A 144,179-nucleotide genomic window follows, 5' to 3' on the forward strand; every position below is an offset into this window, starting at 1 on the left:
GAAAATATGAAATTAGATGCTGAGAGGACGGCAAGTAACTTATAAACACAAACTAGGTGTTCAGGCCAAATGGTTGTGTGAACACACGAATGGTGCACGTTAGACAAATGGAAAGGTAAAGCCTCCTCAATGCCCAAACGTAAAGTAAGTAAAATGACTCGTTTTTTGATTTTCAACATTTGGAGAAAACAATAGTAAGTGGGATGTGAACAAATCTAATAAACTACAAGGTAGTAATAATACAAGTGAAGAAATGAACCAGCTTCTGTATAAACAATCATCCCAGTGTGGCTATGAGACCTGCTCACACTGCAGAGGCAGGAACACGAAAGGAGCCGTTTACTCCGCAAACATTTCTAGTCTAAGAATCTGCCACCACAGGTTTCTACCGGGGAAGAGAAATCTATTCTCAAATGACACGGAGTCTGTAGGAGCTGACGTTTAGAACAGTGGTAGAGGGTAAAAACACATCACACCGAAATAGATTCAGTGGCAACCCAAATATAAAAAATTATAGGTTTAACATTCCTTAGAGGAATGCAATTAAGTGTTTTATCGTGCTTAGCACTCTGGGATGGTATTGATGCACAGCTAATATGACATTTTAGCTCAATATCTGTAAAATTCACATTATGAAGTTTTCCTCCACCCTTGTTCAGGTAAAATGGAAGATCTGGAGGCCATGCCAAGTCAGAGGAGATTTACTCTCTTATGTTTAAGATAATCCTGTTGTGTAGTTCATTTTATAGCATGAGTGGGTATAGGGTGTGGGAAGAAAAAATACTAACAGGGCAAAATATACATTTTAACTCTACCATTGTCTACCATTCTATCAAAACTCCAACCTAACCCGTGTATTCTTGCTCGTTTTTACAAGTTTAATTATCACTCTGTGTAGACTACAGGCAAAGGACGACATGAAGGATGATTACTGCCCAACACCTAGTTATTCTACGTCCAAGGAATGTTTTTCAGCAAAGTTGTCAACAATTTGGAGAACTACTGCCGCCTAAAGGCAGGGCATGTCCATGAATACGCTTCATGATACATTGGACTTTGTTTTGTGCTGAACAGGAGGTGGTGTGGGCCCATGTGTTTTTTCTATACAGGCAGGTGAGGACATTTGGTATCCAAAAGCCTGGCTACGTGTGTACATGACCTAAGAATTTACAAGTAGTCCATTATTTAATAAACTGACAAACACACAAACAAACCTGGCTAGAATTCCCACTCATTAATACTCGTTTGTACTCACCACCTAAACGTCCATCTCTTGGGTAAAATGAGGCCAGCACATAGAAGAGGTTTGAGAGTTGTTTTTATTATAGTCACGCAGTCGGATCACAGCTGCTGCACAGCACAAAATCCCATCTGCTGTGTGAACACACGTGTGAGTAAAACACCTCAACATCACCACTTTGGCAACACTTAAAGGACTTCATGCTTCACCTCAGGACCGGTGGCCCTGCAGCCTCCAATAAGTTAAAATCACACCAGGGTTTAACACAAATACATAACAATAAATTACAAACAGAACCAGGTTGTAAAACTACAGTTGTTTGAAAGCTGCTTAATGAAAAGTAAACAGTATGAACAAAATGTACAGAATGTCCTTTAATTTTGCTCTCATGTTATGTCAGAGTAAATACTAACAAAGGTAATGATGTTCATATAAAAAGCAAATAAACCCACTTTGACAATTACAAAGTAAACAAGAAAAGCTCTCATAAAACACAAATAACGTGAGTCACCTCCTCCATCTAGTGGTGGACATGTGGTATGAAAACAATCATTTCTAATATTTTGGCCTTGGTGATGTTCATGAGTTAAATCTAATATTGAATCATGTTTTGGGCATGTGGTTTCAGACCTCATCCAAAAAATAGCTCAGTATTAACATTATGTACATGGTTTATCCAAATAAATGAAAAATAAACGTTAATTTGTCATCTGTAGGAATTTAAACATTCACATAGTCAAGATTAGCTCCCAGCTGTTTTACAGAAGCTGTTTTGAATGATTACATTTATTCATCCAACCATGATAAAAGGGCCTCTGAAGAGGTAAGAAGGGGTAAAATGTTCTCAGGTTGAGGCATTTTCCAGTTATTCCCTCTGAACCTCTAGGACATTTGCTATTGTGGTATTTTGTAAGTGTTATTGCACATGCTCCCTCAGCGCCTCCTGCTGCTCTGCTGCTTTCTGACATTCAGACTGATGGGAAGAGCTGAACTCCAGCTGAGCAGCTCGGAGTCTGACCCTCCTCCCCTCTGGTCCACATCCGCAGGAGAAACGGCATAAAACCAAAGTAGTTTGAGACGCTACGGAATGAGCTCAAATACGTTTCATCTAAATGGTTGATGAAGACTTAGTTGTGGGAAAAGTCCACATGATGTCATTGTAATGCTGGTTTATAGCTGTAGCACTACAGCAACGATAGTATGGATGTCCACTTCCAGTCCTGGAGGGCCGGTATACAGCACGTTTTAGTTGTTTATCTGCTCCCACACATTAGATTTAGTGGTTGAATCACCTGTGCAGCAGCTCACCAGGCTCTGCAGAAGTCATTTAATCACCTGCTGATTGAAAAAATCAGGTGTGTTGAAACCGAGTAAAAGATGCTGGATACCGGCCCTCCAGGCCTGGAATTGAATACCGCTGGTCTAGTTGCCTGATTGTGTTGTACATTTTTTTTTACTTAAAATTTTTAAAGCAAAAGGAAATTGTCAATCTTAAGAAACAAGTGATTCTACTTCCATACCAATTCACTTTCCATAACACAAGTACACTGTAAAAAACAGATTGTTGAATTAACCATGCTATGTCAAATGGCCCCATCAAACCTAATTGCTTAAAAAGAGCAATATACATTCTTATATGTTGTTCGGTTAAAAGTAAATGTATTTCACTCTTAACATTTAGGAAACTAGGTTTAGTGGAACCAGATGACATAACTTGGTTTAGTTCATTCAGCATTTCAAGTCTTCAGAGTGCATAAATACTTTTAGGCTCTGTTTGTTAACGTGTAAAACATTTCAGGTTGATGATTTCATTAAACTTTAGTAATTTAAACCATCTTCTGCAATAACGCATGTTTCGTAATTTTTGTTGAGTTGAGCTGAACTGATCTATTATGCTGCTGTGGGAGAATATTTTCAGGGGTCCAGTCAACTTGAAGAAAAAGCTACAGAGACATTGTCTGCATTGATTGAACCGTATCCATGGCAACAACTATTATTAGGTGCATATGAATACAGAAGTAGGTCGCCTGACTCGCCTCCATCCTGTCTGGTCCATTTCATACAGATAATTTACACCTTGTTAAGTGAAACATGCAACGGAGGAATCAGCTTTCTAATGTAACGAGGGTTGAAACGGTGAAAACACTATCAACCTCCATCAGTCCTCCTCTCAGAAAGCATTTCTACTTCACTTTGTTTTTTACGTCCCTGCTCCTTCTCTTTAGCCCTTGAGATATTTTACATCACATTACGGAGACTGCAATGATGACAGTGCTGTGTCCCAGTCAGTCTCTATACAGCGCTGATGCTGCTGCTTCCAGGTGGAGGAGCAGACGACACACACACATAAGCACCTGTCAGCACAGTTTCATATCAGAGGTTACACACACCCTTTACTTTCTGTGTCTCACTGCTGTATTTATCCCACTAACACAGAAACCCTCTAATGAGAACATCCCATCTCTTTTCCCCGTGTCCTTCTTTCCCGCTGAGGATCGTGGGAAATAAGTCAAGATTATCTGAACAATTTTCTCCTTACATTCAGCTCAGATGAGCATCCTGAGCTATCCTATGGCACTTTATAGAACATGCACAGCACCTTCAAGATTATCCTTCAAATAACAAAAGCAGATTGCTATGCTTCCTTTAGAGTCTACGGGTCAAACGACACAATGTGACCTTCATGTTATCCAGTGTGTCACATATATCAAAAATAAGACAATGGTTATGTTGAGCTAAAGTCTTAAAAAAAGGTAATGCATCACAAATATGTAGCAACACCTCAAACACTTCCTATTGCACACATTATGGCTGATGTTTAACCAGAGCACATGACGTTCAGTCAGCAGGCAGCTTCCATGTAACATAATAAAAACAAGAACTATCAACATCTATTTCTGAAAGCAGGTGCATAAAAGAGGAATAAACTAATTTACTTTAAACTTCATTGCACTGTTTAACTTCTAGTGAATATTTACTGCTGTAAATATTTTATTAACAAGTTCAAATAACATATTTCTAATGTTTGTAGAAAAGGTGTGAGACCTGACCAAAAGGTTTAAATCAATTTCTCCAAGGATTTTAAATGTTCAATGCACCTGTTTGCACAAGAATCACTGTTAACGAGGCAGTGAAGATTGGTTTCAAAATGTTCCAGCTGGGTTCAAACTAACAACAAGGCAGCCACCACATATTTGCACTGATATCTAGTTGAAATTAGGTTTTGACATGAAAAAAGGTCAAAATCTACATGTATGCTGTTGTTCATTTAGCAGCTGCAGCACTATAAGCAAATAATATAATATATTATATATAATATAACATATCACTGTTTTTGTTTACTTGCTCCTGTGCCCCCTCCTATCAGAAGACGAAGCCAGGTGGCCTTGCCTCGACAGGCTTCATGGAGAGGTAATTGGAGGGTACGTAGCCTCTTTGACCACTTATGGCCTCCACCAGGCTCCATTCTCGGTTCCCCCGTTTGTCATAAGGCTCCAGAACACAAACCGGTTCACCGACCCGAAGGGAGACTTCATGGTTTCCCCTTGCAGTGAAGTCATAGGCAGCTATCACCTGTAATGCAAAACAAAAGCAAAACTTTGATTTAAAGTGCGATTTTCCCACTAAATATGAACAAAATAGAGAACTAGCAGTGAGTATGGTCCCACCATTAAAGCTGAGATACACAGTTGAAATGTTTTAAAGTAACTTAAAATTTTAACTATCTGACCCTGTTCTGTGATATAAAGTAGGTACAATATCTTTCACCTTTCCCTCCCCTGGCCTCTACAGCAAAATGAATCATTAAAGGGACTTTACAGAGTTTTGAATTTTTATGCTCATGATTGCCCCCTCAGGCCAAAAGTGTAATAGCAGCTTCAATAGTAGGCTCGTCCACGAGGCGCGCATGCTGTACGTGCACACTCCTTAACGAAAATAACAGCTGAGACAGTCCCTTGTGTGTGTGTGTGTGTGTGTGTGTGTGTGTGTGTGTGTGTGTGTGTGTGGGGCCCGGAGGACAGAAGAACACACAGCTAATTAATTAAATAATTTGGTTGTGTACCATTCTCTTCAGCACAGACAACGGTTTATGATGGGTCAGTCCTGCATGCTCAGTTCATTCCCTTTCCTTGCTTGAAAAATTGTTCCAAAATGGAAGTTGAACCCACATCTTTTTTATCTGTGAATTCAATGCCGTTCGGTGAGTCTCAAATAAAAATTTGAGCATCTTACTGTAAAAAAAAATACCATTAATGTAAAACAGAAACTCTAAATAAATTATGTTAACCCCGGAACCAAACCTGGGTCTCCCGCACGAGAGTCTGACGTCTTACCAGGTGAGCTATAGCGCCAGCAATGAACTTTTGATCTGTAACATTTATATCCTTGACGACAGCTGAAACAATGTTCAAAGAACAGTTCGGAGCAAAAATGGCAATTTTGTTGCTAATTTGCAGGAAATATCTTGAAGAAAGTTCTACAGTAAGTAGCTAAGGGTCCTCAGAAATGTAGCTAGCTTTGTCATTAGGCGTTAGGAATAGCGGCCAAGACTAAAGCTATGGATAGCAAATTCTATGGGCTATGCCTGAGCGTGAACGCTCACGTGTGAGCGTGAGAGCTGCTCGACCCGAGCAGCTCTCTTTTTCTGTGATTTTACAGAAAAACAGGCAATCACAGTAAAAATACCAGGGCTCATTCTACAGGACCAGGGCATTGCAGGAGAATGCATGAAGAATAAATTTATTATTTCTATACATGTTCTGGCTGTCAAACTTCCATAATGTCCCTTTAATGAGAGCCTAGAGTGTTGACCAATATAGTTGTGCATCCACAAGAGGGAGATGTCAATCAAAAATAATACACAGCAGTCCCCAGCACACAGAAGAAAGCACCAAAACAAATACCAGTGTTACCAATTCCTCGACTGCCTATCACTTCAAAGTCCTTAAGCCAAACCCAAAGTGAGACACCTAAAACAGTAGAGTAGAATTCATATTGGAGATGCTTTTAAAAGACCTCAGCTTTGTGATCTACAAGGGCTCAAACGGAAAAAGAGTTGTCAGTTTCTTTTGCCCAGGTGACTGTGTATGGCGTTTAAAGCGTGCCACAACCCGTGCACGCGCATTGGGTCCACGGCGCGCGTGTGAACGGGACTCGCGAGCGCAAATATACATGGCAGCGCGCGTGTGAACGGGACTCGCGAGCGAAAATATACATGGCGAGAGGTCATTTGTGCACTGAGAGGGAGCAAACTGTGTCTGTGAGCGCACAAGGATGCGCACAAGTGACAAACCTGCGTGCGCGCGTTGTCAACGAGCACACGGCAGAGGAAAACGTGCGCGCGCGGCAGCCTCTGTGCGCGCTCGGCAGCCTCTCTGCGCTCTCGGTTTCTGACTCCTGCTCGCTTGGCTGTAAGGGCTTTTGGCACTCTGGATGCGTGGCCTGTGGCAGATCTTCTCTGTCCTCTGACTGGTTAGTTTACCCCGCACTTTACCCCTATCTATATAAAAAAGTCTGATATTCAGTAGTTGCTGGCATAGCTCAGCTGGGAGGGCGGGTGACTCTCGCCCCGGAGGATCCAGGTTCGAGTCCGGCCAAGGAAAATGCAGTAGATGTCATGTTAATTTTTCTTAATTTCAGGTATTTTACAGTTGTGACCGTTCAACTGTCATTAAACGTCCGAATGTTTGCTGGGCAGTGTTTTATAAAGTGCACATAAGCTAGATGGTTTTAACCATATAAAATTACATTTTTTGTGATACTGGAAAAATACATACTGAAATAAAACTACTGATTGAAAACTTTATGACTGTGGTTGTACAATATATGACTCACTAATACACTGCAAACTCCCTTAGAGTGGGGCTTTCACTCACACACACACAGAGAGAGAGAGAGAGAGAGAGAGAGAGAGAGAGAGAGAGAGAGAGAGAGAGAGAGAGAGAGAGAGAGAGAGAGAGAGACTCATCAATTAATTATTTGAAAGGATAATTTGTCAATTAAATACTGAAAAAAATAAACAATTCATTAATGAGGCAAGAACCTCTCTCTCTCTCTCTCTCTCTCTCTCTCTCTCTCTCTCTCTCTCTCTCTCTCTCTCTCTCTCTCTCTCTCTCTCTCTCTCTCTCTCTCTCTCTCTCTCTCTCTCTCTCTCTCTCTCTCTCTCTCTCTCTCTCTCTCTCTCTCTCTCTCTCTCTCTCTCTCTCTCTCTCTCTCTCTCTCTCTCTCTCTCTCTCTCTCTCTCTCTCTCTCTCTCTCTCTCTCTCTCTCTCTCTCTCTCTCTCTCTCTCTCTCTCTCTCTCTCTCTCTCTCTCTCTCTCTCTCTCTCTCTCTCTCTCTCTCTCTCTCTCTCTCTGAAAGCCCCACTCTAAGGGAGTTTGCAGTGTATTAGTGAGTCATATATTGTACAACCACAGTCATAAAGTTTTCAATCAGTAGTTTTATTTCAGTATGTATTTTTCCAGTATCACAAAAAATGTAATTTTATATGGTTAAAACCATCTAGCTTATGTGCACTTTTTAAAACACTGCCCAGCAAACATTCGGACGTTTAATGACAGTTGAACGGTCACAACTGTAAAATACCTGAAATTAAGAAAAGTTAACATGACATCTACTGCATTTTCCTTGGCCGGACTCGAACCTGGATCCTCCGGGGGCGCGCACGTTTTCCTCTGCCGTGTGCTCGTTGACAACGCGCGCACGCAGGTTTGTCACTTGTGCACATCCTTGTGCGCTCACAGACACAGTTTGCTCCCTCTCAGTGCACAAATGACTCTCGCCATGTATATTTCCGCTCGCGAGTCCCGTTCACACGCGCGCTGCCATGTATATTTGCGCTCGCGAGTCCCGTTCACACGCGCGCCGTGGACCCAATGCGCGTGCACGGGTTGTGGCACGCTTTAAACGCCATAACTGTGAGTAGTTACCATCCACACACACACACACACACACACACACACACACACACACACACATATATATATATATATATATATATATATATATATATATATATATATATATGGACAATGGGTTTCCATAGGCTCCAATAACACGTTTTTGCGGAAAAATGGGAGGTGGCCACCACCGCCATTTTGATCGTGTCACAGGTTCCGTCAAGCCCAGACAATTCCACAAAAGGGAAGAGGGGTGGAGCTGAGGGTGGGGCTGTAAGGCTGGGATCAAATGACGACACCTGGTCGAACTAGCTACAAGCTAACCTGAAGCTAACCCAAAGCTAACGCGGAGGTGGGAGCTAAGCTAATGGAGGTAGCAACCTAGCTACAACCGGAGCTAACTCTGTGGAACACCAGCGACCTGAAGCTCACACGGAATTTGTGTGGAGGTTTGCGGCGCTTTTTCATGAAAACTATCTTTCTGTGAATAAAAAAGTATTAAATCGGTAAGTTTATAAGTTATTTCCTTAATGAAAATATATTTTGCTTTGAGTAAGTTTTCAATATTTTTTAACGTACCGTATTTTCCGGACTATAAGTCACTCTGGAGTATAAGTTGCACCAGCCATAAAATGTATAATGAAGAAGAAAAAAACATATATAAGTCGCACTGGACTATAAGTCGCATTTTGGGGGGAAATTGTATTATTTTTCTTACAAAATCTGAGACCAAGCGTTTCACATTGCAAGACAAGTACCAGTAACAATAACAAAATAAACAACGCCGGCGCAGCAGCACGCCACGGTCTGCAGCAGAGGATGGCAGTGTTTGAAACCCTCCCAGCGGGACAGGGGAGCTCATTCCTGGGTCGGAGCTGGCTCGCAGCAGCGCGCCACAGGCTGCAGCACGTGACGGCGGGGCAGAGGAGCTGAAACCTGGGCCGGATCCAGTGCGCAACGGCGCACAACATGGCTCCAGCAGGTGATGACTGTGTGATTTTTATTCCCAGCGGGGCAGGAGAGCTCATTCCTGGTCCGGAGCCGGCCCGCAGCAACAGCACGGTATAGCCTACATAATTTGGTATAGGGTTGTCACGGTAACCGGCATAGCGGTAAACCCCGGTAAAAAAGTTGACAATAAAAATAACCGTCCAGTTTTTAAAAAACTATATTATCTCGGTGGGTTTACCGTGGCCGCGGTTTCGGCGCGATGACCCTTACCAGCCACCGTCGCTTCAGCTGAAGTTCCCGCTGCGCGCACACGCACTTTTTAATTTGCAACGGCACCAAAACTTTGAAGCTGAAATAATGGCCGAAGGAGGCGACGGCAGCGCCCAGGACATCCATCAGCCCTCAAAGAAGACTAAATCGGAAGTATGGGCATATTTGGGATTTCTGAAAAATGCTGAGGGACAGTTAATAGAAGACGGCTATCCCGTTTGCAGAACGTGCAGGAAACAAGTGTCTGCAGAAGGCAGCAACACTTCAAATCTCATGGCACATCTGCGTGACGATCACCCACGTCTCCACAGCCAGTGCAAGGTAAGTTAACATTAGCATTTTAGCTTAAATGCATGACGTGAGGACTTTTGGCTGAGGGAGAATGCAACGAGTCACTATATACTGCAGCCGCAGCGTCCTCTGCCAGCATTTAAACCGTGTCACGGACACCCTGTTGCTGGATGAAGCATCTTATTTGTTGATGATGAAGAGAAATATACAATTAGTTCCTTGTCATGAATTTGTTTACTTATTCAATGCCATTTATACTTGAACATTTGGATTTGATTACATAGTGTAGTAGTTATTTTAGTAATTTGTTTAAAGTGGATATTTATTTTAAATACATATTTTTTAAGGTTGACTTGTACAGTGCTCAAGTCAAGTGTGGACTGGAGTTTTAGATTTTCATTTTGATAATGAAGAAAACAAGTATATGAGAAAACAAGTGGTGTTTCTTTGATTTGTTTACATATTGTTTATGTTTTGAATGTTTGGATTTGTATAATTTAAACCTGCACTGACTACTGTAACATGTTCCAGAAAAATAAGCTATTTGTTCCTTTACTTGTGAAAAGTTGCACTTTTGCTAAGGCTTTGTGTTATTTTAGGTTTAATAAACACTGTTAAACCTTTTCAGAACTATTTCAGTTTGTGTAGAACAGGACTATCAATGCTTTCTGAACATATGCAACACCGTTTAAAAAATACCGCGATAATACCGAAAACCGTGATAATTTTGGTCACAATAACCGTGAGGTTAAATTTTCATACCGTGACAACCCTAATTTGGTATATAAGTCGCTCCGGAGTATAAGTCGCAGGACCAGCCAGACTATGAAAAAGTGCGACTTATAGTCTGGAAAATATGGTAGTTATTAGTACTTGAGATAAATTAGCAGGCTAAATATATTTCTAAAACGTAATACTTGTTTGTATCTTGTACAGCCAACTAGCCTTTATTCTGGACTCAATACAATTCACCAAAAGTATAGAGACATTATACAGATGAAGTAAGCACAAGATAACTTACTGGAAGAAACAGAATTATCATGAGAACCAGAACAAGAGAGCCCAATAACAGTCATGTGAAAATAATAATTAAAAAGTATGTATGTATAATAGAAATAAAAACATATTAGAATCTGTGTAACTCACTGTGATCCAAACAGTAAATCAGCCATAGCTGATTAGCACTCATGAAATGAGGTCTGGGAGTTTTTAAGTTTCATTCTTTTACTACATTTTTTTTTCTTAGATCTGTTAAAAGGTCACCATGGCAGCTTGTGTGTCTTCAACATCAGCTACACAAAGCAGCAAGTCTATGTACCAAGGACCTGTTTTGACCACTTCATGTATGGTTTTGTACTTTAAACAGCTAGGCCAAAGCTGTTATTTTTTTCTCCATAGCGATTTGGATCATTGGAGACAACTACGTGAGGTGCGGTGCCCAGAGAGCTGCAGAGACACTCGGAGACAACCTAGACCTCCCTGACGTCCGTGTCTCCTGGTTCGGTTGGGGCGGACTGAGGTGGAAAGACCTTCTCCCCTTCTTTTTCCACTCCCTGCGAGGAATAGCAGCTCCTGATGTCCTTCTCATCCACTGTGGTGGCAATGAAATGGGGGTGGTCAGCAGTGCGAAGCTGGTCCTGCACCGGCTTCACCTTCTACACCCTCAAATGATGATCATCATGTCATCCATCACCCAAAGGTGTAGATGGAGGGCAGGTGTAAAACCTGCTAAAATTGAGAAGGCCAGGAGGTTTGTCAACAGTATTATGGCTACATTTATTTCTAGCTTAAATGGTGCAGTTGTTGTGCATCCTCACATCAGACATGACAGTCCAGGGATATTTTTGTCAGACAAAGTTTAAATCACAAATAGGGGAAACTATATTTTTTAACTAAAATTGCCGATTGTCTTAATGGCCAGCTCCAAAAGCAGTGAAAGACTTCCAGGTGGGAGTCTCGCTGCTTTTGAATTTGGCCTTTAGGACAAATTTATTTTCAGGCAAACAGGATAACCATATCCCTGACTGTTATAGCTAATGTGTTGATATAATTTATCTAAAGCCATAACGCTGTTGGCAACTCTGCTTTTCCTTCACAACACAATGTTCCACTCACTCTGCAGCTCTCTGGGCCCCTTTAATTATTTTAAGTTTTTTTATTGTACCGACACTTTGTGTCCTGTTATTTTATAAAATATGATGTAAAACAATAAATGCTTTTGCTCAATTACTGGAATTTCTTTGGTTAAGACAAAAATGGAAGGAAGAATCATTTATGCCAAGTTACTTCTACAACAGGCCTGTTTTAAGTCCAACAGTTTCTTAGCAGCCAATAGAAATGTGTTCTTTACTAACTTTACTTGGTTTAAAAATCTTATTAATATAAACCTTAGAGGCTGCCGTGTTGCAAAACCCAATCATACTTGTTATGTAAATATAGCTTTGTAGATATTTGTAGATATTTTTTACAGATAGATATTTGTGTGCTAAAAAAAACATAAACTTAAATAATGTGTCATTCTTTGTTGAAAAACAACAAAAAGAGTGGGAAAATGATAATGTGAAGTATTGCTCTATAAATGTAATACTATTTATCTTTAAAAAGAAAAACTCTAAAAATGTCCTGTACAGCAACATGACAGAAGAATGGTGGTCTGTCAGAATGTGCTGAACAGATTCGCTCTATCAAGAGGAGCCTTTTGTGTACGAGGTTCCCCTTGAGTAATATTGGTTTGGGTTGTGTATCGCCACATCAGCATGTAAATGCTGAACCAATCTGGAATAAAGAGGGTTGATAGAGGATAAACAAGTGAATAAGAGAGAAAAATAAAAACAACTAGGAAACCAACATAAAAACAGCAACCAGCTGCTGCACCTGTAAAGAAACATTTCTAAGAATCATCAAGAAAATGTGGGATGAACAACTATAAACATGTAAACCATGAACAACAATCATCAACAAGCATGTGTTTGTGCATGTGCTGGGATGTGAAGTGTGAGACCTCCAAGGATCAGGTGCACTCTGGAACTGCCCAAAGCACCAGGAAACCAGCAGCCACCACAGAGCCCAGAACCAACTCAGACCACCTCCCAGACAGCCGAGCACCTTGCAACAGATAACTCAGCAAGGCCACATCTAGAACCGGGCTGACACAGGTCATGGGCCACAGGACACAGAAATAATAATAATAATAATGCATTGAACTTATATAGCACTTTTCTAGACACCCAAAGACGCTTTCACACACTCTCACATTCACACACTGCTAGTGATGGTAAGCTACTTGTAGCCACAGCCGCCCTGGGGAGGTCTGACAGAGGCTGCCATTTGGCGCCGTCGGCCCCTCTGACCACCACTAACACAGGTTAGTTGGGTGAAGTGTCTTGCCCAAGGACACAACAGCAGGATACTCCTGGCGGGAGCTGGAGTCAAACATTTGTGCTATGCTTATGCTGGTTTGTGCTGCTAAAGTTTGTGTTTGTGCTTATTAATTAAGTAACTATTGTCTATTGTTATCAAGATGAACTGCCCAATATATCGTAATATTGATTTGAGGCCATATTGCCCACCCCTTCATGAGACTACTGGTTTAGCTCTCTCCGCTGACTCTGCTTTCCTTGCACGTGTGCAGTAAGATGCTTTGTCACCAGCAGCTTTAACAACACAAACTGTTCATTAAAAAGTAAATCAATTAACAAACAGAAGTAACTTTATTCTGTAACTCGACACATACGTATCTTTTATTGTTTTACATCTCTCTCTCCAAACACACCCACATCACCCTGCTTCTCCTCCAGCTTCACTGGCTGCCAGTCAACTTCAGGGTTCATATCAAGATCCTGGTTCTGGTCTATAGGGCCTTACATGGACAAGCACCATTCTTAGTCCCTACGCCCCCAGCAGGTCCCTGAGGTCCAGTGATCAAAGCCTACTGGTTGTGCAGCACCAGGCTAAAGACCAAAGGTGACAGATCATTTGCTGCTGTGGCCCCCAGACTCTGGAACTCTCTCCCCCTGAGCCTGAGATCAGTGGACTCAGTGGTCTCCTTTAAAAAGCAGCTGAAAACTCACTTGTTCACACTGGCTTTTGTATGACCTTCTTCACAACTCTCTCCTTATTCTGCTCTCCCCACCTATTCCACCTTTCTCAGGATCCACTGATTTCCCTCTTTCCTAATCACTCTCTCTTTCGTAACATTTTTATAATCACAATTGCCTATTTTTGCTCATTTTAAATATATTTTCCAACATTTTCTAAATGCCTTTTTATATTTTTACATTTTTTGTTTTTGTGAAGCGCCTCGTGATTTCTATCTTGAGAGGCGCTATAGAAATTATACTTTCTTCTTTTTCTTCTTCTCTCATTTGTATTGGAAAGTATCTGCATACCTTTAGGTCTTTGCACCAAACCAAAAAAGTAAGGATGACAGAAAGTATGTAGATGCGTACAACTGTGATATTCTCTGAAAAGGTTAAGCCCACTCGTTATGTCTTGACAAATCCCAGCTCGTCACCCCACACAGAACGAAGACTTCCTAATGAGCCTTGTGTTGGAATGACAGAGCACCCAGCAGAGCTAATAGCAGAGTTTAGCTGGCTGCTCGGTGTCATTAACAAACCCTTCACCTCAGCTCAACTCTCAGCTACAACATTAGTTCTGCACTGACAGTCTACACCAATTAGCATTTAATTAGCATTTTTACCAGGCTGCGTCGAGCAGAAAAAAGTGAAGTGACCATGGCCTTCAGCTGACAAGGGACTGGTGTATTTTCTGCAGCTATTTTTATGATTGAAATGGGTATTGCAGTGAAGCTAATCTGCTATGCTGGTCACGATTATATAGAGGGTCACGATTATATGGAGGAGCAACTAAGGTGGGCAGCTGAAACAAACTGACATGCATACTAGGGATGTGTATAGGTGAAATTCTGGCGATACGATACAGGGGAGATGATACGTACATGATATATTGTGATACATTCAGCCAGATGATACTAGCAATTTTTAAGACTGAATTTATTTATTTATTTATTCCCCCTCCCCGTGTCCTGTCTGGCTGTGAAGCAAACAGAATTGATGTCTGAATGCTGGTGACAAGCCTTACAGATTTACTCTCAGGTGGAGCATCAAAGCATCTGCTTTTAATGTCACGCCTGATACTTAAAACTTTATTTGAATGTTTTCCAATTCCGACCACACACAGTGGTGAAATAGAAAGGAAGAGACAAAAGGTGTGTGTGGTGGTGGTGGTGGGGGGGGGGGGGGATACACAACAATACAACAGGAGCAAGCTATCACTGCGTCAACTTGATGATGCAATATAAAATCAACATTGTTTTACTGAACAATCACACGACAATAAATCACAGAGAAAACGCAAATCATCACGTTGGCCGGAGTTTTTAAAAATATGTTTTCGTTGTGTAAGATCTGCTTTTTCATGTGGACGACAGGCCGAATCGTAGAAAATATCTTTGTTTTAGGAGATACCCAACTACGTGTGCACAGGGCCTTAGTGGCGTCATTCAACCCAAGCTCAGCCACATCAGCTGTGTGAGACAACAATTCATTTGACAGCCAGATATAACAAACTTTACGCAATGCCTCCCCACTTGACACTCAGCATTAAGGGGTTGGATTGGGGGCTTAAACCAACAAATAGCTCCTGATCTCGGCCATGTCTGCAGCTCACCGCTCCCCCAGGGCATGGGTCAAATGCAGAGATGTAATTTTACCCATGTATGATGACTAATGGGACTTTAACTTCAAAGGCATGCTATGCACACAGTTGTTTACTAATTGCAGTCACAAATGTTTGTTGTAGTACATTGTACCAGATTTTACTGCATCAGTTCTAGTCACCTTCCACCTTTAGCCTAATCAATGTTTTTCACTACCTTAGTAATCCCTGGCTTCCCACGTTTTGTTATCTACTCAATGCCTTATTTCATTTTCTGCTCTAGTTTAAGTCACCTTACACTTAGTAACTCCTGGTTAACCTTTCTACCTACTCAGAGAATTGAATTTCTGTTCATTAATGCTTCATTTGCAGCAGCTCTTACTGCATCAGTTTTAGTCACCTTCCACTCTTGGTTTAATCAATGATCTTACTTGCTTAGTCATTCCTGGCTGACCACTTTTGTTATCTATTCAATGCCTCATTGATATTACGCAAGTTCTGCTGTTTGGTTTATACCATTCAGTTCTGCCCCCCTCTGGCCCTTTACAGGGACAATGAAATGAAATGTCACTCAGACCCTCTGTGGCCAGAATGCTTCACTTGCAACTTTAGAGTGCCAGTCCTGTTGACCTAGTACAACTGGAGCTGACATGCCTGGAGCTGGAGTCTGCTTCCAGCACGTTTCCTGCATGTTTTAGATCGTGAACACAGCTGATTTGTTTAATTTAGTGATGAATCACTCCTGTAGAAACTAATAAAGCCTAAGGAGACATTTCAATAGTTAAAGTGTTAAAAAGACAAATGTACAGTGAGGACATAAGTTTAACTTTTGGTTTTACTAACAGAATGCTAGGGGTGCTAAAAGTAAGCCAAAGTTGCCTATGCTATCTTTAATGTAACTGAAGTCATTGGCTGCACACAAGTAGTTTTAAATGCATCATCATAATATATAGGGGCAGCAGGAGCTCAGAAGATGGAGCGGGTTGTCCAGTAATTGAAAGGTTGCCGATTCAATCCCGACTCCGACCAGCAAACACTGCTGTTGTGCCTAACCCCCTAACCCTTGGACAAGACACTTAGCTCATCACCAGTGTGTGAATGTGTGTGTGGATGGGTGACTGAGTGATTGTGTTGTGAAGCGCCTTGGGGGTTGTAGAACCCTAAGAAGGCGCTCTACATAGAAACAGACCATATACATGTGCATTTGTCAGTGTGTAAGCTGTTTTCTTAATCTAAGCACATCTTGTTTGCAGCTGAAAGCAAAAACAAATGTTTCTCATTTTAGAATGATCACACAGTCTCAAAAATCTCATAATGCAAAATGGATTTAGCATTTGCTTTGCTAATTTAATGTTCAAACAATGTTTGTTGTTTAACTGGATCTGAATGCATTACATTGGTTCATGATGGAATTCAGTTTGAACAAACTGTCTTTAACTTAACCATATTAAAAACAGTTTTGTGCCAACAAAAGAACAGAATGAAGAGAAAATCTGTATTTTTCAAACAATAACAAACAGGGCATAAAGTGTATGCTCCATATATGGGCAGGCCTGGGGTCACGGACAATGAAACGAAGAAGGAAAATCTCCAGTATAAGGTCACTGGAGCCGTTACTCTTTTTTACTTGCCAGACATATCTCTGTCACATGTGCACAGGTCTGTAAAACCACACACACACACACACACACACACACACACACACACACACACACACACACACACACACACACACACAATAATCTGTCGTGGACACACTCCCATAAAACATCACAAATTTACTGCCCTGACACTCTATCTCTCGCACTCACATGGCCGAGGATGTAAATCTATCCAGCAAGCAACACACATGCGTACGTGCATGCAGGCATGCGTGCTCACACACACACACACACACGCACACACGCAGCAGGCTTTATCTGAGCCTGCAGCCTCACGCTGCATAAATTAACTCACAACCTTTCACACAGTAGCCGATTTACAAGGTTAAACAGCTAATTATGGGACTTTCTATTAATCAGACACACAAACACCTTCGTATCAATGAGAAAACACTCACTGGAAAAATGCAGACTCTGGCCCTTTATGTAGAATCATCACAACCTAATGCTTGACCCTAATTCCCTACGATTCCTCTTCTTCAACATGAATAGGTAGAAATAAAAACTCATGTGGGTCACCAGTGAGGTGTGTAAATAAACAGTGAAGCGGGTGACAGATTGATGCTTTTGCTGCAGAAAAATGTAACATCAATCATCCACCGCATACGAATCTGTAAGGTTTCTAGAAAATTAATCACAATCTCATGTTTTCTTCTCCACTGTTAGAAAGTGAAGCCTGAAGTCTGAGGTCACGGAAAGGTCTGAGAGTCAAATCTGTCCGATTTCTCAGCCCAACAGTCCCTCAGACGGATGATCGGCTTCTATTATCAGCTTTTTAATAATAAAGGAGGCAGCATGGAAATCTTCTGTGTTCAGGTCTAACTTGGCTGTAAACCTGGATCTGACTCCTCCTGGACCTTTATTAATCTTGTGTAATCACAAAATTAACAGATCCAAGAGTGAAGTATGAAAGCAAATTAGCCTAAAAGCAAATTCGTCAAGTTAGTGAATTACCTGGAAGTAAGGCTGCCTCACGACTCGCATTGGCATAGGCTGGCTTTCTGGGGTGTAGGAATGTCTTCTCTTTCCAGTCACGTCTAACGGAACGATCAGGTGTGGCGAAGGGGGCGGGTCCTCCATCGCTTGGTGATAGCGAATAAGCTTTGAGGAAGGAGCGTAGCCTCTTCTGCCTGAATAGACAAGATTCAGACTTAAGTGACTCATTTAGAGCAGCACTCTCCTGGACATGGGGACTTGCTGCCTGCATGTTTTAAATAGTCCAAACTGGTGGATCATCGACACACGTCTACTGACCGTGATGAGATACAGAGGAAGTAACTCGATCTTCCATAAAGGGCAGGGGGTCTTTGGGGAATGCATATTTTCTATAATCATCTAATGTGATAGGTAAATAAATAATATTTAATGATTTTTACATTATCAGGTTACTACTACTAATTATTTTCATCATTAATTCAGATAGATGAGTAAAAACAATAAACATAGATTTACAAAACTAATAATTTATCTTGAAAAGCTTTCTAAAGCTTTAGTTTAGTGGGCTGTTTTGGCAAAACTATGTCTGCTGTAATGTTAATATCACTGCTTTAGTGTAATTAGACCAATACACCACAAGATGGCAGCAGCGTGAATCATTCATATAAAAAGGCTGCCTCCGCCAACTTGTAGACTCTAAACTGATCACAGCAGGAAACCTGGGGCTATTGTCCTGCTAATATGTGTCATCTTTTTTTTAATCCTTAAAGTCAGTCAATCAACCTCCTGAAGGTCTGGAAGTCTGATCAACTCTAAAGCATCATTTAAATTTAGTTTGTGTTCTTTTTACCTGTTAATCATCTGTAAACCTACATTGGGTGCATCATAGTTGAGTTGGTGGATGTAGCAGAATAACCATTTTTACCTCCAGCATCAACCAGCCATCTCCGCTTGTCTCCTCGTGTGTCAGCCTCGCTGAGGATGGCCACCAGCTCCCCTCTAGCCAGGTTCAGGTCCAGGTCCCGGCTGCCCACCACTGTGCTCGCCACCTGGTAGATCTTACCAGACCCATGTTTATCTGTGAGCTGCTTCAAACGGCGCTGAGACGATGGGCTCAAAGGCTGGGGGAAAACAATAGAAATAGATAATGTTTACAATATTGTAAATTTCCAAAAAAAAAAAAAAAAAAATTCAAATGATCAGAGAGGGATTTTTGCCATTTAGTTAAATAAAGTGTGTCAACATGAGGAAGCTACAGAACAAAAAGCACATTCCGACTCTTTCATTCATCTGTGAGTTGTAATTACACAAGAACGACAAGTTAAAAGATGCTTTTGTTCTGAATGTCCGGTGACTTGGCGAACTCAGTAACAAGAACGCACTGAACCACATATACTATCATTCATCCTCAGCTTAGTTTTAAGTGTCAGAACAAGACGTCAGTGTACTGCCTACAAATATGATTTATCCCTTTTGTTTTAAAGGTGTGGGACACTCATTTAACCAATACAATTGCAGTGATCTCTAGTAGGAATTAATGCCACAAGCCTGAAGAAGTTCTGCCATGTGGTGGAATTGCTAATGCTAACGGTTCGCTTTTACTAGTTAAGACATTCTCTGGTGTTTTCTGGAAGCTAAACCAACAACAGCCTTCTTCATTGAAAGTTAAAATTGGTGAATCCATGAATATTAAGTGACTGTGTGACGTAGATCTGTCAGACTTTTCAAATCCTATAGTTTCACCGTCTATTTTCTATCAGAAGCTAATGCAGGAGATAGGTGTAGGAGACTATTTTCATGTTCCGCCTGCATGAAAAACTCTGAGTGACCGATTATAATTGAAAACAATAATTAAAAAAAATGTTTCAGTGTTCCACACCTTTAAAGGGGCTGTCAAAGCAAATCTCACCTTTTGTATTCTTTTGTGCTGCCACGTGGGTCCTTACTGCCTCTATATACACTACAAATGTTCTGTCTATTTTAACTTTTATGAATTTTATGACTAAAAAAGTAATTTTAAAAAGTCCCCGTTTATGATGTCACAAAATTAGTAGAGAACCACCCCTCATATGCTGGACAGAGCTGCTGCTAGAGGAACAGCGACTCTACTCCCAGGCCCTGGCATATATCAGATCTTCTCAGCTTATAGCAGCCTGAGTGGGGGATGGGTGGTGATATTTACTGGTGAAATTCCCATGGGTCTGTTTTTCCAAATCAAACTGTTTTTTGAAGGTTACATACTTATCCTGAACTGTAAAGAGAAAATGTACTAATTAAACTTTCATCAGTTTGTCAACATCCAGATAATGTTAAGAAAAACAGAGGGACTCTGATACCTGGACGACTGGAGCATTGAGTGTGTCCTCCACATTTTGACACACAGTCTGCAACTTCTTGGCACTTTCAAGAACTGCAGACTCTGCCCACTCCCAGAATGCACTTGGGTGGAGATGGCTGTGAGGGAGCTGAAAGGGGACAGAGAAAAATGATCAATAAGAGTTTAATGATGATGGCAAAAGCATGTCACCAATGTTCATCTCAGATCATAGTACAGCTACCACACACAAGATCTGCCTGTCTCCCTTTATGCTTCACAATTTTATATTTTAGGGTTTTGTAAGAGGGTACCTGTTGTGCAAAGCTCTGAAACAGCTGCTCCATGTCTGCAGCGAGGTCTTTATGCATGCAGCTGAATGTCCCCAACATGCTCCAGATCATCTGCAGAGCCAGACCGTTAAAGCGAGGAAGTTCGTTCAGCAGCAAAGTGTTGATTGTCCTGAGAGGAGACGGCAAGGACGAGAAGGGACAAAGTTTTTATTTAAAACTCTGTTTTCTGTTAAGAAGAATCTGACTCTACCTTCAATCTTTTTTATTACAGTAGATTTATTCAAGCCCGTCTGCCCCTCTGTACCTGTAGGTGTTGGCTACAGCCTGCTCGTCATAACTCAGAGTGGATTTGGACTCTATCATTTCAAAATCAAGCAGCTTGTCGAGCCTCTTTCTGATCAGGTTCCTCGGCCCCACCAGGAGGTCGCGGAGAGCGCACAGCGGCTTGTGAATCAAAGTCCTCATACGTTTCTCCTGAGAGCAGGAGGAAGAAGGAGATTAGAAAGCTGCTTGGTTCAGTGCATTTGATGTTTTACATTTTTACTTGTTTTATTTTACATTTATTTTGTGAACTTGCACTGCCTCTGTCAGGTTTAAACAGAAAAAAAACCTCACAAATGTTGGGAGAATCCACTGTCTGAGTGCTGTGGTGATCTCTTTGTAACAAATGGGTGACTTCTCTCCATCCATGTCAAGGTCAAACTCTTCTGTCCTGCAGTCCAGGAATCTCTGCAGACCAACGGCCAATAAGGGAAGGAAGAGTTGAGACAGGAACAAACTCCATATTAATAGTCCCATATATTTAGAAATATATAAATCAAAATTGGAACAATATTTTTTGCTCACAAATTTAACGTTTTTTAAAAAGTTCATATCTCTTGAAAAGAAAGAATAAAAAAGGTGGATATTTTTAGACTTGAGCAGGACACAGAAACGTGTGTTTGACCTCATAAACACTCCTAAGTTTACACACAGTGTGACTCAAACATAGAAAAATGTTTCGTTGTGTTCAACCGCCCCAGTTGGTTTAAATTTAAACAAGAGGAAAAAGTACATGCTGCTGTTTCATCAGTCACTAAAAACTATAAATAAGGCGTTGCATTTAAACTAGAGCTGGTTCCTGAACAGCTCTCAACTGTAATTTGACCCAATTAGATTGATCTCAAATGTATAAAAAATAAAAATAAAAAACACACAATAATTAACTTGACAGTTTTGATTCTGAGTGAAAATTTCGACACTGAGGATCTATTAAACAGATTGGCCCTGAGTTACTGTACGTTTCTGGTGTTACAATTTTACTTCATCTAAACACTTTTGTCTGATTACAATAAGCAGACATCTCTGGAAAAAATGAGCCGTTCATGTAAAATCAACTCATCCTAACAATAGTCGCACATTCCATTAAACACGAGTACTTTTTCTAATGTTTAATCTGTGAAAGTCACAAGGAACGAGTCTGGGAGAAGTTTAGTAGATTAAGTTTGAGGAATCTGATGATCCTGCAAACAGAGAAACACGTTTACATTCAGCCTCCATCTGGCAGCAGGACTCGGGAGTTGGACACCGTTCCAAGGACAAGCAGCGTTCCTGACAGATAGCAGGATGTTTATTATGGAAGCTATGGCTTATGTTTTAAGACTTCTGTTCTTCTCACACCTTTATTCTCAGAGAGTAAAAGAAGTAGGGATGTCCTGATCCGATCACATGATCGGAAATCGGCCCCAATCACGTGGTTTCAGACTGATCGGGACCGGGCTTTACTTCCCAATCCAAGCCCCGATCTGGAGTTGGATACTGGGTTCAAATTACAGAAGAGCAACTTGGATCTCCTTAAAGGTTGTCAGGCTCCCCCGATGCCCTTAACTTCCACACCCAGAAGGAGCACAAAAGAGACCCAGTTTCTACCTATATTATATTATTTATATGGACTCAGCGTAGCGGGGATTCTTTTGAGCAGAGATGCAGAGAGCGGCAGGCAGACCGCTGATTATTCATGAACTCCAGCTGCGTTCTGCACATGGTCACAGTAACATTTTCTAAGTTTCTAAGTGGCGTCACCAAAAATATATAATTAACACACTGTCATTCATGACTGTTCATTTTCTCTCCGAGTTCTGTCTGTATTTGAGCATGACGTGTGGACGCGCTCGCGCTGCAGCAGCCGGGCAGCGCTGCGCACACTCCGCTTTTTTGCGGTCAATAGATCAATTTGATCGGCTGGTTAAAAAGTTACTTGTGAGGTAAAAACGAAGGAAGCAGGCAGGAGTTTTTCTGGTGGACTGGGAGATGCAGGAAGATCAGAGACAGACAGGACAGGAAAATAAAAACTAAGAAAACAAAACAAAGTTCTTACAAAAATAAAATGTAGGTAGATTTATCCCACTACACGTTTGCACCTGTATAAAGCAATACTTCATCAGCATGTAGTATTTATATAGTTGATACAATTCAGATCATCTTCTAAACTCCGGCCCATGCCCAGGGACGTATCTAAGCATTTTGGGGGCCGAGGCAAAATAAACCCCTGCCAGGTATTTTAAGTTGAAGTGCTGTCTGTTTTTATATTAGACTTTTTATATTTGCAATAAAGTCCAAAAGTGAAGAATTTATGTTATTTATTACTTGATTGTTCAAGCAACCTCATAGAAGTGATCTGTTGTTAAAAATTAAAATAAAAAGGTAAATAAATAAAAAATAAGGAGCATTCTGGAACCGTTTCTGGAACCGAGATGCCCCTCCTCACTTAGCAACGCTCCTGAAGAGATATTTGCCTTCACACTCTCTGAGCTCTTCTGATCAGGGCCTCCTTGTCATCCCTCGCACTGTGTCGAACTTGTGAGGAAGGGGCTTTCTCGGTTCTAGCCCCATCACTGTGGAACCAGCTGCCATCTGCAATCAGGCTGTCAACCTCCTTGCCGGTTTTCAAGAGTCGACTGAAAACTCTTTTTCGTTTGGCGTTTCCAGAACATGTTTGAAGTCGTCTTGCTTTAATGTTACGTTTAAGTCTTGTTTTAAATTGCCATTTTAATTCCCTCTTAATTCGCTTTTATTCATATTTTTATTCCTCTGTCTTGTGCTCTACACTTTATTTTCAGTGTTTGAACTTCTCTTTTCATGATTGCATGTCTTTCTATGATGTGTTCTAGCACCTTGGGCACCCGAATAGGGTTGTGGAAGGCGTTACACATAAATAAAGTTTTGATAGCCCCCCCCCCCCCCCCCCCCCCCAATGCCGGTTGTGTCCCCCCACTTCTAAAGTCAAAACCGTTTCTATAACGTTTCTATATATTGTTGCTTTTACTGTTGTTACTTTACATTTTTATCTGACATATTTATGAAGTTCCTTGGTTCACTGTGTGTTTTAAATATGCTTTAAGAAAAACTGGACATTGACAAGAACATGTTGAGGGGATTTTTTCCCTTTCTTCAGACCATGTTAGTAGTTAGCTAACAGCTAAATAACAAATGTACCTGTAGGTGAAGTAGATACGTCTCCACGTTCTCCAGCAGCACCAGGATCCCGTGCTCAAGAATGTTAAAGAAACCCTCAAAAGCATCAAACTCTTCATCTACAAGCTACAAGAAGAAGCACAGTTTCAGGTAATGAGTCACAGTGGCACACAGCAGTAAGTATAAGCAGTGTGATCATATTTCTGTAATTTTATTCCACTTTCTTAATTAAGTAATATTAAAGCTGGAACAGATGGCTTTGATGAATAGTTGAAATGTACAGCAAATGCATTCAGAAGCAAAGTTTTGGCTAAATAAGGAGATGACTTTGTTTTGATGGTGGATGATAATGAACATACGATTTAGAAGGATCATAATATCCTTAGGATTTCATGTAAACACAAGTTTTCTAAGTACAGCTGTGTAACTTTGGTGTGTCTGTCTATCGGTAAACATCATTTTCCAAACACGTGGTTCCTTATCTTTGTCTGCTACTTGTCAACGCAACAACAAAGGTCATCTTTCAACTTTAGCAGCCACAGACATGAATGAACCAATCAGTTTTATTCCATGTGGTGATTTTATTTTTATACCAACTATTATCTCTTAGAGTTTGAGATAAACTTGAAAAACATTATGAAATAAGATGAAAACATGAAGTTGTGAATCACACAGCACAGAAACAAACTGATCAGAGTTGAAGGCTAAATGCAAAAGCAATGTAAACAGCTGTTTTAAAATCAGGTCATCTTCTCTGTTAATAAGTACGAATGGAGCAGCTGGAGCTGAAGTTAAACACCTCATTCCTGTGTTGCTTCATCCATCCTTATGGGTTAGGGTCACCTGTCTAAGAGCTAACATGAGCCAACAATTCCTTCAAACAGCATCTCACCTTTGGTTTAATTCCAGTCTCGTGCTTTAGCTGCTGGCTGAAACGTGCCGTCTTCTTGGCAATGCTATGGGGGTTGAGGCGGTTGATCTTGTCCTTAATGGTCAGAGTTTCTGTCTTCTTGTATTTGTCAGCTACAAAACATGAATATTCCAGCTCCTCAATACAAGTCCTAGACCTTTTTCCAACTGCAGCATTTGTAATCTTTCCCATCTTTTACCCTCTTACCAACTTCTCTGAAGCGTTTGTATTCATTGATGCGACAGTTTAAGGCGATGGAGGTGAGAGCAGTCTTCTCCAGCAGCTTGAAGGCGGGGTGAGAGGTGTCGGTGTGTTTTTGGATGGTCTGCAAAAGGAGAGGATATCTGGCAATTCGCTGCACCGGCATCACCAAGAAGAAACTCAGAGACGAGGCGTTGACCTCAGGCCTGGGGGAACAAACAGGGAATTATTATTATTTTTGTGAATGTATGAGAAATAAAGACATGCAGAGCCTGTTTTTCCCAGTATGAAAGAGGCAAAACAAGTACACAAACTCACGCTGAGGCCTTAATGATTCTAACAATCTCATTCCAAAGAGCCTCTTTCTGCTTGTAGCTGTTCTCCACTATGGAGATCTGATTGTAGTAAGCCAAGTATTCCTTATAGGCTGCTTCGATGTCTGAAGAGAGGCTGAGGAATGAATCACCTGTTGGGAGAGGAAGATGTAACATTACTTTTTTATGTACGGGAAAAATAAGATTTCACTAGCTAGAATGAATTTTATACAATTGAGTATATGTATGATTGTCCAGGTCAAGCAGCACTTCCTGTGATTAAATGTTTCAGGTCTGAAGCAGTAAATTAGGCTGGGCTGCATGTCTTACAGAGGGTTTGTAAAAACTGAGGTTCTCCGGATGGCCTCCGGTCCAAAAGGCTGAGGAGACGGCTCGACACCTCCATCACATCCTCGATGTAAAGAAACAGCCTGTCCAGGTTGGCTAGAGGAGGCTGTGGTGGTTCAGGAGAGAAGATGTATTCATAAGAAAAACACAAATTAAAGAATCTGCTCTTTAGCAGATTGTCTAGTTTTTGACTATGATGTTTAATTAGGAAGCAGATATTTGACACTCTGCTACAGTGTTGTAATGCAAAATATTCGGTTTATTCCACAGTTCCTTTACACACGTGTCAAAATAGAAATTTTTGCATCAGTGCATACACATTCAACAGATAACGCAGAGTATGTCTTTGTTTTGTTGTTATGATGGTTTCATGCACACCTGATCAGATCTGCATGGTGCAGTTCTACTCGCAGAAACAAAAGGACAGCATCGGATTTCAGAAATGTTACGTTTTTGTGCTCGTCTTATTTTCTCAGATCTGTGATTCACTGAAGCAAAGTTTATGAAAATAGAAGAAAATCTTAAGATCCCAACATCTGTCCAAAGGTATATCAGAAACAACATAACTGAACCTTAACAAAAACTGTTAGGCTGAGGTTAAAGTTGATGTTTATTTATTTGGCAGATGCTTTTAGCCAAAGCGATGTACAATTTTTAACTTGTAGGGCATGTTGTGATCTGTAGGGGAAACCGGAGTACCCGGAGGAAACCCACGCATGCATGGGGAGAACACGCAACTCCACGCAGAAAGGCCGCAGCCGAGTTTCGAACCTGCAACCTTCTTGCTGCGAGGCAACAGTGCTAACCACTGCGCCACCATGCAGCCAATAGTTAATAACTATTAAACTTGTGGGTGTGACAGAGTGGCTGAACCCTAACCATACAACTACAAACCGATCAAGGAGGAGGTGGGGTTGAAAAACACACAAAACATTTGAGAGGAACAAAGGTGAAAGAATGTAGTTTGGCTGTGTTTGCAGAAGCCTTGTTTAAAGTCTCCTCCAGCTGTTATCAAGATGAATGTAACAGACGTACCATGAAGACGTGGAACAATCACAGTCATGCTTTGTACCAACTAATCAGTAACAATCATAAAACATGATGTCACACACACACACACACACACACACACACACACACCCACCCACCATTTTCTCCTTTTTCTTTGAGGTAAGGGAGAGGTCTGGAAAAAAACACTTCACAAAATAAAACAATGAAAACAGAAATTTTTTCAAGAAGAGGAACATGGACACAGTCCATGTGTAATCATTTAGGTTTTGGATAATAAATCTTCTGACTGAGACAACATTTATGAATCTGCATCAGTTTTGTGCTGCAGCTGATAGAATACATTAGGGATGGTCATTTTAATAAGAAAACAGCACATGGTAGAAAACAGAACAATAAGCACTTTTTGTGGGAAAACAATCAGACAACTCATCCATCTCACAAAGCCAGCATTCATGAAGCAGTTTTGTTTTTCTCTTCAGCTCTTCTCCACTCTGCTGCCTCCGTCCAATTTAATGTCTGTTTTCACCTCATTCATTCAAGCCCACAATCTAAATCCATCTTCTCCTATGTTCTTAATCAATGTCTTCCCATCGCCTTATCTCAGCATTTTCTTTTTTCATGATCTAAAAGCTTTTCGATTTTTATTTCTTTGCATTATCTTTGTCACCGTTTGTCTCTCCTGGTTATCATCCTTGTGATTACCCTCAACTCAATCACTTCAGCACACACAACCTACATCCATTTTGTTTTATGAGGTTTCATTTCATTAGCAGAGCGATAACAAATGATTATTCCTCAGTAATAAGCAACACCTCAGTCATAATGAAACACCGACACCACTGAGTCATCATGGGGGCTGCAGCAGAGCGGCGCTCTGGGATGCTGCAGAGCTGCTTCAGCACCAAGTGACAGGTTATAGTCATTATGAAGAACTTCAGCGGGCATTACCTTGAAACTTCCACATTTTACTGATCCATTGGTTTAAAATGTACAAATATAGAAAACATGTAATTACATGTATTTTTGCAAATAAGCAGTATTGTGGCAATGACCTTTTCTTAATATGCGTACTTGTCTGAACTTGTGTACTGGTAAAACGTCAATGTGAAACCAACTACCGTTTTAAGTACATATGGCAAGTACATCAAAGTTCCTGGAGGTGTTCTTGCTCCACCCACTGAATCGAAGACGCACCAACACATCCTTCTGCGAACTTGGACCAGCAAGGTATCCCATAATGCATTGGATCACAAACGGTTATATTCTAAACGGAAAATGGCAGAATAGAAAGCTCATAACTTTAAACGTCAAGGGGGTTCATTTGCAAACAGCAACATACGTCATCACTAAGCGCCAACTTCAAGGAAGAAGTAAACAAAAATGGCTGCAAGGTTACTGTTCCGTACCGGTGTGAGAGCCGCCGTGAGCTCCCGGGTTGCCCGGGTGTCCCAAGCTCTAGTTTTTGACTAGCATGGCGGCTGGAGGAATTCCCACAGATGAGGAGCTGGCTACTGGGCAGGAGAAGATCATCAAGAAGGCCACGAAGGAGAGAGCAAATCTGTACAGCATGAAGAAACCGAAGAGCTATGCCGGCCCCAAGTAAGACCGCCACCTAGTTCCTTCTATCATAAACAAGAGGATTGTGGGACGTGTCTGTGAGGAGGACAACACGGCTGTGCTTTGGTTCTGACTTCATGAAGGCAAGGTCCAGCGCTATCCATCCTGTGTTTACCTATAAACATCAGCTGCCCCTCTAACTTATTAATCTCTCATAAAAGCAGAGAGTTTGACTTGTTTTAAAAATTCCTCCAGAACAAGTAGAGTAGGACTGATTTTATCCATCAGCCTACAGGAACACCTAATGTCCTTCGGGCTCATCTTGTTCTGTCTTATCTTCAGTCTTTGTTTTACATGTTACATTTCCATGGACACAAGTTGTTTTGGGGACCTTTAAATTCAGTTTACTTGAACAAGTGTACGGTATGATGTTACACTCGGACCATTTAAATCCTCCACTCAAACCAATATAAAGATCTGAACTCTCAAAAAATTTGAGCTCCTTGCCAGCTGCTTTCGTGGTCTGCCTGTATCTGTTTTTGATACATGTCTGTGTTTAACCTTGGTCAGGCTGTACTGTGGAGAAAATTTTCTATTATTCAGGACACTGAGACAATGACAATAAAGTGGATTCTGATTGCTTTGTCAACACCTGTACAATAGAGCTCCGGACCCCACGTGACTCTCAGTTAGTAGACGCCATAAAAGAAGCTAAACAAACACGGATCGTAACCATGAACGTGAACGGAATCAGCTTGGATTTTACTTTGTCGGAGTTTACTTCACACTTAAAAACCGAAGAAATCATTTTATATAGTCAGAAATTAAATAGACTAAACATCTCCGACCCTTACCGTGCCCCTGGGATACTTTTTAAAAACGCCAGAAGCTGTCGGAGCGGACTTCTTACCAGACCTGGCCGGGGAACCCCTTGGGATTTCCCCGGAGGATGCTTGCCCAAGTGGCTGGGGAGAGGGAAGTCTGGGCCTCTCGACGCTACTGCCCCCGCAACCCGACTCCGGATAAGCGGATGAAAATGGATGGACAAATAACAGATTTACACGTAAGTAGTTTAAATAGAGTAATGTGCTGTTTGAATGTATAAACTGAACGCCAAGAGAAATCACTAGTCTGATTTTTTTTCCGTGAATAAAATAAATATGTCAGGCAGGAGCGTCTCAGGATCTGTCTGAGATCTGTCTCGGTGAGACAGATGACAGCAATCCAAAGTGCTTTTTATGTGTGATCTGACAATTGATCAACCATCGCTTAAAAATGAAATACAGCTTAGCCGGTTAATTGCTGTGATCATAAAACACGTAAACGGCAGCACGCAGAACTCACGAGGCAACGTTTTACGTGATGTTTACTTGTTGCTATGAGTAGTAAGACAGAAAAAGCCACGCCAAAATAAGTTTAGGAAGCTCACTAAGAATCGTAATAAAAGCATTTAAAATAAATACCACACACAGTTGAGGAAACGTTGGTTTAAGTACCTGATATGAAGTGGTCGCTGCATAAGTGAAAACCTTTACTCTCGGGATCCCACAGCTTCATTTTAGCCCGGTCACTAGCGCGTTTTACTGCAATGATCCAACGTTTGCGGCACTCCGGATCTTGGGGAATCCTGTAGATGGCTCATTCCTTATGTCGTCCGTGTCTGTTCCGCATCCTGGGGCACAACAGGAATCTACCATATTTTCTGTCTGAGTTTTCTGACAATAACAAATAGTCCAGCTGCCGGCTTCTACCTACCAATATGGCGCCGTTTCGATTTGAACTGTTGCATGCCGGGAGAAGTGACGTCAACTCCCGGAGCTCTATAGTCTCTAGTATAAAGAAATGCCTTGTGAGTCAATCTCTGTGGGAAAAAATCTCTTGCTTCTGTTTCAGGAACTAGTGAGCCAGAGCAGAGGTGAGCTTCAGACGGCAGGAGTCTTATTTCCTGATATTCGGACATCTCGCTTCTGATTGGCTAACAGCAACATGACTCTACCACTGACTCCATTCACTTTGCAAAGTTGGTATTTTAACTCCACAAATAACAAAAGACTGAAGGAGTTCTGCTGTGTTATGGAGCAGTTAATGCTAACAGTTAGCTTCTACTAGCTGAGACCATCGACATACATATATGGACAATGGGTTTCCATAGGCTGAATAACACGTTTTTGAGGAAAAATGGGAGGTGGCCACCACCGCCATTTTGACCGTGTCACAGGTTCCGTCAAGCACAGACAATTCCATGAAAGGGAAGAGATGGAGCTGAGGGTGGGGCTGTAAGGCTGGGATCAACTGACGACACCCGGTCGAACTAGCTACAAGCTAATCTGAAGCTAACCCAAAGCTAATGTGGAGGTGGGAGCTAAGCTAATGGAGGTAGCAACCTAGCTACAATGGAGTTAACTGTGCACAACACCAGAGCATCTGAGTCAGAGATACTTCGGGCTGACCGCTGGGTAAAACCGGGTGGAACACAGAGGTCTCTGAGACCTCCACAAGCCGGCAGCCGCATAGCAGACAGGAGCCGCTGCGATCAGACAGAGATGCACCGAGCTGCGGGGAGGCAAGAACGGGTGGAAAACATCAGTCTCCCGAGAGCTCCACAAGCCGATGGTCGGAACCCAGCTCCACCAACATGTTATATTTCAACCCATTTTCTAAACTGCAGCATTATGTTAAATGCACTGGGTTTTACCCTATTACATTTAAATTTCATGGTTAAACAGTACATGTTAAAAGCTAAGCTCAGCTCGGCAGTGACCTAAAATACATAAATATAATTTTACTTACCGAAAAAAATGAAGTGGAGACTCCTTGGACGCTCTATTAGTGCAATTAATGCCACAGCAAGTCATTTTGTCCAACAATTGCACAAACAATATCCAAACAAGAATATACAAACTCCCGGAACAGTTTCCAAGCCAGACCGAGGCTCAGACTGAGGCCTTTCCACGGAGCTAGCTCTGTGGTCACGTGTGTCGGATGCTCATTAATTATACAGAATTTTAGGCTTTTAATACATTTAAACAGAAGAGTGAGAAAAAAATTCACCCCCCTCAGAGTTGTCATGAGTGTAAACTAGATCATTTAAACAAAAAAAACATGTTTTGGTACCAGGCTGTAAACATGTTTATTTCTGCTGTGAAATTGGTATTTTTAACATGGGAGTCAATGAGGATTTGCTCGCTTCTGACACCAGCCCCCAGTGGATGAGGGTGGAACTGCAATTTTTCTTACTTCCGGGTTGGGACCAATTTTAGAGCCGCATTGTGGGGGATTGGCTGAGACTTGCTCTTATCTGTCCTAACTAAGCCATCAACAGCCTTCCCAGTCAGGAGCCAAGATGCTGTTTGTCTGAACGATAAACTTAAAACAGCGCTTGTTGCCGTGGCGTAACAAGAGTACGGATCTGTTCCAAATGCTGCACTTGGTATTTGATACGCATTTGATATGATAAGAACAAATCTGTCAAGTTTGCAAGAACATACTCTGGTATTGATAAACGGCCAACGCTGTCCAATTAGACCAGTCTCAGGTCATCTGGGGGTGAATGCATGATGAAGAGGAGGGCTTGAGCCAATTATAAATAACTAATAAAATACCATAAATAATAATAAGTGCGTCTGAAGTAGGAGAACGCCCTTTCACGAACGTTTGGTAAATAATCTATCTGGCAATGTGCAACTTAAAAACTTGGTGAATTTGAAGAAGCCATCAGCTGTGGTGTTTGGTTTGATATGTTGTAAGCAGTTGTGCTTTATGAAGGTTAATAGTTACAGTATCTTGTATGTATCAATGAACATGCACAGCACTGCATCACAACAACACTGAATTTGAACTAGAAAAAATGGAAACAATTCAACCCATCATTGTTCCTTTTATTCATCTTCTGGTGCTATCTGGAACTGGGTCTATGAGGCAGCAGCCTAAGGAGAGATCATCACCCCTCCCTCTCCTCAGCCACTTCCATCTGGCTCATCCAGAGGGACTCCAAGACATTATCTGGCCAAATATGAGATCTAATCACTCCAGTGAGTCCTGGGTCTGCCATGAGGTCTTTTTCCGGTGGGACATGTATGAAACACCTCCCCTAGAAGGCATCCTTATCAGATGCTCAAACCTCCTCAAGAAGCAACAAGTTATTCAAATGAAGCAGTGATGATATTTTTTGTGAACGTTGAACTTAATGAGACTGTTTTACTCTTTTAGCTACAGTGAAATGATGTTAGTCTTAATGTGGACAGGCTGCTGTGAGCAGTTCTTACCTGAAGCTGCTGCAGGCTGCTCCTGATATCCACTGAACATATTTGCAGCATTCGGAGGTAATTCCTCTCAGACTGGACGAGCTCTTCTATGGCCAGCTGCTGTCTTTGAGCAGCCCTCTCCTTAGCTGCTGCTTCCTCCTCTTTACTCTTCTTCCTGGCCTCCTCTGCCAGCATCTCCTCTGAAACGGTGTTTTCCCCTGACAAACTGTCTTGTGAGGGAAGCCTGAACATTGTTGGACCGGTGTTCGTTCCTATAACTTCTAGATTAACAGGCTCCGACGCACTTTCTTCCTCTGGGCTGAGCTTCTCCTCTCCTACCTCATCGCCCTTCTCTGATGAGCCATCGGACTTCTCTTGAAGTTCCTCTTTCAGTGTGCTTTTAATAGCACCCCTCCTTACTGCTCCTTGGGGACGCATAGAGGATGAAGCTGGTTTGGGAAGTATGATGTGTGGGAGCTTCCAGGGCACCTCCATATTGGTGATCACTACAACAAAGAGAAACTTGGCTTCTAAATCATGCCATTTCAAACCTTTGAGAGCAAAGTTAGGCACAATATATGATCAAATATTATCGTTAGCACTATTGAGATACGAGTTCTTTTTGTCAACATTAATTTATATCGGAAGTCATTCTGTGCAGGCCAGACAAATTTCAGAATCCAGAGCTGAGTCAGAGAAGGGGCAGGGCCTGGTGTCGGGAGGAGGAGGACGGTATTACCTACAACTTTTAGTTTAGTTTAGTTTGGTGCTGTCCTTGTACAATAAAACCAAAGACAATGTTAGACTTGACAAGCACGCACACACACACACACACACACACACACACACACACACACACACACACACACACACACACACACACACACACACACACACACAATCAATGTACAAAACTTAGCTTAGCTGATAAGAAACATGAGTGTTTACAAGTTTGTTTTGTTTCAGCCATTTGTTCACCTGGGAATTAAAAGTTGTACATTTTGTTAACAGCTTTATTGCTGAAGATGACGTTTGGGCTTTTCAGGAATTTCAAAATAAAATTCTAAATTTTCAGCTGAAATGGGAAAATGCACAAATGCAGCCAAAAATGGGTTTGGGGGTATTATTCATGAGGAAACATCATCACATGCTATATTTTATAATCGGCACATTGCGCAATAACACAACTCTCATCATTTTGATTAATATATTAAACTGAAGCTGTTTTGTTATGACTGCTTGACATAAAGAGCCATGTGAAAGAGTGTGTCGTCGGTAAGTGGCTTTGTTTGCATCACCGAGTGCTCCTTTAACTCTTGGTCATGAAGATGAACTCTGGACTGATCGAACCTTCAGAAGCAGATTTCATTCATCAGTTATCTCGTTCTGGTTCATGATCACTCTCAACTAATGAATCATCACCTAAATGCTGTCAGGTTTAGACTGACAACAACAAACCTGTGTTGGTTAAAAACACTCTATGGTATCTCTGTTAGCCATGAAACACTCCTTTGGATCAATCAGTTAGATTGCAAAGCAGCAGACCATTTCTTAACTTTATTGCAGTAAAAAATGAAAACTATTTCATTTTCCTCAAACTTTTGCTGTTTATGGGGGGAAAAAATGTCTTCTATCCATCATTTGAAGATGAAGTGATGCCAGGCCTAATGTCACTGGTAGCAGCACACACACACACATTTTATTTGCCAACAACTTGTTTTTACAGCTGCGCTGTCTCAGCAGCACACGTTAAAAGCTGCATACTGATAACAAATCTGATCCAGATGTGTGTCTGCTCTTCCTTATGTTAAAAGAAAAACCAATATAATATGATGGTAAAAAATATGATTAACAAATTCAGAGAAATACATTCTCTATGACGATATTACCAGTAATATGTGCCATTATTGGATTTGATTTAACACACCACAACTTTTTATTAATCCACTAATGCAGACTTTGTAATTTAATTAGGCTGAGAAGAGCTGCTGATAAAATGTCTCCGTTTACAGCGTATGTCACACAGACCTGAGGAGAAGCAGAGGTGCTGTCATAAATATTCAGAGCAGGAAGCAGCTCGTGTCGGCCCACCGGGGGGCCGGCCAGCTGCTTACGGAGCAACAAACGCTGCCACCACTGAGACAATTAGCCATTACATGGTTCAGCTGAGCCACCGTCTACGGTTTAGAGGATAGACCTGAACATCATCTTTGGCTCCGTAATAATAATGTCTGTGTGAGGAGGTAACTTATGATGCTGATTACAGAAATGTGCAGCTAACACCACACCAACATGACTGTGATGAATTATAAACATAATCATGTGTCACTGATAAAACTATGTGATGTCATGTGTTTGATGTCAGTTTTCCCCGGATGAAACCGCTCCACTGAATGCAAGGTTTTCCTATTTCTAAATCACAACATGATCAAACAGTCCTGCTAAACTACGGAGAAAATAAGGAGACGTGGGCACACAACCATGAACAGAGACGATAGGGTCTACACATTGGCTCACACATGAGACTGTGTCATCGGCGAGGAGAGCATGGGCAGTAGACGGCGACACCGTCTCCTACTGCCAGCGGATAAACGGAGAAGGAAGTGACGCCGTCAACAGCAGCTAGCTCTGAAAAAGATGGCAGTGGTGGTCGAAACGTCAGCAAAAGAGGTAAAAACTACTTTTTTCTGTGTTAAAAAATAAACAAGTAATGCAGTTAGGAAAAACACAGAACGCACAAAATATAGTCAGGGTAGTTTTAAAGATCTTAAAGTGAAAACCAAGTACAAAATCAGATCTGTGATTCTGTGATTTAAACTTCTGTTCTTCTGCTATAACAGCACAAAAACACTCCGAGTGCAGACCCAGCACTTCCACTCCTCCATCTTCAAACAGCAGGAGGAGCACCGGAGACACGTCGGGTGATACAGACTTTAAACCTCCAGAAGCTGTTGAGTTGTCATCATGCAGGTGTGTGACTCACTCACAGACAGTAAGCAGCCGTCTTCACACCCGGTATTAGAATATTTTCCCAAATGACCACTTGTGACCGCATCACACAAAATGAGTGTGAACAACCATTTGTTATTTTCCACTTAAATGTAATTCAGTAAGCAGCTCTGTCACAAAAAATATTTTCTACGGAATCTTTATCCTCTGAAAATGATGACGGGCATCAGTGGATTATGCCGGCATTGGCGGTACGTCTGCTGTAGCTCTAACAGTAGCAAACCAAGGAAAAAGTTTTTAAAAATATGCAAGCTCAATTTCTGCAATGTCTTCTTAGTGCGGTAGCAGTTGTAATCTAAGGTTGGGCTTGGATGTCTGCACATCAATATGAAGTGGGAAAAACACAGGTTAATTACATCAAACCACATCTGAACAGCCGATCAAGGCCAATATTTCTGGATTTTAACATTTCTTAAAACATTTCATTCATTTCAGAAGGAATTTCCAATAAATTATCAAGAGTTTGCAAAACTTTTTCATTCGTTTATGACTACTCTAATTTTACTTTATTACTCTAACATTTTCTAATATTACTCTTGAACTTTTAGTTATGACAAAAGAGGGTTTTTTTACATTGTTTCACTCATATTTAGACATAACCCTGATTTTTTCCTCCTTAAACAAAAGGTTAATAATAATAATAATAATAATGCATTGAACTTATATAGCGCTTTTCTAGACACCCAAAGACGGTTCAGCTCTTTACGACTCTAACTGGACATGACGAACGTTTTCACACCTGGCCTGTTTAGTCAGTGTAAATCAAACCCTGCTGTTGTCCTTGGTGCAGTCCTCTTGCTCAGATGTAAACACAGTAATCGCACTAGGGAACTAAACAACCGTATTGAGATTTGTTGGACAAGTGGTCTGTACGAATGCAAATCAACTCTAGAGAAGTTTGTTTAAAGTGAGAATGTGATCCGATACAATTTTGAGTATGCTTCAAGTTTGAGCCAAACAGCCTCCAGTAGCCAGGTTTCTGTTGCATTCTGGGACATGAGAGGGTCTGTAGCTACTGGCTGTGTCTAAATTTGCATCCTCATTGGTCTCAGGAGAACGTGTTCTGCCCTGACTGGTTAGAAAGGACAACAGCTGTAAATTTGGACAGTCTAGCCTTAAAAAGCAGTCCCGCTCCTACTTCGGCAGATGTCCTCCTGTCACCTAGCTGTATGTCAGGCTGAGACCCAATGATACGCTGGTGAAGTATCATTTGCCTTTAAGTCTAAAAACTCTTACCAATTTCATGTCAACTTAAGCTAGCTTCATGACATGAGTAAATTGGGGTACTGAAAACATGAAAACGCTTCTGTACTTCACATCCATCTGTGTGATGTCCTGCAGTGCATGTCAGGATGTATAGAGGTGAGGACACTACACCGCACCTGTTCTCAAAATCGGGAAAAAGAAAAACCGATTTTAAGACCGCATTCTGAGCACTCTTTAAATTTGGGCAGTGTTCATTGCGGCACTGTGACTTCACTGGTCTTTAAATCCGACCTCATGAGCATGCAGCCCCTGAATTTGGACACAGCCACAGACTCGTAGCAACCAAACATGAACTGAAGACTAGGGAGAGGGGCTTAGAGCTCAGTCTCAGAATATAGAACCATCTTCTTGCGTTTACCTCTGTTAGCCCCACCCCTACCCAACCTGACCAATCAGTGGACAGAATGTACTCACCTGGTTAAATGCTTTTTTTTTTTTGCAATTTTCTCTCATATGAAAAATCTACAAATAAAAAAAACGATGAGCTGATTCAGAACAGAGGAAACTAAAGGTGCAAGGACCCCCACCTGAAGGACTAAACGTTAAAACATTCATTTTGTCAAAATGTTTACTCATAGTAACTAGTCTCTAAACTAAACTTAGCATGCCACAGTGAAAAGCTGTTGGTAAATGCTCCAAATATATTTTTATTAAACATTTGGTATCTAACCGGCTCCTAAAATGTTGACTATGACACATAAAATAGAAACATCTGTAGCAAAAGTGTTCAGAGAGGTTAAGGCTCCACCATCATCCTGGGAACCAAAGTGTTTTACAGGTAAGGAGACCGTTATTACCTTTAGGTAAAATCCCAATCCAGCTGCAGTGAACGGAGATCTCCCCTCTCCACCGGGTTGTGTTGAGTCCAGTGTGAAGCAGAAATCACTGCAGAGGAGCCGCTGCACCATGGAAAACAAACACTGCTGTAACTTTATCCACTGACTCACAAACAGCTGCTCACTGCTCAGCCTCATGTGGCAAAAGTGTGTGTGAGTGAAGGGAGAAACGTGTAATAAAGAGGGGGGATGGGAGCAAAAAGGAGGCTGAGTTTGTGGAGAAAAGGAGGGGAGGGTAGAGAAGACCACACACACACACACACACATACACACTGCTGCTGAGTGAGCTGAATGACTGCAGCAGCTGTTTAGATGAGGAAGTCAGACTTACAAAGCTGGACTCTTGATTGGCTGTTAGGTCTTCTCACAGGTTTCAAGGACCAATCAGACCACGCCTCCAGAGGTTTCATAAGACACTACAGCAGCCGATGAAGACAATGTAGTCAAGTGATTGAAGTTTTCCTCTTTCAGAAAACAGAAGCACAGGGGGACGTCCCATCCTCCTCCAAAGACACCGCCTGCATTTTCTGGTTAGAAACAAAAAGAAAGATTTAAAATCAAATTTAATGTTATTTTTCTGCTTCATTCAGACAATAGATAGATATTCCATGCACCAGCATGCAGACCGGTTCTCTAGAAAATGCATCTTTCAAGTTTGCAACCTCTCTAAAAGTAAATTACAATGTGCATGCCCTAACTTCTCATATACTTTAGAAGTTTCGCTAGTTGTAAAGCCTTTAATTTTCTTTGCTTGTGTGGTGGATGTGATTGCTGCTGGGACACCAAAACATCCCCACTGGCATACAACATAGGGTTTTTTATATATTTTTTTTTCTAAAACTGTGTTTCTCAACCCTGGTCCTCAGTGCCCCCCAGTCCTGCACGTTTTCCATGTCTCTGCTACAGCACACCTGGTTCACATATTTGCATAGGGAGCCTAAGTCTCCTCCCTTTCCGGTTGGCTCATGGGTCCTTGGACGAACGAAAAAAATGAATGCAAGTCAACGGGGCTAAAAGAGCTATTTTCTAATCCGCTTTGTCTTACGCCCACATCTGTTGTACTGCAATTTAAATGAAAACTAATGATGTGTGTTTCGACCACACCTGTCACGTACTTTGTCTTACGTCTTAAGAAACATTATTTTAATAACGAAACTGCTAAATTATTTCCAACAGTATAGATGTGTAGTGTATTTTGTCCGAGTGGGTTTGCTGTACTTTGACGTCATCGGCAGTCGAAGGACCCCGAGCCGATCTTGCACCCGAGCAGATCTTGTACCGACACCGGGACAGAGGGAAGTAGCTGCCAAAATGGACGTAAGCTAGGATTTTTCTTTCTCTGTTTTAACAATATCAAGGACTAATGTTGGGGCGAACGTTTTATAAACTTGGAAATAAAAGGGTTTTTTTCCATTATGAGTTTTAGATAATACATATAGCCTATTTTGCATATGCATGGCGACTTACTTTTGAGGAGAAATGTTTACAGGGTTCCCGCAGAGTCTTAAAAGCATTGAATTTATGAATTTGAAAGTAAATTAAAATTAAACTAAAATATAGGCAACAAAAATTATTGTTAAGGTTCTAATGTCAAACCAGATGGATCCGGTTATATTTTTAACCCATGGTTTTCCTTACATAGGCGTAGCCGTGGCGGCCCGCCACGGCTGAAATCTTACTGCCACGCCTACAAGATCCAAGTTTTATTTATTTATTTATTGCGCTGTTTCCCGAAGAAGCAGCGGGAACTACTATGTTGTCGCTTGTGATCACAGCCGGCGGGCAGCAAGAAGAAAGGAGCAGGCAGAGCAAGGTACAGTTACAGCATAAGTTACTGAGTTTAAAATTAGAAAGGTAGCAGTGGATATAATGCTTTTTGGTTTACATGTTTCAACATCATTAAGATAAACGAGTGTTGACGATCTTGACAGGGTTTCCTCCAGTGCTTATTAGGCCAGATTTTCCTCCCCCCGCCAGGCTAATCATCACTTATTCATGTAAAACTTATTTATTTTTTCATGTCTGAATTTAACCGCATCTAATACTGTATTGCGGCGTGAGCGCAACAGCGACAACTTAAGAAGTGTTATTTTCCCGCTTCAGAAGAAGCGTCCAACGTGTTTTTACGCTTTCTCCGAGACATGTCACGTCGCTGACACGTCAATAGTGCAGCGTAGCCTGCTGGAGGTTTTAAGGGTTCAGATGAAACACCCGACCTCTCAGGCTGCTCACGCATCGATCTTAAGCAGAGCACGACGTCGCCTCGGCTCTTCACGGCCGAGCCGGTACACCGGTACCGGACTGGGCTCGGTAACCGACCCAACACAGCCACTGGGTCGTTGGAGCTGCCCCGTGACTGCCTGATGGAAAACCAGCGGGTTTCATCAGACTCGTAAAGCTTCTTGTTTTTGCTGGGGACCCCCTGTATTTTACCGCTCCCTCCTGCAGTCTTCCCCTATTAAAATTTAAAATGATTCTGTAAACTCCGTGTATCAATAGAAACAATCTCGGCCTCTGCCAGCTGCAGTAAATGTAGTCTCCAAATAATAAATAAGAGGTGCATTCATCTGTGTATCTCCTTTGATCCGCATTAGTGATATTTTCAGCACCAGAACAGTGAAGCAAAGAAACACATTCCTGAGTTTGTTAGTAATTTTATTTATTAGGTGCATCTAACCTGTTCTATTTTTCTCTGAAATGAGATCAAATCAGTGCTTCTATGGGTTGTCTCCAATCTGCACTGGAAAACTTTACTTTATTTAGAGACGTGTCATAATCCCCACCCCCCCACCCCCCCACCCCACACCACCCCCCATCCCCGCCACAGCTGGAAAAATTCCTAGGGGAAACACTGTAACCATTTGATTAAAAATATTACCGATCTTCTACCAAGTGCCCACCCAGTGTTTTGTCAAAATATATTGGTAAAGTTGTATAGATAAATAAATGAAAACTAGTTCAATAATTTTTTTTCTGATAGTGCCATGAAATAGGTATTAATTTTCTATATGGCTTTAGAAAGATCTTAAACAGACTTAAATTTAAGTTGAAGAAACCTGTAGGAACACTTTTATAGCGTTGGGGAGATATGTTGTGTGGTCATGATGACTTTTTGATGGAAAATATATTTTACAGGGGGAAATATGTTAGTTTTTTAAGCTTTTTATGTTCGTATCTGGGTTCTACACCTGACGGGCTTTATTATTATGGTTAGAGTGCTAATCTGATATGTGTAATTATATAAACCTTGACTTAAAGCTCCTTTATCAAGTTTTAGAACAATATTAATATCTGGCACAATCTACTGTTGAGGGAGAAATACTATACATTACATAGGGAAAATATGTTAGTTTTGTTTTTTAATCATTGTTACATGCTAAATATAGAATAAGGAAAAAATGGTGTAAAGCCAATTTTCCTAACTAGCAACAAATTAGTAAATGATGTGACTTAAGCAGACTTAAAAAGGTGCCATTCATAATAATTAGAGGAGTGTTTTTCAACCCTGGTCCTCAAGGCACACTACCTTGCATGTTTTTGGAGTTTCTGTGATATAGCAGACCGTATTGAGATGATTGCAGTGAAGCAAAAGCTTGTTCACCAGCCATCAATTGAAATCAGCTGTGCTGAAGCAGGGAAAATTAATTACAGATTAATTACAGATCATACATAATTAATGTAAAATATGCTTTTAATCTCATGACAGCAGTAATTTTAATATTGTCTTTATTTTTGATTAGGAGAATTCTCTGCTTGAGGACACCTTTGAGGCAGCAAGGTGGTGTACCACAAGGTCCTTCAAAGGAAACATTTCCCTTCCCCAGGTCATCACCATGGACAGGGAAGCTTGCCGGAGGGCAGTGGAGAGGTTCTGCGAAGTCGTTTACAAGAAGGGACACAGCAGACTGCACTTCTTGAGGATGCTTAGGTCCTTTAATGTCTGTAGCAAGATGCTGCAGATCTTCTACAAGTCTGTTGTTGAGAGTGTAATCTCTTCAGCCATCGTCTGTTGGGGTAGCAGCATCAGAAGCAGGGACCTGAAAAGGCTCAACAGCCTAATAACAAAGGCTGGTTCTGTTCTGGGGACGACTGTGGAACCACTGGAGGAGATAATGCAATGATGGATTCTCCAGAGAATCAAGAAAATTATGGACAACCCTGAGCATTCTCTCCACAAGACTGTCCGACAGCGGAAGGGTATCTTCAGTCAGAGGCTTCTTCAGTTTCGCTGCAACACTGACCGCTACTGGAGATCCTTCCTGCCAACAGCCATTGTAATATACAATAACTCTTTGATGACTTGATTATTAGGCCCGAGCAGCGAAGCGCTGCGAAGGCCTATTGTATCTGCTCCGTTTATTATTATTAGGCCCGAGCAGTGAAGCTGCGAAGGCCTATTGTATCTGCTCCGTTTATTATTTTTTTTTTTCTTTTTTTTTTTTTTCTTTTTTTTTCTTCCGCTTAGGCCCGAGCAGTGAAGCTGCGAAGGCCTATTGTATCTGCTCCGTTTATTATTTTTTTTTTTCTTTTTTTTTTTTTTCTTTTTTTTTCTTCCGCGTCTTTGGATGGCCTTTAGGGGGTCTTAGCATATCCAAAAAGTCACCAAATTCTGGCCCAATATAGAAAGTGCGTGAAATTTACGTATTTCACTGGCAACGTGAAAGTTGGTAAAAAAATGTTTCAACAGCGCCCCCTGGAAAATTAAAAATACCCCTCCGCTTTGACCTTTTTTCATAGTAGAGTGATGAAATTTGGTACACTTGTAGAACTCAACAATACGCACAGAAATGCCTCTTGCACCCATGGTCAATATCAAACAGGAAGTCGGCCATTTTGGACTAAAGTGGCCATTTTGACCCCGTTTTGGCCATTTCTAGGGTCTATATTTGGTTTAACAGTTTGGTCATTTTTCGCACGATCGTCTCAAAAATAGTGTGCGATCGAACAGAAGCGATGGACGATTAAAATGAGACAATAAAATTGACTTTTCGTAAATACTGAAGGGGCGGGACCAGGCCTCAAAGTTCGAGCACTCGCCAAAAAAATTCAAATTGCTATAGATTCATAAATGAAAGAATTACAGTTAAAGAAATGTTCTAAGGACAATCGTCGTCGACCTCCGAAGACAAATGAATGGTCGATTGATGATGTCACATAAGCCCCGCCCCCTCAGGACTTAAAAGGTCAAGATTTACTGGGAAAATTTCCAAAATTCGCCCTTTCCAATAACCACCCCAAATTTGTAGCGGGTAACTGAAGACAAGTTGGGGTTGCTTGGCGTCACTTTATGGGAGTTTTCTCCAGAAGGCGGGGCTGTGGCGGCGCGGCGAAGTCAGGCGTACCGCTTAGGCCTTACGTTTGCCTCCCATTTCGTCATTTCTAGAGATATCGCCACAAAACCTCTTGGGAGTGATCCTAGTTCAGCCCCCCACAAAATGTGATGTGAACATCCGGTGGGCGTGGCCTATTTTCTGAAATAGCGCCCCCTAGGACCATTAAAACTGTCAGCCCCAAGTCATGCTTTGACTGAGGATTATGAAATTTGGCACACTAATGTGGTGTCTCAGGACCTAGAAAAAAGTCTCTTGGAGCCAAGTGCAAAGTCGCACAGGAAGTCGGCCATTTTGGTCCAAGTACTCGATTTAGTGGTTTTCGCACACGTTGTTTGGAGAGTGATGCTCCATCGCCCTTTTCACCAATCGCCTTCAAACTTCTGCTATAGACTCTTAAGACATAAAGGAAAAAATTCAACCGTCGGATTTTAAATAAGTATAAAGGTGTGGGCGTGGCTAAGCCTCAAACTTTGACCTGTCACCACGCCACTCTTTTTTTCACAGCTACCTATTGGACTCCTTTTACCCAATCGCCAGCAATCTCTGGCGAATAGCAGCTGACAAGTTGAGGTCACTTAGTCTCCAGTACTGGCAGGTTTTGAAAAAAGGCGGGGCTTTGGGAGCATGGCAAAATTCACCATCACGCCATGGCAATACGTTTGCCTCTCATTTCTTCAATTATCGTGCCATCACCACAAAATGTCTGGTGAGTGATCCTAGTCTGACCCCCAATAGATTTGGACAGCTGTAGTTTGTGGGCGTGGCCTATTTTCTGAAATGGCGCCCTCTAGGACCATTAAAACTGTCAGCCCCTAGCCATGCTTTGACTGAGGAGTACGAAATCTGGTACACTAATGTGGTGTCTCCGGTCCTACAAAAAAGTCTCTTGGAGCCAAGTGCAAAGTCGCACAGGAAGTCGGCCATTTTGGTCCAAGTAGTCGATTTAGTGGTTTTCGCACACGTTGTTTGGAGAGTGTTACACCATTGCCCTTTTCACCAATCACCTTCAAACTTCTGCTATAGACTCTTAAGACAAAGGGGAAAAAATTCAACCTACGGATTTTAAATAAGTATAAAGGTGTGGGCGTGGCTAAGCCTCAAACTTTGACCTGTCGCCACGCCACTCTTTTTTTCACAGCTCCCTATTGGACTCCTTTTAACCAATCACCAGCAATCACTGGCAAATAGCAGCAGACAAGTTGAGGTCACTTGGTCTATAGTACTGGCAGGTTTCGAATAAAGGCGGGGCTTTGGGAGCATGGCGAAATTCGCCATCACGCCATGGAAATACGTTTGTCTCTCATTTCTTCAATCATTGTGACATCGCCACACAATTTCTGATGAGTGATCCTACTCTGACCCCTAATTGAATTGGACAGCTGAAGTTTGTGGGCGTGGCCTATTTTCTGAAATAGCGCCCCCTAGGACCATTAAAACTGTCAGCCCCAAGCCGTGCTTTGACTGAGGATCACGAAATTTGGCACACTAATGTAGTGTCTCAGGACCTACAAAAAAGTCTCTTGGAGCCAAGCGCAATGTCGCACAGGAGGTCGGCCATTTTGGTCCAAGTACTCGATTTAGTGGTTTTCGCACACGTTATTAGGAGAATGATGTCTCGTCGCCCTTTCCACCGATCACCTTCAAACTCTTGCTATATACTCTTAAGACATAGAGGAAAAGATTCAACCGTCGGATTTTAAATAAGTATAAAGGTGTGGGCGTGGCTAAGCCTCAAACTTTGACCAGTCGCCATTACGTTACTTGACTCAATAACTCCCTTGTGCATGATCAGATCAATTTCAAACTTTGTCCGTGTGATCACTGACCACATCTGAAGACAGTGACAATGTGGACAGCTGGCATCACCTAAGCCCCGTCCCCTGACTACAGGAAGTCTTCTGTTTTATGGTGAAATGCCCATATTTGTCCCCTCTAATTTAGTCAACATGACACTAAGGTCATGCACTGTCTTCATGATGTTCTAATGACTATTCAGATCTGATAGCTTTTCAGAAAGGGAGGAGCTTTGATGCCATGGCGATTTCTGGCGTGACGCTGTGACCTTACGTTTGACTGTAACTTCCACAAACAGCCTCCGATTTGCCAGAGACTGAACATCACATCACCAGTGTGGTAAAGATAGAGTATCTCCTAGTGGTGAGACGTGTAATGCTGGGCTCAGAGGGGATGCTGAATCAGGGTGAGGTGTGGACGAGGAGGCCGTTCACGGTTTCTGGTGTCGGGGTGGTTGACTTTCTGTTCTGCCAGATGTGCCCTGGTGCCCCCGGCTGCCGTCCAGGATGGACAAGCGCGGAGCTGGGTTTGGAGAGCGTCGGGGATGGAGCGGAGGGGGTGCGGAAGGAGGGCGAGCAGCTTCGCTGCGAGGGCCGAACGACGCTGCTTGCAGCTTTAATTTTTTTTTTTTTAGGCCCGAGCAGCGAAGCGCTGCGAAGGCCTATTGTATCTGCTCCGTTTATTATTATTACGCTTTCTTTTTTCTTCCGCGTCTTTGGGTGGCCTTTAGGGGGTCTTAGCATATCCAAAAAGTCACCAAATTCTGGCCCAATATAGAAAGTGCGTGAAATTTACGTATTTCACTGGCGATGTGAAAGTTGATAAAAAAGTGGCTCGACAGCGCCCCCTAAAGAGTGAAAAATACCCCTCTCCATAAAGCTTAGTTTATCGTACAGTTATGAAATTTGGTATACTGGTACTACTCAACAGTCCGCACAAAAAAGCCTCTTGCAACCATGGTCAATATAAAACAGGAAGTCGGCCATTTTGGGTTGAAATGGCGATTTTTAGCCGTTTTGGCCATTTCTAGGGTCTATATTTGGTTGAACAGTTTCGTCATTTTTCGTACCATAGTCTCAAAAATAGTGTGCCATCGAACAGAAGCGATGGACGCTTCAAATGAGAAAATAAAATTGACTTTTCGTAAATACTGAAGGGGCGGGGCCAGGCCTCAAAGTTCGAGCACTCGCCAAAAAAATTCAAATTGCTATAATTTCACAAATGAAAGAATTACAGTTAAAGTAACTTTCTATGGATAATCGTCATCGCCCCCCGAAGACAAATGAATGGTCGCTGGATGATGTCACACAAGCCCCGCCCCCTCAGGACTTAAAACGTCAAGTTTTACTGGGAAATTTTCCAAAATTCGCCCTGTCGAATAATCAGCCCGAATTTGTAGCAGGTAACTGAAGAGAAGTTGGCGTTGCTTGACGTCACTTTATGGGTGTTTTCTGCAGAAGGCGGGGCTGTGGCGACGCGGCGAAGTCAGGCGTACCGCCGTGACCATACATGTGCCTCCCATGTCGTCATTTCTATAGATACAGTCACGAAACGTCTTGTGAGTGATCCTAGTCCGGCCCCCCAAAAGATCTCATGTGAACATCAAATGGGCGTGGCCTATTTTCTGAAATAGCGCCCCCTAGGTCCATTAAAACTGTCAGCCCCAAGCCATGCTTTGACTGAGGAGTACGAAATTTGGTACACTAATGTGGGGTCTCAGGACCTACAAAAAAGTCTCTTTGAGCCAAGTGCAAAGTCGCACAGGAAGTCGGCCATTTTGGTCCAATTACTCGATTTAGTGGTTTTCACACACGTTATTAGGAGAATGATGTCTCGTCGTCCTTTCCACCTATCACCTTCAAACTCCTGCTATATAATCTTAAGACATAGAGGAAAAAATTCAACCGTCGGATTTTATACAAGTATAAAGGTGTGGGCGTGGCTAAGCCTCAAACTTTGACCTTTCGCCATTACATTACTTGACTTAACAACTCCCATGTGCATGATCAGATCTATATCAAACTCCGTCTGTGTGATCATTGACCACATCTCAAGACAATGACAATGTGGACAGCTGACATCACCTATGCCCCGCCCCCTGACTACAGGAAGTCTATTTTTTAATGGTGAAATGCCCATATTTGTCCCCTCTACTTTAGTCAACATGACACTAAGGTCATGCACTGTCTTCATGATGTTGTAATGACCATTCAGATCTGATAGCTTTTCAGAAAGGGAAGGGCTTTGATGCCACGGCGAATTCTGGCGTGACGCCGTGACCTTACGTTTGACTGTAACTTCCACTAACAACCTCCGATCTGCCCGAGACTGAACATGGCAATCAACAATCATGCCCTTTATTCAACGAGGCACACACCGTTGGTGAAAGTTGTGTAATGTCACCACAGCGCCCCCTACACACCATTAAAACTGTAATAACTCCTACAGACGAGGTCGTAACTGCACCAAACTTGCTATGTGTACTCACACAATGGCACCCACCACAGTCCTGTGGTAAGTTGTTGATATTGCTTTAGCTCCGCCCCCTGACAGATATTAGGCCCTTAATAACACATGCATGATGCAATTCACACCAAACTGCACACAAATGACTGTCATCAACCTACAAACTTCTTCATGGAATAATTCTTAAATTTGGGACAGCGCCCCCTAGATACAAAAAACCTTTGTAACTTCTGCAAAAAAGTTCCAAACTACATCAAACATTGTGGGAGTCATCACACATCTGCAATCAACACATGTATGTGATCACTTGTTCAATTCACTTTAACTCCACCCACTTACAGCTTTTTGTCTCTAGATGACCCATGCAACGTTTGATTGATTCCAAATTAACAGAAAACCATCTTTGATGACCAAAGATGACCTCTATGGCATTTACTTGTAAATGGTCACAACGCCCCCTAGATGGGTTCAAACTTTATTAACTTCTAAAGTCAAAGTCAGAATGGCATTATACTTGGCTTGTGACATCACGTGACTGCACCAAACACATTGATGTGGTTGTTGATTCAAATCCCTGTAGCTCCGCCCCTTTCAGCTCACTGGCTTTAGATAACACACACAACGTCCGTTTGATGCCAAAATAACAGAAAACTGTCCTTGTCAACCAAAGCTGACCTCAATGGGATTTTTCTGTAATTGATCACAGCGCCCCCTAGATAACTTTAACTTTCGAAAACTTTAATAAATATGGGCAAAAAAGCACTAAAGTTGGTCTGTGTCATCACACCAACAGTGTGCTAAAGATAAAGTATGCCCTAGTGGTGAGACATGTAATATAATGGTAGGCTCGGAGGGGATGCTGATTCAGGGTGAGGTGTGGATGAGGTGACTGTTAGCTTTTCTTGGTGTCAGGGTGGTGGACGTTTCAGTCCGTGGACGTGCCCTGGTGCCCCGTGCTGCCGGCCAGGACGGAGCGGCGGGGAGTTGGGTTTGGAGAGCATCGGGGATGGAGCGGAGGGGGTGCGGAAGGAGGGTGAGCATCTTCGCTGCGAGGGCCGAACGACGCTGCTTGCAGCTTTAATTAGGCCCGAGCAGTGAAGCTGCGAAGGCCTATTGTATCTGCTCCGTTTATTATTAGGCCCGAGCAGCGAAGCGCTGCGAAGGCCTATTGTATCTGCTCCGTTTATTAGGCCCGAGCAGCGAAGCGCTGCGAAGGCCTATTGTATCTGCTCCGTTTATTATTTTTTTTTTTCTTTCTTTTTCTTCCGCGTCTTTGGACGGCCTTTAGGGGGTCTTAGCATATCCAAAAACTCACCAAATTCTGGCCCAATATAGAAAGTGCGTGAAATTTACGTATTTCAATGGCAACGTGAAAGTTGGTAAAAAAATGTTTCAACAGCGCCCCCTGGAAAATTAAAAATACCCCTCCGCTTTGACCTTTTTTCATAGTAGAGTTATGAAATTTGCTACACTTGTAGAACTCAACAATACGCACAGAAAAGCCTCTTGCACCCATGGTCAATATCAAACAGAAAGTCGGCCATTTTGGACTAAAGTGGCCATTTTGACCACGTTTTGGCCATTTCTAGGGTCTATATTTGGTTGAACAGTTTGGTCATTTTTCGCACGATCGTCTCAAAAATAGTGTGCGATCGAACAGAAGCGATGGACGATTAAAATGAGACAATAAAATTGACTTTTCGTAAATACTGAAGGGGCGGGACCAGGCCTCAAAGTTCAAGCACTCGCCAAAAAAATTCAAATTGCTATAATTTCATAAATGAAAGAATTACAGTTAAAGTAACTTTCTATGGACAATCGGCATCGCCCCACGAAGACAAATGAATGGTCGATTGATGATGTCACATAAGCCCCGCCCCCTCAGGACTTAAAAGGTCAAGTTTTACTGGGAAATTTTCAAAAATTCGCCCTTTCAAATAATCATCCCAAATTTGTAGCAGTTAACTGAAGACAAGTTGGGGTTGCTTGGCGTCACTTTATGGGAGTTTTCTGCAGAAGGCGGGGCTGTGACGGCGCGGCGAAGTCAGGCGTACCGATGTGGCCTTACGTTTGCCTCCCATTTCGCCATTTCTAGAGATATCGCCACAAAACCTCTTGGGAGTGATCCTAGTTCGGCCCCCCACAAAATGTGATGTGAACATCCGGTGGGCGTGGCCTATTTTCTGAAATAGCGCCCCCTAGGACCATTAAAACTTTCAGCCCCAAGCCATGCTTTGACTGAGGAGTACAAAATTTGGTACACTAATGTGGTGTCTCAGGACCTAGAAAAAAGTCTCTTGGAGCCAAGTGCAAAGTCGCACAGGAAGTCGGCCATTTTGGTCCAAGGACTCGATTTAGTGGTATTCGCACACGTTGTTTGGAGAGTGTTGCACCATTGCCCTTTTCATCAATCGCCTTCAACCATCTGCTATATACTCTTAAGACATAGATGAAAAAATTCAACCGTCGGATTTTATATAAGTATAAAGGTGTGGGCGTGGCTAAGCCTCAAACTTTGACCTGTCGCCACGCCACTCTTTTTTTCACAGCTCCCTATCGGACTCCTTTTAACCAATCACCAGCAATCACTGTCAAATGGCAGCAGACAAGTTGAGGTCACTTGATCTATAGTACTGGCAGGTTTCGAATAAAGGCGGGGCTTTGGGAGCATGGCGAAATTCGCCATCACGCCATGGAATTACGTTTGTATCTCATTTCTTCAATCATTGTGACATCGCCACACAATTTCTGATGAGTGATCCTACTCTGACCCCTAATAGAACTGCACAGCTGAAGTTTGTGGGCGTGGCCTATTTAATGAAATAGCGCCCCCTAGGACCATTAAAACTGTCAGCCCCAAGCCATGCTTTGACTGTGGATTACGAAATTTGATACACTAATGTGGGGTCTCAGGACCTACAAAAAAGTCTCTTGGAGCCAAGTGCAAAGTCGCGCAGGAAGTCGGCCATTTTGGTCCAAGTACTCGATTTAGTGGTATTCGCACACGTTGTTTGGAGAGTGTTGCACCATTGCCCTTTTCACCAATCGCCTTCAAACATCTGCTATATACTCTTAAGACATAGATGAAAAAATTCAACCGTCGGATTTTATATAAGTATAAAGGTGTGGGCGTGGCTAAGCCTCAAACTTTGACCTGTCGCCACGCCACTCTATTTTTCACAGCTCCCTATTGGACTCCTTTTAACCAATCACCAGCAATCACTGGCAAATGGCAGCAGACAAGCTGAGGTCACTTGATCTATAGTACTGGCAGGTTTTGAATAAAGGCGGGGCTTTGGGAGCATGGCGAAATTCGCCATCACGCCATGAAAATACGTTTGTCTCTCATTTCTTCAATCATTGTGACATCACAACAAAATGTCTGATGAGTGATCCTAGTCTGACCCCCAATAGAAATGGACAGCTGAAGTTTGTGGGCGTGGCCTATTTTCTTAAATAGCGCCCCCTAGGACCATTAAAACTGTCAGCCCCAAGCCATGCTTTGACTGAGGATTACGAAATTTGATACACTAATGTGGGGTTTCAGGACCTACAAAAAAGTCTCTTGGAGCCATGTGCAAAGTCGCACAGGAAGTCAGCCATTTTGGTCCAAGTACTCAATTTAGTGGTTTTCGCACACGTTGTTTGGAGAGTGTTGCACCATCGCCCTTTTCACCAATCGCCTTCAAACTTCTGCTATATACTCTTAAGACAAAGGGAGAAAAATTCAACCATCGGATTTTATATAAGTATAAAGTGTGGGCGTGGCTAAGCCTCAAACTTTGACCTTTCGCCATTACTTTACTTGACTTAATAACTCCCATGTGCATGATCAGATCTTTTTCGAACTTTGTCTGTGTGATCATTGACCATATCTGTAAAAAATGACAATGTGGACAGCTGACATCACCTAAGCCCCGCCCCCTGACTACAGGAAGTCTATTTTTTATGGTGAAATGCCCATATTTGTCCCCTCTAATTTAGTCAACATGACACTAAGGTCATGCACTGTCTTCATGATGTTGTAATGACCATTCAGATCTGCTAGCTTTTCAGAAAGGGAGGGGCTTTGATGCCATGGCGATTTCTTACTCTGACCCCTAATAGAATTGGACAGCTGAAGTTTGTGGGCGTGGCCTTTTTTCTGAAATAGCGCCCCCCTAGGACCATTAAAACTATCAGCCCCAAGCCATGCTTTGACTGAGGATCACGAAATTTGGCACACTAATGTAGTGTCTCAGGACCTACAAAAAAGTCTCTTGGAGCCAAGTACAATGTCGCACAGGAGGTCGGCCATTTTTGTCCAAGTACTCGATTTAGTGGTTTTCGCACACGTTATTAGGAGAATGATGTCTCGTCGTCCTTTCCACCGATCACCTTCAAACTCCTGCTATATACTCTTTAGACATAGAGGAAAAAATTCAACCGTTGGATTTTAAATAAGTATAAAGGTGTGGGCGTGGCTAAGCCTCAAACTTTGACCAGTCGCCATTACATTCCTTGACTTAATAACTCCCATGTGCATGATCAGATCTATATCAAACTGTGTCTGTGTGATCATTGACCACATCTCAAGACAATGACAATGTGGACAGCTGACATCACCTAAGCCCCGCCCCCTGACTACAGGAAGTCGATTTTTTCATGGTGAAATGCCCATATTTGTCCCCTCTAATTTAGTGAACATGACACTAAGGTCATGCACTGTCTTCATGATGTTGTAATGACAATTCAGATCTGCTAGCTTTTCAGGAAGGGAGGGGATTTGATACAATGGCGAATTCTGGCGTGACGCTGTGACCTTACGTTTGACTGTAACTTCCACAAACAGCCTCCGATTTGCCCGAGACTGAACATCACATCACCAGTGTGGTAAAGATAGAGTATCTCCTAGTGGTGAGACGTGTAATGGTGGGCTCAGAGGGGATGCTGAGTCAGAGTGAGGTGTGGACGAGGAGGCCGTTCACGGTTTCGGGTGTCGGGGTGGATGACTTTCTGTTCTGCCAGACGTGCCCTGGTGCCCCCGGCTGCCGGACAGGATGGAGAAGCGCGGAGCTGGGTTTGGAGAGGGTCGGGGATGGAGCGGAGGGGGTGCGGAAGGAGGGCGAGCAGCTTCGCTGCGAGGGCCGAACGACGCTGCTTGCAGCTTTAATTATTATTACGCTTTCTTTTTTCTTCCGCGTCTTTGGGTGGCCTTTAGGGGGTCTTAGCATATCCAAAAAGTCACCAAATTCTGGCCCAATATAGAAAGTGCGTGAAATTTACGTATTTCACTGGCGATGTGAAAGTTGATAAAAAAGTGGCTCGACAGCGCCCCCTAAAGAGTGAAAAATACCCCTCTCCATAAAGCTTAGTTTATCGTACAGTTATGAAATTTGGTATACTGGTACTACTCAACAGTCCGCACAAAAAAGCCTCTTGCAACCATGGTCAATATAAAACAGGAAGTCGGCCATTTTGGGTTGAAATGGCGATTTTTAGCCGTTTTGGCCATTTCTAGGGTCTATATTTGGTTGAACAGTTTCGTCATTTTTCGTACCATAGTCTCAAAAATAGTGTGCCATCGAACAGAAGCGATGGACGCTTCAAATGAGAAAATAAAATTGACTTTTCGTAAATACTGAAGGGGCGGGGCCAGGCCTCAAAGTTCGAGCACTCGCCAAAAAAATTCAAATTGCTATAATTTCACAAATGAAAGAATTACAGTTAAAGTAACTTTCTATGGATAATCGTCATCGCCCCCCGAAGACAAATGAATGGTCGCTGGATGATGTCACACAAGCCCCGCCCCCTCAGGACTTAAAACGTCAAGTTTTACTGGGAAATTTTCCAAAATTCGCCCTGTCGAATAATCAGCCCGAATTTGTAGCAGGTAACTGAAGAGAAGTTGGCGTTGCTTGACGTCACTTTATGGGTGTTTTCTGCAGAAGGCGGGGCTGTGGCAACGCGGCGAAGTCAGGCGTACCGCCGTGACCATACATGTGCCTCCCATGTCGTCATTTCTATAGATACAGTCACGAAACGTCTTGTGAGTGATCCTAGTCCGGCCCCCCAAAAGATCTCATGTGAACATCAAATGGGCGTGGCCTATTTTCTGAAATAGCGCCCCCTAGGTCCATTAAAACTGTCAGCCCCAAGCCATGCTTTGACTGAGGAGTACGAAATTTGGTACACTAATGTGGGGTCTCAGGACCTACAAAAAAGTCTCTTTGAGCCAAGTGCAAAGTCGCACAGGAAGTCGGCCATTTTGGTCCAATTACTCGATTTAGTGGTTTTCACACACGTTATTAGGAGAATGATGTCTCGTCGTCCTTTCCACCTATCACCTTCAAACTCCTGCTATATAATCTTAAGACATAGAGGAAAAAATTCAACCGTCGGATTTTATACAAGTATAAAGGTGTGGGCGTGGCTAAGCCTCAAACTTTGACCTTTCGCCATTACATTACTTGACTTAACAACTCCCATGTGCATGATCAGATCTATATCAAACTCCGTCTGTGTGATCATTGACCACATCTCAAGACAATGACAATGTGGACAGCTGACATCACCTATGCCCCGCCCCCTGACTACAGGAAGTCTATTTTTTAATGGTGAAATGCCCATATTTGTCCCCTCTACTTTAGTCAACATGACACTAAGGTCATGCACTGTCTTCATGATGTTGTAATGACCATTCAGATCTGATAGCTTTTCAGAAAGGGAAGGGCTTTGATGCCACGGCGAATTCTGGCGTGACGCCGTGACCTTACGTTTGACTGTAACTTCCACTAACAACCTCCGATCTGCCCGAGACTGAACATGGCAATCAACAATCATGCCCTTTATTCAACGAGGCACACACCGTTGGTGAAAGTTGTGTAATGTCACCACAGCGCCCCCTACACACCATTAAAACTGTAATAACTCCTACAGACGAGGTCGTAACTGCACCAAACTTGCTATGTGTACTCACACAATGGCACCCACCACAGTCCTGTGGTAAGTTGTTGATATTGCTTTAGCTCCGCCCCCTGACAGATATTAGGCCCTTAATAACACATGCATGATGCAATTCACACCAAACTGCACACAAATGACTGTCATCAACCTACAAACTTCTTCATGGAATAATTCTTAAATTTGGGACAGCGCCCCCTAGATACAAAAAACCTTTGTAACTTCTGCAAAAAAGTTCCAAACTACATCAAACATTGTGGGAGTCATCACACATCTGCAATCAACACATGTATGTGATCACTTGTTCAATTCACTTTAACTCCACCCACTTACAGCTTTTTGTCTCTAGATGACCCATGCAACGTTTGATTGATTCCAAATTAACAGAAAACCATCTTTGATGACCAAAGATGACCTCTATGGCATTTACTTGTAAATGGTCACAACGCCCCCTAGATGGGTTCAAACTTTATTAACTTCTAAAGTCAAAGTCAGAATGGCATTATACTTGGCTTGTGACATCACGTGACTGCACCAAACACATTGATGTGGTTGTTGATTCAAATCCCTGTAGCTCCGCCCCTTTCAGCTCACTGGCTTTAGATAACACACACAACGTCCGTTTGATGCCAAAATAACAGAAAACTGTCCTTGTCAACCAAAGCTGACCTCAATGGGATTTTTCTGTAATTGATCACAGCGCCCCCTAGATAACTTTAACTTTCGAAAACTTTAATAAATATGGGCAAAAAAGCACTAAAGTTGGTCTGTGTCATCACACCAACAGTGTGCTAAAGATAAAGTATGCCCTAGTGGTGAGACATGTAATATAATGGTAGGCTCGGAGGGGATGCTGATTCAGGGTGAGGTGTGGATGAGGTGACTGTTAGCTTTTCTTGGTGTCAGGGTGGTGGACGTTTCAGTCCGTGGACGTGCCCTGGTGCCCCGTGCTGCCGGCCACGACGGAGCGGCGGGGAGTTGGGTTTGGAGAGCATCGGGGATGGAGCGGAGGGGGTGCGGAAGGAGGGTGAGCATCTTCGCTGCGAGGGCCGAACGACGCTGCTTGCAGCTTTAATTACGCTTTCTTTCTTTCTTTTTTCTTCCGCGTCTTTGACTGGCCTTTAGGGGGTCTTAGCATATCCAAAAAGTCACCAAATTCTGGCCCAATATAGAAAGTGCGTGAAATTTACGTATTTCACTGGCGATGTGAAAGTTCATAAAAAAATGTCTGAACAGCGCCCCCTAGAAAGTGAAAAATACCCCTCTCCATAAAGCTTAGTTTATCGTACAGTTATGGAATTTGGTACACTTGTAGAACTCAACAATACACACAGAAAAGCCTCTTGCACCCATGGTCAATATCAAACAGGAAGTCGGCCATTTTGGACTAAAGTGGCCATTTTGACCCCGTTTTGGCCATTTCTAGGGTCTATATTTGGTTGAACAGTTTGGTCATTTTTCGCACCATCGTCTCAAAAATAGTGCGAGATCGAACAGAAGCGATGGACGATTCAAATGAGACAATAAAATTGACTTTTCGTAAATACTGAAGGGGCGGGGCCAGGCCTCAAAGTTCGAGCACTCGCCAAAAAAATTCAAATTGCTATAATTTCATAAATGAAAGAATTACAGTTAAAGTAACTTTCTATGGACAATCGTCATCGCCCCCCGAAGACAAATGAATGGTCGATTGATGATGTCACATAAGCCCCGCCCCCTCAGGACTTAAAAGGTCAAGTTTTACTGGGAAATTTTCTAAAATTCGCATTTTCAAGTAATCATCCCAAACTTGTAGCAGATAACTGAAGACAAGTTGGGGTTGCTTCACGGCACTTTATGGGAGTTTTCTGCAGAAGGCGGGGCTGTGGCGGCGCGGCGAAGTCAGGCGTACCGACGTGGCCTTACGTTTGCCTTCCATTTCGTCATTTCTAGAGATATCGCCACGACACTTCTTGGGAGTGATCCTAGTCCGGCCCCCAAAAGAATCTGATGTGAAGATCCGGTGGGCGTGGCCTATTTTCTGAAATAGCGCCCCCTAGGACCATTAAAACTGTCAGCCCCAAGCCATGCTTTGACTGAGGAGTACGAAATTTGGTACACTAATGTGGTGTCTCAGGACCTACAAAAAAGTCTCTTGGAGCCAAGTGCAAAGTCGCACAGGAAGTCGGCCATTTTGGTCCAAGTACTCGATTTAGTGGTTTTTCGACACATTGTTTGGAGAGTGTTGCACCATCGCCCTTTTCATCAATCGCCTTCAAACTTCTGCTATAGACTCTTAAGACAAAGGGGAAAAAATTCAACCTACGGATTTTAAATAAGTATAAAGGTGTGGGCGTGGCTAAGCCTCAAACTTTGACCTGTCGCCACGCCACTCTTTTTTTCACAGCTCCCTATTGGACTCCTTTTAACCAATCACCAGCAATCACTGGCAAATAGCAGCAGACAAGTTGAGGTCACTTGTTCTATAGTACTGGCAGGTTTCGAATAAAGGCGGGGCTTTGGGAGCATGGCGAAATTCGCCATCACGCCATGGAAATACGTTTGTCTCTCATTTCTTCAATCATTGTGACATTGCCACACAATTTCTGATGAGTGATCCTACTCTGACCCCTAATAGATTTGGACAGCTGAAGTTTGTGGGCGTGGCCTATTTTCTGAAATAGCGCCCCCTAGGACCATTAAAACTGTCAGCCCCAAGCCATGCTTTGACTGAGGAGTACAAAATTTGGTACTCTAATGTGGTGTCTCAGGACCTACAAAAAAGTCTCTTTGAGCCAAGTGCAAAGGGGCACAGGAAGTCGGCCATTTTGGTCCAAGTACTCGATTTAGTGGTTTTCGCACTCGTTGTTTGGAGAGTGTTACACCATTGCCCTTTTCACCAATCACCTTCAAACTTCTGCTATGGACCCATAAGACAAAGGGGAAAAAATTCAACCTACGGATTTTAAATAAGTATAAAGGTGTGGGCGTGGCTAAGCCTCAAACTTTGACCTGTCGCCACGCCACTCTTTTTTTCACAGCTCCCTATTGGACTCCTTTTAACCAATCAACAGCAATCACTGGCAAATAGCAGCAGACAAGTTGAGGTCACTTGGTCTATAGTACTGGCAGGTTTCGAATAAAGGCGGGGCCTTGGGAGCATGGCGAAATTCGCCATCACGCCATGGAAATACGTTTGTCTCTCATTTCTTCAATCATTGTGACATCGCCACACAATTTCTGATGAGTGATCCTACTCTGACCCCTAATAGAATTGGACAGCTGAAGTTTGTGGGCGTGGCCTATTTTCTGAAATAGTGCCCCCTAGGACCATTAAAACTGTCAGCCCCAAGCCATGGTTTGACTGAGGATCACGAAATTTGACACACTAATGTAGTGTCTCAGGACCTACAAAAAAGTCTGTTGGAGCCAAGTGCATAGTCGCACAGGAAGTCGGCCATTTTGGTCCAAGTACTCGATTTAGTGGTTTTCGCACACGTTGTTTGGAGAATGATGTCTCATCGTCCTTTCCACCGATCACCTTCAAACTCCTGCTATACACTCTTAAGACATAGAAGAAAAAATTCAACCATCGGATTTTAAATAAGTATTAAGGTGTGGGCGTGGCTAAGCCTCAAACTTTGACTTGTCGCCACGCCACTCTTTTTTTCACAGCTCCCTATTGGACTCCTTTTAACCAATCACCAGCAATCACTGGCAAATAGCAGCAGACAAGTTGAGGTCACTTGGTCTGTAGTACTGGCAGGTTTCGAATAAAGGCGGGGCTTTGGGAGCATGGCGAAATTCGCCATCACGCCATGGAAATACGTTTGTGTCTCATTTCTTCAACCATTGTGACATCGCCACACAATTTCTGATGAGTGATCTTACTCTGACCCCTAATAGAATTGGAAAGCTGAAGTTTGTGGGCGTGGCCTATTTTCTGAAATAGCGCCCCCTAGGACCATTAAAACTATCAGCCCCAAGCCAGGGTTTGAGTGAGGATCATGAAATTTGGCACACTAATGTAGTGTCTCAGGACCTACAAAAAAGTCTCTTGCAAGCGCAATGTCGCACAGGAGGTTGGCCATTTTGGTCCAAGTACTTGATTTAGTGGTTTTCGCACACGTAATTAGGAGAATGATGTCTCGTCATCCTTTCCACCGATCACCTTTAAACTCCTGCTATATACTCTTAAGACATAGAGGGAAAAATTCAACCGTCGGATTTTAAATAAGTATAAAGGTGTGGGTGTGGCTAAGCCTCAAACTTTGACCAGTCGCCATTACGTTACTTGACTTAATAACTCCCATGTGCATGATCAGATCAATTTCAAACTTTGTCTGTGTGATCACTGACCACATCTGAAGACAGTGACAATGTGGACAGCTGACATCACCTAAGCCCCGCCCCCTGACTACAGGAAGTCTACTGTTTTATGGTGAAATGCCCATATTTGTCCCCTCTAATTTAGTCAACATGACACTAAGGTCATGCACTGTCTTCATGATGTTGTAATGACCATTCAGATCTGATAGCTTTTCAGAAAGGGGGGGCTTTGATGCCATGGCGATTTCTGGCGTGACGCTGTGACCTTACGTTTGACTGTAACTTCCACAAACAGCCTGCGATTTGCCCGAGACTGAACATCACATCACCAGTTTGGTAAAGATAGAGTATCTCCTAGTGGTGAGACGTGTAATGGTGGTCTCAGAGGGGATGCTGAGTCAGGGTGAGGTGTGGACGAGGAGGCCGTTCACGGTTTCTGGTGTCGGGGTGGTTGACTTTCTGTTCTGCCAGACGTGCCCTGGTGCCCCCGGCTGCTGGCCAGGATGGAGAAGCGCGGAGCTGGGTTTGGAGGGCGTCTGGGATGGAGCGGAGGGGGTGCGGACGGAGGACGAGCAGCTTCGCTGCGAGGGCCGAACGACGCTGCTTGCAGCTTTAATTAGGCCCGAGCAGTGAAGCTGCGAAGGCCTATTGTATCTGCTCCGTTTATTTTTTTTTTTTTTCTTTCTTTCTTTCTTTCTTTCTTTTTTTTTCTTCCGCGTCTTTGGATGGCCTTTAGGGGGTCTTAGCATATCCAAAAAGTCACCAAATTCTGGCCCAATATAGAAAGTGCGTGAAATTTACGTATTTCACTGGCAACGTGAAAGTTGGTAAAAAAATGTTTCAACAGCGCCCCCTGGAAAATTAAAAATACCCCTCCGCTTTGACCTTTTTTCATAGTAGAGTGATGAAATTTGGTACACTTGTAGAACTCAACAATACGCACAGAAAAGCCTCTTGCACCCATGGTCAATATCAAACAGGAAGTCGGCCATTTTGGACTAAAGTGGCCATTTTGACCCCGTTTTGGCCATTTCTAGGGTCTATATTTGGTTTAACAGTTTGGTCATTTTTCGCACGATCGTCTCAAAAATAGTGTGCGATCGAACAGAAGCGATGGACGATTAAAATGAGACAATAAAATTGACTTTTCGTAAATACTGAAGGGGCGGGACCAGGCCTCAAAGTTCGAGCACTCGCCAAAAAAATTCAAATTGCTATAGATTCATAAATGAAAGAATTACAGTTAAAGAAATGTTCTAAGGACAATCGTCGTCGCCCTCCGAAGACAAATGAATGGTCGATTGATGATGTCACATAAGCCCCGCCCCCTCAGGACTTAAAAGGTCAAGATTTACTGGGAAATTTTCCAAAATTCGCCCTTTCCAATAATCACCCCAAATTTGTAGCGGGTAACTGAAGACAAGTTGGGGTTGCTTGGCGTCACTTTATGGGAGTTTTCTCCAGAAGGCGGGGCTGTGGCGGCGCGGCGAAGTCAGGCGTACCGCTTAGGCCTTACGTTTGCCTCCCATTTCGTCATTTCTAGAGATATCACCACAAAACCTCTTGGGAGTGATCCTAGTTCAGCCCCCCACAAAATGTGATGTGAACATCCGGTGGGCGTGGCCTATTTTTTGAAATAGCGCCCCCTAGGACCATTAAAACTGTCAGCCCCAAGTCATGCTTTGACTGAGGATTATGAAATTTGGCACACTAATGTGGTGTCTCAGGACCTACAAAAAAGTCTCTTGGAGCCAAGTGCAAAGTCGCACAGGAAGTCGGCCATTTTGGTCCAAGTACTCGATTTAGTGGTTTTCGCACACGTTGTTTGGAGAGTGATGCTCCATCGCCCTTTTCACCAATCGCCTTCAAACTTCTGCTATAGACTCTTAAGACATAAAGGAAAAAATTCAACCGTCGGATTTTAAATAAGTATAAAGGTGTGGGCGTGGCTAAGCCTCAAACTTTGACCTGTCACCACGCCACTCTTTTTTTCACAGCTACCTATTGGACTCCTTTTACCCAATCGCCAGCAATCTCTGGCGAATAGCAGCTGACAAGTTGAGGTCACTTAGTCTCCAGTACTGGCAGGTTTTGAAAAAAGGCGGGGCTTTGGGAGCATGGCAAAATTCACCATCACGCCATGGCAATACGTTTGCCTCTCATTTCTTCAATTATCGTGCCATCACCACAAAATGTCTGGTGAGTGATCCTAGTCTGACCCCCAATAGATTTGGACAGCTGTAGTTTGTGGGCGTGGCCTATTTTCTGAAATGGCGCCCTCTAGGACCATTAAAACTGTCAGCCCCTAGCCATGCTTTGACTGAGGAGTACGAAATCTGGTACACTAATGTGGTGTCTCCGGTCCTACAAAAAAGTCTCTTGGAGCCAAGTGCAAAGTCGCACAGGAAGTCGGCCATTTTGGTCCAAGTAGTCGATTTAGTGGTTTTCGCACACGTTGTTTGGAGAGTGTTACACCATTGCCCTTTTCACCAATCACCTTCAAACTTCTGCTATAGACTCTTAAGACAAAGGGGAAAAAATTCAACCTACGGATTTTAAATAAGTATAAAGGTGTGGGCGTGGCTAAGCCTCAAACTTTGACCTGTCGCAACGCCACTCTTTTTTTCACAGCTCCCTATTGGACTCCTTTTAACCAATCACCAGCAATCACTGGCAAATAGCAGCAGACAAGTTGAGGTCACTTGGTCTATAGTACTGGCAGGTTTCGAATAAAGGCGGGGCTTTGGGAGCATGGCGAAATTCGCCATCACGCCATGGAAATACGTTTGTCTCTCATTTCTTCAATCATTGTGACATCGCCACACAATTTCTGATGAGTGATCCTACTCTGACCCCTAATAGAATTGGACAGCTGAAGTTTGTGGGCGTGGCCTATTTTCTGAAATAGCGCCCCCTAGGACCATTAAAACTGTCAGCCCCAAGCCGTGCTTTGACTGAGGATCAGGAACTTTGGCACACTAATGTAGTGTCTCAGGACCTACAAAAAAGTCTCTTGGAGCCAAGCGCAATGTCGCACAGGAGGTCGGCCATTTTGGTCCAAGTACTCGATTTAGTGGTTTTCGCACACGTTATTAGGAGAATGATGTCTCGTCGCCCTTTCCACCGATCACCTTCAAACTCTTGCTATATACTCTTAAGACATAGAGGAAAAGATTCAACCGTCGGATTTTAAATAAGTATAAAGGTGTGGGCGTGGCTAACCCTCAAACTTTGACCAGTCGCCATTACGTTACTTGACTCAATAACTCCCTTGTGCATGATCAGATCAATTTCAAACTTTGTCCGTGTGATCACTGACCACATCTGAAGACAGTGACAATGTGGACAGCTGGCATCACCTAAGCCCCGCCCCCTGACTACAGGAAGTCTTCTGTTTTATGGTGAAATGCCCATATTTGTCCCCTCTAATTTAGTCAACATGACACTAAGGTCATGCACTGTCTTCATGATGTTGTAATGACTATTCAGATCTGATAGCTTTTCAGAAAGGGAGGAGCTTTGATGCCATGGCGATTTCTGGCGTGACGCTGTGACCTTACGTTTGACTGTAACTTCCACAAACAGCCTCCGATTTGCCAGAGACTGAACATCACATCACCAGTGTGGTAAAGATAGAGTATCTCCTAGTGGTGAGACGTGTAATGCTGGGCTCAGAGGGGATGCTGAATCAGGGTGAGGTGTGGACGAGGAGGCCGTTAACGGTTTCTGGTGTTGGGGTGGTTGACTTTCTGTTCTGCCAGACGTGCCCTGGTGCCCCCGGCTGCCGGCCAGGATGGACAAGCGCGGAGCTGGGTTTGGAGAGCGTCGGGGATGGAGCGGAGGGGGTGCGGAAGGAGGGCGAGCAGCTTCGCTGCGAGGGCCGAACGACGCTGCTTGCAGCTTTAATTTTCTTTCTTTTTTTTTCTTCCGCGTCTTTGGATGGCCTTTAGGGGGTCTTAGCATATCCAAAAAGTCACCAAATTCTGGCCCAATATAGAAAGTGCGTGAAATTTACGTATTTCACTGGCAACGTGAAAGTTGGTAAAAAAATGTTTCAACAGCGCCCCCTGGAAAATTAAAAATACCCCTCCGCTTTGACCTTTTTTCATAGTAGAGTGATGAAATTTGGTACACTTGTAGAACTCAACAATACGCACAGAAAAGCCTCTTGCACGCATGGTCAATATCAAACAGGAAGTCGGCCATTTTGGACTAAAGTGGCCATTTTGACCCCGTTTTGGCCATTTCTAGGGTCTATATTTGGTTGAACAGTTTGGTCATTTTTCGCACGATCGTCTCAAAAATAGTGTGCGATCGAACAGAAGCGATGGACGATTAAAATGAGACAATAAAATTGACTTTTCGTAAATACTGAAGGGGCGGGACCAGGCCTCAAAGTTCGAGCACTCGCCAAAAAAATTCAAATTGCTATAGATTCATAAATGAAAGAATTACAGTTAAAGAAATGTTCTATGGACAATCGACGTCGCCCTCCGAAGACAAATGAATGGTCGATTGATGATGTCACATAAGCCCCGCCCCCTCAGGACTTAAAAGGTGAAGTTTTACTGGGAAATTTTCCAAAATTCGCCCTTTCAAATAATCATCCCAGATTTGTAGCAGGTAACTGAAGACAAGTTAGGGTTGCTTGGCGTCACTTTATGGGAGTTTTCTGCAGAAGGCGGGGCTGTGGCGGTGCGGCGAAGTCAGGTGTACCGCTTAGGCCTTACGTTTGCCTCCCATTTCGTCATTTCTAAAGATATCGCCACAACACTTCTTGGGAGTGATCCTAGTCCAGCCCCAAATAGAATCTGATGTGAACATCCGGTGGGCGTGGCCTATTTTCTGAAATAGCGCCCCCTAGGACCATTAAAACTGTCAGCCCCAAGCCATACTTTGGCTGAGGATTACGAAATTTGGTACACTAATGTGGTGTCTCAGGACCTACAAAAAAGTCTCTTGGAGCCAAGTGCAAAGTCGCACAGGAAGTCGGCCATTTTGGTCAAAGTACTTGATTTAGTGGTATTCGCACACGTTGTTTGGAGAGTGTTGCACCATCACCCTTTTCACCAATCACCTTCAAACATCTGCTATACACTCTTAAGACATAGATGAAAAAATTCAACCGTCGGATTTTATATAAGTATAAAGGTGTGGGCGTGGCTAAGCCTCAAACTTTGACCTGTCGCCACGCCACTCTTTTTTTCACAGCTCCCTATCGGACTCCTTTTAACCAATCACCAGCAATCACTGGCAAATAGCAGCAGACAAGTTGAGGTCACTTGGTCTATAGTACTGGCAGGTTTCGAATAAAGGCGGGGCTTTGGGAGCATGGCGAAATTCGCCATCACGCCATGGAAATACGTTTGTCTCTCATTTCTTCAATCATTGTGACATCGCCACACAATTTCTGATGAGTGATCCTACTCTGACCCCTAATAGAACTGCACAGCTGAAGTTTGTGGGCGTGGCCTATTTAATGAAATAGCGCCCCCTAGGACCATTAAAACTGTCAGCCCCAAGCCATGCTTTGACTGAGGATTACGAAATTTGATACACTAATGTGGGGTCTCAGGACCTACAAAAAAGTCTCTTGGAGCCAAGTGCAAAGTCGCGCAGGAAGTCGGCCATTTTGGTCCAAGTACTCGATTTAGTGGTATTCGCACACGTTGTTTGGAGAGTGTTGCACCATTGCCCTTTTCACCAATCGCCTTCAAACATCTGCTATATACTCTTAAGACATAGATGAAAAAATTCAACCGTCGGATTTTATATAAGTATAAAGGTGTGGGCGTGGCTAAGCCTCAAACTTTGACCTGTCGCCACGCCACTCTTTTTTTCACAGCTCCCTATTGGACTCCTTTTAACCAATCACCAGCAATCACTGGCAAATGGCAGCAGACAAGTTGAGGTCACTTGATCTGTAGTACTGGCAGGTTTTGAATAAAGGCGGGGCTTTGGGAGCATGGCGAAATTCGCCATCACGCCATGAAAATACGTTTGTCTCTCATTTCTTCAATCATTGTGACATCACAACAAAATGTCTGATGAGTGATCCTAGTCTGACCCCCAATAGAAATGGACAGCTGAAGTTTTTGGGCGTGGCCTATTTTCTTAAATAGCGCCCCCTAGGACCATTAAAACTGTCAGCCCCAAGCCATGCTTTGACTGAGGATTACGAAATTTGATACACTAATGTGGGGTCTCAGGACCTACAAAAATGTCTCTTGGAGCCAAGTACAAAGTCGCACAGGAAGTCGGCCATTTTGGTCCAAGTACTCGATTTAGTGGTTTTCGCACACGTTGTTTGGAGAGTGTTGCACCATCGCCCTTTTCACCAATCGCCTTCAAACTTCTGCTATATACTCTTAAGACAAAGGGAGAAAAATTCAACCATCGGATTTTATATAAGTATAAAAGTGTGGGCGTGGCTAAGCCTCAAACTTTGACCTTTCGCCATTACATCACTTGACTTAACTCCCATGTGCATGATCAGATCTATATCAAACTGTGTCTGTGTGATCATTGACCACATCTCAAGACAATGACAATGTGGACAGCTGACATCACCTAAGCCCCGCCCCCTGACTACAGGAAGTCCATTTTTTATGGTGAAATGCCCATATTTGTCCCCTCTAATTTAGTCAACATGACACTAAGGTCATGCACTGTCTTCATGATGTTGTAATGACCATTCAGATCTGCTAGCTTTTCAGAAAGGGAGGGGCTTTGATGCCATGGCGATTTCTTACTCTGACCCCTAATAGACATGGACAGCTGAAGTTTGTGGGCGTGGCCTATTTTCTGAAATAGCGCCCCCCTAGGACCATTAAAACAATCAGCCCCAAGCCATGCTTTGACTGAGGATCACGAAATTTGGCACACTAATGTAGTGTCTCAGGACCTACAAAAAAGTCTCTTGGAGCCAAGTACAATGTCGCACAGGAGGTCGGCCATTTTTGTCCAAGTTCTCGATTTAGTGGTTTTCGCACACGTTATGAGGAGAATGATGTCTCGTCGTCCTTTCCACCGATCACCTTCAAACTCCTGCTATATACTCTTAAGACATAGAGGAAAAAATTCAACCGTTGGATTTTAAATAAGTATAAAGGTGTGGGCGTGGCTAAGCCTCAAACTTTGACCAGTCGCCATTATGTTACTTGACTTAATAACTCCCATGTGCATGATCAGATCAATTTCAAATTTTGTCTGTGTGATCACTGACCCCATCTGAAGACAGTGACAATGTGGACAGCTTACATCACCTAAGCCCGCCCCCTGCCTACAGGAAGTCTACTGTTTTATGGTGAAATGTCCATATTTGTCCCCTCTAATTTAGTCAAGATGACACTAAGGTCATGCACTGTCTTCATGATGTTGTAATGACCATTCAGATCTGATAGCTTTTCAGAAAGGGGGGGCTTTTATGCCATGGCGATTTCTGGCGTGACGCTGTGACCTTACGTTTGACTGTAACTTCCACAAACAGCCTTCGATATGCCCGAGACTGAACATCACATCACCAGTGTAGTAAAGATAGAGTATCTCCTAGTGGTGAGACGTGTAATGGTGGGCTCAGAGGGGATGCTGAGTCAGGGTGAGGTGTGGACGCGGAGGCCGTTCACGGTTTCTGGTGTCGGGGTGGTTGACTTTCTGTTCTGCCAGACGTGCCCTGGTGCCCCCGGCTGCCGGCCAGGATGGAGAAGCGCGGAGCTGGGTTTGGAGAGCGTCGCGGATGGAGCGGAGGGGTTGCGGAAGGAGGGCGAGCAGCTTCGCTGCGAGGGCCGAACGACGCTGCTTGCAGCTTTAATTATTATTATTATTCTGAGCTACTACAGCAATCAATTTCCCTCTGGGATTAATAAAGTATTTTTGAATTGAATTGAATGCTTCTGTGATGGCCTGGATGAAGAGCAGATGAATGATTGCAGGGAACCGTTCCTGTTCATGTTTAGTTTTCAATCAGACTATGAGGAGTTCTGCAAAGAAATAGTGGACAAAAGGAAGATGAAGGTGTTTTCTGGCTTTGAAATGCCATAGTACAGCGGTGTCAAACTCAGTTTTTGCATTCTGTTTCCTCCTTACATTGTTTTTTTGGAGGTTCTCTTGTTTTTGTGTGCTTTTTGGTTAATTTGTTTGTACTTTTTTTATTCCTGTGTTGGCTGTTGTTTGCTCTATTAAATTTACCTTTTTGAAGAATTTAGTCTGCATTCTTAGGTGTCTCACACAATATCTCACCACCCCACCTCAAACCCTGGCGTGTTTTAAGATTAATCAGCACAATTTAAGTCTCTGGTCCTCTTAATGTAGCTGATATAACTGAGTGTATAACAAATTTACCCGTGTCTGTCTATACTGTTTTACACTCACTTGGAAAATGACTATTAAAATAAAGGCTGCATTGATAAAATTAACTATTAAAATGGTTTTGACAGGTTTAAAGAATAGTCTTGTCAAATGCTTGAACCTTTTATATAGGTACCAAAAGTATAGCTAAAAGACACAAATACCTATGTGCTATAAATACACATACCATACACAAAAGTAGGAAAAAGAAAAAAAATATCAACAGATTGGATCAAAAATGGCGCCTGTTTCATTTAACTTCATTATCTGCCCTTTCTTTAAAATTATCATATCCAGCAAACAAGTAATTTGATTACCAATGTTATGCTTTACATGGGTTTTTAGGGGTTTTTTAATCCTTAACTCGGGGGCTACTGCGGTTTCCTGGTTCCATTGAAGAGGAGCAGGAGTCGTTGTCTCCGCCCATCTGTAAATGTTTGATCCCGCCCACATTTAGCCCCGCCCCGATCTCCGGGAGGCAGCCAGGGGCTACTCGAGCGGAGCGGAGATAGTGGAATTTTGGGGTAAGGGTCTAAGTAGGGGGCGGGCGTATTACGGGAACGGACCCATCTGATTGGCCGCACATCAGAAGGGCTACATTTGATTGGTCAAATAATACTTCCGCGTAAAAAACAGAGCTGGTTTACAAAAAGTTGATGTATGACATGGATGGAAATGTTTGAACCAAACATTTATCGCCGTTTTTGACGTGCTTTGCGATGGGCCTATCGTACGTCCTGTTATCGTGATGACGATAATTTTTCGATATATTGTGCAGCCCTAAACCAAACAAATAAATAAAACCAACAAACTAGTGATGCACCAATATGAAATTTTTGGGCCGATACCGATATCCGATATTAAGATCACTGTTATGACCGATAACCGATATTTATCAATACCGATACTGACATTAATGCTTCTAAAATCAGCAGATTTTGGATAGAATGAAAATTATTAAAGTTGAATTTGCATTATTATGTACACAAACCACACACATTTATGGTTCTGGGATGATTTAATTCACTGTTCACATGACTAAACAATTACACATCACCCCCCTCACCCTCTGAAACAGGCAAACAAATGAAGACGAGATGGAAAAAATATCGGTTGTTAATATCGGCCCAGTTTTATTTATTGAACCGATACCGATATGTTAAAAAATGACTAACATCAGCCGATACTGATATTGATGCCAATATATTGTCCATCCCTACAACAAACAGACTCATGAACTGCATATGATCACAATTAAAACCGTTACCTGCTGTTGCCTATTTCAAGCTCCTAGGTGTAAAGATCAACAGTGATCTTAGCTGGTACACGCAAGGGCCAAGTGTGTGTGTACTTTGGTTTACAGGGAGTGCAGAATTATTAGGCAAATGAGTTTTTTGTCCACATCATCCTCTTCATGCATGTTGTCTTCCTCCAAGCTGTAAGGGCTCGAAAGCCTACTACCAATTAAGCATATTAGGTGATGTGCATCTCTGTAATGAGAAGGGGTGTGGTCTAATGACATCAACACCCTATATCAGGTGTGCATAATTATTAGGCAACTCCCTTTCCTTTGGCAAAATGGGTCAAAAGAAGGACTTGACAGGCTCAGAAAGGTCAAAAATTGTGAGATATCTTGCAGAGGGATGCAGCAGTCTTAAAATTGCAAAGCTTCTGAAGCGTGATCATCGAACAATCAAGCGTTTCATTCAAAAGTCAACAGGGTCGCAAGAAGCGTGTGGACAAACCAAGGCGCAAAATAACTGCCCATGGACTGAGAAAAGTCAAGCGTGCAGCTGCCAAGATGCCACTTGCCACCAGTTTGGCCATATGTCAGAGCTGCAACATCACTGGAGTGCCCCAAAGCACAAGGTGTGCAATACTCAGAGACATGGCCAAGGTAAGAGAGGCTGAAAGACGACCACCACTGAACAAGCCACACAAGCTGAAACGTCAAGGCTGGGCCAAGAAATATCTCAAGACTGATTCTTCTAAGGTTTTATGGACTGATGAAATGAGAGTGAGTGTTGATGGGCCAGATGGATGGGCCCGTGGCTGGATTGGTAAAGGGCAGAGAGCTCCAGTCCGACTCAGACGCCAGCAAGGTGGAGGTGGAGTACTGGGGATGATATTTGTGGGACAGGTCACAGGCACTCCAGAGTAAAGCTTGTTTAAGATTCTATTAATCAAGCTCACAGGTCTGTGGTAGGGACAGAACTATATATATATTGGTCCAATATTTATACTTTTTTTCCATACACCCACATCAGCTGTTATATTAGAGCTGATTAAAGTCAGACACATCTGTGGATATCTATAGGATGAGGGTGGATGGATGGATGGATGGATGGATGGATGGATGGAAGTGTCCATATCCACTGTTAGAAATTAGGGGTTTGTTCCTATGTCAAGTAAATTGCACCATAAGGTTTAAAATATAGTTTAAATCATTGGTGAAATTTTAAAATTATTTGATGCACTTTAGATGCTGCTGGTGTGTTTAGGTTGCGATTGTGTTTTCAGCGCTGTTTCTAGTTTTTTAAAAAACATAGTTTTCAGTTTCAGTTTTTTTTTTTGTAAGTAAATTTACGCTCCTGAAAAACATCTGCTTGATAAATGCTCTACTACATTATTGCCCACTGACATTTCCTTTTAGTCACCTGCGTTGTGTATTTATTACTTGGTCAGTTTGTTTGTTAACTTTGGTGAAATGTGTGATTTCAACACTGAGCAGTGTTAAAACATTAAAAATCAAGAGTTGGTTCAATTCAGAGTTCAGAAAAGTAGTGCATGCTGTCATGTGTAACACGGAAACATCGTCTGCAATGAAAATCAACCGAAAAAATCATCAATGCCTATCAGCCATGGATGTGTATGTAGGAATGTGTTCAGGGACCTACTGCTCGCTTGCAATGATTTAGATATCTACTGCCCCCTATCGCCAGAAAAAAATACACACTGTCACTTTAAGATGTGACAGAACAGAAGGGTGTCATTTCATATTAGCGTCAACCAAAGGAAAAAACTCAAAAATGGAAAAATGAGTAAACTGTTGACAAGAATTTAAATAAGATGTCATGAGACTGTACTGAAACAAGGAGCGGACTCATAGCAGTCAAACCAGACGAGAATAGAATGAAGAAACCATGAAGACAAGAAGGAATCTGATTCGGCAGATCAGTATGTCTGGGAGGAATGCTGCTGAGCCGTCTCTGCTCCTGCAATAACCTAAAAGCATGCGTCAAGGTAAAACCAGTTTGAAAGAAACTAAATATTTATCTAAAAGTTCACACAGAAAGTCAGAGTTGTGCCAATGCCGCCCAAGATTCTGCAGAGACTGATATTGGTACAATCTAGTTAACTACTATAAAAAGCAGGTATTTCTAGGTTTGGTACAATTACTGTCAATTTAAAATGGAGACAGTCACAAGGTCTGACATCATATATGAACATTTTCATGTCTTTTATTAAAAATCAACTTTACTCATATTTTCCATACATTTGCAGCAGTCTCTAAAGAAGAAAGAAAACAATCTTTTATATAGCACCACTCAAGATAAAAATCACGAGGTGTTTCACAAGAACAAGAATTTAAAACATAAAAAAGATTTTAATGAATAGGAAAGAAGGAAATCAGTGGATCTTAGGATAGGCAGAATTGGTGGAAAGAGCAGAATAAGGAGATGGTGGTGGTGCCAAAGCCAGCTTGAACAGGTGAGATTTCAGCTGCTTTTTGAAGGAGACCACTGAGTCCACTGATCTCAGGCTCAGGGGGAAACAGAGTCAACTAGTCAACTCTAGTACAAATGGGGGGGGGGCTCCAGTGCACCCGTTTCAGGTACTAGAAGTGAGCCAGATCAGAGTTGAGCTTCAGGCAGCAGGATTTGTAGTCTTTTTTCCTGACATTTTGGATATCGCTCCTCTGATTGGATAACAGCAATGTGACTCTACCACTGATTCTGTTTGCTCTGCAATGTTGACGTTTTATCTCCACAAATAACACAAGCCTGGAGGAGTTCTGCCTTGTGGTGGAGTTGCTAATGCTAATGGTTAGCTTCTAGTCGTTCTCTGCTGTTTCCTGGATGCTAAACCAACAACAGCCTTCCCCGTTGTGAGTCAAGATGGGTGAGTCCATAAATGTTAAGTGACAGCATGACGTAGATCTGGCTGGCTTTTCAAATCCTAGCGTTTCACCCTCTATTTTCTATCAGAAGCTAATGCAGGAGATAGGTGTAGGAGACTACTTTCAGGTTCAGCCTGCATGAAAAACTCAGAGTGACTGATTATAATCAGAGAAACTAATTGAAAAATGGCTTTTCAGTTAAGCAATCTAAATATACAATGAAATTAAAGTGTTGTTTGTGTTTGTTTTCATAAATCCTGTGATCTGAAGGATATCCATTAAATTCCAAACAGCAATTTTGTTTCTAAAATGTTATTTACCTCAAATGCTCTATTTATTTATATATCTTATTGAGCTATGGTTTTACCTGGACAAAGGGTTTCTTTGCCCTTTTAGTCAGTCACACAACAAATAGTTAAAAATGTGTGTCCATGATGTCTGATGCAACAACGGGGCTTTGGCAGAGGTTAAGGTTTTAGATTATTTGGCTCATTTCCTGTTTAAGTGTTGCAGAAACAAGCAACCAATGCTGAGAAGCATAACCAAAATATCTTCTACCTTTGCTGCGTCTCACATAACTGCACCGTGTTTAGGGCGTAACTAGTATCGTGACTCGAGTAGGAAGGTATTTATAGTAGTGATGAGGGAGGTGAGATACAAAAAAGTGTCATCAATCTCTAAGTGTCAGTGGGAGGGCGTGCAGCAGGATTAACTGCTGGAACGTCTTCGTAATTTACTTTAAATGTGTCAAATGTTCTTTCTGAGCTGACAAGTAAGTACTGATCAGCTGAACTTTTTTGACATCATGATCACTTAGGCTGATAAAAACAAGCCATGGAAATAATGAGTATGGTGGACTTTTGTGTTTTTAACACAACTCAATAAAAAGTAGCAAGGCTGTTTCTGTTTCTGGTATCTGTCTGATGTTATGCAAAGATTTAAGAGCTTAACTTAAAATGTTTTCTTTTCAACGTGACTGTAAATATGACCTGCCACAGATGAGCTCAGAATTAGGGATGAATGATTTGTCTTTTTTACTGGTATACCGGTATTGTCGAGTGTTAATTTCTGAGAGCGATACATGTTGTGTCCCCCCCTCATAAAAAAGAAAAATATAACATTTTAGGTTACTAACATCCCATATTTTCTATCGCAAATGCTTACATGCTAACATTTTCTGTGCAAAATGACAACTATTTAAATGTAAGTTAGTAATGAGAAAAGGGCCAAAAGTTGTGCCAAATAAACTAAAATATCTCAAAACTTTACCTCAGATCTGTCATATTCTGAAATCTGTGAGAGAAAGGAGAACAGCTGAAGAGTAAAATATGTTTATGGTATGTAATCTTGTCATTAAACGACTGAATACCAACATTTCTGATAATACATTTTAATGCTGATATTGATGGTAGACTTATAATATTGAGCATATCAGATTATTGGTCTTTTTCATTTCTTTGAGTTTTCTGGCACACGGTCAAGTTCACAAGTTTTCTAATTAACTTGGAACCAAAGTGGAAACCCTCTTCCTTGTACAGGAAGTGTGATGAAACTGAAAATGATGTTGTCAACATTAGCAGCGTTCTTTTATCTTGGTCAGCTAAGAGGGTTCAATTAGATGCATCTGTCTGTGAAATTATGAAGCCCATGAATGGAGAAGTTACATTAATGCATACAGATGTCTCAACAGCAAAAAAACTCGTGAGTGATTGTCTATTTGCAGAATTTAGTATTGTGTCATGCTGCACAATCTTGTTTCACTTCATTCTGCTAACGCGAAGTGTCCGCCTCTTTATCTGCATTTTTGTCACACTATACTCAGAATGAAACTTCATGAGACAAAAACTTGAAACACAAGTGTAAAATAATCTTGCATGTTTTAAAGCCTCTATACACATTAGGGAGAATAGAAACAATAAAGACTGAAATGTTGTTTCTGGACTAAAGTAAACAAACCTGACTGCATCTGCAGGACGTAAACGCTTAGAAAGTCGCTGCTACACTTGTGTCATTTCTTACCCACCAGTTAACCTGCTAGGGAAATGTTAAAGTCATGTTTTAACTGTGCTTGTTAGCAACGTCTCATGACGAGCAACTGAACTGATTAAAAAATTATTTAGATCCTGGTTTAAATTGGCCACTACTTAATCAACCAAAAAAAATATCCTAAATGTTTATTTATTCTGTTAGACAGCCACAAACAAACTGGGTCTTGCTAAACACGTAAATTAACATTTTCCAGGCAAATATGTAAACAAGCAACTTCTATTTGTGTCCCTCACCAAGAAACTTAGCATCCATTAATTATAAATATAATCTTAATAATGGTTGTGATCTGAATGACTCCTAATGAGAAACTAATCATAAATAACACCATGAGTCCCTGATTGTTTTCTCTCATTTTAGATTTTCACTCAATAGAATGATCAGAACAACAACATGAGAAAAACATGCACGTGACATTTGGAGTACTGAATCACATCACACAGGTAACAGGTATAAATGGTGTATTCTAAAACATAAACCCAACAGGCACGCATGGAAACATTGTTATTACTGAGCTTTAATGACATTTTGGGCAGCAGTAGCTCAACAGGTTGAGCCGGTTGCCCAGTTATTGGAAAGTTGCAGGTTCAATCCCGACTCCGGACATTGAATTCTGCTTTTGTGTCCTTGGGCAAGACCTTGCCTGCTGGTGGTGGTCGGACGGACCGGTGGCGCCTGTGCTCGGCAGCCTCGCCTCTGTCAGTGGCCCCAGGGCAGCTGTGGCTACATCGTAGCTCATCACCATCAGTGTGTGAATGTGTGTGTGAATGGATGAATGATACACTGTAGTGTACAGCGCTTTGGAGTCCTTACTCTGAGAGGCGCTATACAAGCGCGGGTCATTTATCATTTTAATCAGCGTGTTGAACTAAAGCAGCCCCCGGTTCTGTAGGTTAGTGTCATTGTACTCTGGCCCAGATTCAGTACTAAACCTATGTAATGTTAAACGATGTTCGTCACACACGAGTCTGGTATTATTGATTCCCTCCTTCACTGTAGAAAACCCTGAACAATGACATTTCTGCCATCAACTGGTTAACACACCACGGTTCCGCCAAACCGGTGCTTCTGCCTGCCTGCAGTCAGCATTTACATTTACCAGCTACACAAAACAACAACTAAAGAACAATGTGTGAACGAGTCTTACCTTTCTGTCACCGTGCTCCCATCACGTTTCAACTCCCCCTGAAAGTCCACAGAGATCCACGTTTCACCTGTTGTCAAGCGCCAGACACCCGTCAACAACCGAAAAACACAAGTTAAAAGCACTTCCGGATTATGTTTTACAAAATAAAAGCCGGATGAACCGCGCAACCTCTTAGGAAGCAGCGCTTAAAAATAAGAGTTTTTCCTGTTTGTGGATCTTCAAAATGAAATTGGGACCCATCATCATCATCATCATCATCATCATCATAGTTGTATAATCTATTTTGAAAGTGCAGCTAATATGTTACATACATTTTCATTATACTTGTTGAGGTGTTTCAGGGACTTTAGATACAACTGAAACGATAAACTAGATGTTTGCATCTGCATCAATTATGTGAGCCATTCAACGTACTTGTACTCCGCGCCACCAGGGGGCGAAACAAAACCAGTTTCACAAAACAGACCCAGAGGTCAAAGGGTGTTAGTCCTAAAAGAGCCACATGGATGTTGTTGTGGCGATGTCTCTGGCTGTTTAGAAGATTGTAGTCTTTCGATTTCTGTCTTCACGGTGAGATTTTACTGCTGTCTGCACTTTTTATTACATTTTAATCGGACACTTCCTGTTTGATTGCTTTGACTTTAGTAGCAAGTCAAGCTATCGTTCCATTTTTTAACAACCTGCTCCATCTGAGATGCAGAGTCGTTCTTTATGCTTCACTCGGAGTGTGGCTGATCTTTTAACTTGCCTCGTTTTTTTTTATTAATATTGTTGGCATTTTGCTGAAAGAACTCTTTTGTCAGATTTCTAGCAGCAGCGAGATTTTTTTTAATCTCGATTCTTCTATTCTAACTGGAATTATTTAGACCTTTCAGATTTATTTTGACTAAATAAAATCTAAAATTCTTGTACAGCAATAAGAAGCTAATGGAATAGAATGCTTACTTATGCAAACAAAACTTTTATGTGAGTGTATTTATTCACTAAAGTTGTTTTATTCCCATTATAAATCAGTTAATTCTGTAACCCCATATTAAACATGTTATTGTTGTCTCAGGTCTTGTGTGATTTCCAGGACCAGAATCTTATCCTGACATGAGGAACCTGAAGCTGCTGAAGAGCCTGCGGAACTCAGAACTGCAGGGTCCGGGATCCCCCCAGTGTTTCTCTATCCGGGCGGACACTGGTTCCCTGCTGATCGCCTCTCAGTTCTCCATCACAGAGTTTGACCCCCTCACAGCCCAGGTTCAAGATGTGTTTTCAGGCATCTGAACGTGTGATGGTTTCTTAGAAGTAGCTGAGATCTGGTCATGTTTTCTTTCTTTAGGTTGTCAGGGAAGCTTCGCTGACAGCCGACGGTTTCCTCTCTGAGGATGGAAGCGGGGGCGTTGTTGGACTGCAGGACCTGGCGGAGCTTCAGTCTGCTTGTTTGGCCACAGCAGAGGGAGATGTTGTTCTCTTCAACCTCAACACAGGCCAGGTAAGTAAAAAGTTACAAAGCGTTAGGGCTGCACAATACATCGCAAATATATCGTTGTCACGATATCAGCATGCACAATATGCATATTGCAAAGAACAGATGAATATCGCAATGAATGGTCAGCCCAAATGGTTGCTACGCATAATACATTCTGTCAATCAAACGGAAGCATGATGGGTTTTTTAACAAACAAATAAAGCTCTTCACCCGTTTGGCCGAGGCGGACGGCGCTTATTTTTTGATGGTTGGCAAACACCTGCGTTAGCTTTGTTCTGCTCTTTCTGCTGATTCTGCTTTTCTCGGGATCCACTGATTGCCTTTTCTGGTTCATTTTCTTTTTCTCTTTCCTCACATCTTTTGCTTTTCTCATTTTTATGATTTTTTTTTTTTTTCATTTTTTGAGTTAAGTTTTTATTTATCGCAAGTCATATTGTCATGGCAATATTAGTCGCTGTTATCGCATATCCCAGGTTTTCCTAATATTGTGCAGCCCTACAAAGCTTCTTTTTCACGGATCTTTTAGATTTTATAATGGCATTTAATGAGAAGAACAATTTATGAAAAGAGGAAGACACCCTAAATATGTTCTGCAGCTGGAGTGTGTTGGAAGTGTGGACAGCGGACTCACATCCATGAGCTGGAGTCCTGACGAAGAGCTCGTCATTCTCACTACTGGTTAGTATGAAAATAATTAATGTAATTAAAGTGAGATTAATGGTATAAATGCTGTATAACCTTGGTTAGTAGATTACAGGTTAACACAGAATCATCTAACCACTCAATCAGAAGCGACGGACCATCCGCTTTTTGAAAGTGTTGTAAAAACACTGCGTTCAATTTCTATGATTTGCTCAAAATCTGCAGCATTATTCTAAGACTTTATGTGGTACAGCAAAAGCTTTTGCTATGTTTATTTTTATACAATTACTCTGTGGCTCCCAGGAAATATTTTCATCAATTAAGACCCTAAAAACTTAATTTCCCTCACTCTATTAATAGTAATGCCTTCTATAGCCAGTGAGATGTCAACATTTACTCCTCTTTGACTAAATATCATAAAAAGAGTTTTCTCAAGATTTAGGGATAGTTTATTTACATCAAACCACTGATTCAGGTCTTCCCAGTGTTTCTCAGGGTTAGGATTGTCAAAGCAGCCCCCTTTTACACCTCAGCTCAAGAAGACCAGTCTCCTCCTATGGAGCTCATTTGTACCTGATGAGGTCAGAGCTCTTCTGCAGCTGAGGAAAACACTCCCAGCTGGATTTATATATTTGATGTTTTAGTTTGTTTTCATTCATAGGGAGAACTAAAAGTACAAGGTTACAAATGATTACATCAGTGTTGTGTTTTCACAGGTCAGGAAACATTTATAATGATGACCAAAGATTTTGAGCCAATCACTGAAGTGGGAATCCACCAGGATGACTTTGGTGAAGGTACGTTCTGATCATTGTTTCCTGGCTTCCGCGATTAGAGCTACAGATGTGGATTATTTGTGAATCTGTTGGGTTACTTTTTATTTTTTGCTGAGTGAACTTTATTCTTTCAGAACTGTGTTCATCCAGAGTGTGTTGCTTTGTAGGGAAGTTCATCACGGTGGGGTGGGGGAAGAAGGAGACTCAGTTCCACGGCTCAGAAGGAAAGCAGGCAGCACGAAGGAAGGTCCAGGTCAGCGACCGTGTGCTCAAGCATCAGTGATTATTAAAAAGAAAAACAAAATGTTTTACTCAACATTTAGGAAACATGAATTTATTCTTGTTATAGTAAATATTTCCTTCTAGGAGGCACAGCCAGCTGTGGCCTGGGACGACCGCAGACCACGAGTCACGTGGCGAGGAGATGGACAGCTTTTTGCCATCAGTGCCATCTGTCCTCAGACTGGAGGCAGAAAGGTTCGGGTCTGGAACAGAGAGGGGGTTCTCCAGGCCACCAGTGAGCCGGTCAACGGACTCGAGCAGGCGCTGTGCTGGAAGTAAGAGCCTTTGAGTCCAGTGCATTGTATTTAACCGTAGGCTTGTCTCTGAAGTAATGTGGAGTAATGCAGCAGACTCCGTAACGCTGAGCTGTGATACTTTCTGTGGTTCAGACCCTCGGGTAGCCTGATAGCCAGCTCTCAGCGACATCCCAACAAACACAGTGTTGTGTTCATGGAGAAGAACGGACTGCTGCATGGAGACTTTACGCTGCCGTTCAGTAAAGACCAAGCTAAGGCACGGCCACGTTCTAGTGATTTACAGTTTCCTGATTAAATCAGTTTAGTGACTTTTCAACAACAAATTATAGACAGGCAGGCGTTAAAGTGGGACCAAAATGATAATTATACGTGTGTGTGTGTGTGTGTGTGTGTGTGTGTGTGTGTGTGTGTGTGTGTGTGTGTGTGTGTGTGTGTGTGTGTGTGTGTGTGTGTGTGTGTGTGTGTGTGTGTGTGTGTGTGTGTGTGTGTGTGTGTGTGTGTGTGTTTAGGTGAAGGAACTGCTGTGGAACCCCGACTCCACTGTTTTAGCCGTTTGGTTGGAGGAGTTGAGCTGTGGGGACGATGGCCACGTCAACACTTATCGTTAAGTTCAGCAAACAAACTCGGTAAACTAACATTGTGCATCCCGCTGTAACTCGTCGGATCTCTGTTTACAGTCCAGCTGTGGGCGGTGGGAAACTACCACTGGTACCTGAAGCAGAGCCTGGATTTTGGCAGAGACCCTCAGAAAGCTCCAGTGTGCATCTGCTGGGACCCAGAGCGTCCCCTACAGCTCCACGTGGTGACCTCCAGCTGGAACAGCATCACCTACAGCTGGGGCTGGACGACAGAACGAAGCCCCGGGCTAGATGTCACCGATAACGCCAGTGTGGCTGTGATTGATGGAGGTGAACAGACACATGACGGAAAATCAATAAGTTGTGCTTTATTTTCTGTAATCATACTAACATTTACCCGACCTTTCTCAGACAAAGTCCTGGTGACAACCTTTAGACAGTGTGTGGTTCCTCCTCCCATGTGTTCATTTGAGTTGCAGCTAAAGTCACCGATCAACCAGGTGACTTTCCTGTGTCGACCTGAGGGGACCAATCAGATCGCAGCATTCACGGCTAATGGACAAATCTCAGTCTTCAGTCAAGGTCAGAGACAAACAGGGTTCCCTTTAACGACACGATCTTAACGAATGTATGAATTTCCTTTGAAAGGTAAAAGCTGCTGTTCCCTCAGACTAAACAAGCACATAGCGACAGTGGAGAGGAAAACTCCTTTGTTTACTTATTTTTCTTTGACACTCAGGCCCTGTCCACACGTAGCCGGGGATCTGCCAAAACGTAGATATTTTTCTACGTTTTGGCCTGTCATCCACACGAAAACTGAGTTTTTTCACACGAAAACTGATCTTTTTAAAAACTCCGGCCAAAGTGAAGATCTGCGTTTTCTCCGTTTTGGGTGTCTGCGTGTGGACGGACAAACCCGGAGTTTTAAGGTCCGCAACGTCACTTTCCGCGACAAAAAAATGCTGACATCACGTGTACGACCTGTGTTTACACTAGCCGACAGCATGGATGCCCTCAGAGCTGCGCTCGCTTTATCAATTGTCCAAGCGCTTTTTGCTTGTTTGTTTTTGCAAGTGGAATTACTGCTCCTTGCAGAAGACCACAGACGAAGGACGAGGTTAAGAACGGGGGAAGTACTGCCGCCTACAGGTCTGGCATGTCCTTAACAACGAATTTTCCGGGTACGTGTGGACAGAGTTTGTTTTTAAAACAAGGTGATGTGGATGCAAGTTTTTGGAGGGGCGGATATTCGTTTTAAATAAACCCGGCTACGTGTGGACTAGGCCTTAGTTTCAGGAACTTATTATTTCATCTTGAAATGATTAACAAACAGTACATTACATATGAATATGAAGAAGATGGACACTATACTAAATAGGGATGCTTTGATCCGATCATGTGATCGGAAATTGGGCCAATCGGGTGACTAGTGATTTTCATAGGATCGGAATGGGTTGAAAAAGATGAGATGTAACCTTAAAACGTGCATCGCTTAATGCAGCTGAGTATTGAGGACATAAATATTTTGAAATCTGAACAACGAGGCTACTTTTAAATATATTCATAATATTAACACGTTTTTTATTAATGTTCTTCATACTGAAGGATGTTTTTTGACAGATAAACTAAGCAAATGACAAATACAGGAAGAAAGAAAAACCCAACTGGTAGTAAAAGAAAACAGCTTTGATTCAGATGACTGTGTGTTTTTGTTCTAATCAGCATGTTTTCTTGTGAATCCAGTTTCAGAAGAACAAGCTGACAAAACATCAGACGGGTTCAGGGTTGTGTCTCAACCTCTCGTCTTACAGAAAACCTACAGGTAGCAAAATATATGAATGATAATGATTTCTTTGGACATGCTTATACTCTGCAGTGATCCATGCTTGGCTGTTAAAAGTGACTTTAGATGTGCACATTAGTGGTTGATGAATGAAGAGCTTCTCCTTCTTGTTTGTTTCTTGTTTCCTGCAGACTGACGCCTGCTCAGGAGCAGCCTCTGGCCCTGCGGCAGCTCCTGTGGCTGCAGGATGAGCTGTTCCTGGCTGTGGGTGCTGGTCTGCTGCCGACCTCCTCCACGATCCTGATGCTTCACCCTATTCAGGATGCTGATGACACACTGGCTGTCAGGTCAGGAAACATTTCTGTGTGTGCGGCACATGTAGTGCAGGTATAAAACTGTTCCTGTTTCTTTTTTCTGTTTATGCTGTTTTGGGGCCACAGGTCTGAGATGGAAGTAGACGGCGTTGTGGTCGGTGTGGCCCACAGTTTCCAGACCGGAACCGTGGCTCTAGAGCTGGAGGACGGGCAGATAAAGAAACTCCTCTGGGGTCCGTAATCGGGGTAGACCGATAAATCTTAAAGGCACATGAATAGGGTGTCAGGCACATCCTCGGGCAGCCCGGTGCTGTTGCAGATTTTAATTTAAATGTATTTTGCGCTCACTAATGACATCTGCATAATAAATACTGTAAATTAACTTTATTTAGGTGTCTGACTTTAACACTGAGCAGTGCACAAAGTTAAAATGTAACAGTTAGTTACATTCAGAGGTCAAAATCTGAGTCAGCTTCAGAAATTTCAATCAACTGATGTTATTAGTGACATTTTAGCATGAACATAAGGTGGAAAACATCTAGATGTCAACCATGAAAATCAGCTCATAACAGTTGGTAGTACACATGTCTCCTATACATAACAGTATCTGCAGTAGAAAACCAGAATCGGTCAACCTCTAGTCCGTAAACAAACACTACAAACGTAACTGTGACCTCTGCTGTTTAAAGAACAGATGTTATTTACACAGAAATGATAACTAAGTGTTTGGATTTTGAACACACCACACACGGGGTTGTCCTCTGAAAGGAAGAAAACAAAGCAGCACTGAAATACATTTATTTATTTTTTACACACCAGGGAGAATCCTGTTTAAAATATGCAGCAGCTTAATGCAAATTCTGATTGTTTGCAAAAACTGGTTTTATTTATTTTAGTTTATTTTCATGCAGATTGTCCGGAGCTGTCAGTGGAAGACTGGCGAGACTCGAGCGGCTGTAGCGTCAGCTTCCCTGTTCCCTGCATCCAGACGGCTCTCTGCAGCATCAGTGGAACGGTACAGAAACTGCTTTAGCTTTATGTTTTTGTGTGCACAAAGAATATGATGATGTGTTACCTTGCAAATATCTGTAGGAGTACCTTCTGGGGCTGACAGACAGGTCTCACCTGTATGCTGGAGACACAGAGGTATGACAGCACCATCTGATCATCAGGATAAAATGACTAACGTTAAGAATTCACCATGATTCAAGCTTTTTTCCTGTTCAGCTCGCCTCAGGCGTCTGTTCCTTTGCCATTTGTGACAACTTCCTCCTCCTCACCACACACTCTCACACCTGCCGCTGCCTCCAGCTGAGTGGACTCACAGTCAAAGGTGGGACAGAGACAAATGACCAATCAGAAAGGAGAATTTATTATCAAAACAACACCGCCGCATGATGGTGGAAAGCTTGTACTGGGCACAGCTGGATATGGGGGATTTTTTTTTTTCAGTTGGCAGCTCTGAGTGAGGCAGCTCTGGCCTGTAAATGTACACATTTATTTATTGTTCCTGATGGTGCATGTTTGGGTACAATTGGAGTAAAACTGACCTTTGACCTTTCAGGTCTGCAGGCTGCTTTGGCGTCTGATGGAGGTCAGAATGATGAGACTCTTCGGCATGTGGAGCGAGGCTCCAGGATCGTCACTGTGGTTCCACAGGACACCAGAGTGGTTCTACAGGTCCGCTGGTTATTGCCTCCAGAAACCCAGCTCCCCTAAAACACCTTTCTGCTCATACATCTTATCACGAGTGGTTCATTTATATTCTGTCTGTGTTTTCAGATGCCACGAGGAAACCTGGAGACCATCCATCACAGAGCTCTGGTGCTGGCTCAGCTCAGGAAGTGGTTGGATGGGTGAGTTTGATTGGCTCTGGGTACTCTTCACTCTGTATCCATTAACTACGGTACGACGGGGGACTTGTGCCATGTGAAGAAAAAATAGTTAAGGACTTGTTGATGAAGCTGAAAGTATTTCACACTAAAGTTGTCAAGATAAAAGCAGAATTTCTATTTTTTGTAAAAATGTTGGCTTTTTAAAGAATGGCCCAAGAAAGAGAAACCCCCACTGTGCCCCGGAAGCAAACTGTGTTGTATGAATTGAACGAATGAAGTTTATTTCCAAACACATTTTTACACATTTTAAAAGAGTCAGTTGCTGTAATCTAGGCTGAGGCTAGAGGTCTTTCTCGCCTGATCAAGCTTAATCATGAAGAATACTACAATAAACAAACTTCATCTAAATGAAATGTTTCACAGAGAAAAGTAAGACGAGATTAACACAAATGTAGAAGGCTCTAAACCAATCAATGCTCAGTTTTAGGTGTAACAGACGTGTATCTACGGGTGTGTAACAAACGTGTATCTACGGGTGTGTAACAGACGTGTATCTACGGGTGTGTAACAGACGTGTATCTACGGGTGTGTAACAAACGTGTATCTACGGGTGTGTAACAGACGTGTATCTACGGGTGTGTAACAGACGTGTATCTACGGGTGTGTAACAAACGTGTATCTACGGGTGTGTAACAGACGTGTATCTACGGGTGTGTAACAGACGTGTATCTACGGGTGTGTAACAAACGTGTATCTACGGGTGTGTAACAGACGTGTATCTGCGGGTGTGTAACAGACGTGTATCTGCGGGTGTGTAACAGACGTGTATCTGCGGGTGTGTAACAGACGTGTAACTGCGGGTGTGTAACAGACGTGTATCTGCGGGTGTGTTACAGACGTGTATCTGCGGGTGTGTAACAGACGTGTATCTACGGGTGTGTAACAGACGTGTATCTGCGGGTGTGTAACAGACGTGTATCTGCGGGTGTGTAACAGACGTGTATCTGCGGGTGTGTTACAGACGTGTATCTGCGGGTGTGTAACAGACGTGTATCTACGGGTGTGTAACAAACGTGTATCTGCGGGTGTGTAACAGACGTGTATCTGCGGGTGTGTAACAGACGTGTATCTGCGGGTGTGTAACAGACGTGTATCTGCGGGTGTGTAACAGACGTGTATCTGCGGGTGTGTAACAGACGTGTATCTGCGGGTGTGTAACAGACGTGTATCTGCAGGTGTGTAACAGACGTGTATCTGCGGGTGTGTAACAGACGTGTATCTGCGGGTGTGTAACAGACGTGTATTTGCGGGTGTGTAACAGACGTGTATCTACGGGTGAAACAGGAAGAATTAGAATACGGTCAAAACTCCTTTAATGTCAGTAATCCATTTTAGACTGAGAGACCATCTAAAGGCTCAGAAAGCCTTGGCAGGTGTTTAGGATTCAATAGCTGAGTAGAGTGAGACACTTTGAGTCTAGAATATTGAAATATCTGGGTTTGCATGTCATGAGTCTATCTTGTATACCTTTTAAGATGAATTAGTGACTTAAATGAACTTTTGCACCATACTCTAAATACACACCTACTCTACTATACATAAACTCTGCGTGTACATACATACATGTATCAAGCACAAACTTTACATACATGCACATATAGACCTTGACATTTCTCAACATAAATGTTTATATTTTTATTTCTAGACTGCTTGAGCCAGTGTACTACAAGGTTCTACTTGTTGGTATATATTTTTACTTTATAGTTTTAATTCAGTGTTTTTTTAAACATTTGCTGCTTTTTACCTGTACTGTCTACTTGCTGCAGTGACAATGCAAATTTCCCACTTGTGGCACTTGGGGGCGACGGTGGCGCAGGAGTTAAGTGCTCGTCCCGTAATCGGAAGGTTGCAGGTTCGAGCCCCGCTCAGTCTGTCGCTGTCGTTGTGTCCTTGGGCAAGACACTTAACCCACGTTGCCTGCTGGTGGTGGTCGGAGGGACCGGTGGCGCCAGTGCTCGGCAGCCTCGCCTCTGTCAGTGCGCCCCAGGGCAGCTGTGGCTACATTGTAGCTCATCCCCACCAGCGTGTGAATGTGTGTGTGAATGGGTGAATGACTGATTGTGTTGTAAAGTGCCTTGGGGGGTTCCAGGACTCTAGAAGGCGCTATATCAAATACAGGCCATTTACCATTTACTAATTAAAGATTATCTTATTTTATCTTATCTTACTCTAATTTTTGAAGTTTCACCTGTAAAACAAAATGAAGCATTAAAATAACATGACTAATGTAAATGCTACAAAACAAAGTCAGGATATAAAAAAAAACTCAATGAACACATTAAAGCGAGAAGTAGGAACGTGTGCAACGATTTACTCTTGCCTTCCCCAGCAGAACACCCTCACTATAATATGTATGCAGCTGTGTTTTGAGCACATTATTGATGTTTTTATGAAGCTGTTTACCTTTTTTATTTTTTCAACAGCTTGAAATTCAGAGAAGCCTTCGAGTGTATGAGGAAGCTGCGGATCAACCTGAATCTCATCTATGATCACAACCCAAAGGTTTTTATGAACCAATCATGAAGTTTTGGAGTGATACTTGTTTAAGTTATATCTTGGGAATTAAAAAAAAACAAGTATTAATTCTTGATATGAAATAAATCTTTAAACATTTGAAGAACCGTTTTTTTGTTTTAAGTGTCATTTATGCTTTTAAATTTTAAAATTGACAAAAAGCTAAAGGCCAAATAAGGGCTGGCTTATAATGAAGCATTAAGCTAACCTCAACACTGCAGTGACATTAAGACGTTTAGCTTCATGCAAAGCAGCACATAAAATCTTTACCAGCAGAAATTCAATGAAGCTTTAAAGGTTTGTGTTATTTTAAACCTTAGAGAACAAAAGTAGGCACAGCATATGATGAAATATTAGCGTTGGCACTGTTGAGATGCCATTTATCTTAAATATGAGTTATTTTTGTCAGCCTGAGTAAAATGCTGTGTAGCTAAAAGAAGAAGAAAAAAGTTACTGCTCAGACCGCCATGCGAACTTGCACTAAACTACATGTCAGCCTAGCGGTCTAACCCCTGGACTACCACATCTACGTGATGGCAGTCGCCTGAGCCACATATCCAGCTGGCCAGGGGAGACAGGTTTCAGATCAGAGACTAGCCAGGAGAAGAGCAGGACCTGATGATGAGATTAGTTTCCATTGTCACTTTACAAGAAAAGCTCCAATTTTTTCATGATTTTTTATGATATGGCCCTATTATGTTGATGGTAACAGCCCTTTAACATTGGCTTAGGATCGACCTCAGATCAGATTTCAGATAAAAGGATGACAGTCTGCTTTCATTCGGTTTTGACACGTTTGTTCACCTATGAGCCAGCTGCTTTACCTGCTGCTGCTGTGTTTACATCATCGTGTTCTAACGGGGAATTCTGGACGGGAGCAATGTAAAAAGTTTATCAAAAATAAAAACTTTGTCTTTAGGTTTTCCTGGAAAATGTAGCGAGCTTCATCCAACAGCTGAACTCCATCAACCACATCAACCTCTTCCTCACCGAGCTCAAGTAAGATGTGGTTTTGTGGTTTATTATGTTAAAAAAAAAACGTCTTATTTACTAGCTGGTTCTGTCCCCAGGGAGGAGGACACAACCAGCAGCATGTACCCCCGCCCAGATGGAAGTCCGGTCCAGCCTCAGGCCGCCCCCGGCCAGAAGAAGGTGGATGTTGTTTGTGACGCTTTACGGACAACCATGGAGTCAATGGATCCGAACAAGTCCGTGTTTTATTCCTTCTGTAGCTGGAAGCTGAACGTCATCTGCTGTTGTTTCTAAGCTGATATGCATCTTAAAAATAGATTATTGCTTATATAACTAATATTTAAAGGGAATTAAAATGTGCTCTCAGCAACTGTGTCCTAGTGTTAATAACTAAAAGTGTTGCTAGAATAATTAACGATGCATCAGAACATTAGGGCAGAAGAAAATGTAGCATTTGCTCAACATGTCATGGTCTCCTTTAAGGTTCAGCTTGTCCATTCTGACCGCTCATGTGAAAAAGACGGTTCCTGAGCTGGAGATCGCCCTGCAGAAGGTTCACGAGCTTCGAGGTGAGCTCAGGTTGCGACCTGCACTGCAAATTGAGGGATTCTTATTTCCTACATATATTTCATTAAGTGTGTGTGTGTGTAGAGAACCCTCCTGAAGCACCAGGTGGTGTGAGCGCTGAAGAGGCACTAAAGTACCTTCTCTTCCTGGTCAATGTCAACGATCTGTACGAACACTCGCTTGGAACGTACGACTTTGACCTCGTTCTGATGGTGGCTGAGAAATCCCAGAAGGTATGAGATGCACCACGGGAGTTTGTGTTTGACCTTACTCCGACTGTAAAATAATATGATATCATGTGCTACAGCCCAAATAAAATCAGAACTGTATAAAATACATTAACATTAAAACAATTCTCATCATAAACATGAATAACCATTCTGTTAAAGGGGTCATTAGGGTAGCTGATGGTTTTAGGCGTAGACGTTTTCTTTTAGTTAAACCTTTAGCCTCCTATGACCTGAATTTGTATTTGGTGTGGTTTAAAAGAAAAGACAGTTGTAGCCATTGCAGATTGGTCAGTTCTCAGAAATGTGAAACGAATGAAATAAAAAATTTGATAAACTTACCAAAATAAAAAGAAAGACAAAGAAAAGTGTTTCAACTTAAAGTCAGTATCAAGTGTTTCTAAATAATAAGAAAATGACTAAGTTGAAGAGAATAAAATACTATAGTGCAAGAAGGCAACATCCTCATATGTGGACACAGAGTCTTGGAGGATAAGGCAGGGGTGTCCAAACCTTTCAAGAAAAGGTCCTAAATCATCAAATCAAAACCCCTGGTGGGCAATGGGAAGGTGATAACGTTATTTTAAAAAAATGCAAAAATTGCTTTATATTGATGTTTTTAATTCATATTCTTCTTAAGTCTTAAAAATGACATATTAGTAAAAATCTGAACACTAAAGTTCTGCTCTACATCAACAGCTGACTGCATTAAGGAGTTTTCAAATTTAAACAATGTTCTCAGGTGTGAAGGTTTCTGCTGTCAAATGAGGTTTGATTCACTTGAGTTTTGGAGGTTATGTCTCCATAGATTGTGGTTTATTCAGGGACACAGCTGTGGCCCTGCTGAGCGTGATTTATAACAAAGACAAAAGTGCAGTTGCATGACAGGTATAGGGGTTTTTTGATATTTAATTATTGCTAAACTTGTTTTCTCAACCCTTGCAGGACCCTAAAGAGTACCTCCCTTTCTTAAACATGCTGAAGAGCCTTGAGCCCAACTATCAACGCTACACCATTGACAGACACCTGAAACGCTACAGGAAGGCCCTGGTCCACCTCAGCAAATGTGGTCAGCGACTCTGACGTTGATTAACCATTTTTGTGTGTGTTGGACACACTATACCATCTTCTATGGGAGGAGATGGACATCAGTGTAATCTGGTTTGTGTTGTTCTTTATGCTCAGGACAGGAACACTTCACTGAAGTTCTGCAGCTGGTGAAGGAGCAGAAGCTCTACAGTGAAGCTCTGAGATTGTACCCAGCAGATAGTCCTCAGTACAAAGTAAAAACTCAGATGCTTTTATTTTCACAAGTTTTTCACTTCCTGTGTATTTATCACATTCACAAATATCTGCATTGAGACTAAACTTGGCCTTTTTGTCATCAGTTTCTGAGTTGTGCGTACGCTGAGCATCTAGTGGAGCAGCAACGGGCAGAGGAGGGTGGCTTGTTGCTATGGCGATGTGGCGAGCCTGTCAGAGCCCTGCAGGCATTCACCAGCAGCTCCAGTTGGAGAAACGCCATCTGTGTGGCACAGCAGATACCACTACCGCCCGACCAGTTAGCGCTGCTGGCCAGAGACTTGGCAGGTAACCATGACAACGGGTGGTCTGACTGACAGAAAGGCAGTTAACTGATAATATTCTGCCACGGGACTGTTGCACGCACTTCTAATGGATGTTTCTGCTTGGTTCCATCAGAGAAGCTGACTGAGCAGAGGCGGTACTCAGAAGCTGCTCTGCTGCTGGATCAGTATGCCAAAGTAAGATTTCCTCCAGCGACTAACAGCTGGAGGCATCTGTGTTTAAATCTAAAAATCCAAAATGATTGTTCAATTCCATTCACAAAGCTGTCCACATCTGCTATTCAGGACAGATTTTAGTCACATTTGTTCACGTCTCTCCAACAGGACTGTGAGGAAGCCATTTTGGCTCTGATCACAGGCGGCGTCTGGGAGGAGGCTCTCAGACTGGTCAGTAAACATGTTTACAACTGTAAACAATAGTATTTGTGTTGTAGTTTTTTAAGAGATTTTTTGTCATTAATTAAGATTTACATGCACAAGAGGCAAGATATCACTGAAACCAACCTGAAACCTGCACTTTTAGAAGGTAAGAACAGCACCGCTGTGTGAGTTACCCGAACGTGATCTCCACACCGCTCAAGGTTGCAGTTATTACCGATGGAAACGACGCGTAAAACATTTCTGTAGCATTTGTAAAGAGTAACATGCAAAGCTATCACTAAGACGCTGATAAAGTATTTTGGCTTTATTTCTTTTAGCTTTAAACACTCAGGTGGTCTTTCTGGAGGCTCAGGTAGCAACGTTCACCCGACACAAGAGCCGACTAGCTGTGGTTCGTGAGCAGAAAGAAAAGGCCCGACTGGATATGCTTGGTGAGAATAACTGAGGGGGTTTCTGTGGTACTTAAAAAAAACTGTGTGTAAAATTCATCAGTACTTACTTTTTACTCTAGATTTCTGGTCACGGTCATGTGGTTTGATACAATAGTTCCCAAAATTTTCTACCTCTGATCCATGCAGTGGCTAATAAATACAATTTCAACCAAGGTTTGAATTACAGGGGAGCTAGGGGGAGCCCCAAAGGAGGATGGCTCCCCCTAAAGCTATCAACAGACAGACCCAGGGAGACATAGCTCCCCCAGAAGCATGCCTGTAATTTGAACCCTGCTTTCAACTATAATTGTCACTGACTCAAAGATGCAATTACTAATTATTAAAACTCATTATTTTATCCATTTAGGGCCACTGTCGAAATCGTCTGTGGCAGAAATATGGTGTTGGAAATAATATTTAATTGTAGCTTGTCTTGCAGAGATAACTTCAAGACCCCACTCTTGCGTTTTAATAACCAAACATATGACTCATCCTCTGCGATGGACTGGCTCTCTGTCCAGGGTGTACCCCACCTGATTGCCCATTAACTGCTGGAGATAGCCAGCCCCCCCCCCCCCCCCCCCCCCCCCCCCGCGACCCTACATGGACAAGCGGGTTCAGACAATGGATGGACGGATGGATGACTCATCCTGTATTAGATTATTAAGATTAGATTAAGAATAATAAGTGAATGTTCTGGTAAAATGAAAACAGGAACTGTGTCATGCTATTTTAAACCCTTCAGAGCAGCGGTAGGCCCTTATACGACTTAAACATTACTGTTGGCACTAAGAAGGCATAATTTTTTCTGACATATAAGTGAGAGATTTTCTCAACCCAGAATTAAGATGCTTGGATTTGATGAAACCCTGCCTCCACCCTTATGAGTTGCACTCATCTCATAATGCAACTCTAAATTCCCAGCAAAGCATCGAGGGCCACAGAGAAACAGATGAAGAAGAAGCAACATGCACACCAACTGTGAACTGGCCATTGGGGCAGTGGGACTGACACAGAACTGTCCCACTCAGGGGTTGCAGGGATTCTGTTCCTCTAAAAGACAAAAATCCATCTTGGGTTCTAGGCATTATTTAAAGTGCAGACTAGGTAAGAAATAAATCACGTTTTGTGTGGAGATTAAATGCCCTGCTAGCTACGCAGAGAGACTGGGCGTTAGTGTTTACAGTCCAGGGAGGAGGGATCCAGACACAACACTACCTGGACGGGGAGTAGTGGTGCATGGTGACACAAACCTGCTGCAAAAAGCTGCAGCTGAGACAGGAGAATGCATGTTTGAAGCCAAAGACTGCTTCAGGGGTGTTTTATATGAGGAAAAAATAATTTAACATGGTCAAAAGCTCCAAAAGTAGATTTTGCATTATATAGTCCGTTTAATTATGTCTTTTTGTATTTCAAACACTTCATTTGTAAAGAAACATCAGTAATATCTGCCCAGTTAAAATGAATGATTATTGGTATTTCTCATCTCCAGTCTAACCAGTAATCTTCTTTGTCCTCTGCTAGATGAAGATGGTCCAGACTGCCCTGATGCTGAGCTCTACTCTGAGGCTAGCAGTGTCATAACTGCTTCCAAATACTCCCAGAGTAACTCACGCATCTCCTCGTAAGACTCTCTACCACACTCAGTCCTCCAAAGAAGTTATTTTCTGTCGTTTGTTTAAAATATTCAAAGTTCTGCTTGCAGGAGGTCATCGAAAAACCGACGGAAAGCAGAGAGGAAGAAGCTGAGTCTGAAGGAAGGAAGTCCGATGGAGGACAAAGCTCTAATGCATGTCATCGGTGAAATCATCACTACCGTGGACAAGATGAGAGGTAAACAGACACAAGAGCATCCTAGTTTCCTCTTCTGACTGCATTTGTGTCGTCCTTGAAATAATAGTTCCCCAAGTCTCCATGATGACCGTAGTCAGGACCCCAAGTGTAGACTGAAAACATTATTTTGTAGGTTTGTTCTGTTTATTCTAGAACACTAGAATGTTTTATATGGTTTGAAGTAAGAAGACAACAGAAGAGGACTTATTGAGCTAAAAATGATTGTTTCAGAAAAACTATTTTTGTTTCATTAAATTGCATTTGGTTGGTGAGTGTAATGCTTGTGAAACATCCAACTTTAAAAAAAATCTACTCTGAAAACCCAAACTCGCTTCACAGAGGAGATCCACGGTCTCCTGAGGGCATTGGTTCTGTTCCAGTTTGATAAACAAGCTGAGAAGCTGCAGCGGGTTTATGACGAAGCTCTGCAGATGATGGAGGGATCAGTTCTTGAGGTGTGGCCCGAAGGTCTGCAGAACACCAGCGCTCCGGTACATGCAAACCTTTTGGAGAACAAGACTGAGACTCAACAAGGAACCATTGGTGCGGAGAAAATCATTTAATTCCTTTTTTGCTCATTTTCTAACCCTGAAGGTCACTGGACCGAACTCGACAGCAAACAGCATCATGGCTTCGTTCCAGCAGCAGCAGAAACCTGCAGCCTCACAGCAGGGTCAGTAGAATCTGTAATGTAACTTCTTGTTCTTTCCATCCACCTCCATCACTTCAGAAATGTAATCCCCCCCCCCACTTCATCCCATAAAGCCCCATGCAATCTGAATTGATTGCTGCTCAACATTAGCCAATAACGTTAGACCCCGGCATGCGTACATATCAAACAGCATGCATGTGTTCGTGGAAGTAGCTGGACAGCTGCAGAGTTGGAGAGAGTTCTTGTGGGGAAGTAAGTCTTTAAAATAGTTTTGAATGAATTAACAGCATAACTTGAGAATAACAATAGTAAAATAATGTGGTTTAGCTCTGTTGGCTGGCTAGAAGTGCGCATTCATGAGCAGAGGTGTTGCTTCCAGCCATAATCACGGAAGTAGGGAGAGGGGCTTAAGATGCAATACATTATTTCCGCCTCTAGATGGTGCCCTGTGAGAAAAAACTCCAGATTTCTGTTTTAAACATGTAAAAAATTACTATTCCAATCTCTCCTTTTTTGACATTTAAACATCACTTCTATTTGTAAGGATATTTCAAGAATGGAGTTTATTTTTTAATATATTAATATATAAAATACGATGCCACAGATGAGTCTTTTTTTTTTTCTACTATAGACGCCGAGGTCCCGGCTGCACCAAAGATGAGGAACGGTATCAAGTGGAAACTCACGATTCTTAAGTGAATATTAAACAAATTAGTCTTGTTTTAATTTTTTTAACTGTACAGTAAATATCTGCTGTGTAATAAAGGTTCATTTAATTCACTTTCTCACCACATTTTTATTTCCTAATCAAAGTAAAAATCACACCCATGTGCCACCAAACAGCTGCTGTCACACACGTAGCTCCCATCTGTTCTGCTGCTCTGCAGCAGAAGATCAGACTGGTCCTGTCTGATAAAATATCAGCTTCTATTATAAACAAAAACCAACATGAATCCAGTGAGTGTATGTGTCTGAACCAAGCCCTGCTTTGTTCCAACATTTCTTCTTAACCCTCATCACACCCTCTTTGCCCGTTTGGCGGCTGCAGCACGCCTCTGGTTGATGGCCTTGGTGGTGACGCGGAGTTTACGTAGGCGGCGCTGACGCAGTCTGAGCTGCACATCCTCTGGGAGTTTCCCTCTCTTTCTCAGAATGTCCTTTAGTTTCTCTTTGGGCATCATGGTGAGGTAGAAGTCACAGATAGTGGGGTAGAAGTCGTACATGACGTGACAGCTGCGTGAGTTGGGCAGATAACCCTCAGCAGTGACCGTCACTCTGTATTCACCAGGGTTCAGCAGCCTCCAATAGTCCCCATCAGCCACTAAAACACCAGTGACCAGGAGAAGAACTCGGCATTAAAAGTTAGAATACATGAAATAAAACACTAATAAATATTATCACCATTTGTTATTTAATACCACAGTTAACATTGCAGAGGTACTTTAAGCTATCTAGTTTAGAGGATGTAAAACGTTGGTGTTACTACCTGTCATACAGCTCTTTGAATATCCTGAGTTTAGAGAAACAGACCAGTGCTGATCACACTAAGGACAACCAGCTAGTTACAATGGGACAAAGTGTCCTAAAACCATTCCAATCTAAAGGTTCTGAGTTCTTCTAACTACTGTTTACTAACCGTCTATGTTGTCAGAAATTTTACATTTCATATTTTTCAAGCAGAATCTTCATAATGATCCAGCCAGAAATCAGCTTCGTGAGCTCAATTTTTGAGATTATAGTTATCTAAACTCCTGGGGTCTGATTTTGTTTTCTTCTTGTGTAGTTTTCACTTCCCCTGTTTTTTTTTTTTTTTTGGGGGGGGGGGGGGTTCTGCTGCAGCCGTGCCTGCCGGTTCTTGGGCAAGACGCTTCATCCTCCTTGTGTTCGGAGGGACCAGTGGTGCTGGTGTACGGCAGCCTCACTTCTGTTAGTGTGCGCTAGGGTAGCTGTGGCTACAGTGGAGCTCATCACCACCAGTGTCACAATGGCAGTGTGTGAAGTGTAAAGTGCTTTGGAGTCCTCAGAAGAAATGCTAACTATAGGCCATTTACCATTTTTGCAGGACCTCATAAATAAGAATGTCCCTTAAATAAAAATCTTCCTGAACACTGACAACATGTCTTAACTCCAAACTGAACAGAATAAAATATTGTGCATAAAACAAATGTCTTCAAGTGGGGATATTGGGTCTCTGGAGGTTTGCACACACAAACGAACTGTGTCCCCAATCTGACTATCCTTTAGCTCAGGGGTTGACAACTCCCCTCCCCAGGGACCAGTATCCAGCATGTTTTAGTTTCTCTGCTTCAACACACCTGCATTTAATCAGCAGGTGATCAGTGGGCTTCTGCAGAGCTTGATGAGCTGCTGAACAGGTAAATCAACTATGTTGGAGCAGGGAAACAACTTGCTGGAAACCGGCTCTTGTGGAAGGAAGTTTTCTATCCCTGCTTTAACTCATTTGTCAAAACAAAACTACTCTGTCTCTCCAAATGGAGGCTGTTCAAAGAGCTGCTTACAACAAGTGGGGTAGTAATGGATCCAAACATTTCCAATGAAAGCTCTTTCAGCATGTCTGAAATATCACTTTTAAAGCCAATACAAATGTTGTTTTACTTTCTTGAGTTTCACCTGATCTAATGTGATGATCGATGTCCTCCACTTTGATGATGGCATTTGCTATACCAGCTCCTGTGTCTTTGTCCCGAATTACACCTTTAATTCCACGATGAACCTAAATCAATATTGTGAAATGTCATTATTACATTTTTCCCTAACATAAACAAAACCTCCTTGAACCGTCACCTTATCGTGGTGGAGGAGTTTGAGTGCCCTAATGATCCTAGGAGCTATGTTGTCTGGTGCACTTAGTGCCCCTGGTAGGGTCTCCCATGACAAATGGGACTTAGGTGAAGGGTGAGACAAAGAACGGTTCAAAAGATCTTTCATGGACGTAAAAACAAAGAGTCGGAGTACCCGGCCTGGAGGCTTACCGGGGTTCCACCCTGGATCAAGGCCTGGGGTTGGGGCCCGTGAGCGAGCGCCTGGTGGCCGGGCTTTCGCCCATGGGGCCCAGCCTGAACCGGATACATGGGCTCATCCAACTGTGGACCCACCACCCGCAGGAGGAACATGAAGGGTCCGGTGCAATGTGGATTGGGTGGCAGACCGAGGCGGGAGCCTTGGCGGTCCATCCCCGGACAAGGAAACTGGTTTTTGGGACATGGAACGTCACCTCACTGGCAGGGAAGGAGCAGGAGCTTGTGGTAGAGGTTGTGCGGTACCGGCTAGATATAGTAGGACTCACCTCGACACATAGCATCGGCTCTGGAACCCAAGTCCTTGAGAGGGGTTGGACACTCTCCTTTGCTGGAGTTGCTCCGGGTGAGAGGCGGAGGGCTGGGGTTGGCTTTTTGTTAGCCCCAAGACTCTCTGCCTGTGTATTGGGATTTACCCCAGGGGGTGGGAGGGTAGCTTCCCTGCGCCTTCGGGTCGGGGAACGGGTCCTGACTGTTGTTTGTGCTAATGTGCCAAATATCAGTTCAGATTACCCACCTTTTTTGGAGTCCCTGGGACGAGTGCTAGATAGTGCTCCATCAGGGGACTCCATTGTCCTGCTGGGGGACTTCAATGCTCACGTGGGCAATGACAGTATGACCTGGAGGGGTATGATTAGGAGGAATGGCCCGCCTGATCTGAACTCGAGTGGTGTTTCATTATTGGACTTCTGTGCAAGCCGCAGTTTGGCCATAACGAACACCATGTTCGAACATAAGGATGCCCATCAGTACACTTGGTACCAGGGCAGCCTAGGTCGCAGGTCGATGATAGACTTTGTAGTCGTATCATCTGACCTGCGGCCGTATGTTTTGGACACCCAAGTGAAGAGAGGAGCAGGGCTGTCAACTGATCACCACCTGGTGGTGAGTTGGATCAGATGGCAGGGGAAGATGCCGCGTAGACCTGGCAGATCCAAACGCATAGTGAGGGTCAGAAGAACCTGTCAAGACGGTCTTCAACTCCCACCTCCGGCAGAGCTTTTAACCCTAACCCTGAGAGCAGTGGGGGACATTGACTCCTAGTGGGCCTTGTTCCACTCTGTGATTGTTGAGGCGGCTGTTGCTAGCTGTGGTCGCAAGGTAGCCAGTGCCAGTCGTGGTGGCAACCCCCGTACCCGCTGGTGGACACCAGAGGTTCGGGGAGCCGTCAGACTGAAGAAGGAGGCCTACAGGGCGTGGCTGGTCTGTGGGTCTCTGGAGGCAGCAGACGGGTACCGGATAGCCAAGCGGGGTGCAGCAGTGGCAGTTGCCGAAGAAAAATCTCGGGCGTGGGAGGAGTTTGGTGAGGCCATGGAGAAAGACTATCGATCGGCTCCAAATAGGTTATGGCAAACTGGAACTCTCCCCTTGAGCCTGAGATCAGTGGTCTCCTTTAAAAAGCAGCTGAAGACTCACTTGTTCAAGCTGGCTTTTGTATGACTTTCTTCACCACTCTCTCTTTATTCTGCTCTCCCCACCTATTCCACCTTCCTCAGGATCTACTGATTTCCCTCTTTCGTGTTCACTTTCTCTCTTTCTTAACATTTTTTAATCACAATTTCCTATTTTTGCTCATTTTAAATATATTTTTAAACATTTTCTAAATGCTTTTTTATATTTTTACATTTTTTGTTTTTGTGAAGCACCTCGTGATTTTTATCTTGAGAGGCGCTATAGAAATGATATTTTCTTCTTCTTCTAGTCGGACCTGTTCCCAGTGAGGGTTGGACTCCGCCAGGGCTGCCCTTTGTCACCGGTTCTGTTCATTACCTTTATGGACAGAATTTCTAGGCGCAGCTGTGGTGTGGAGTGTGTCAAGTTTGGTGGTAGGAGAATCTCGTCTCTGCTTTTTGTGGATGATGTGGTCCTCCTAGTTCATCCAGCTCTGACCTTCAGCTCTTGCTGGGTAGGTTTGCGGCCGAGTGTGAAGCGGCTGGGATGAGGATCAGCACCTCCAAATCTTATCAAAATTGAAAAGGAAGCTGCTCTTCTGTTGGTGCTTGGTAGGTCATTCCACATTTGTGGAACGATGCATGAGAAGAGTCTGGATTGTCCTGAGCGTGGTGTAGGCACTGCTAGCCGACGATCCTGTGATGACCGGATCGGCCAGGCCGAGACGTAAGCCTTTGCAAGAGGATTCAGGTAGATGGGAGCCGTACCATCTCGGACTTTGTATGCTAGTGTTAGCAATTTGAATTTGATGCGTGCTGCTAGCGGTAGCCATTGGAGCTCAATGAACAGAGGGGTGACGTGTGCTCTTTTTGGCTGATTGAAGACCACACGTGCCACTGCGTTCTGGACCATTTGAAGAGGTCTCACAGTACAGGCTAGAAGACCAGTTAGAAGGGCGTTGCAGTAATCAAGGCGGGAGATGACAGTAGATTGCACCAGGAGCTGGGTGGCATGTTGTGTTAGGTATGGTCTGATCTTTCGTATGTTATACAGCGCAAAGCGGCATGAACGAGCAACAAAGGCAACATGGTCGTTAAAGGTCAGTTGTTCATCAATCACAACACCCAGATTTCAAACTGTCTTTGAAGGAGCCAGAGATAGGAAGTCATTTTGGATTGAGATATTGTGCTGTATGGATGTTTTGCTGGGATGACAAGTAGTTCAGTTTTAGAGAGGTTGAGTTGGAGATGGTGGGATTTCATCCATTTTGATATGTCAGAGAGACAGTTTGATATTCGTGCAGAGACAATGTGGTCGTCCGATGGAAATGACAGATAGAGCTGGGTGTCGTCTGCATAACAGTGGTAGGAGAAGCCATGTGATCGAATGATCTCACCCAGTGAGGTGGTGTATATGGCAAAGAGAAGATGTCCTAGTACAGAGCCCTGGGGGACTCCTGTGGCAAGGTGGTGCACGGTAGAGGATTGTCCAAGCCAAGATTCACTGAATGATCGTCCTGTGAGGTACGATTCAAACCAGGCATGTGCTTTCTCTGTGATGCCCATGCTAGAGAGTGTGGACAAAAGGAAGCCATAGTTGACAGTGTCAAATGCAGCCGATAAGTCGAGCAGGATAAGCACTGAGGATTTGGCAGTCGCTCTAGCTTCTTTTAAGGATTCCGTCACTGCTAACAGAGCAGTTTCAGTGGAGTGGCCCTTTTTGAACCCAGATTGGTAAGGGTCAAGCAGACAGTTTTGAGAGAGGTATTCTGTGATCTGCTTGAAAGCCACCCTTTCAATGATTTTGGACAGAAAGGGGAGGAAAGAGATAGGTCAGTAGTTCTCCACATGATTTGGAGGAAGAGATGTTTTTTTTAGCAGCGGTTTAACCTGAGCATGCTTGAGAGAGGTGGGAAATGTACCGGATATCAGTGAAGCGTTGATCACGTGTGTGAATGCTGCGGCTACTGTAGGAGCATGTGAGAAGCTTGGACACACACAAGGTTAAAGGTGAAAGAAAGTTGGGACTTCCAGGGTACAGTGAATGCATCACAATGGGCAGATAGAATTTAGACAAATTAAACACAAGGAGGCTGGCGTAATTCTGTTCCCTGCTATATGCTCTCTTTAAAACTGAAGATGGTAGAAAAATATCAAGTACATAAGAAATAAGATGTAAACCATATAAAAATGTTTGCTGCCTGACCTGCTCCATGTAAACCAGTAGAGACTCGCGATTGTTCTCCCACTCAATGGGAAGTTCACTGACATGAGGAAACTTATCACAGGACAGCTCCACCGTCACCTCGAAGCAGTTGGTGTGCAGGTAGCTGAAATCATTCATACCTGCAGGTGAAGACAAATCAGTCAAGCTCAATCATTTAGATTTTGCAGATTAGCATTAAAGAAGTCCTTCACTCATATGTTTAATACATTTGCAGTTGTCTCTAGTAAGAATGAATGCCTTTCAATTCACACTTTGGGGGTAAATAGCTCAGATGCGCTGGTTTTAGGAACTAGAGGAGAGCCACATCAGAGTTGAGCTTCAGAGGCAGAATTTGGAGAATTATTTCCTGATATTTGGACATCTCACCTTTGATCGGTTTAAAATAACACAACTCTACCACTGACTCTGCTGTGCAATGTTGATGTTTAATCTCCACAAATAACACAAGCCTGGAGGAATTCTGCTGTGCAGTGGAGATGCTAATGCTAATGGTTAGCTTCCACTAGCCAGGATGTTCTCTGCTGTTTCCTAGATGATAAAACAACAACAGCCTTCCCCGCTGTGTGTGAGTCAAGATGGGTGAGTCCATGAATGCTAAGTGACAGTGTGACGTACATCTGTCAGGATTTTTAAATCCTAGAGTTTCACCGTCTGTTTTCTATCAGAAGCTAATGCAGGAGATGGGTGTAGGAGACTATTTTCATGTTCAGCCTGCATGACAAACTCAGACTGACTGATTATATTTAAAAATGAAGTAGTCAGTGAAGGACCTCTTCAAGGTTTATTCACCGATGCAATAGTACTTAGATAAACACAAAAGGATTGAGAAATTAAAATAATCATAACAGTTTCATCTAAATACGTGGAATTGTTTATTTGTAGTCTAAACACATGTGCTTAGGTATTTATGTGGACAATCTTACCAGCTTTATGCATCTTAATAACAAACATGAACTTTGAATAAGACAAAGAGTTTTACTTCCTGGTACATTGTGCCAGTCAGCTCCATTGATGATGTTGTTGTATCTGAGGAAGTTCTTGTTGTGGCACGGCCGCCGGTCAGGGTTTGACATCACCTGTTCATATTAAAAAACAAGAGCATTTACAAGGCTCCGCCTCCTTCCTGATGAAGTTGGTATTCAGACATAAGGGTGACCTGGTTAGTGCTGGCGTACGCCGTAGCCAGCCAGCGGAAAAAGCTCTCATCAGGGGTGGGCGTGTGCTCACGAGGCGCCCAGTCCCGGGTCATGTCATACGGGTAGGTGACAACCAGCTCTCCTCCATGGAGGTTAGCACCAAGGACAAACGGAATGCTCTGCATCCAGCTGATGACAGCACGGGTCTCAGAAGCCACCTAAACATGGAGAAAATCACAAGCAGAATTAGATCAAAAGGATTTTCAACTCAGATGTTTATCTTCACAACCCTGGGAAACAACCCTGAAACTAAACTGATGAGTTCAGAAAAAATTAATAGGCAGAAGTAAATGTGTTAAATCCCAAAGAAACTAAGAAAGTGTGTATTTTAAAAGTTCTAGAACTGTGAGTGAAAGGATGAGTGCACAATTTGACCTTTTTGGTTGTCAGATGATGAAAAACTAAACTGTCCAATCAGAGGATAGATTGTTTTGTTGCCTTTTGATGCAAGAAGTGAAGGTTTGATTAACATGTTGAAACTCTGGAGTAATTTATAAACATGAATCTCCAAACTCATTCTCTTTTGACTGTAGTTTAAACTTAAAGTTCTCAGCTAGAGCTTCTTTTGCCCCACACCTGTTAGACCAGAACTCATTTTCTCTTTCTGTTCCTGTTATCCAATGTTTTCCTCGTGTGTGTGTGTGTGTGTGTGTGTGTGTGTGTGTGTGTGTGTGTGTGTGTGTGCGTGTGCGTGCGTGCGTGCGTGCGTGCGTGCGTCATTGTGACTATAAAGGTGGAATTATTCTTCTGAGAGCCTCAGCAGGGCCACAGCTGAATTCATCATACTGGAACATGAAAGGCCTTATAATGAAATTCCACCCACACTTTTTATTTAATACATCTAACAGAACATTATAGCTGGACTGGATGAGCGTGTGTATAAAGAGTCTTAAACGAAAAATTTCAAATTCAACATTAGCTCATTTAATTCCCTGAAGTAGTTTAAACAGTCCGAATGAGTTGAAACAAAAAACAGTTTATGTTCTGATTTTGTGAAGTTACTCTTTGTGTATTTTTAGGTTTTTTTTAAGTTTATCAGCAAACATTCCTATTTAGAGGACGTTGATGAAGAAAAGCTGCTGCTTTTGGAATGAGAGTGGTGTGTTCATGTCCTACAAAAGCATCCTCAGAGGTGTACTGTTCAGGGATGGGGAAGTAATGGTTGATGAGTTTGGACCGATCCGTCTCCAGCTCGATGGCGGTCCACATCCCTGAGTTGAGATCAGCAAAGTTGCTGTTCATATCTATGCCTTCGTAGCTGTAGCGACCCAGGGCCCAGCCTGCCAGCTCAGAGCCCTGTGGGTCAAAGTAAAACACGATGAGTTATGGTGTCACTGTGGTTCTAAACGTTTGACACGCCCTTGTGGCATTCTGACACCTTCTTAAAGGCCATCTCATATCCATCAGGATTCATGGAGGGCAGGAGGTGGATGCGAGTGTCTCTGACCAGGCGGAGGATCCTCTGGTTTCCTCGTTTGTACTCTTGGCAAATGTACTGCATCAGATTGAGCAGAAGCTCCCGACCCAGCACCTCATTCCCATGCATCCCAGCAACATAACGGAACTCTGGTTCTCCTGTAGGAGGCACCAAAACACACGAAGTTTAATGAAAAACTACGCTCCTGACCTCAAAACTTTAGGTATCTTACATTTATAAATGCACTCATAAAGATGATGAAAGGACAAAAAGGAGGTTTGTTATCAGGAAATGTTATGTTTATGCTAGCACTGCTATAAGCATCATATCAGATCCAGCTGTAATGTGTGTCCTGTTTGGACCAACTACGTTGATACATCATCATCCTGCAGGCATCTCTGAAATGTCACACATTCTTCCTAAAGCCATTAAGGAGGAGAGGTCCGTGCTCATTTAACTGCTGCTGCAATTGTTCTCATTCAAACAATTCCCTTAGAGGTGTGTTATTTGTCCTTTTTGAATGCTGGTTTTTGTTGGTAAAGTCACATATTTTTGTGTTGTTAAAAGGAATTTCACAAGAACAAGGTCAGAAGATTAGACTTCATCAATATAAGTATTCTCCAGCCTCCGTCAGCTCCACCGTGCTGCCTTGACTCTGCTTTGGCAGGAGTATCCCTCACTCTGCTGCCACATGGGCAAAAGAGGCCAAAGAAAACATTTTTATACATGTCAGAGCAAACAAAGAGGAACTCCGGTCTGTGCCGCTTTATGTTTACCCCTCTGGTAGTGCCGGATCCCATCCGACCTTTGACCCTTTAAACTGCTCTGTGAGTGCAGATAATCTATTCCTCTGTGAAAGGTTTTCTCTGAGAAGTGCAGCTCATGGACAAGCTAATTAAAGTAGCACAGTGCTTGTAATCCAAAATGATCACAAATACTTTCTACACTGTAAAAATTACTACTGGGGAGCTGGGGCCTCATTTATCAGGCTTGCTTACGCACAAAACGGGGTCGGAAAACTGCGTAAGCAACTTTCCACGCAAACTTTGGGATTTATGAAAGAAAACTTAGCGGAAGAATGTGCACAACTTTAAGTTGACTAAGGACCTGGTTTACGCACATTTTGGACATGGAGAGCACCTGCAGTGCTGCTGCTGAGAAGGATACAATTATGACATCCTGCAGCATTATCACTTGTACTGCTTTGTTTTCACACAGAACAAGACCTCCCATACGTGCGCGTACACACACGTGAGCACACACTCACTCACACGCACGCACGCGCGCACACACACACACACACACACACACAGCCTGAAGCACAGAATACGGAATGCACAGTATCAGCAGGGGGACAGATTGAGACAGAATGTCATGCGTCTGTGACAGTGTGTGTGTGTGTGTTCTGTCACTGTGACCTGATTGAACATGCACCCTGCCTACTTGTACAGGAAAGATCTCTGTTTGGTTGACTGGTTAGCGCGTGTGATTTTCACCCGGGAGTCTGGGGATCGAATCCTGATTGGACCATTTTTTTATATCTGCCACAGATCTCTCTGAAGAATTCACAACATTGACGGCTTCAGCAACGCTGTGCCACTCCGAGGATTTTCTCTTATTTGTTTTGCAAAAGCACTTCCTTTAATTTCTCCACCTCACCCACAGGTACCTCACTTTCTGCTTCTGTGAAATAGCGCTTCCTTCCTTGATCTGCCTTGATCTATGGTCGCCATCGTCATTAGCGAAGCGCTGCAACAGCCGGCTTATGTATATGCATGAGATCCACAAGGCACTTTGCATTGACTATTTATGGCAGTAAGTGGGCGTGGTGAGGGCGGGATGTGACTAAAGTGCTGCTGAGAAACATTCTAGATAGTTTCTGATTTATGAAGGAGATTGCGTGCAGCTGTGTGTACTCCATGTTTGAGAGATCACAAACCTACTTGGCGTAAGTACATTTTTTTTTGCTGAGCTTAAGTACGGTTTTAGTAAGGATTCTACGCAATGTTTGATGAATGAGACCCCAGATCTTTGTCCTGTTCGTTATGGGCTCCAGTTTCATACAAAAATACCTATTTAAATTAGGCTGGATTTAACAAAATTTAAAGGATTGTGACCATTTTTTATAGTTGTAATAGTTCTATGGTCAATACAAAACATGTTGATAAAGTCCTTTGCATAAAATCCCTCTCACGTAAAGCGATCTCAGCAGTTTTATTTGTGCCTTCCAGATTGAGATATTTCAGGGCTCTGTCACTTTAAAGAAACATGCTGAAGCTGGCCACACACACACCCATCCCCCACCCCGGCTGCCATTGACCCTTTGCACCGACGTCACCTAATCACGTGGGTCCACCATGCTGGACGGAAAAAGCATGTAAACAGTGAGCGACACGATTACTAAATAAAGGGAAAAGTAGAGCCTGAAATTTTTTTTTCGATCAAAACAAAAACAAAACTCCTCCAGCATTCCTTCAACTAGTTCATGCCCAGTTCAGTTATCAGAAGTAGCGCATCTAGCCGGGGCTCATAGAGAGCGGTATGTTAACTAGCTTACCAACGTTAGCTTACGTTCTCTCTGCAGCTGTTCACCGAAGTAAACATGTTGCTGACTTTGCCTAAATTCACCCCCGCTGGATTTATAACATTATGTTATAAACAGCATTTCACTTTACACCAAAGCTGATTGTTAAAAAGTCCGGATCCCTTGTTGATGGTGGTGTTACCGGGTTGAGCTGCTGCTCTCACACCAGAATGAGAAGATCTCTGAACGTCGACGCTCATATAAATAAATAAATAAGTAATTTTAACACGTAATCATACAGCGGAGCTTTAATATTGTTAATAATTATCTCGCTTTACACTACAGTGGACGGCACGCAGCCTCCGTGGTGAAATACCCATCCATCAGGATTATCAATAACTAGTATAAGCACATCACATTTATCCCTGTCCCTGTTTTCCTCGTGAAATAGATGAACGTTAATCTTACCCGGTAAAAACATGTTCGCTGCAAATCTGAGGCCTGCTAGTCCACTTGACGTGGCAGTTCATCTCCGTCCTCAGTCTCAAAGTTATTAAAAAAACAAAACTAGTTGAGTTTACATCCTTGTCTGTTAGTGCAGCCAACGACGCAGCAAGCTAAAACCATTTTACTATCAAATCAACTAAATAAAAGCAAAAAAAGTCTACAAGCTGGCTTGTTTTGACCAGCTTCACTGGAGTTTCAATGGGTGTAAATGGCCTTTTTGTCGTCCATCATGGCGAAGGGGGTGGTCACATGAGTGGCGTGACGTCACGTGCAAAGGGTCAATAAGTTTCGAAGCTCCAATATCCTGAAGTGGCTCGGAGTAGAGCTGCTGCTCCTATGCTAGTTTCTAAATTTGTGATGTCACAAACGGGGACTTTTTGAAATGATACATTAATCCTAAAACCAAAGACGGACAGAAAAAAGATGGACGGGTTGTTCATGTGTGGAGTGTTTATAGCGGCAGCAGTAGAGATGCACAGGACAGCAAAAACCAATACAAAAGTTGAGTTTCGCATAATATGTTAAAATTGGATAAAAGTGGGGTGTATTAGAGACTGTAAAGGTCAAGTGAGGTCAGTGAACTCACCCAGTTTGTGTTTTCCTGGGTTGTCTGAGATCTCCATGACGTAGAGCTTCAGATCCTTGTAGCTCTTTCCGATGCTGTAAATGCGGGTGATGTTGGGACACTCCTCATGCACCACCTTCATCAGCTTCAACATAAGTTAGATTAAATTTAATGGCACCATTACAGCAATTCGTGGGGAGCAAGGAGCACTAATGCCATGTTGGAGAGAAGAAATGTTTAGTGAAGAGATTAAAGTCAAAATGTTGGGAACTATTTCCAGAATGAAGTTGAAATGTTGGGGGAAAAGACGACATGCTACATCCATAGAAGGGTCATGATGGAATAACGAGACATTTTCTATAAGCCTCAAAACATCTGAAGCTTATGAAATGGTTTATTAATACTGTTCTCAGTTTGAGTTTATCAGACAATAATTATAAGTAGATTTATAAACAGAAATAAATTATTTAGCTTCCAGGGCTCCATCCCTTCCGGTCGGCTCAAGGCTCCCCTGACCTAAAAACAAAATGAATGTAAATAAACGGGCTATAACCTCCCGTGGTCCAGAAGTAATGTAGATGGGCATGGCTTAGGCTCCTCATGAGTTTGCGGTCTGAGACTTTTTTAGCCTACTTTCCTCTGCTTTGAGTTTGAATCCTACATGCTCTTTATCTTGTTTTCCCCTTGCATGGCACAAATCTGCTTTCACAAGAAAGACAGTCTGTGGTTATGAAGTTATGTGTTTGTCTGCATGGTAGCAAAACTCTACAAAACCTTCCAAACTGAACAAGATGACTAACACTCCAGAAAAACACGTTGTGAGCCAATCATTGTCTGCTTTGTGTGGGTTTTGTTGCATTTTTCAAATGTTTTATGAATCTTTGCTTATTTCTTTTTTCTGAGTCTCAGATTCTGAACAACCATTCTGTCAATGAGGCAACGTAGTGAGGAACATGGAGCAAAGCTACCTGTAGTGTTTATATTTTGGTCACTTTAAGACAACACACACAAATTCACACACACTGTGGAAACCGTCTAGCCTCTGTACACAAACCACAGCCTGGCAGATGCCAGCAGTGGACTGGAGTTTCTTACATGTCTCTGTGGACAAGGCCGTTCTAAAATAAAAGTAAAATCTGAGTGTGTCTCACACCTACCTTTCTCATCTCCTTGTAGTTGTGATGTCTGAAGTCTAGTTTGTCCTTGGACTCAGAAGGTTCTGCCTGCCACTCGTGGACATTACTAGGATCTGTAGGAAGAGAAGGATAATGTTTCTGCAGGCTGGCAAAGGGTAAATGCATGGTTATCAAAACCGTTTCCAGCTTTGGCTTCTTGTACCAGGAAGCACACAGCCCAACACCTCAGCCCTGAGACAGATGTCTCCCTGTGTCCCGTTCTGATACCAGGACTGTGGGTTGATCCGGATGTACCGTGCTACTGTGGGAGTGTGGAAAAGGGCCAGAACGGGGGTTTCGGTGTCCTGGTTTCCTTCAAATATCTGAAGCACAATAAGACATGGTGAAAATATGATAAATTAAACATTTAACAGGTGTGAAAACTGATAATTTAACTCACAGCTTCTTCACTCCCATTCATGCTCGACTTCCACAGCAGTGTGTCATTACTGAACTGGACCTTGAAGGTATGCACCACATTCCAGCTGTGAGAGGACACACTTGGTTTAATTTTATTTAGGAAATAAACCTGTTCGACAAAGACAAATTGATGCCGCAGGAATGCCGACCTCCAGATGGAGCTGCGTCCTTGCAGGATGACCCCAGTGAAGCGGGTCAGCCTCTGAGCATCGACCTCCAGCCACTGCTTCTTGTCTCTGTGCAGGGCGCACCAAGCTCCATCATAGATATCTCCGTCCTCGACCCCAGACTGTAACACACAAACACACTGTTACGTATCAAAGGGGTCAATTTTTCACCATCTAACTGACACAACATAACCTTTCAGGGCAACACCATGTGGACTCCTAAAACAACCCTTTGCTCACCTATTGATCCTCAATGCAGACATAAAAACAATCTGTCCCAAGGTCTGACAAGGGAGCCAGAATGCAGCTGCGATAAGCAGCGCTCGTCACCTCAGTCTGGACAGGGTGAGGAGGTCGTTGGGTTTAGAGGGCACAGTGACTCCTGGAACGATTCAGCGGCTTTCCCAGCTTGCAGTCCCGCCCAGGCTGTGATAGGGAGACTGAGTTGCCATGGCGACGGCAGCATTCCACATTTCTTCCGGGGGGTATTCGTTTCAGCCTCACTGTCAAGCTGCGAGCAGGAGGTTTGGACCCAAGATGTAGAACCACCGAATGACTCGAAGCAGGAGAGCAGGTAAGATGGAGAACATGAGGGAAACCAGGAGGGAGCTGGGGACAAAAGGGGCACAGAACATGACACTCACAGGCTCAAGGGCACCAGATTCAGATAAGAAATAGTTTTGGGGCCAGACAGAGATAATTTCCTCTCTGTCTTAAAGTTCTGTTGATCTCCAACCTCTCTGAATCCAATAATGGCGTACATTAATCTATCCCAATCCGTGCTGATTCGTCCACTCGCTCATTGATCACATCCATTTTTGTGCCAATGCATGAATCTCAGCCAAAGTTCCAAGCTTACGACTCATCTTGACAATTATATGAGTCTGTGCATTCACAGTGCGGTGTAATCCATCCCTGAGCTCCGGGAAAGAGCCAATATTCCTCGACAGCTTGTTAATTTTCCGGTAAGCCAGGTTACCTCCCAGGCCAAAAAGCAGAAAACCTGACACCAACACCACGAATATCCAGACGTCTTCAGAGTCCTCTACAGACAGTTGAGAGAGGCAGATCAGGTTCCACTGTTTCCAGGAGTCCATGATATACCCAGCTGGCTCTGTCCCAGAGGGGCATCTGGGAGCCCCTTCTCCCGTTCTCATCGTTGAAAAAATTTTGTCAATCGCATTGAGAGACCAACTGACCAGATCCATGCTTAATAATTTCCAGTTTCCAGAAAAAATGCAGAAAGCGCCGTGCACACAAAGACAGGACAAAGAACCTTGGGATGAGGAGGGAGGGAGAGGAGAAAAAAAAGCGTCTGTACTCTCCAAGAGCCGGAAGAAACACATTTGACCTACAAAAGCCTCTTTGCACACTGCAAGCTGACACAGCCAGGCGGCTCTCTTTTTAAGAGCCACACTTCCACCTTGGACACAAGCATTACAGCTACTGTTGTGACCCGGATGGCATCTCAAGACTGGACGGTATCGGAGCTAATCTACTGTGAGGTCCACCCGACTTCTGACAGTCTGGATCTGCTGGGGGTCTCCGCCAGGGTTTGAAGACACAACAGATTGTGTCTGATGCTGTTTTAATAACCAACTTTCTAGTTTATAGCAGACAACAAATTATTTTACACCCAGATTTCACAATTTCTTTCAGATACAAAGAAGGTTCTGCTAAACATCTAGCTTACACCACACCACCTCACACATCACATTACATCATCTCATATCCACTACATCACATCTCATTATTCATATCTTGTCATGTATAAACCATTGGTTTAGGAAAATGAATAAAATTCATTTTTTTAACTATATACCTGACTCTGTCTGAATTAATACGAAGTGTGTTTATGGTCCCCGAACAAGTAAAAGTAATTATAATCTTCTGATTAAACTTCAAAGATCAGTTAGGTTGATATTTCATATTTATATGGAATCATCACACCTTATTGGTCACAAATAAACTGCAGTTGTCACGCTACAAAGTGTGACGCTACAACACAAAATCCATGATGATAGCACTGGTCTGTAATCAGAACAGAAAAATAAACATTTTGTGCTTTAACAACATACCTGGATGTTGAGTCGACCTCTGTGAGGCCCCAGGCCTCTGCGTTTATAGGATGAAGCCCTCAGCTGATAGTCTTTGACTTTCAGTGACTCCAGACCCAGTGGAGGACATTCTGACACAATCAAAGTGGAAATTTAGCTTATACCATGAAATCATGATATAAGTGTTTAAAAATAGAGCAGATGAGCATCAAGTCTTCCAGTGAAGAAGTGTGATCACATTGTTTTAACATGCAGTTACTGTTGATTACAGGGGATCATCAACAGATTTGATTAATAGTCAATGAAGCATGAAAATGTAAACGTTAAAGGTGTAGGAAGTAAGAATGACATCCTGTGGTCAAATTTGGGTACTGCAGTCCATGTTTAAAAACAAACCAGTTTGCTCTGAGCAACTGTTGCCAGATAGGGATCAGCCCAGAGAATTCCAGATGACAAGTGAAGATGAATGAGTCACACTCAGTAAGCTGATGAGTACATAAATACATTTCACTGTGATTTTGAGTTTTTGGTAAATGAGAAAAATTGCTTAAGGTATTTTTAGAGCTATTTTGGAACTATTTGTTTCTAATTTAGTGTTAGCATCAGTGGCGGCTCGTCCATAGGAGCGATAGGGCGCCACCCCACCAGTCTTCACAGGAAGAAGAAAAATCACAAAATATTTAAAAAAAAACATCAAAATTAAACTACGTAAACATTTTATACATCATACAGACTGTAAGCACTGCGTATAATCTGTATTTAAGTGTAGTTTAAAAATGTTATTTACACTTTTAATACTACAGAATGGTCCTGTGATGTATTTCCTGTTACTTTTGGGCGCAGCAATCTCTATCATAGACCTACGCTAACTGGTGCATGCGTGCTGGAACCCATCTCCAATACAAAGAATAGGAGAGCCTTTGGGTGTAGGGGTACAGCGCCCGTGAAGACACGCGGAGAAGACCAGCAGGGCATTGATATAACACAGTGGGTGAAAAAGCCTGTTCACTTCCATTGTTAATGCTAGGCTAAGGCAGAAGGACTGCTGCCAGATCAGGAGAATTACTGTGCCCGTTACAAAATGCTTTTTTCTCACTTACCTAACTCTGGGATATAGGGTTATAATAATATAGAAAAATGTTCATATATCCCTTTAACCGTTTTTGCAAGTCAGAACTGAAAAGAAACACAAGTATATTGTTTGTATTATTAGATTTTTTAATCTCAGCAGAGAAAAAAATGTATTTCTCAAATAAGTAATTTAATGTTGTAATCCTCTGAAACATGCTGCAAAAGGTTTCTGTTGAAGAAGCTGAATCCTTTTTACATTTCAGACATCAGTGCTGGTTAACCATCTAAAGGGCACTCACTGAAATAGCCTGAATTCTTCATTTTATGTACATTTTTTTCATTTTAAAAGGTTACTGGTCATTTAACTTTTTTTTTATTTGCTTCCACTTCAAATTATTTTTTATCCTTTCAAAAACCTTTCAAAACTTTTTGTCTTGTTCAGCTTTATGCTCCAAACTGAGATCAAAAATGGTCACTCGCATTGTGAAGGTTTTGAAAAATGCTAGAATGTTTATCCAAAAGTACATAAAGTTCACTTCCCAAAACTCAAAAAGCAGCAGCCACATAATACACACCCTCGATTAGAAATCAGAAATGTGAACACACATTTGAAAATGACTAGCTAGATTAGATGGAAGAGCCCTGAAAAGTGATGAACATAAGTGGATGCTTATTCACAGTCAGCATAAAAAGAAAAATCTCCAGCTGTAAATTTTTACTAACAATTCACTAATAATAATAATGATAAAAGATTTGGTTCTCAACAGGTGAGGAAAACATGACCCAACCCATTCAAATACCTCAAAACTCAGTTTAGCTGATCATTTTACATCAAAATCTTTTATTGTACCTGAACATTCTCCTGATCCAGGGAGCAACATTTTATTTAAGACTTTTTCCTACTGAATAAAGTTTGAGTTTGCAGAGGAAGGCACTGAGGAAGCAGAACCTTTTTAGTAACTGTGATATTTTGTTACATGATCCAACATCCTCCACTGCCTCAGACCGACGTGCGTTGTCTCAGCGCAGCTCAAAAGACTTCTTCCTGTCACAAAACTTTCAAAAGTGTCAGGTGGAAGTATAGAATCTGTTTAAATTATTACTAAATGTAGGAGGTCTTTTCTGTAGTAGCCCTTTCCCCATTTGCCTTGTGGTCCTGCAGGATCACCTCTGTTGCTCAAAATGCCTCCTTTGGTTCTGCTGACCTCTGGATTGCTGCCAAACTACACATTTTTCCTGAAACTACAGAAACTGGGCCAGAGCAATTTGGCAGACTGGCTAATTTCTGGAAGGGGGGGGGGGGGGGTTCAATTAACGCTCAGCTGGTTACAGCAAAACCCAAAATAAATTAACATAAATGTTTATGTTAATAAAAATGTCTCTAGTTTTCAGATAAAGTCATTGTTTCCTCTCAGAAACAAAGAGATTTTTTTAAAAGTTAACACGAAGGAGAAAAAAAGTACAAATCTGATGTGGAAACCACTTTTTCTCCTTCCCCACAAACCATTACATCCCATAAAGATCCCATTTAGATTTGTTTTGAATAAAGAAGAAAGTAACACAGCTATTTTCCTCATAAGGCATTTTAATGGAGCAGTAAAGTAGTGTGGTCTCAAAGGGAAACACGTTGTTAATGTGCTGTAGAAAGATGTAACGATGCTACCGGTGTGTTCATTAATAGTTCATCAGAATAACGCTGGAGCAAGCTGGTGTTTAATGCAGAAAGGAGCAGCTTAGGCTGGCTCTTTAATAGGACTGAAGTATACAGAATGCCTGTCATCAGCACTGTGGTCTGAGTGGAAACCAATCCAGAAAAGGGTCCTTTTAGTGTTGAATTGACAAATAAGGCATTTGCTGCTTGCTTGTGTGAGCTTGTGGACAATTCAGTGTCCAAGACTCCTCCTGACAGCAAACACACAGAAAAGCAACAGAACGTATTTGTCACCAAAATGTGGACCCTGTCTGATTAGCATACTGTATTCTCTTTGTCCAAGTACATACGTGGGGCGGGTTCTGCTGACTGAATCACTTCGGGTTTCACCTCCGGTTTGGATGTTTTAGTAACCTTTGTCCTCTTGCTGATGGCTTTGGGTTTCTTCAGGACACTTTTGAGTTTCTTTGTTACCTTAATGCTCCTTGTGGACCTCTTTGCTAAAAGAAGGAAAAACAACATGTATACTGAAACTAAGGATGCGCAATATGTCGGCATCAATATCGGTATAATATTTTAACATATCGGTGTCGGTCCGATAAATAAAACTGGGCCGATATTAACAACCAATATTTTTCCATATTGTTTCTATTTGTTTATCTGTTTCAGGGGGGTGTATTTGTTTAGTCATGTGACAGTGATTGTAATCATCTCAGAGGTGTAAACGTGTGTGGTGTGTTTACATAACAACATAAATTTCAGCTTTAATAATTTTCATTCTATACAAAATCTGCTGCTTTTAGAAGCATTAATGTCAGTGTATCTGCAAATATCGGTTATCGGCCACAGCCGTGATATTAATATCGGATATCGTATCGGCCCCAAAAAAATTCATATCAGTGCATCCGTAATTGAAACTAAATACATTTGTTTTTATAGTATTTAAACAACTACCCTAAGAGCCATCCTATGTTTTGTTCCTTTAGTGGTCTGAAGTGTTTTCATGTTGATTCTGTGCAATAAAATGTTGTAATTAGGGATGTCTGATATTATCGGTCGATTATTAAAACAAAACATTGGTATCGGTTTTTACTCTTTTGCTGACACAACTTTTACATACCCTGTACATATATCCCACTCTTCAGCTACCCCCCCCCCCCCCCCCCTCTCTCTCTTCAATAGTCAAAATAGGACAGATCCGAGGTTCAGTTTCGGAGTGATTTTTGTTTGTTTGGCAGTAGAAATCTGCCCTGTATAGTGGGTGTTTGTTAAGATTATCTCAAGGTGAACATGATTCAGATCCTCTTGAAGACTAATTAAATATGACTATTTATTTAATTAACTAACCTAATTGGAAACAATTGTCATATTTTAAACAGATAATGTTTAAAGTTGGAGTTTGCTTGATGGGAAATATGTGATGTTGGGTTCCTGAAATAATTTAGTTTTTCTTTAGTTTTGAAGATAACTTGTTTTGTACCATTGTTCCAAGATCTTACATCTGTGTGAAATTAGTATTTCTTTTTGGCCAAACCCCCTAAAACGATTTTCCTGACTGACAGGTCAAGTGATCAGTCACGAAAAACCCCAGCAGACTGAAAGGTAGAATCTCATATTGTATATTGATCAAAGTTGTTATTAAATACATAATTTTTAAAACCTGAACGACAAATAAGACCTTCTACTTTATGTTGCATCCAGCCTGGGAAAATGATCCCAAGTCCACAAACGGATTTCTTCATCTATAGTGAAAATGTAGATCATCCAAAACTAAGAAAATAAGATGCATGTTGGATATAAATGTGTGCATTTTTACTTTTGAATTGGGTGAATTTGACATTTTTTTAACATACTTCACATCTTCCTGCAAAAGAAAAGTCTGAAGCAGAGAAGTCTGTCGGCCTTTAGCTACAGCGGGTAATGCTTGTGAAAGACCCTTGAAGCTGCATAGATTTGAATGAGTGCAGTAAAGCACAGCCAGTGATGAACAGAACTATAACGTGGTAAAAAGGAACTTGTCTGTGCTTCTCCTGCAGAGCCACCACAAAGACCATCTGCTTTTCATCAGAACAAACCACAATAATGCACAGTTGACTCGGCCACTGACCACAGATACCCCCCCCCCCCAATACACATCTGCAAAACTAAACAGCTAAATGAGCTTAAATGTGTTGAGCAGATTCTCAGTCAGTGAGTCACTAATCAACAGGACATGACGGATCTTTTCCTTAAAACCTATCAGTGCTGAATCTGTACAAAAACTCTCCAAACATGCAAACATTTGAAGGTTATGTTGCATTTGAGCCATTGTAAGATCTGTATAAAGCTGCAAATAAATGCATTTGAGCATCTTATTGCAGCTGCTGGAAATATTTCTTTCTTTGCATTGAAGTATGTTGACCATAAGTGTTGCAAGGTTAAAACTAAATCATGAAATTACACTGTGTGTGTGTAAGTAATCAAAAGACATTAGAGTTCTACAGAATGCAGAACTGAAAATACTCTCTTTGATTTCTACTCACCTAACTCCAGAGGACCTTCCTCCTCCTCTTCTGTTTTAGAATCCTTTGTCTCTAGTTTCTGACCGTCCTCTGTTTGACGTTTGGCGTCTACGGTGGTTTTAGTTGTTGACTTACTGGTTGTGAATCCTGCAGTGGGAATCTCTGTGGCACTGGAATTCCCAACAAAGCTCCTGGTAGTGGTCAAATCCAAACCTGAACCTACAGCTGGTGTCACTGTTGGTGAGCCATCAGAAGGAGCACCATCAACCTGAACACAGGAGCCATGGCTCAGTAACAAAAGCAGAGTAACGTGGAGAAATGCGGCCATTCTAACTCTCCCCTGCAGGACCCCTGAAACACTAAACACTCATTCAACCCTCCTGACCTGCAGCTCTGGGACTCTGTCAAGCTCCCCTCTGTGCAAACCGTTTCCTCTCTTTTACAAGTACAAAGGGAGTTGCAGTGAACACCTTCTCCCCCAAAGAAAAACAACTAAATACAAACAAAGCTAAATGTTATCAAGGGTCACACATTTCTGTAGAAAATCTTGAAAACAGTCAGGGGAAAGATTCAATTTAGATGTTAAATGATGAGCACACTGACATTTCTTAAACACTTCTTGTTTTGGGGGAAAATTATTATCTAAAAAGGAAAAGACGTTAGTGAACATCCAACAGAACTAATTTGCTGATATTTTAAGACAAGCCAGTTAGTCTTCAAATACTACTAAAATAAGGATAAAAACTTTAACTATAATCTCACTGTGCTTTAACATTGTTGATATGTTTGACCGAAAAACTATGGAAACAGAGGCTGGCAGCAATAAGAAGAAGAAAATATCATTTCTATAGCGCCTCTCAAGATAAAAATCACAAGGCGCTTCACAAAAACAAAAATATAAAAATTGTGAAAATATAAAAAAGCATTTCGAAAATGTTTAAAAATATATTTAAAATGAGTAAGAATAAGCAATTGCGATTTAAAAGAAAAAAATGTTAAGAAAGAGAGTGAACAGGAAAGAGGGAAATCAGTGGATCCTGAGGAAGGTGGAATAGGTGGGGAGAGCAGAATAAAGAGAGAGTGGTGAAGAAGGTCATACAAAAAAGGTGACAGCTTCATGTTTTCATCCAAGACTTTTATTGTGAAGGATCTGTGCATCCTCCTCTCAGCTCATGCAGCAAAACCTGACATTTCCTGCTGAGCAGCTCCAGCCAGCTCTTTACACAACTAAATTACACAAAATCTGACTTGTTACAGAGAAACTAACCTGCTGATTTTTCTTCTACTCGTTGACCATGGCTAGATAGGTTTTAAGTTGCATTTGTACTGTAAGGATTTCATTGTTGTAAGCCTGAAAGACACAAAATCTTCCCTTCAGTTCTGTGAGATTCAGCTTTTGACAGAAGCCAGCTTTCTCTAGGTTCATTAAAAGGCTTTAATTTTTTTTCACACAGATGTTACGCAGGACAGGATTTGGACCTTCTTATTCATAAAATCAGGGTTTCAAATATGGAAAATTCATATGAAGGCAAATAAAATTATAAAACAAGACACTAAATAAAAATCTTACTGATCAACATAAGATCTCAGTAAAAAAAACATGTCTAAGTGAAAAAAGCCACATGTAAATATGAGAAAAACTAAAGGAAATGTGACTTTATCCTAAGATGCCTTTAAATCCAAAGATTAAAAAAAAATACTAAAAGTATATTTACACAAACTGTCATTTTCAAAACTTTGTTTTCCTCTGATAAACCCAGAGAAGTCAGATGTAGCTCAGCAGAAGCCTTTATGTTTAAACAGACCGATAATGTGACCGATAATGTGACACTCATAACTACAAAAGGACTTTATTTGAATTATCTGGAGGTTTATGAAATTAATTGTTCTGGTTGACATTTTGAATGATTTCCTCACCATACAGACATCTACTGATATTTCTAGAGCTTCACAGCAAAGCCAATGCTGTGTTACTAAGAGAACGTTCCGCTGTTGCATGCTAGTAGAACAGGAAAGTCACAGATTGAAACTTCATTTGAATCTTTTGTATTGTTTATATTTAACACAGTAAAGCGTCCCACAGGCTGAGTGAAACACAGCAAACAGCCTTTAACACTTGTGTTCTTAATCATACAAAAGTACTAAAAAAACTGTACAGCCTTTATTCTTTTTTTCCACGCTACCATTTTCAAACTGAACAGAACGGATGGTGTTCCCGTAAAATGTTCAAGTCCATTTGGATCATCCCAAGGGCACTGAGGGAGAATGACAACAAAACTAAAATAAAACCCAGAAGGAACACAGAATGGTCCAGAGTGAGAAAGTCCAGACTCCCGATGAGCTTTAAGGCTTCCAGAGCTTCAGCAGGCCGTCCTCGCTGTATGTGGCGATGAGGTTCTGGTGGGGGTGGTGGGCAATGCCAATTACATCCTTCTCGTGAACCTAGAAGACCCAACCATGAGAAATAACCACAACATTTCAGATACACAGGATAAAGCATTATTGTGAAAGAATGGTTCTGAAGTAGGGCTGGGCAATAAATCGAAAATGTATCCTTATCTAAATTTCTGACTCTTATCGAGAATTTTCCCCGCGTCAATAGATTTGATTAAAAAAAAAAAGAAAAGGTGTGTAGGTTAGCAATGTTCATGTCCCTTTAAGAAGCTGTACCACGTTGAGTCACATAAAAATGTGACTCAATGTTATACGTGTGACAGCCCCATCTAGTGGACAACTTTTGTTTCTGCGCATAACTGTAGTTATCGTCCATCTATTGTTATCGAGGTGAAATCATCAATATATCGTGATATTGATTTTAGGCCACATGGCCCAGCCCTATTCTGAAGGTTCAATAGAAACCTGGAAAAAACTAGCGAGCTAGAAGGATAACACAGGATCTAAACTTACAAATGAAGTAGAAAAGGTTGGCTACAGCGGTTTGCTTGTGAATCTGAGATGATCTAACTTTTGACAATAAAGGTTAGAAGGTTTTTGGGAATTAGCCGGGAAACTGAGCAAACATGAACCATGGAACCTGTACTGGTCCAGGAAGAAATAAATCCGTTCAAATGTTTCTTTCTGAGTCTACCTTTTGTTTCTGTTTGCACTTTTACGTATTGTCATGGTGACATGACATGATCTCTGATGATGCAGGACTGCAGCCCGTTAATAAACCTGTAAGTGTGTCAATGTTGCATCATGAGTGTGCTGGCTGTTAACGTTGCCATGGTTACACATTAATCTCGATTCTGCATTGCTATTAAAAGAATAAATAAACTTAAGAATGACACATCTTACTAAAGATCCAGATTGACTTCAGTCCAGAAACAGACCAGAACCCAGATTTAGAGAACAGCAGCTCTAGACACGCACGGTGATGCCCCAAAGGGGAATTTTAACACTTATACATAAAATCCTCTAAAACAAATAAATAAAACCCTGTAAAATGGAGCAGGTAAAAAAAAGGATGTGTTTGATCAAATGAGGCAAAGGATGGATCCATTTCTGGTTTAAACCTGCAGAACAAACTCTACAGGAACATCTGACCATCATCTAACTTTAATAAGCAGGTATTCTGTCCCATCTTTGGTCTCTGATGCATGTCTGGGTGCAGAAACGTACCGTCAGTGTTCTCTCCAGTTTGCCTGTGACTGTGCTGAAACAGTACAGCACAAAGTCTTCACCCACGCAGTAGATCCACTCACCGCGGGGCGACAGAGTGCAGCACACAAAGTCACCACCTTCCCTCTTACCGGAGCTGAAACTCCTCACAATCTGCACAAAAAGCACACGTCAAAAGGACAGGTACAAACACTACTTTCTTTCAGCAAAAACCCTTTTGAACAAACTGCTCACAGTAACTAAAACACTGATGTGTACAGGTTAGGACTCACCTGTCCCTGCATGTTCATAATCACAACAGTGTTGGAGCGGTTACACACAACGAAATGCTCTGGGTTCTTAGGCAGCAGGAGGACATTGTTGACAGTGATGTCGGTGCCGGCTGATGTGCCGAGAGGTTTAAAGGTGCTGGTGCACTCGGTGGTCTTCACGTTCCACACCTAAAGAGGGGGAAGACAAACAAAGCTGTTATAAAAGGAGATGATGCTGAACAAGAAGCAGTTAAATCTATCTTACTTTGACTGTTCCGTCAGAAGAAGCACTGATGATGTGATGACCATCTGGGGTGAAAGTGGCCTCATTGACAAACGAGGTGTGACCACGGAACTCCTTCAGAGATTTTCCCGACTTTAGTCCGTGGATTCTTGAACAAGACAGACAGAATTAAAACATTAAAGGGAAAACCCCGAGACACAACTGAAACGTGTTAGGAGTTTACCTGATGGTCTGGTCGAAGGAGGCGCTGAGCAGCTGGCTGATGTCCTTACAGAAACTGACACAAGTCACGCCTTTACTGTGGGCACGCTCAAACCTCCTCAGACACTGGCCACTCTGGATCTTCCAAACCTACAAACAGAAGAGCAGCGAGTGTTTAAACCAGAGACCGGCTCAAAGTCTAGAGGTTTTTTTCTTTTAAACTGTGTAAATGAGCAGAATCAGTTACTACTAACATTGATAAGACGAGTTAGATAAGTTAGTAATGAAACCCAAACAGAGTTTACCTTAATCTTTCCATCTTGGGCTCCTGTGGCTAACATCTCAGTGTCCCGACTGAAGCACATGCACAACACAGCATCGTCCATCATCATGAAGTTATCCTGAGCCTGATACTTCAGATCCTAAACAACACAACACACCCTGCATTAATTCGGGGGGGGGGGGGGGGGGGGGTGGGGGAGGACGGGTGTCATCTAGAAGAAGCAGTGAATCAGGAGGCTCTTTCTACCTTTCTGATTTTGCCAGTTGTGAAATTCCAGACTTCAATAAAGCCGTCCACAGAACCAGTGACCAGATACTGACCATCCGGGGAGAAACGGGAACACTCCACATGAGATTTCTGTCCAAACTGCACAAAGGGACAAACATCTCACATCCGAACACTTAAAACAATACACTAACACTCATTCTGACTGTTAGCCTAACCCCGGTTTCACACTGCAAGCATCAGCGGAACGGAACGGAAGCGAAGCTGCACTGCTTCAAATAGAATCCAAATATAGACTATGGAGTGTTTCAAACCAGCCGCGACACGGCAATTTGCCGGCACATCCCAGAAGCGGCATGCCACGCCGCTAAAGATAGGATCAAGTTCTATTTTTTCCGTGAGCCACTTCTGGGACACGCCAATTTCCGCAGTTCACATAGTGCGAGACAGGAAACCACACACGGTTTCAGTATAAAATCCCCAGTTATTTTCAAAATAAAATGCAACGTTGCAATGTTATTTATAACTTACGTCAGCACGTGTGACCGAACGGCTTTGATAACCATCAGTTTCTTTTGAGAAGTGCAACGGTGTGATTCCTTGCGGGGGTTGTGATCTCTCAATGAGAGATTTTAGAATCTCGCGGGTACAGCGAGGAAGCCGTGCTGCGGCCAAGACTCCCGGTGTGAAAAGGACTGCTTTGAAGTTCGCGAGTGAGCCGCTCCGCTGCTGTTCCATTCCGCTGATGCTTGCAGTGTGAAACCGGGGTAACTCAGCAGGGTTGGATGAACTGTTTGAATCAGTGAGGCAACTATTTATGTCTGGAGAGAGAGTGTGTGTGTGTGTGTATACCTTTATGTGTCTGCTTAGCTGAGTGGGGAAGCGCTCCTCCTCTACATCTTTCACAGCAGCTTTACCCCTGAACAAGTCAATAGTCACACCAGGGGGCAGGAGACCTTGATGCTGCTGCCATTTCAGAGCCTGAAGAAAACAAATCCACATTAAATGTCATTATTGTTCATCTGCTAAAATGTCTGGTGGACTAAGATTCAAATAAACCTCTTCCAATTTCCAGCTTGCAAAAAAGCACCTGAAATTACTCACCTGCCCCAGCAGAGCCATGAGACGGGAGGGGGGGACCACGCTGACCTCTCCTGCCAGCGCATGAGCGATGGCTGCACGACGCTTCTCCTTACTGCTGCCATCTGGGTATGCCTGGAAAGAGTTTCACCAGCATAATTAAACCATATATATTTAATTATAAAATTGTTATACATTAATTTAAAGCTGTGGTCTGTATCGTGACATCAAAGAGAGGAAGAAGAGATTTTGAAATCTGCGCCGCTATAGCTCCCATCCCTTCTCCCCCTCTCCTTCTGGAAAGAGCTGAAAGCCCCGCCTCACACTGCTAACCCAAATGGCACGTTTAGTGCTAACAGACAAGTAACTTTTTTAATTTCCCTGCTCAAACACACCTGATTCTAACACCTGTTGAATGGTCTAATTAGAGTTCTGCATCAAACATGTATCATTTAAGCAGGGAAACATTTAAAACCAACGGGAATCTGGTGATGGTAGCACACCTGTGCTAATGATACAGCAGGCTAAATCAACAGTCTAAATTAGTGCAAGGTTGAATGCTATGCTGATCACTCAGCTCTAAAACACAAAAGCTAAATTCCTTTTCCTTCCCCATCCTTACTCTTCCACCGTTAGCTTGAAGTTTACAGACTAACATAAATTAAATGCAGGCCGGTGAGCTGAGTGAGTGACCCCGTAGTGCATGCTCAGACCTGGGGTTCACTCGCGTTGATTGACAGCTCCCTCTCGTGGATATGCAGCTCTAATGGTCAACACCATCTATGTCGATGGTCAACCCTCTAGGCTCGCATAAATGATTCGCTGAGCTGTAGAGGCCAGGAGAGGGACCCAGAAGAAATCTAAATTATGAAAGATTACCGGTACCTACTTTATTTCATAGAACAGTGTTGGATAGTCAAATTTAAGCATTTTAAATTACTGTAATACATCTAAACTATGCACCCCAGCTTTAATGCACTTTAATGCATGAGCATGAATAAAAATTCAAAGTTAGATATTTTTGAGTGGTTTCACACCTCCAAGCTCTGGTTTCCTATTGTTAAAGAGCAATCTAACTATTAAAATGATCCCTTTAAAAAAATTTCAAAAGAAAATAATTGTGCTATGAGAATCTGTTGGAACCAGAGTGAGTGAGGTTCTCAGTGAGTTCCAAGAAAAACTAAAGTGACTCCCAAGACCCACTGATGCCAATGTGACATCATGGAAATAAACCAAGAATACATCAGGCTCTGAACTCACCTCTCTAGGATCAAAGTAAGAGCGAGCCAGCAGGTTCTCCAGGTGGATGTATCTCTCTGGCTGAGTCTGTTTCAGCATAATCATGGGGTCCGTCTGTCTTAGGAGAGAACGGGCTGCACCAAGCTCTCTCAGCTCAATAAGCTCTAAGACAACCTGGTCAGGGCACAACAAAGACATTTTAATAAACAGCTACATGATAAAATACTGTGTAATAAGAATGGACAGCAGAAGAAAAAACTACTGAGGTAAAATTATTAATTAAAATTAAAATAATTTAATCATGCGGTGACTGTCCAGATTAAGTCTCCCTAGCATTATTTTAAAATCTGCACTGTATGTTTTTCTAACCTTTATTAAGATTACAGTGAACATGAGCAAAAAGAACAACGTCCTTTCTGTCAGCCAGCTTTTCACAAACCTGTTTACTTTGATTTCTTCATAAAACAAAAAAATTATTATAGGTTTTTAACTTTATGAGTGCCGAGGGAATAGCACTAAGCAATATGCTGAACAATACATCCAAACCTCACCTGTTCATAAAGATCTACCAAGGTTTTATCTGGCAGCTTGAGGGACTGGATGGCTTGTAGAACAGTGTCCCAGTGGCCACTGTTGATGTCTGCCACAAAGCTCTCTATACTGTCCACAGTGTTCAGAGATACTGTGGTCTCCTCTTGCAGTGTGGCCAGAGTTCTGTGCAGGTTGTTTTCCTTTAAGTACTGCATAATAAGACGCACCACGCTGGAATAAAACAAAACATCACACAGAAACCATGCTGATGATACAGAATTCAATGAGCAAACAGTGTGACACAAGTATCCCCGACAGACGGGGCAACAATTCAGTTAAAAAGTGTGATGGACCAAAAAACATAACTTAGAAATAAGTGATCTATGGATAAAATCAACTTAAAGAAATGGGATTTATACGAAATATGGACAGGCCTCTAGCAGTTTTGACCAAACTATAAACTCAGCTGTTTATTAAAGACATTTAGATCGTTACACGTCTTCTTTCAACAACTTCTACAAACTAAGAGTACGTGTTACAGCAAGAAGCAGCATTTGTATTTTCGACCCTAAATTACACTTGTGCAGCCCAAGTTTACACAGCAGAATGACTGTGGAACGTTAGCTGAAGCTAATTCGTCTTCCAAACGAACTTACTCAGGTCAGTAGAAACATGACCACAGACAGAACAAACTATTTTAATTATAAAAATTACACTGAACAATTTTTACTAGAAAACTATCCAACTTGGCCATTCTAGAACACAAAATGCACCTTTAGAAGACTTACGTTAGCATGCTAGCTTAAGGTGCTAACGTTAGTTTGCTGCAGCTCAGAACGAAAGGCCTTAACGCAAATACCGTCATCTAGTGTGGTGGTATTAGCTAGATTTTTATTTAAAAAAAAAACAAATAAGATTAACAGGACACGTAAAGAAGTACTTACTCCGCAGATTCCACTTCTATAGACATGATTATTTACGTTGGACAGCAGCAACAACACAGTCCTGGAGCACAAGCGAGAAACACGCAGAAGGAAAACGGAAGTTGCGTGTAAAACGACAGATTTCAAAATAAAATTATTTCAACCGTTCATTGCCAACTTTATTGATATACAACGAAACTATTTAACAAAAATACAAAGAAATCTGCTAATGAAATTAAATTAATTTATTTTAGACAATTCGTTGTTTTTTCCAATTCTCTGACTATTTCTTTTGGCAATAGAGAGAATATGCATTTAGATCAGTTGTTTGAAATTATAAAATGATGGGGATTTTGTACTTCATTCCATTTTATATTAATAATATTTAGCTAATATTGTAAATAAATTGATTATATTAGTGGACAGAAATTAGCTGTACCAAAGTAATATTTCAGATTTAGAAAATGTGATATTTTTGCCATTTTTTTTCTAAAATAAAATTGTGTAAATCTGAAAAATAAAATACAAACTCCTTCTGAAGATCAGTACTTTTGTTTATATCTTTACAAAACATTAACTTTGGGATTTCAAATATAAATGAGGACTGTAATCTGCAGTTTGATTATAGCCCACTGATAAAGTCAAACATTCAGTGTATCTTTTTTTCATTCTATAATTTTTTTTTCACTTGTACACATTCAGAGATTTTGTTTGGACATATTATTTTCACTGGGGTTTTCTCCATTTATTTATTTTAGAGCATAAAGCCCTTCATGTTGTAGATAATGTAGATAGTAGATGTTGGAATTACCATCTCTAGAATCTTTGGGGAAGCCCAAATTACTTTATTTGTGTGCAAAATTAAATCAATGAAGATGCATCAGGAATAAAATATCTTCCACTACTTTAAAGCATGTGCACATACATAAAAATCCTTCTCTCAATGTGGTCAACAGGGGCTGCTCTCTGCACAGTTATGACACAGAGGCCCCTTGACTCTTTTTACGCTGCCAGTGAAGGTCTTTCAAGGTTATGATGATGCACCACTTCATTCTGCAGGCATTGATTGTTATGGGCAATCATGACATAATCCAACTGTGAGAACCAGCCAAATTGGAAATTAATTTGGCTGCAAGAAAACGAGCAGATCCTACTTGGTTTTGTTTGCCTTTGCAGATGGAGAACTATATTTGGATGAGATGAGTACCAGAGAGCGCAGAGAGAGGCGGAGCAACGTTTTTTAGAATCCCATAACACCACAATCCCTCCGAATATATTAGCATAAAAGCAGAGATTTTTTTCAGTATTCTGACGTGAAAAAAAAACAGCAGATTTTTTTCAGTGAGGGAGATGCCACCAAAAAAAAGACGTCTAAATTCAAAAGGCTGAAATTTGATAATTTTGTCCTAAATAAAAAAAAAAGCAAAAGAAGACTTAATTTCAATCAGAAACCAATTATTTGTATAGGTTAATTACTTATTAATAATAATATTACTACTACTACTACTACTACTACTAATAATAATAATAATAATAACAACAGATGGATGAGCTTGAGGAAGAAGTGATGAAAGAAAGCATCAAGGATCAACAGAGGATTAGATGTTTTGACGGGTCATTTTCCCATCACAGGGTAGGAAGAGTCTGATGTAGGTCTGACAAAAAGTGCACATGGTTGTGGTGACATCAAAAGCTGCAAACAAACACACATTTTACTGGAACTCTTTTAAAAATAACATCTGATTTATTTCTTTAGAAACAAAAACATACAATCCCACGGGAAAATTCAAACACTTGCTACAATCCCAGCTGAGGATCTGTGGAATTTATTTCAAGGGTGGAAAATGAGATAAGAATATTTTACTCATAACAGTAAATCTTGTCAGATGAAGAGCAGATTACAAGTACAATGCTATTGGAGGAAGCTGTTTGGATGTGCAAAACTGGATCAGAGGAAATTCTTTACATAACTGTGTATCTGGCAGGCTTTCACAAAATATTAGAAACAGTAATGAAAAAAAAAACACTTTGATGTGAGATAAAATGTTTTAGTGCAGATTTTTGATCCAGATGAGATTAAAGAGACATTATCTTATAATAGTTTTATGTTAGAACAGATTAAACAGATTTAGATCTATAGAAAGTCAAATTTCAGAATGTTTATTCAAAGCGACAAAACCCTAATTTAGAAATATAATATTCAAGTATTGGGTGAAAGGTGACAGCTGATAAAAATAATTCACAAATATATATATTTAATTACACACAAGACTCAAGCCTGCAAATTCTGCTTCTTCAATCTAATTGAAGGTTAACCAAGAGGTTCTTTGACTGTTGTCTTCAGTAACATATTAAGATAATCTCATCCAGGATTGTCAACACAAACTAAATCTATGGACACAAGCTTTGGGTAGTGACCGAAAGTATGAGATAGTGGCTCCAAATGGGCAAAATTAGTTTTCTCCACAGGGTGGCTGGGCTCTCCCTTAGAGATAGGGTGAGAAGTCATCTGGGAGGGGCTGAAAGTAGATCTGCTGCTCCTCCACATCAAAAGGATCTAGTTGAGGTGGCTCGGGCATCTGGTCAGGATGTCTCCTGTGAGGTTTTCTGGGCACGTCCAACCAGGGGGAGACCTAAAGGAAGACACTGGACATGCTGGAGAGACTTTGTTTCTCATCTGACCAGGGAACTCCTTGGAATTCGCCCGGAATAGCTGGTCTAAGTGGCTGGGGAGAAGGAAGTCTGGGCCTCCCTGCTAATGAAGGAAATCTGTTGAAGGAATGTGGAATCAAAACTTTGAGCACGAGATATAAGGCCTGCTTGCCTGGGCTTTAAAGGCAATTGTATATACCCCAAACTCCTTTTTTATTATTTGTCCTACTTAGAGTGTAGGAGTAAAAATTTCATTTGTTTTCAGACAATACCAGCATACCGGCGTGTTTAGGAAACCAACTCAAAATCCAAAACACTTGATGACAAATAAATGCTGTTTGATTTGGTTGTGTTCATGTCTCATTAGCTTTGCCCTTGAGTGCACCTGGTGAACAAAATATGCAACAGTCCATTACTTCTTGTAACTCCCTGTGAATTGGCAGATTTCTGCTACATTCATTCAGCTCTTGACTCTCAAGTGGTATTTGCAGCAGAGAGCAAGGTCCTGAGTGTATGTTAGATATATTGGTGATACAATGTTGGAGGAGGGCAGTTTCTGTCCAAGTCTCAGTGGGTATTTCCCCACAGGCTGTTTATCCCTTGAGTCTGAGCTCCCATCCTAATGGCATGTACGTTATTCCCAGTGGATCCATTAGAAAGCCAAAAGGGACTCGCTAAGAAACATTTATCGATGGTCTTAATCTTTTTGACACAAAATCGCAACCACTAACAGCTGTATCTGTCGAGCAGTACTTGGTTGTTTGTTGAGGAGCTCAAACCCACACAAGGACTCTGAATGGGGGATTGTTCGTGCAACAGCAGCTCGCACTGAAGCGAGATAAATTACAGGTCATCAAGGTGATAAAGCACAGAGCTTGAAATGGGATTGTGCCTGTAAGGCGGTGTACCAGACAGCTCACATGAGAACTGATATATGTTAACACCTGAGTAGTCTGGATAAGAGATACGGGTGGGGCCTGTCTCCCCCTCTGACAATGTAATAATAATAATAATAATAACACATTTTATTTGAGGGTGCCTTTCTCAAACCCAAGGTCACCTTACAAAGATAAAAACAAAAAACAACAGAGGTTAGATAGGGCAATAAGATCAAACAAAATACATAACAATTTGAAACAATTCTAAAGTCTAGGTCTAAAGGGAATAAACTTGTTTGAATAAGTGGGTTTTGAGGTGTGCCTTGAATAATGGAAAAGAGTCCGTATTTCTAATGGCAGAGGGAAGTGAGTTCCAGAGCCGTGGAGCAGAGCAACTGAAAGCTCTGCTTCCCATGGTGGTAAGGCGAGCTCGAGGTTGAACCAGATGAAGTGCAGAAGAGGATCTAAGAGATCGGGAAGTGGTTGCAATAGTTAGTAAATTACATAGATAAAGTTGAGCCATGCTATGTATAGATTTAAATGTAAGTAGTAGGATCTTGTATATGATCCTGGTTTCTATTGGCAACCAGTGTAGGTTTTTAAGAACAGGAGTGATGTGATTTCTTGAGGGGGTCCCAGTAATGATGCGTGCTGCAGAGTTCTGGAGAAGTTGGAGTTTATGAAGGGATTTAGTTGGGAGACCAAATAGAAGGGAATTACAGTAGTCGACGTGAGAGGCGATGAGACTATGAACGAGGATTGCAGCAGCATGAGGCGTGAGAAAAGGACGGAGTCCGATGATATTGCGAAGATGGTAATATGCAACTCGAGTAACATGGTTAATGTGAGATTGGAATGAAAGTGTACCATCTAGTATGACACCAAAACTTTTTACCTGTAAGGATGGGTGAAGTGTTGAGTTGTCAATATTGATAGAGAAGTTGGGAGAATTTTTTTAAAACAGAAGCGGTGCCAATGAGTAGGAGTTCCGTTTTATTGCTGTTTAGTTTATGTAGGTTCTGAGAGAGCCAAGATCTAATTTCAGATAGACAGTTAGAGAGGGAGATTGGTGGAAGGGATGCATTTTGATTGGAGGAAATGTACAGTTGGGTGTCATCAGCATAACAGTGAAAATCAACGTTGTATTTGTGGAAAATGTGACCAAGGGGAGCAAATAGATGATAAATAAAAGAGGGCCTAGAACTGAGCCTTGGGGAACTCCTGCAGTAACCGGGGAAGAACTAGAAGAGTGAGACCGAAGTTGAGTGAACTGAGTACGATCCGATATGTATGAGGTGAACCAGGCTAGGGATGTGTGACTAATGCCGATAGATGCTGATCTTTTGAGAAGTATGCTGTGAGAAATGGTGTCAAATGCAGCACTTAGATCTAGTAAAACCAGAATGGAGAGATGGCCTGAGTCTGCTGCCATTAGTAGATCATTTGTGATTTTTGCTAGTGCTGTCTCTGTGCTGTGTTGTGGTCTGAAACCAGATTGGAATTGTTCATATAGATTATGAGAATTGAGATATGAGTGAAGCTGAGAAGCAACAACTTTTTCAAGGATTTTGGAAATAAATGGTAATTTAGATATTAGACTAAGATTATCAAAGTTGGGGGGATCTGCACCGGGCTTTTTGAGAATCGGAGTAATACAGGCAGTGTTTAATGCTGCAGGAACAACTCCGGTACTGAGGGAAGATTAAATGATGGTGGATATGAGAGGAACCAATGATGGAAGACAGGCTTTAAGTATCACTGTGGGGAGAGGGTCAAGCAGACAGATGGATGATTTGGATTCCCTGATTAAATTTGACATCTCAGTTGCAGAGGGGAGACTGAAACTTGAGAATAAATGACTCGGAGTTGTAAGGATGGGTTCAACTTCTGAAACAGGATCTCTAGTAGCATGGAGTTGTTGGTGAATATCTGAGATTTTGGATGCGAAGAAGGACATGAGGGAGTTGCAATAGTCAGAGGAAACCATACTGTTAAGCAATAAATCAGGAGGCTTTGTAATTTTGGAGAACAGAGAAAAAAAGGTCTTGGAGTTACCTTCACTCGAGCTGATTAAATTAGAATAGTAAACCGATTTAGCTGTGTGAATGGAGTCTTTATAATGCAATAAGTGATTCTTATATAGAGCTTTATGGATAGTGAGGCCGGTTTTCTTAGACAAACGTTCCAATCTGCGTCCTTCGGATTAAAGACAACGAAGGTCGTAGTTAAACCAAGGTGCTGAGCGGTTAAATGAGCCAGATCTTTGCTTAATTGGGGCAAAAGTATTGAGAACGTTATTTAGATTAAAATATAGTTAAAAACAAGATCCTCGGGTGATGAGGTAATGTGAGCAGGCTGTAGATCAGAAATTGCAGAGGAGAATGCATCAAGATTTATATTGTTGATTTTTCTAAAAGCAATATTGCGAGGGATAAGGGTTTTAGAGGCCTTTATAGTTACATTAAACATGATTAACATATGATCTGAAAGAGGAAAAGAACTGGCTATGCACTGGGCTGGGGTAATACCCGAACAGCAGACCAGATGCAGAATATGGCCTTTGGAGTGAGTGGGGAAGTTGATATGCTGTTTGAGTCCAAAACTATCTAAACAGGAAGTAAAGTCTCTGTAAGAAGATTATTTTCATCCATGTGAATGTTAAAGTCACCAGTGATTATCAGATTGGGAGAGAGTATGGAAAGGTGAGTGAGGAGAGCAGTAAAGTCATTTAAGAAGTCCTTATTCGGCTTAGGTGGGCAGTAGACAGTACAAATGATGGTGGGAGTGGATCCAGGGAGTTGTAGTGCGCTGCATTCAAATGAGTGGAAGGATGGAGCAAAGACTGGAGAGACTTTCCACTGCTTCCGGTGAATTATCGCGAGACCTCCACCCCTCCCTGACTCCCGCGGTTTACAGATGTAAACAAACTCAGGCGGAATGGAGTTATTGAGTGAAATAAAGTCATTATTTGGGTGTTGCCAAGTTTCATTCAAGCAGAGAAAGTCAAGTTTATGGTCAGAAAGGAGATCGTGGACGAGATGCCCTTTTCCCGTAAGAGAGCGAATGTTCAGTAGGCCGAAGTTGATGGTGGAGTTGCCGTGTTTGATCGTGTGCTCAGTCGACCTGGCTAGGTGGGCTAGCATGCGGTGGTTGGCAGTTCGGGTCTTTGTATGGGAAGGACGGCGGGTTTTGGACCAGAAGGAGTTGACTGCGCCCAAGGATGGAATTTTCACTTTAGAAGTGGGGGGGACACGGGGTGGGGGGGGGGGGGGTGTCTTTACAGTATGTTCTAATGGTCCGCTTGGTCCTAGAGCTCAACCAGTGTCAATTTAATATTGCGTAATATTGTTTTTGGATGGTAAAAAGTGCAGGGGTCAAAACTTGACTTTGGAAAAAGTGGGGGGGACATGTCCCCCCTGTCCCCCCCCAAAATTACGTCCATGACTGCGCCAGACTCTTAGACACAGAAACTCCGTCGGGATCCTCGATGAATGTTTCTGCGGCGTGGCTGGAAGGCAATGTCTGGATGGAGATGCAGGGCCGCTGGTGGAGGAACCGGCAGGGAAAAGCGCAGCCATTAAAGTTCGTGAGCAGAATATTGAAGAAGAGCAGTCACTGGGTAGTAGACGATGGACAAGACGACCCAGGTGAGCACGGACCACACCCATAAGCCGTGGATCCACATCTTTGTTTGACTGTTGAGGCTGAGCGAGCGTGTTTAAGCCCCTTAGACAGGCAGTTATTTCAGTCAGATGGGAAGGTTTTCGAAAAGGTTCGAATAACAGTTCAGGTAGGCATCCAAAATAGCACATAATAGCATAAAAATGTATAAAAATTTATAAAAATAATGTAAAAACAACTAACAACCGGTGAGCAGCGGCAGCCAGACGCGCCAGCGTTCACTCACCAGGAAAGCAACAGAGGCGATCCACTTACTGACTGAATGCTGCTGCCTGTTCTCAGTTGAAAAGCTCCAGCATCTCTGAAACATATTTACCCAAAAGAAATAAGCACACAAAGTGCTGACACAAGTGGATGGTTTTGAGAGGGGTAAGCCTTTTCTTTTCACTGACAGGCTTGCTCCAGTCTTGCTTGTTCCAATGTCTGCCCTCATGTAAATCTACATCCTGATGCATCTTGTTTGTCAGGTCATTTAGGATTTCCCTGCAAAGTTTCACAGGCTTTCAAGAAACAAACAATCATTTCTACAGCCAAAGAAAATTCAATAAGTTTTTTTTTTAGAGACGTTTGGGTCAAACGGCCATAATGAGATTTAAGGACACAGTAATATTCTAAAGGTTTGGGACTCCTCGTTTCTTCTTTATTGGACTTTTCTCCTAATTAACAGAACCAAAATATTCAAAAGGCAGATATATGTCAAACATTGAACAGCATATAAAAATTGAAAGTTAGATATCAGTGATGTTGTCCTGTTGGCTTCATCAGATTGTGATCTCCAGCTTTTGCTGGAGTAGTGTGAAGCAGCTGGGATGAGAGTCAGCTGCTCTAAATCTGAGACCATGGTCCTGGGTCAGAAAGGGCCCAGGTCAGGGATGAGGTCCTGCCTCAAGTGAAGGAGTTATCTCGGGGTCTTGTTCATGAGTGAGGGAAAGATGAGCACGAGATCGATAAGTGAATTGGTGCTGCGTCTGCAGTGATGCAGGCGTCATACCGGTCTGCTGTGTTGAAGTGAGAGCTGAGCCTGAAGACGTTTTACCGGTCGGGTTTTGGGTAGTGACTGAAAGAATGCGATCACAGATATGAGCGACCAAAATGAGTTTTCTCTGCATGGTGGCTGGGCTCTCCCTTAGAGATAGGGTGAGAAACTTGGACATCCGGGAGGGGTTCGGGATAGAACCGCTGCTCCTTCTTGTCAAGAGGAGCTAGTTGAAGTGGCTTGGGCATGTGGTTAGGGTGCCTCCCTCCCTGGTGAGGTTTTCCGGACATGTCCAACTGGGAGAAGACCTAAAAGAAGACCTAGGACATGCTGGAGGGACTATGTTTCTCTGCTGGCCAGGGAACGCCTTAGGATTCCTCTGGAGAAGCTGGCTGAGGAGAAGGGCCTCTCTGCTTAGGCTGCTGCCGACTCAACCCATCCCCAGATGAGCAGATGAAAATGGATGGATGGCAAAGCTCATCATGCTAAATGTTTATGTTTATGTTTACGTATTTAGCAGACACTTTTGTCCAAAGTGACTTACAAGTGATAATCGGCATGTTGCCCTTGAGGCTAACAACGTTGGTTACATTTTGCAACCCTGGATTCTATGAGTATAGTGTAACGGAATCAAAGTGATGTAACTAACCAAAGTTGTATTTTAATACACTGTTAGTAGTTCACTTTTATAAACAGAAGAATAGGGTGTTTTTATCATCAGGGAGTTTAATTAAACACTCTGTATTGACTTTGAGACAAGAAAAGAGAGATATATGGGATCGTTTGAGAATCTTTAATTTCTGAATTATAAATTCTAAACAATCTACCAGGACTACTCTGTGATGGATGAGAATGGATTCGGATGTTGTGTTGGTGCGTGTGTGTGTGTGTGTGGGTCTGGTTCAGATTCTCTAGGATGACGTAATCGAATCTGGTCGTCTTTGTTATGACTAGATATCACGAGGCTTATAAAGTGATGACATGAGCCGCTATTTTGCCGTGTACGTACCCAGTGGGGTCTCCCAAGTAGATCAGGAATTGCCAGGTCTGGAAACCTCGGATGTACGATGGAGCTGTCGGTGCAGCGGTCACAACGTTTCAAAACCCGTCTGGAGGGTCGGCCCGGTACGATTCAGCAGCGTCAGCAGTTGCTCTTATTTTGAAAGGACGTCGTCTGGTTGTTAAACGACGGAAATCTCCCGTTTCACAGTTCTTAGTTTAAAGAAAACGCATCCGGCCAGGCTGCGCTTGTCTTTAGGATGATGGTGAATAGAACTGAAGTCAAAATGGAACTGACTTAAAATGGCGTTGCCTTGTTCTATATCTCTGACTTGTTGATAAGTTTCAGTAAAGTAGATTGGACACTTGAAGTCAACACCAGATTCTCCTGCGGCAGCCGAAAGCTCTGATTGGTTGGAACAATGTGTCATGCGTTTCTATGGAGATGAGGATCAGTATGTCTGCACCGTAGTCCTGGTTTCATTAAACATAATTCATGACATATTTATTTCACAGATCATTCACTTGATTATTGTTGATCAACATCTGTTTTGCTTAATAATTTTAATCACAAATAAAGTACTTTGATTAGGTAAAGCTTCTTCTTCTCCTTCGGACTCTTCTCCTGGAATGTAAACAGTCTGAGGAACAACCCGACCTTGGTTTTTCTACACGGTGTTATTGTGCCCAGGGGCCAGCTGTATGGAGTTGAAAACCATGAACTTCATAACCTTACAATAGCATTGCCCTTTAAGCCATCGGCTATTGGATTAATCCCATCCCTCTTAACCAATCATTGAAGAGCTTTAATGTACGCCCGCCTCCTAGGTGGGTCCTGGCCCCAGAAAAGGGTCCAGCGAGCATAGCTCGTCTCCATAAGTCTTATTGAGCCCAAAGAACCAGTGGGGCCTGGATGCTTGAAGGGCTACGCTATACTCATAGAATCTGGGTTTACAAAACGTAATCAACGTTCTATTTCGTATAGCTCTGCCCTTTAAGCCATCGCCTATTGGATTAAAGGCGGAGCCAGATATAGTCAATGCCACACTGGTTCAGAACCAAACCTGAGCGGACTCAGAGGCTCCACCAGCTGTTGGCTCTACAGCTGTTGGCGGGCGTAAACGTGAGAGAACAGCTGGAGGACATGATGACAGCATATGAAAGCGCATAGCTGATGAGAATGAACGCCAAGGTTGACCAGCAACTGGTGAGGGAGAAACTGTCACAACCAAGAGGGCACAATGTCACATATTGTAAGGAGATGTCAACAAGGGTGTTTAAGAAACAAGGATGACAAAAACGAAACTGCAAAGCTTCTGATAAGAACTTTCAGCGACAGCTGTGATTAAGCTGAGCTGTACCTTAGCACCACATTAGTAATGAGGCTGGTGGACACATCTCTGAGGTAAAACAGGTGGTGAAGACCATGAAGCAGCCATGCATATGTCTGCTACAGACATTCCAGCCCGCAATGCCACAGAGGAAGAAACCACCTGATTAGAATGTACTTTTAATCTGACTGGAGCGTCCAAGCCAGATGAAGCATGAGCACTTGTGATGACGTCACACAGCCAATGTGACAGACGCTGAGATAACAGAGCTTGCTCTATGGAACAATCACTGTAGTGAGCAAACAGCTGCTGCGGAGTGCGTAGCTAAGCTATGCGAAAGACTTAAGAGTCTGAGTGCACGCACTAGGCATAGCAGGTGGGATGCAGCACCTTGCTCTGACACATGAGGGGAAGGAGTACCCCACCAGAGAAATGGTTCAGGCACTGTGATACTCTTTAGGGTAGAACGCTGGGTTTGGGTCAGAGAACAGCTGTACACCCATCATTCTAGTTCCTGAGACAAGATGGCAAGACAGAGAGAAGAGTTAGGTCACTAATTCTCTCAAATGATGTCAAATCCAGCAACAATGTGGTTTTGAGGAACAAAACCTTCATTGAAACCTGGTCCAAAGGTTCAAAGGAAGCCTGGGACAGCCCGCGCAGAACCACAGCCAGATCCCAGTGCCGAGTCACACATTTGTGTGTCAGCATCAGTACGAAAGACAGAATGCTGGCTAATGGGCAGGAGAGGAGATCAAGTACACTCCTCACATAAGCGCAGAAATGCAGCCCATTTAGCAGAATATGAGACCACTGCGGATGACAAGCGAGCATTCTGAATGGTCTGGATCATATCGGATGATAGACCAAGAGACACAGAGTGGAACCGTTTAGCAATCAAACCCACAAACGTAGATTCAGGATTTGTGGGTGTCTGACGGCTCCGCCTGCTTGCAGGAGCGCATCCTCCCTCCAAACCAGGTGCCACAGATGCGCTGTCACCAACAGCTGCAGTTCCGAAGACCAAGGAGCTGCGCTGCGTTGAGGGGCTACCAGAACAATTGATAGCTGTACCTGCCCAATTCATACCAAGAGGCTGGGAATTAGCAGGACCGGGGAAAAATGTAAAGTAGGAGCCTGAGCCATGATTCGTAGGTTAAAGTGTCCATACCAAACAGGAGTCAACTTGTGAGCTCAAAGAGAACCACAGTCTGCAGAGTGTGTTCTCGCAAGACCAAGCAGATTCACAGCCACATCCCCGAAACTCTCCCAAAAAGAGACACGAGATTGGGGTGGTGATGCCACCCCAGAGGATGTGGGCCACATCTGAACATGATGTCTGCTTTAACAGTCAAAATGCCCAGGCTGCAAACCGCTTTTATAGACAGAATGGGTGTATGAGCCCAGCACAGAAGCGTTCTGGCTACCCACAGAGGCATGGCAGAGTGAACCCCGCCTTAGCGGTTCACATTTGCGACTTGGTTGTCCGAGTGACCAACAACATTGTGGATTGGAGCAGAGATGCAAAGTGGTGAATCGCTTTGTGGATCATCAGGACTTCTAACATTCAGGCGCGCATGAATTCGTGGAGGCCAGCTGTCGCCCACTGAATGGGACAAACATGTAGTCCCACCCATCCTGACAGAATGAGACTGTAAATATTGAGGCATGGGAGGCCACGCAGCCAGGCGGGACTCCTCTTCTCAGGGTCTGATGTTGCAGATCCCTCCTCACTGAGGAAGGAGCGGACAAGAAGTAACGCTTGTGGTGGATCAGGCGAACCTTGAGACGTCAGAGCCAATGTTGAATGCGTCTCATCATGCTCATCAGTTTAATGACTGTCAGTGCTGTCACAGAGTGACGTGCGCCTGTGCCTGAGAATCGCAGTTAGGTCCATAATCCTGGACTGTGACAAGTGCTCTTCCATGATCCCGGAGTTCAGTTCCACTCCCAAGAATCACCTGAGGAGGAGTTATCAAACTCACCTCCCCGTGTATGGAAAACCCGAACCTGAAGTTCTGCCAACGTCCCCGAGTCTGCATCGGACTTGGAGCAGGTCAGAAGCAGGGGATCATCTAGAAAGAGGATTTTCATGCCCTTGGTACATACTGGTTGGAGTGCCACCTTGAGGCACACGGTGCAAGGGAAAGCCCAAAAGGAAGTATGTTCCACTGAAACTGAGCTCCAGTGAAGGAAAAACGCAGGACTCTCCTGTGTTTTGGTATCACCGGAATGTGAAAATCGGCATCTCTCAGGTTGATGTGGGTGAAATGATTTCCTGGATACATATAACTCAGAACCTGTCAGATGGTCAACAGGGAGAAGTGTTGTACTGCCTCTAAGCGGAAAGATCGAGAATAGGTTTGATTCCTCCTGACTTTCCCATTAGTTCCAGCAGGTTTGAACTGAGAACGAGACTGATCTGATGTCAGTTTGGTCCTCAAACACTACCTCAAATGTAAAAACATCTGATTGAGAATCAGAAATGTTTTATTGTCCCAAAAACTGGGAAATATGACATTTGTAAGAGGATACTGATGACATTATTTCCTATGAAAGTGTTTCCTATGTACTTATCTGTTGTTTTTTTATTTGTCTACTTTAAAGAGGATTAAGACTATTCTGAGGAACACCATGACACAGGATGGGCTGAATGCTCTTGCCATGCTCTCCATGGAAAAAAAGCTTGTCACAAACATTCCTGACTTCAATAAAAAGCTAATCGAGAGCTTTGCCACTCAGAAGGACAGAAGGGCAAAATTTCTGTACAAATGAGGTAACACACACACACAAATGCATCCACTTGATCTTTGTATAAAGTTGACCTTGGCACAACACTCCAGAAATATTTAACAGTGTAAATTTCTGGCATTTTGTCTAAGTAGTGTTTACTACCATTACTGTAACAGTGACCTGCTCATAATTTTTGGTGTTCACTCAAATGTTGAAATTAAACAAAATGTTTTTGTTACTTGCCTCTTGCATTGCCTATTTACCATTTATGGTCATGTTATTTTATGTGCAATTTAATGCAGTATTTTTCAACCTTGGTCCGCAAGGCAGCGTGCCAATAGTCAGACACACCTGGATTAATCAGTTTGTCCAATGATGTAAGACAGGAAATAAAATAGCTGTGCTTAATTCAGGAAATAGTGAAGTTGTGCACAAAGCTCAGAAAGCACAAGTTTGTTTAAAAATAAAAAATAGCACAGCCCCACCAAAAATATTTTTCACCAGCCACCACTGCTTTTAAATCAGCACCACGTGTGTATTATAACATCCTAAAAGTACAAAGCTGAAAAAGCTTATGCTCCTTCTTTCAAGGCCCAGATTTAAATTCTGACTGTTTTCAGAAACCCTTTCAGAAGAGCTTACAGAAGGCAAACTGGGCAGGTAATAATGAGTTCCTTTTGCTCAACAAAGAAGACAAAGGGAGGCTATTTACAGTTAATTATGGTGGTAATTTTCTGTGTAACTGTTAATTTATACAGCTGAACAACGCAGATGATGATTTTCTGTTTCCTTTTTAATGAGACAATTACCTTAAAGCTGGCTTGACCATTCATTCAAATGCCAATAAGCCATAGATTCCACATGGCTTATTGAAATGCATAGGTCATGGGTAAACATAACTCCTGTCAGTCCCTGCTGAACTGACCACCATCTTGGGAAATTAGGGTAACATTTTTAGGTCTGATTTCTCAGTCTTTTTTTTTTTTTTAAGATTACCATCATGTTCTACAGTCCCATTACAAAATCAGAGCACAAAGATGGAAGTTTTTTTTTGTAAAGAATAAATTGAAGAAATTATTCCTCACATTGATTGTTAGATAAATTGTGGCATTTCAGAATGCTGACCTGTGTCATCGTACCATGAGGACAATCTGTTTGTCAGAATTGTTTGGTAATTTTCTGGAACAGACTACAAAACACAAGTTGGTAATACAAGTTATAGTAATGTTAATGAACAGAAAGAATACATTTGGCTTCATGGCTCAACAGGGAGCCTAAATGTTGGTTTATGCTTGACGCGTCCGCGAGGTCCGCACAGCTCCGCGCGGAAAAGTTGCGTCATTTTGCGTCATTTTAACAACCACGCCCCTCCACCGCGCCTCCGCACGGCCCAGAATTTCAGCAACGCGCACCTCGGAAAATTTCTAACCATGCTGACGGACGGACGCAGAAAAACATGGCGGACCGGCAAGAACTAGTATGGCAGAGGTTCATAAATACAGACATTTGTATGATTCAGCTCTCAGAGATCACCGTGATCAACATGTTAATAATTCTTGGAGAGAAATAGCTCGCACTGTCGGAAAAGACGAGAACGCTGTTAAAAATGCTGGAATGCCGTGTTGTAAACAGTAATTTCTACTTCTACTATGGTGTAGTGTTGGATGTTTGCCGTAGAGCTCCATGCTGCCCCCTACAGTTTGGGAGAATATTGGCTCACCGCAGAGACGAGCCACACGAACCATAAACACTGCGAATTGTGAAGCACGTTCCATCCGCGAGCCGCATCACCGCGCGGAAAGTGAATGCGTCAAGCATAAACCAAGCTTAAGTCTCCTCCCCTTCCAGCTCATGGGTCTCCTGAATGAAAAAAAAAAAAAAAGAATGCAAGTGAATGGAGCATTAAAATTACTTTTTAATCTGCTTTGCCTTAAGCCCTGAATCACACAGTTGTACTTCATTTTAAATGAAAAATAATTATGTGTTTTGACTGTGTCTACCATGTAACTTGAGATTCATTAGCTTGTGAAAATTTGTAAATAAAATAAACAAATCAGACGTTGTGAAGCAAACCAAATGACCAAGTATTTCATCAAAATGACCAAAAGGTAACTTTTAACTTACAGGCCAAACTTCTTCATACAGGTCGGTCTGACACCATGGTGCTGATATGAAGTCTATGAACTTGCCCCAATATTCTTAACTTCTGTGGTATGTCGCAAGTCAAGGCTGCAGAAGACGCAGGACTTCTTATCTATCCTCTTTGAATAAAGCTAGTCCTCCCTGGCTCATAAATGACTTTATAATTTCATAAGTTTATATAATCATACTTTGTTGAATGGACACTGTTTAAATCCAAAGGTGTTTAATAATGTGTTCAATACTCAACATGAATAAATGGTGGGCTAACATAAATGCTTTATTCCTGTAATGATCTGTTTCAGAGCTTAAATCACACCAGATTAGTAATTGTTGAATTTAATGTAATCTATCAGTATATTCACACATCATATTATTATTAATGTTTAACATTTACTTCACAGTAATGTTTAATACGATTTTACTTCACATTGTGAAATAACCTTTCTAAGTGTTTGAATGAAGGGCGATGTCTGAGGGATTTTGGTATGCCTTTAAACTTGTCAAATTCTGATTTGTCTAAATTTGTAAACACTAGTTAATAAAGGCTAGTTCACATCCTGGGCTAGTCAGTTCTCAGCCACCTCCTGGTTTGGCCCACCGGGTGAGCACTGTTTGACAGCTTCCTTCACCAAGCACCATTGTACATTGGTGATCTTCTCAGTCTCTACACCCCCAACAGGTCCCTGAGGTCTAGTGATCAAAGCCTGCTGGTTGTGTAGCGCACCAAGCTAAAGACCAAAGGTGACAGATCATGCCCTGCGATGGACTGGCAACCTGTCCAGGGTGTACCCCGCCTGCATGCCTGAAGACTGCCAGAGATAGGCACCAACACATAAGCAGGTACAAAAAAAGAGGTGGGTGGATGGGTGACAGATCATTTGCTGCTGTGGCCCCCAGACTCTGGAACTCTCTCCCCTTGAGCCTGAGATCAGTGGACTCAGTGGTCTCCTTTAGAAATCAGCTGGACTCATCTGTTAAGGCTGGCTGTGGTGTGACCTTTTGTTGAATCTTCATCACTACCTTCTTTTCATGCTGCTGTTTCTACCAATTTTACCTTTCTTGGGATCCCATGATTATTCTTATTCGTTTTTTGTCTTCCTTCACATTTTTAATCTTCGTTATTTTCCTTTTTCCCTGTTTTTTATAACTTTTTTAAAAAATCTTTTTTGTAATTGTGAAACCCCTCATGATTTTTTCTGGAGAGGCGCTATATAAAAAATCGTTTGCTCTTCTTCTTGTACAGGAGTGCTGCGGTGTCACTGCAGCAGCACCCTCTCCTCCTGCCATGCAGTCACAGCAGACACCCACAACATGACAGTGTAAAATTTGCCTGACCCATCTGGAGCTCAGGTCATTTTGACCCTCGATCAGAGACCTTTAGCTTCTGTTTAGAATGACTGGTGTGGTTTTATGTCATACAAACTGGGACGAGTGCTAGATAGTGCTCCATCAGGGGACTCCATTGTCCTGCTGGGGGACTTCAATGCTCACGTGGGCAATGACAGCTTGACCTGGAGGGGTGTGATTGGGAGGAACGGCCCACCTGATCAGAACTCGAGCGGTGTTTTGTTATTGGACTTCTGTGCAAGCCGCAGTTTGGCCATAACGAACACCATGTTCGAACATAAGGATGCCCACCGGTACACTTGGTACCAGGGCAGCCTAGGTCACAGGTCGATGATAGATTTTGTAGTCGTATCATCTGACCTGCGGCCGTATGTTTTGGACACCCGAGTGAAGAGAGGGGCGGAGCTGTCAACTGATCACCACCTGGTGGTGAGTTGGATCAGATGGCAAGGGAACATGCCGCGTAGACCTGGCAGACCCAAACGCATAGTGAGGGTCTGCTGGGAACGCCTGGCAGAAGAACCTGTCAAGACGGTCTTCAACTCCCACCTCCGGCAGAGCTTTGACCACGTCCCGAGAGCAGTGGGGGACATTGAGTCCGAGTGGGCCTTGTTCCACTCTGCGATTGTCGAGGCGGCTGTTGCTAGCTGTGGTCGTAAGGTGGCCGGTGCCAGTCGTGGTGGCAACCCCCGTACCCGCTGGTGGACACCAGAGGTTCGGGGAGCCGTCAGGCTGAAGAAGGAGGCCTACAGGGCGTGGCTGGTCTGTGGGTCTCCGGAGGCAGCAGACAGGTACCGGATAGCCAAGCGGGGTGCAGCAGTGGCAGTTGCCGAGGCAAAATCTCGGGCGTGGGAGGAGTTTGGTGAGGCCATGGAGAAAGACTATCGATCGGCTCCAAAGAGGTTCTGGCAAACTGTCCGGCGCCTCAGGAGAGGAAGGCAGCAACTCGCTCACACTGTTTACAGTGGGGATGGGGAGCTGCTGACGTCAACTGAGGCTATAGTCGGACGGTGGAAGGAATACTTTGAGGAGCTCCTCAATCCCACCAATGTGCATTCCGAGGAGGAACCAGAGCTGGGAGGCCTGGGGATGGACTGTCCGATCTCGAGGGCAGAAGTTGCTGAGGTAGTCAAACAACTACACAGCGGCGGAGCCCCGGGGGCGGATGAGGTTCGTCCTGGGTATCTCAAGGCTATGGATGTTGTAGGGCTTTCATGGTTGACACGTCTCTACAACATTGCGTGGTCATCGGGGGCAGTTCCTAGGGAGTGGCAGACCGGGGTGGTGGTCCCCATCTTTAAGAAGGGTGACCTGAGGGTGTGTTCCAACTATAGGGGGATCACACTCCTCAGCCTCCCTGGAAAGGTCTACTCCAAGGTACTGGAGAGGAGGGTCCGATCGATAGTTGAATCTCAGATAGAGGAGGAGCAATGTGGTTTTCGTCCTGGCCGTGGAACTGTGGACCAGCTCTATACCCTTGCAAGGGTGATGGAGGGGGCATGGGAGTTTGCCCAACCAATCCACATGTGCTTTGTGGATTTGGAGAAGGCTTATGACCGTGTCCCCAGGGGCACCCTGTGGGGGACGCTCCAGGAGTATGGGGTGGGTGGCTTTCTGTTAAGGGCCATTCAGTCCCTTTACCAGAGGAGCGTGAGTTTGGTCCGCATAGCCGGTAGTAAGTCGGACCTGTTCCCAGTGAGGGTTGGACTCTGCCAGGGCTGCCCTTTGTCACCGGTTCTGTTCATCACTTTTATGGACAGAATTTCTAGATGCAGCCGTGGTGTGGAGTGTGTCGAGTTTGGTGGCAGGAGAATCTCGTCTCTGCTTTTTGCGGATGATGTGGTCCTCCTAGCTTCATCCAGCTCTGACCTTCAGCTCTTGCTGGGTAGGTTCGCGGCCGAATGTGAAGCGGCTGGGATGAGGATCAGCACCTCCAAATCCGAGACCATGGTTCTCGACCGGAAAAGGGTGGCTTGCCACCTCCGGGTCGGGGGAGAGGTCCTACCTCAAGTGGAGGAGTTTAAGTATCTCGGGGTCTTGTTCACGAGTGAGGGTAGGAGGGATCGGGAGATCGACAGGCGGATTGGTTCGGCGTCTGCAGTGATGCGGACGCTGAGCCGATCTGTCGTGGGGAAGAGGGAGCTGAGCCAGAAAGCCAGGCTCTCGATTTACCGGTCGATCTACGTCCCAATCCTCACCTATGGTCATGAGCTTTGGGTAATGACCGAAAGAACGAGATCGCGGATACAAGCGGCCGAAATGAGTTTCCTCCGTAGGGTGGCCGGGCTCAGCCTTAGAGATAGGGTGAGGAGCTCGGACATTCGGGAGGGACTCGGAGTAGAACCGCTGCTCCTCCGGATCGAAAGGAGCCAGTTGAGGTGGTTTGGGCATCTGGTCAGGATGCCTCCTGGACGCCTCCCCGGGGAGGTGTTTCGGGCATGTCCTGCCGGCAGAAGGCCCCCGGGTCGACCCAGGACACGTTGGAGAGGTTACATCTCCAATCTGGTCCGGGAACGCCTTGGGGTCCTGCCGGAGGAGCTGGTGGACAAGGCCGGGGAGAGGACGGCCTGGAGCTCCCTAATTGGGATGCTGCCCCCGCGACCCGGACCCGGATAAGCGGAGGAAGACGAGACGAGACGAGACAAACTGTTGTAACAATTAAATGTCACTGTTAGCTTGTCAACGTCAGCTATGAGCAGCGTTTAAACAGTCTATTTTCTCCCTATTAATCGTTCCTGTTTATTGCTCAAACAAATGATTGTTTCATAAATAATGTTGGAGTTTATTAAATATACCTCCATCAGTTACTGGGTGCCACTATCTAGCAAAATCAATCCAGGTATTCATCATGCAGTCACAGAGGGTCAGTTAACAATCACAGCATAATAAATGAATCACTGATGTGTGTCACCTCAGCAATGGCGCATCGCAAGATGGGAATGTACACAAATCGCTTTCTGAAAGACTGCTCCTTCTGCAGGGTTAAACAGGTAGCCTGTTGATTAATCTGAACACTGCTGCCACCTAGTGACAAAAGGGTGGTTTAGCATTCATGCATGAAATAATAAAAATGGATCCTCCTACCTCTTGCACCCCTCTCCCCTCAGCCTCCCAGGGGTGTGTGCCCTACTAATTGAGAAGCACTGTGGTAACCTAACTAAAGTATTTTTAAAGAGGGATCTTAAAGATCTTAAATATCTTTTTAGTTATTACTTCTCTCTATTGTTTTACACTGTTTTATTCATCAGTGTGTGTACCGTTACCGTATTTATAGTTCTATTTAAATGAGGTTCTGAATGAGTGAAGCATGGCGGTACAGTGTAAGTCCTCTGTCCAACAAGTGTCTCCCAAGGGAGACAAGAAACTTTGACATTGATCTACAGGAGTTTATTCCAACATTAAGTGGTTTCCTGTAGAGATGAGGCACCATGACTGTCACAGTGCCCCGTGTCAGCTGTCATCTAGAGACCAGGCTGACATAAAATTTATTTTTCAAATATTAGATCAGGTGGAAATCTTTTGGCTATTTTTCTCAGGGGGATGAGAGGAAATGAAACACTTTTTTCTTTCATTTGCTCAATAATATCCTCTAATTTAGCAAAAGTGGCATTTTCAAATAAACCTATTTCCAGGTACATTTTTGTGAACCACCCGTTTTTTATTAGGCCTGGCCAAAAATGAGCTTCCAGTTAGGCTACTGCCACGAGGTCAGAAAATCAAAATTCGGAAGTTCACACAATAACAAGCTGAGAAAAACGATGGCGTGTATCAAAACATGTCTGCAGTTCACTTTCTGTTCTGTTTACCTTGGCTACAGAGATTTCAAAAAGAATGACATTTGTTTTTACTACTACAGCAACTGAAAATCTGCTTGTGACTTTTATTTTGAAAGTTTCATATATTTTACACTGCTGTTGTGTTTGACTTTCTGTCTGGACTGATCTGTGACGTGCTTAAGAAGCGTAGCATGTAAAAAATTAGACTGGAAACATAATCAAAGTGCCCCTTGCTTCTGAGACACATCTAAAATGTGATGCTTTGCAGCCAGCAGAAAGGAACCTATTATAACAGCGGCCAATCGCCATAAAATACGTTTCACAGATGATTTGTGATGCTTTTGCGTCCGGTGTAAAGTAGGAGTTACTCCCGTTCTGTGAGTTTCATGGCAAGTTACAGATAAGCACCAAAAGATTCTTGATGACAAGCAAAGACAAGTCATACACAGCAAGCTGAAAAATAGATAAAATACATGATCATATCTGGTGTTAGCACTCTTGGGTGTTTTACGGTAGGAAGCACTTACTGCACTTGTTACGGTAGTTTGTCTCCAGCATTACAGGAGGTGTTTCCATTAACGACTCAATGAATAAGTAAAATGCCACAATTGATGCATTATTCACTTCAGTCATTTTTTTACTGTGTATTCTTAAGGTAATATCGAGTTGTTGGTAATTAAAGAAGGAGCTTGAGATATTTGAGAGAAAACTACTTGCTTCTATTTCACTTGTAGCATTGTTACCTCTATGTTAGTGTCTAGCCTACTTTACTCAATATTAGAGTGAAACAGAAAGCTGCCTCTTAGTCTTACAAGAAACAACTTCTGTGTCGCTCTGGGTTACTGACTTTGGTTCTTTGAACAACTCTGAATACTTTTGCCTGCCAGTGTTGAAATATAAATCCAGGTGCTGCAGCGTTAGCTCCCTGCAGACTCAGCAACCTCACAAACTCTTAGCTATGTCCAGATTTTTTTTCGAAAGAAGAAAAACTTCCAGCTAGCTGACAACTAAATCTGTTTCAGTATAACTTTCCTTCCAAAATGAGACATTCATTTGTTTTGTGATAATTTCACAGCAGAATTCTTCCAATTTCCAACTTTAACTTTAAAAATTAAAATGCATATAACAAAAAACCCTTCGAGATTTGTTTTAATACTTAGGTGATAATGGTCCTAGGGACCTGAGAGAGAAGGGGTTAGCTCAGGAAATGAAAAACGATCTGCTGAATAAATACCAGACAAGACTGACAGGTTCAACTGAATCAACATTCAGACAGCAGGTAGGATGAGACCAAGCCATTCTCCCCCAGCCAGCAGAGAGAGAGAAAAAAAATCAGCAACAAGGGAAGAAAGAAGCAGACAGGCAGAACTTTCTTTACTATGGACGCCTCTTGGCACAAGCTCCAGGGCAGCAGAGATACAGAAATGCAACAATGAAATTTGCTGATAAGGGGAGAGCTGAATGTCTGACAGTACAGGAGCCAGCACCACTTTTCTGGGTCTGTAACCTCCCAATCCGCCAAGTACTGCAAGGTTCTGAGTTTACACAGAGTTTGGCTTCATAATTCTGGACCTTCAGCTTAAAAACGTCTTAATTTAAACATTCAAACAAGTGGTCTTTATGGTCTATCCATGCTGTGATTGGCTGTTCCAATCTCTCCATCCAGCTCTGGCATACCTCCTTGAGGTCAGTTTTATGGGTTTTAACTCAACAACAAAATCAATGTGTCTCAAGATTATTGTGGATATGTGTAGTCACCTGTGTTAAACACCATCTTCCACTTATCTCCCTCATAATTTGGATTTGA

General features: G+C 42.6%; 4 protein-coding genes across 6 annotated transcripts; 1 reads left to right on the forward strand and 3 right to left on the reverse strand.

The window, feature by feature from the left end:
• Window positions 1-4,375: 4,375 nt before the first annotated feature.
• On the reverse strand, window positions 4,376-74,305 carry arhgef37 (Rho guanine nucleotide exchange factor (GEF) 37). Of its 3 annotated transcripts, XM_054739375.2 has the most exons (16): window positions 74,186-74,305; window positions 38,015-38,210; window positions 37,645-37,746; window positions 32,594-33,078; window positions 25,743-25,866; window positions 25,417-25,564; window positions 25,105-25,304; window positions 24,880-25,010; window positions 24,009-24,113; window positions 21,150-21,263; window positions 20,839-21,008; window positions 20,556-20,703; window positions 20,264-20,392; window positions 18,853-19,048; window positions 17,946-18,121; window positions 4,376-4,813 (listed from the first exon to the last, which is right to left on the reverse strand). In XM_054739375.2, exons 4-16 carry the CDS (start codon window positions 33,065-33,067, stop codon window positions 4,604-4,606), a joined length of 2,325 nt encoding a protein of 774 aa, XP_054595350.2. In that variant the 5' UTR covers window positions 33,068-33,078; window positions 37,645-37,746; window positions 38,015-38,210; window positions 74,186-74,305; the 3' UTR covers window positions 4,376-4,603. The 3 variants fall into 3 exon arrangements, with proteins under 3 accessions (XP_054595350.2, XP_070406100.1, XP_070406097.1); XM_070549999.1 differs by lacking the exons at window positions 38,015-38,210; window positions 74,186-74,305 and having other exon boundaries at window positions 37,645-37,784; XM_070549996.1 differs by lacking the exons at window positions 37,645-37,746; window positions 38,015-38,210; window positions 74,186-74,305 and adding an exon at window positions 35,090-35,153.
• A 335-nt stretch (window positions 74,306-74,640) lies between these two features.
• Window positions 74,641-92,132, forward strand: elp1 (elongator acetyltransferase complex subunit 1). Its single transcript, XM_015951819.3, has 36 exons — window positions 74,641-74,755; window positions 75,243-75,430; window positions 75,513-75,665; window positions 76,259-76,340; window positions 77,021-77,101; window positions 77,248-77,333; window positions 77,447-77,637; window positions 77,752-77,875; window positions 78,129-78,222; window positions 78,297-78,527; window positions 78,609-78,779; window positions 79,941-80,019; window positions 80,172-80,327; window positions 80,421-80,527; window positions 81,206-81,309; window positions 81,387-81,440; window positions 81,522-81,627; window positions 81,859-81,974; window positions 82,077-82,150; window positions 84,613-84,691; window positions 85,623-85,702; window positions 85,774-85,911; window positions 86,159-86,244; window positions 86,327-86,475; window positions 87,415-87,538; window positions 87,655-87,752; window positions 87,858-88,059; window positions 88,171-88,232; window positions 88,380-88,442; window positions 88,521-88,581; window positions 88,754-88,867; window positions 90,392-90,491; window positions 90,573-90,700; window positions 91,040-91,191; window positions 91,295-91,373; window positions 91,984-92,132. Exons 2-36 carry the CDS (start codon window positions 75,281-75,283, stop codon window positions 92,049-92,051), a joined length of 3,942 nt encoding a protein of 1,313 aa, XP_015807305.3. The 5' UTR covers window positions 74,641-74,755; window positions 75,243-75,280; the 3' UTR covers window positions 92,052-92,132.
• Window positions 92,133-92,229: 97 nt separating this feature from the next.
• Window positions 92,230-113,756, reverse strand: LOC107380535 (probable carboxypeptidase X1). The gene is made up of 14 exons (XM_015951832.3): window positions 113,281-113,756; window positions 108,058-108,167; window positions 105,962-106,101; window positions 105,793-105,877; window positions 105,556-105,715; window positions 105,375-105,466; window positions 104,239-104,362; window positions 100,583-100,779; window positions 100,321-100,500; window positions 99,165-99,362; window positions 98,988-99,084; window positions 97,988-98,127; window positions 93,984-94,086; window positions 92,230-92,673 (listed from the first exon to the last, which is right to left on the reverse strand). The coding sequence occupies exons 1-14, from the start codon at window positions 113,585-113,587 to the stop codon at window positions 92,369-92,371; spliced, it is 2,238 nt and encodes a 745-aa protein (XP_015807318.3). The 5' UTR covers window positions 113,588-113,756; the 3' UTR covers window positions 92,230-92,368.
• A 1,337-nt stretch (window positions 113,757-115,093) lies between these two features.
• Window positions 115,094-121,992, reverse strand: smu1a (SMU1 DNA replication regulator and spliceosomal factor a). Its single transcript, XM_015951807.3, has 12 exons — window positions 121,879-121,992; window positions 120,955-121,165; window positions 120,425-120,577; window positions 119,189-119,299; window positions 118,937-119,065; window positions 118,106-118,225; window positions 117,882-117,998; window positions 117,599-117,726; window positions 117,397-117,523; window positions 117,153-117,320; window positions 116,881-117,033; window positions 115,094-115,701 (listed from the first exon to the last, which is right to left on the reverse strand). Exons 1-12 carry the CDS (start codon window positions 121,902-121,904, stop codon window positions 115,603-115,605), a joined length of 1,542 nt encoding a protein of 513 aa, XP_015807293.1. The 5' UTR covers window positions 121,905-121,992; the 3' UTR covers window positions 115,094-115,602.
• Window positions 121,993-144,179: the final 22,187 nt, after the last annotated feature.

The sequence above is a fragment of the Nothobranchius furzeri genome, chromosome 1 (assembly GCF_043380555.1).
Source record: "Nothobranchius furzeri strain GRZ-AD chromosome 1, NfurGRZ-RIMD1, whole genome shotgun sequence".
Taxonomy (NCBI): Eukaryota; Metazoa; Chordata; class Actinopteri; order Cyprinodontiformes; family Nothobranchiidae; genus Nothobranchius; species Nothobranchius furzeri.

Coding starts and splice junctions, on each gene's coding strand:
- LOC107380535 (XM_015951832.3), bottom strand. CDS start 113,587: ATGGCCGCATTTCTCCACGTTACTCTGCTTTTGTTACTGAGCCATGGC. Junction 105,716..105,792: donor TGAATGGGAGTGAAGAAGCT/GTGAGTTAAATT, acceptor ATTGTGCTTCAG/ATATTTGAAGGAAACCAGGA. Junction 99,363..100,320: donor ACACCTCTGAGGATGCTTTT/GTAGGACATGAA, acceptor CTCCATGTTTAG/GTGGCTTCTGAGACCCGTGC.
- elp1 (XM_015951819.3), top strand. CDS start 75,281: ATGAGGAACCTGAAGCTGCTGAAGAGCCTGCGGAACTCAGAACTGCAG. Junction 87,753..87,857: donor CAGATAGTCCTCAGTACAAA/GTAAAAACTCAG, acceptor TTTTGTCATCAG/TTTCTGAGTTGTGCGTACGC. Junction 88,868..90,391: donor GGCCCGACTGGATATGCTTG/GTGAGAATAACT, acceptor GTCCTCTGCTAG/ATGAAGATGGTCCAGACTGC.
- arhgef37 (XM_070549996.1), bottom strand. Junction 20,393..20,555: donor TTCAGAGCTTTGCACAACAG/GTACCCTCTTAC, acceptor GTCCCCTTTCAG/CTCCCTCACAGCCATCTCCA. Junction 4,814..17,945: donor TGAGGCAGCCTTACTTCCAG/GTAATTCACTAA, acceptor TTTGCATTACAG/GTGATAGCTGCCTATGACTT.
- smu1a (XM_015951807.3), bottom strand. CDS start 121,904: ATGTCTATAGAAGTGGAATCTGCGGA. Junction 120,578..120,954: donor TGGTAGATCTTTATGAACAG/GTGAGGTTTGGA, acceptor TGCCCTGACCAG/GTTGTCTTAGAGCTTATTGA. Junction 118,226..118,936: donor AGCTAAGCAGACACATAAAG/GTATACACACAC, acceptor CCCTTTGTGCAG/TTTGGACAGAAATCTCATGT.